The sequence below is a fragment of the Oryctolagus cuniculus genome, chromosome 12 (genome assembly GCF_964237555.1).
Source record: "Oryctolagus cuniculus chromosome 12, mOryCun1.1, whole genome shotgun sequence".
Taxonomy (NCBI): Eukaryota; Metazoa; Chordata; class Mammalia; order Lagomorpha; family Leporidae; genus Oryctolagus; species Oryctolagus cuniculus.
In genome coordinates this window covers 8122692-8266870 of record NC_091443.1, presented here as the reverse complement: position 1 = coordinate 8266870, position 144179 = coordinate 8122692, and the positions used below count along the sequence as shown (strand labels likewise).

The window sequence follows — 144179 nt, the reverse complement described above, 5'->3', positions numbered from 1 at the left end:
CCTCAATGATTTCACTTGCTTCAAGTCCCATTCTGAAGGTAAATTGATTTTCTATTCTCCATCCCCCTAAAGAGAGAAAATCTGCTAGTCATGGCCAAGAAGTAGTCTGTTTCTTTCAAGACCCTTAGTCCATTGGGTTTATACATTAGTCCCTATCCATTTGATTCTAGTGAGTTTTCCCTTGGGAGATAAAACACAGGGGTTGAGAAAGTCAGGGCTCTGCCTTTGAGGTTGACGGTGTTGACCCTGCTCAGTAGTGAGTGTCTTCATGGGATTTGCTTCTCATTCTTTCCTGCAGACATTCCAAACTCAGAACATATCTTTTTCACTAATCAGCAGACTTTTGTAGACATAATCAGTTATTTAGGTCTAGGGAGGAAGAAGTTCTTAGATATGCCTTAAATGCAGCAGGCATACTTTTTGATGTCTCGATCTAGGTTTTGGAGTTAGCCATGTGCTGCCTCACTTTGGGGAAGGGTGCGGCTTTCTCCTGGACAATTTCCAATTCTGCACAGCCCCTACTGAATAAAATCACATCACACACTATGGGTGCATATCAGATGAGCAGGTAACTTACTCAAGTTCACCCGTGCGGCTCCCGATGAGGAAAACGCTGATTTCAGTACTATTATTTGGCAGACACTCATTACTGAAAGATACACAGCGTTATTCTCCATTCTCATTGTTCATCAGATCCTCAGTTTTTATACAATAACGTACTGGGCAGTGTGCTGCCTGGCCATATGTATTGAGAGATGGGAGAGGAAGAGAATCGAGCTAGGCTCTAAAGGCAGGCTTCCAGTGTTCAAACCCTGGCTCATGCAGGTGGCAGCCGCGTGACCTTGGATGAGTGTAACATAGTGGCGCTTGCCTCAGCTGCCCACATCTATAAAACGGAACTCACAGTCATTCCTACTTCTCAGGGACAGGAGAGTGCCGGCTCACTCACTGGATGCTCCCGCTAAGTGCTGCACCCTGTCACAGCTACTGCTGCTCCACTTAACCAGGAACTTCCGGGATTTTTCAAGGACAGCTTCAGCTCCACGTGCTTTTCCTTTCAATTGCTGACTTCATAAATGTAATGGGTTTACCCACATAAAGCGGGCCCTGTAGGACCCCTTCCTCAGGAACATTCCTGCAGTTAAGTCTTCTCAGGGGGCCCCAGAATTATGATCTTCCAGCGCAGTGGGCAGGAGGGCCACACCCCTGCCCAAGACTCCTGACCTCCTGTGGCTAAGCTTGTCTTGATGGAAGCTTCCAGCAAAGCATGTCTGCAGAGCAATCCATAAAGTGTGACCTAGAGCTATGTTAAGCCTACAAAGATCAACCCCCAACAGTGAGAAGCAGTGTTCTACAATTAAGCAGTGATTACATTTTCTAATGATTGCTCAAAGTGTGTTGTAGTCTGCAGGGAAGATACTTCATCGCTCCTGGGAGCCTCCCAGCTCCCCTGTTGTCATTCCGAGCTTTAAGCAGAGCATGAAATGGAGGAGAGCGACCCTGGCGCCCACTGTCCTTTGGGGAGCTCACTACCTGCAGTCTGCGTGCGGTGAGCCTGAGTTTAGCCAGCCGGCTCCGGGTGCCAACGCTTGTCCTCAGACATAGAAGGGTGCCTTGCACCTCCTCCCTCCCTCACTCCAAGCTTCTGTTTCTAAAATAAGACTGTATTTCTTAGACTCCAGTGAAGCTCTAGCATTTTCCACTTTCATGCAAGAAGGTTTTTTTGTACTAGCAAATTTAGAACTGTCTGCAGTCTCCAAAGGAGTTTATGGTGATGTGCTGCGGACCCTGACCTGGCAGGCTTCACGAAGGGGCCTCTTTTTCCTTGCTGAAGCATTGAACCGGGCGAGGGCCTCCAGGGCAAGCCATCCTGGCTTGATGCTTGAATGTCAGCTACAAGATGGAGGTTTTTTAAAGAAAAAGCAGTGTCTCTTCTCTAACTTGCCATTGCTAATTGTGAAGAGGATGCTATGAGTCCAGATTCTAACACAGTGTGGAGAAGATGGGAAAACTCTAGCAAACAGGAAACCAGGGCTTCTTGGGCCTTTTTCGGGGCCTGGGTCATGATGGGCTGGAGAGTGGCTTTGTTTATTGATCTCAAGGTGGAGCTCACTGGCTGCTATTGAGAATGAGTCTGTAAAGGCAATTTTCTTGTTGCAAATAGGTGGTGGATCCAAAGATTACTCAACACGTAAGGCAGTATCAATGCCCCCACAAAGGACAGGGACTGTGAGGTTGAAAGGCACTTACATATAAAGGTATACACGGCACACATGTACATGCACGTGTGTCTGCATGCATGCACACACACCTCTGTCTGCCGCACTGTCGAGCTCGGGGCTGCGTGTGTGTGTTTCATTAAGGGAGCACAGATTTGGAAGCCTGGCTATTATTTCCAGCGACTTGCCGCCTCGAGGGCAGCGTGAAATGGAAGGAGCAGGGCGGCCTGCTCTCCGGGTGATGTTCACAGCCTCTGAAAGGTCACGCCGTGTTTCCCGGCAATTGACTCAATGGATTTGGATTCTGCAGCAGAAGGTCGGGCCGTTTCCACTCTGCCCGTGTTTCCTGGGGAACGTGCCTTCCAGTTGTTTTCACATTGACCTCATTACCCAGCCCTGCTGATGAGCCTGGTGTGGACAGGCTGGGCTGCTGCTGTCTCAGGGCTGCTCCGTGCCTGCAGGCCCTGCACCTGTGCCCAGGCCACTGTGGTTGCGGCTGGAGGCCTCTCCCTGGGCTCAGCAAGGCCCGAGATCTCTGCCTTCTCCAGCAGAGACTGGTTGCATATCACTGGACAAGGATTGCAGGAGTGAGGAGGACGTGCAGGAGAGGCTAGGGACTGTTTCTCTCACTCATGCAAGGGCAGTGATGAAGAGGGGATGAGAGACAAGAGATAGCCAGACCTGTCATCTGAAATCACTAGTGCATGAACCCAGGGACCCAGTCAATACAAAATGTCCAACATTTCTCAGCTCCCAGAATGGGTATTTTCTAATTAGCCCAGGAAGCACATTTTTGAGCTTAGAGAAAGTGATTTGTTTGAATCCAATGCCTCTGTATATTTCTTGCCCATAAAACTTTTTCCTTCCAAAGAAATTGCAGTACTTTTGAGAACAAGATTGTTCTAGCTCGGGAAAGTGCACTACATCAAAGCCAAACTCTCTGACCAGTTGAGGGACTTGAGTGTGAATCAGTGGCCCAGTGCTTCTATCCGTGGGATCCTGGACAGCCAAGGGGAGCTGGGTGGGGTGGGCTTTGGGTCACCAGGAAGGAGCACCGCAAGGCTCCCACCCTTGTGTTGTGACCTGCATGGGTTATTTGGAATCTCAGAGCCGAGGTTTCCCTATCCTCACTATGAGGATTGAAGGAGATGGCATCTATGGTGTACTTATCAAAGGCTAATTTCTGGATTTCACTGTGGGGCTACTTCATTCACAATGGTCTGACCAAGTGTTTGCTGAAGCCAGAAGAGGGAAAAAAACACCAAGCAACCTGTAGTGTAACATGGAGGAAAAGAAACTTCTAGACTATGAAGGTCAAGCAGGTAGTAGAATCATTTTGCCAAGGAAGCCGTCAGGGCACCAGCACTGGAGACGTTTGAGGGGAAATTGGATGTAATACGTAGGGAAATGGGATTGGAAGTCTTTTCGCCCTTGTGTGTGAGTCTGAAGGATATGACCCAGCAGCCAGCCTATAAATAAAATGCTGTTTTGTTGTCTCAGACTTTGTGCACTTTGGGAATGGTGGGGTGTGCTGGGCACATTGCAAAGTGACAGCACAGATGCCTTGCAGTAAAAAGAAAGTCTGATGTTGCTCTTCATGCCCAAAATGATGTTTGAAATGTGAGCCCCATGCTAAGAGGCCAGTCTGAGGATGTCACTTGCTTTCTGCTTCAGGGTGGATCACACTACTATGTATAAACTTTCCTAATACTTCAGCACCATAGAAGGTTGTTTCTTGGCTCCTCGGGACCCAAGGCAGCTGGACCGGGGGGATGAGTAGCTTTCTTCCACACAGTGGCTCAGGAATCCACACTCTCATCCTGTGGCTGCAGTACCCCTGGAAGAGGAGATGTGCAGGAGAGGCGGCCACCTGTGGGAAGTGTTGGTGAGAACAGGTGCCATCTTCCTTTTCATATCCCCTCGGCTGGCACTTGGTGGCATGGCCACATCAGTCAGCGAGGGAGGCTGGGGAATGGTGTGAGCTGGATGCCCAGGAAGAAAGGAGGCCATGCCTCCAGCTGGACAGCCCGCAGTGCTGCCACACTCCTGTTCTTAAAGTCCTCCAGCGGCTCCCCACTACGCTGAGACCGAAGCCTCTACACCAGGCAGGGCCAAGTCACAGTCTGCTATCCCAGGAAAGATAAAAGCTGTGGAGTCTCTCCCCAGGCTTCTACCCATTGTCAATTTGCTTGCAGCTTCAGGCGTGGCTACCCGACTGCATCCACGGAATCCCTGGTGCAGAGGGCAGAAGACCTGCCCTCTGATAATGCTCCTGGCTATGAAGTGGGGTTTCCACCAAGCGCTGGTGCATCAGCAGAAAGCCTGCAGGGCACAGGGAGCCTTGTGAGGGGCTCGTTTTGATGCCAAAATCTCTAGGAGCCATTGCTTGGAGAAATAAACAGAGGAGGTAAGACGCTGGCCTCACCCCATGGTGAAGTGAGCTGTTTGCCCCAAAGACACTAACAGGTCAAGGCTGACTTATAGGCAAAAGGTGGCAGATCCCCAGGGCCCAACTACACAGGAACACATGTGTGTGTCATAATTAGCCATTTCCTGTCCAAACCCCACAAACAAGCTTGAGCCCTCTGGAATCTTTGACAGAATTGCTTGCAGACCAAATAATACTCTTCTGTAACCTGTTTAATTACCTTAGCTGTATATTTAACTGCCCTACAATTGCTAGTACAAATTTTATAGAGAATCGGATGTGAGGGCAGTTCATTTCAGGAGGGGCTCGAGCCACCACGTGGCGCTTGACAAAGCTGAAACCGAGGCTTCTGTGTCCACACGCCCCTCGGATGGGCGCAAGGTCACAGCTTCCTGTTCTAGGTCTTGCCTGTCAAGACCAATAAACACGTCAGGAAGTGAGCAGAAACGTGTGAATTTGGGAAGGCAAACACTGGCATTCAGCGCACTGTATCCATGGACCCGACCGGCTTCTGTGCCCTGTGCAGGGAAGCAGAGGCACTAGATCATTTAAGGCAAAACCCCCTGCAAATCCCCAGTTTCCCCCCTCCTGGCTTTCTCTGCATGTCTTAGCAAATACACGAACAACACGACCATCTTCCCTTCTAGCAGAAAATGAAATTTCATGCTGAAGTCTAAATGGTGTTTGCTAACTCTCAAGGCTGCAGCTTGGGTGACGTCTGTGCGTGGCGTAGGTGTGGCCCATGGAAGGAGCTGCTGTGTGCTTTGCACCCCGGCAGCGGTGCCTGTGTGGGGTGCTGTTGCGGGGTCTGCCTCCAAAACGTCTAGAGGTCACAACGACACACCCTAGCAGCGGTGCCTGTGTGGGGTGCTGTTGTGGGGTCTGCCTCCAAAACGTCTACAGTTCACAACGACACACCCTAGCAGCGGTGCCTGTGTGGGGTGCTGTTGTGGGGTCTGCTTCCAAAACGTCTACAGGTCACAACGACACACCCTAGCAGCGGTGCCGGTGTGGGGTGCTGTTGTGGGGTCTGCTTCCAAAACATCTAGAGGTCACAACGACACTGGACAAGCATTTGCTCAGGCTGTCTGGAGATTCGCGTCAATGAATTTTCATCACACAATTGATTTTTCAGTGCATGGACCTAGTCAAAGCCTGTCCATTTTGAGAAGCAGAATTCCCGCTTGGCTTCAGAAACGGAAAATCATGCTATGGCCCTGATTGACTTTTCCTCAAAGGCTGTCCATGGGCAAATGCAAACTGAACTATATGGCAGATGAGAAAATCCAGATGAGAAAGAATCGTTTGAAGGAAAACGTTGGGCATATTGCAAATGAACAACAGAAATGGAGAATTGTACTCTGATATTTGCAAAGTCTATTTGTGTGTGTGTGTGTGTGTGTGTGCGTGTATGAGACAAAGAGGGAGAGAGGAGAGATCGAGTGACATACTCGTTTGAATAAAGCTTTATTTTATGTTTATTTGAAATAAGCCTGTTTCATTTTATTTTCTTATTATAAATAATGCTTCAATGAACATCTTTGTGTAAATTACTTCTTCTAAATTATTTCCTCAAGGATGAATTTTATGCATAGGCATATTTGGTCAGAGGATATAGAATTTCATTTTTCAAAAATATGTGTTGTGAACTTACTTTCCCAGAATAATTATGCTAATTTATAGTGTCATTAGCAAACAGCAAATATAACAGTTTCATAGCAGTTTTGTTACTATTGGATTCTTCCTTCTTTTGTTCCTTTAGTAGGTCTAAAATGATACTCATTCTTATATCAATTTACTTTTATTTATCACAATGATATTTTGGGAAATATTCAAATATCTTTATTTTTGTTTGACATTATTATTTTTCTGTTTGAAAGAGTCCTTTATGGAGCATTCGCTTATTACCTTAAGCAAATTAAAATAATGATAATTATGTTCTTATCTACAAAATGTGCACACCAGTTCATCCCTTGAGCTATTGAATTGAGCTGTGATCATGCATTTGAAAGTGCTTTGGAAAAGCCCAAGGATTATACACATGGAAGTATGTGATGATCTCAGTGTAAAACTCACATTTAATTGTGAGTGTGAGGACTGAGAGTTTAGCTTAGTGGTTAGGACACCAGTTGGATGCCCACATCACCTATCAGAGTGCCTTGGTTCAATGAGCAGTTCCAACTCCTGACTCTAGCCTCCTGTTAATGCAGATGTTGGGAGGCGACTGTGGTGACTCAAATAACGGGGTTCTTGGCAGACACATGTGGGAGACCTGGATTGAGTGCTTGGCTCTTGGCTTTGGCCTGGCCCAGCCCTGGCTGTTGTAGGCATTTGAGGAGTGAGCTGATGGGTGGGAGCTTTATCTCTGTATGTTTGTCCATCTGTCTCCATCTCTGTGTCTACAAGTATCTCTGCTTCTCAAATAAAAACACAATTAAGTGTATGAGAACAAACAAATATACCTTGGGGATAAACAATTTGATAGGAATTCATGTTCTGAGTGTTTTGGCTCATCATGAACTCAGTAAGCAACAACAACAAAACATGTGTGGAAAAGCGAGACACAATAGATGCCTGAATATATGGTAAGATTTTTTCTCCAAAAATCATCCATTAGGAAAAATAGTCACCTTATGTTGACATCTATGACATCCCTCATAGTACAGAATACAGTGATAAATTGCAGCAGGAAGACATTCTCATATGACATTAGTTGATGCTACTTTTGATGTTTGCAGAGGTTCCTAGATAGATCCATTAAAAAAAAAAGAAGGCACGAAATCTCCCATCAACTTAGCGATCATTCCTGGGTATGTGGCCTTATAGTTGTAAATTTCAAATATTGATTTAAACAAGTTTTTTATTCATTTTAGAGATCATTTGACACAGACAACAAGGAAGGCATTATATTGTGGAAAATCACACTTACATAAACCTATGAGGTGAATTTAAGAAGTCCGAATGCCAAATGTTATATAAACATGTACTGGTGGCCTGAGAGAACCATTTGGAAACTGTCAACTCAGTTTTTAGCAATGCTGTATTCCTTGAACTTCAACTATAGCATGAAGCACCATGGATGAATCTTGTGAACATAATATTTATTCAAAGGAGCAGGACACTGAAAGCACTTACATAAAATTCAAGAAGAGGCAGTTCTGGTCCACTGTGTTAGAAAACAGGAGTGTGGGTTACCTCTGGAAGAGGACAGAGGGACCCCTGGGGTGCTGCCTCATGATGGGTACAAAGGTCACTTTGGACAAAGCCGACAGGATGAACAAAAGTGGTCTGTGTTTTTTTTCTATATGCATGTTGTGCTTATGTGAAACGTTTGAAAGCATACTGCATTTTAAACAAGCTATAGCTAAGTGTGATATATTTCAGAAAATCATTTTATGTGATTACAAGATGGCTCTAGTGATGGCAAGATGATGTTAAAGATGCAAATAATTTTTCTGATGAAATTTATTAAGAAAGAAAAGCCATGTTCCTACATTAATCTATTATGCTAGAATGTGTGGTTCAGAATAAGTGTGTGATTTAATTTCTAAATACAAAGTTAAAATTTGAGTGTTGGATCCTAATCCTTCAATTACAAAGGCTCTCTGACATACAGTAGAGACATATCCCAGTAAACTCACTGTACATTGAAAACATCACAGGTTGAAAATTCATGGAATTCACCTAACCCACTACACATCATGCCTGACAACGGGCCCAGCAGAGAGCATCAGCTGTCACCTCGTGCCATGAATGTGAGAGGAGCTACTCACTGTGCTTCTCAGCACTGCCAGAGAGGAGCAGGCAGCATAGAAGATCCGAATTCAGAATTCCAAGAGCCAGGGCAGGCGTTTGGCCTTGTAGCTACAATGCTTGCCATTCCATATCCGAGTCACCAGATTCAATTGCCAGCTCCAGCTCCTGGCTCCAGATCCCTGACAACGCAGGCCCTGGGAGGCCATGGTGATGTCTCAATTAGTTGTTTTCTGCTACCCACATGTGACGCCTGGCTTGAGTTTCTGACTCCCAACTTCTGTTTGGCCCATCCCTGGCCCTTGTGGGAATCTGGGGAGTGAACCAGTGGGTGGGAGCTCTCTCTCTCTCTCTCTCTATTTTTCTCTCTCTCACTCTGAGAAAACTTTACTGAATATGTATCATTTTGCACAATTGCAAAGTCAAAAAATCCTACGTCCAATCATCATAAGCCAGGCACTCTCTGATATGCTGAGATTTGTCATGGTGTTGTAGGGTCTTCTCCCTGGGAAGTTACAGTAGGGCTTTCCTTGTGTGGTCTTTTTAATGTTGAGAAACAGTGTACGGTCAGCTCCTGCATGTTTAGTTCTAGGTGCAGCGTCTTAAGAGGGAGACTTGGCCAGCCAGGCAGAGGCGGACCAGAGGACTAGGGGATTCTGAGAGCATTGCTGTGAGGATAGGCTGAGGATTGCAGAGCTGAGATCATGGAGAAAGTGGGGTGAAGGCTGTGAGTGCTTATGGGAAAGGCTGTCCTGTGGGGGGAGGGTGAGAGCTTCCCACTGGCTCCAGGGAGGAGAACCAGGATGAATGAGTGGAGGGCGTGGTTCCAGCCAGCATTCTGAAGAATTTCCCAACGACTAGGGCTCACGGGATACAAGATGGGCTGCCCTCAAGTGCTTCCACCAGATTCAAGAAGCGTCCCTTAGGTTAGTCACAAAATGCAGGAAGAAGTTGGGTAATTATTTACTAGAAACACGAGGGGACGTTCTATCTTCAACAGATTGGCTCTCTCCCAGTCTCAAGAGCTCACGACTTCATGGTGCTTTTCTCAGCTGTCTCCACATCTACAGAGCTTGAGAGGTGGGAGTCGGTCTATGAGGTGATCCGTACCACTGGGTGGGCCAACGCAATCCAGTTTGATTCTTCACAGGGCTCAAACAAACAAAAATAACTGTTCTCTTTGTTAATTTTTCTAGGTCAAAGTTATGAACTATTGCTGTGTTTCATTGAGCTCATGGAATTTAAAAATATGGACATGTCATTTACATTTAAAAACACAAAGTTTTTAAAATAGAAAACTTTCCCATGCTGGACCCCATTCCCAGACAGCAATAGGGGCCATGTGGCACTGCTGCCTGCAGGGGGCGCTGGCATTCCCACCCAGAGAAACAGTGATGTCATGTTTACTGCTTCAAGTCTAAGTTTTAGCATGTTTTTCCCAGAAACAGATAAAACTATACATTATCTTATCCTTTGTTCACTTTTTTCTTTTGGAAATTTGCTTGCCATACATTGCAATTTGGGCTGAAAGAGGATGCAGTATTTAAATTCAGGTAAGTCCTTTATGGCAGTTCATAGGAGCTTTGGGGTATAACATAATGATGTTATTTTGTCTCCTTTTAAGATATTCTTTCTTACCTCTTACAATTTTAGTTGGAGCCAGTTAATAGAATATTAATATAATTTTCAGGTTTTTAACTCACTTGATTTTATTTTTTTTAAGTATGCAACATTAATCATTGCTATTTAAGACCAACAAGGAAAGGGTCATGGACACGCTGTTTAGGCTTCATTGTCTCCACTAAACATTAGGTCTTTTTCTTCCACCTTGAGAGTTTGGGGAATTGAGCTGCTTTTGGAGAATCATTTTTTAACAAAAATATATGAATATTTAACCATGAGGTTATTTTTTCTGTTGTCGAAGTTTTCTGTTTTGGAGTTTGAATTTTACTGGAGTCAAGCCCCTGGTAGTTGTAAAACCCACATCTGCAAATTTATTCCCTGGAAGAGGCTTTCATTTGGTGACCAATTGTTGCTCTGTGGATAAATTCAATTATAAATTACAATTGAATTGACTTTTTCATAGCATTCTTTGCTGAGTATCCTAAGTCCTTTGTGGATTATAAAGTAATGACAGCGCTCACAGGACAGCTTAATAATTGTGTGCACGAGCACAGACTTCCCTCTATATTCAAGAAGGGTTCATTCCCAGCCAGGAACATTAAGTTGGGTTTTATTGAGACTGGGGGCTGTTGGCCCAGGCAGCTGAGTGATCCCTTGAGCTATTTGAAAAGTGTCCTGGGAGCTTTAATTTCCACCTGGATGGTCAGGGAGGCGAGAGAATGACCTCACTGGGTGTGACCTTGTGTTCTGCTCAGGGTCTTGAACCAGGTAACCTCCCACCTCCGAGGTGAGATATTCAACATGGGCAGTTACACAGTCCCCTAATTACTGCTGAGTCGCAGCTGGGCTCTCACGCCAGGTTCTCTCCCAGGCCAGTTTGGATGGTGCTGAGAAGAGACGTTAGGAAGTTCTCTGAGAGCCATTTCAGGATGTTCTCATGGATCCACACCGGATGTTTCGTGCCGTTGCTTTTTGATACGATTTTTTTCTTCCTGTGGTGCCACACGTGTAATATGCATGTGACAAGCACTCAAGGCTGACTGCTTGCATGCAATCATTTTCCCTTGGTTCATCTGAAACAGAGATTTCTGTCTCTCCTTTGTCCCATTTCATCTCTGACCTTGGCACTGCTGACTAATCAGTGATTCCTGTGTCTTTTGTGCCCCTCTCCTGGGTTGGGTATTGGTATGAGAAGGTGCTAATTACGCTGATGCTGGTGGCCCTGTTGTCTGTGTGGGTTCCAGGAAGACAAAGGCCTCTGTGAGGTTATTGTGTGTGAGTGTGTGTGTGCGTGTGTGTGTGTACTGGGTGTCCAGTGCTCTGAGGAATTGTGGCCAGCTAGAATTGTTTTAGAGCTTACAAACGCAGCAACTTCTTGAAAATACCTGTTGTGTTGACTCAAAAGCCGCTCAAAGGTGGTTTGGCTGCTCAGCTCAATGCCGCTGTGTGACTGCCCAGTTTCCACATGCACCGTAGTCGAGCGTTTTCTGCGTGTACAGAGAAGTAAGTACATCCTAGGAAGAGTCAGTATCTCCCTCCGTCACCTCGCCCTGTAGATATTAGGAATGAGGATTAATAAATCGAAGAGTAGTAGAAAGCGCTGTTTCATCAGCGTCGAGATTGCACGGTAAGTTTGTTCACCTGCCTGGACTTGCTGCCTGCCCGCTGGGCTGCGAGCCCTGCTGTGTTCTCCTGGGGCCCAGATCCAAGGCACTGACTGCCTTTCGTCCACAGCTAACACACTTAGCTTTGCTTCCGTGCCTCTGAATATCATTTGTAGGCTTCAGCAGATTTCTAAAGTGAGCTGTTTGATACCTTTCACAGCTCAAGGTAAAATCTATGCCATGGATTTCTACATTCTTTTCCTCTTACCTGGGGGCGAGAATGAACCTTTTTCTAGTGCTATTTACGTTGGAGATAGCTTTCATCTGTTTACACAAATTCTATTTTTCTTGCTGTGATAAAAAAAAATCTCCCAGGCTGTCTACATAGGTGTGAAGCTCTTGGCTGTGATTTATTTGAAGTGAGTTGAAGCTGGGCTGCTGTCATTTCCGTAGCCTGAGTAGCACACTCCTTGCCTCCCACACGGTGGGCTGTCAGTGAGCAGTCGCTGGGTGAAGCAGTGCCTCAATTCTGGCAAACAGTGATTCAATTACGTTTGCCTGAATTAACAGACCCACCGGCTGTTTGGAATATCCCTGTATTTCTGGAGAATGTGGAAACACCCTGAGGAGCAGGAGGCTGCAGGCCTTGGTGGCAAGGGGCCCAGAGACCCATGGTTGAATTCTGTGGGGGCTGTTTTCCAACAGGAAACTGCTAAGGACCTTTTTTTTTTTTTTTTTTTTTTTTTTTTTGTAGCTGATGTGAACATCTCGGCTCTGAATAACATGCAGGCCCCTTGTCCTGCAGTGAGCAGAGGGGAGAGTTGGTTTTTTGTCTGTCAGGCCTCCTTTGGAGGGAAAATGGTCTCTGCGGAAAGCAGTAGAGGAGGAAAGCACCAAGCAGCCTGTGCTCACGCTCCAAGACGGGAGCCCCGCGTGTCTGGAAGGGCTGAGGTCCCTGCTGAACGGCAGCGGATGCGATAAAGACGTCGCCCTCGCCGCACTGTGCGGAAACCAGAGGCACCTTGCAGCAGCTAATGGGAAGAGGAAAATGTGTCCTTGGAGGAGGGGCCGTGGTGCAGAGGAGGTGGAGACACTGAAGCGGGTACAGCTTCCTGCGGGCCCTTTCAATGCAGCCCCTGAGGCTTTGACCTACACCCGTCACGGTCCCAACACCTTCTCCCCAGCTGACAGCCCTGGTAATTGATGGATGGGTGGGGGCTTTCTTCTGCTAACACATTAAAGCAGGAGGCAATGCTGCAGCCCCCGCCTGCCCACGGCCTGGCACGGGGGACCCGGAGGCGAGCAGACACAGGGCCTGGTGACGGCAGGGAGGAGAAGGGATCGATTGCGTCAATCAGGCTACCCAGCTACTGTCACGCTCCGGGACCTTTCACCTGCTCCTTGGAGTCATTAGAACTCCCAAATCTCTTCGCAGGCCTTTTCTATTAGACACACACTCCCATGTTTTGATTTTTCTGCTCCCAAAGTCATTTTTTTATAATTACCTGCATTGAACCACACTCACCGGCTTGGGCTGAGGCTGGGCACATGATTTATTGGTCTTGGTTTCTGAGTGTGCTGAGTGGCGTGGCATTGATTTGGTGGGTGACACACACAGTGGACGCGCTGATGGGTGGGAGGTCAGTGTCAGGATGAAGCCTCACATGTGGGGACCTGGGGTCTGGTGTTCAGTCAGCCGACTGTGACACTGCACAAGCGGAGTCTCGAAACAAGGTGGCTCGCGATGCTTCTCTCTAAGTAGAAAGTGTGAGTGTGTGTCCACAGGAGAGGCGGTGTGCACAACTCAGACCATCCCTGATAAGGCTCCAGATCTCCTTTGTCCACACTGCCTGCCTTGGGTGCAAGGGTTTGGCTGTGCAGCGGGCAGTTGTGTTGGGGAGGTTGCCCCGATCACTTGGCGTGGCCTTTGTGTGTGCCGTGATTTACATTCAAATCAAGCTATCCGTCAGTATGACCATTCTTGCTGGTTGACGTGATGTTTTAGGGCTGATTTTTTTTTTTTTTTTTTTTTTTTTTTTTTGACAGGCAGAGTGGACAGTGAGAGAGAGAGAGACAGAGAGAGAAAGGTCTTCCTTTTGCCGTTGGTTCACCCTCCAATGGCCGCCGCTGCAGCCGGCGCACCGCGCTGATCCTGGCAGGAGCCAGGAGCCAGGTGCTTTTCCTGGTCTCCCATGGGGTGCAGGGCCCAAGCACCTGGGCCATCCTCCACTGCACTCCCTGGCCATAGCAGAGAGCTGGCCTGGAAGAGGGGCAACCGGGACAGAATCCGGCGCCCCAACCGGGACTAGAACCCGGTGTGCCGGCGCCGCAAGGTGGAGGATTAGCCTATTGAGCCACGGCGCCGGCTTGATTTTTTTTTTATTATCAGATTGCGGCTTGGTCCGTGGGATGCCGCTTGGACAATCACTTATCCTCCCCCATAAGATGCTGGGAGCATCAGCCCCAGAGCAGGTGCAGGGCAGTGCTGAGTGGTTGTGACAGCTTGCCTTGGTCTCTTCTTTTCTCCTGCCCAGAGTGGCAAGACCACTGATCCAGGATGCTTGGGGCACGGAGAAAATAGTGAGGGAAAAGGGCCAGGATGTGTTATTCTTGTGGGTCAGGCAGCCTCTGGCTGGGCTTATTCCAAGTTCTTGGTGCCACGTGAGAAAAAGAATTCAAGGAGGAGGTACATGCGAGGGGAGCAGGGAGCAAGGTTGACTGAAGGCAACAGGACACAGATGTGAGCGTGGGCAGCAGTCTTTAAGAGAAAGGAAGGGTGGCTGTGCTCACCAGAGTTGGGTTTGGGGGTGGAGTCTGGGGCGGGGCCTCACGGAATATTCAAAAGAGGCCAACTCTGGGCAGGCATTGAGTACCACTTAGTTCCGTGTCCGTTTTTTGGTGGATCGTGGAAGTGCCATGGCACTGGGCACACGTGGGGCTGGAGCATACTCGTAGTCTTCTCCAGGAAGGTGTCATCCTGTCTCGTTTGCAATGGGACTGAGGCTCAGGTGCATGACCGGGAATGGGTGTGCAGAGCCTGTGGCCATGCTGGATGTGTCCAGCTGGTGGGGGGATGTGGGTGGGGCTTGGTGTGTGCGGGTGCTCCAGCTCTCCTCATTCACTGGCTACCTACCCATCACATGAGTGTGACTGTGACGGGCTGAGTGACTTTTGCCTTCATAAACTGTCTTGTCCATATAAATATGAAAGTTGAGAAGTCGTATGTTACTATGTATTGGGGTCAAGTGACATTATTAGTATCACATATTAAGCCTTCTTCTACGTAACATTTTTTTTTCTTCTGGTTTTAAACATATTAAAACATTTTCACGCGTGTCACAAAGTACCATGGCCTTGGGCACAGTACCTGCTGGGCCTGATGGATACCTGGATTGGGGGAAGAGGGGCAGGTGCTATTTCATGTCAAGTAGAAAATGTAAAAATCAGGATCTCTGTCCAGTGTAAAGGCACATAAAACGTGTTGGTTTTCTGTGAGCAACTTTCTGACCTCTTAGTTATGAAAGCTGAGCACTGACAGAAGATAAACAGAGGCACCATAAAAATTCAGAGTTCGTTTGAGCAAAAAATAAAAAAAAATCATGACCAGACAGCTGCAAACAGGAAGCAGTTCTGAGCCTCTGTTAGGAAGGGGAAAGGGACAGGCTTCCACAGAATGAAGCGGGTGGGGGGGGGGGGGGCGTAAGGAAAACACCTGATGGGTGCTGTGAGTTGGCTGCAGCTCCAGTGTCTCCCAAGACTTCCTGTGCTGAGATTTAAGCCCCAAATGGGAGTCAGTAAGAGGGTGGAAGCTAAAACTGACTGTGGTGTTTAGACATAGCCCCTTTGCAGGGAATTTGGATTAGATTAGGTTGTTAGGATGGAGCCCCCATGAGTGAATTCTGGACTTTGTAGGAGAGACTACACACACACACACACACACACATGCACGCACACCTCTTGCCATGTGATGTCCCATGATGCCTCTAACCTCTGCCAGCAAGAATTTAACGAACATCATTGCTACAAGCAGCAGCCCCTTGACCTTGCAACTCCAGAACCATAAGCCAAAATAAACCTCTTTTCTTTAAAAATAGGCAGCCACGTGTGTTTCATTATAGGAATGAGAAATGGATGAATCCCACGGATTGCACTTATGAAGTTGTCCGACTTGGTATGTCCCACCAGAAGGTCCCCAGTTATGCAGTTAAAAGCCACTATGGAAGTCAGTCTGGAGATTCCTCAGAAACCTGAATATAACCCTACAATTCAACCCAGCCATCACACTCCTTGGAATTTACCCAAAGGAAATGAAATTGGCAAACAAAAAAGCTGTCTGCATATTAATGTTTATTGCAGCTCAATTCACAATAGGTAAGACCTGGAACCAACCCAAATGCCCATCAACAATAGACTAGATAAAGAAATTATGGGACATGTACTCTATAGAATACTATACAGCAGTCAAAAACAACGAAATCCAGTCATTTGCAACAAGATGGAGGAATCTGGAAAACATTATGCTGAGTGAATTAAGCCAGTCCCAAAGAGACAAATATCATATGTTCTCCCTGATCCACAACAACTAATTGAGCACCAAAGGGGAAACCTGTTGAAGTGAAATGGACACTATGAGAAACAGTGACTTGATCAGCTCTTGTCCTGACTGTTGATGTACAATGTAATACTTTATCCATTTTAGTATTTTCTCTTTGTTTTGTTCTAGTACTATTGGTTGAACTCTGTGATTAACACACAATTACTCTTAGGTGTTTAAATTTTAACTGAAAAGTGATCCCTGTTAAATATAAGAGTGGGAATAAGTGAGGGAGGAGATGTACAATATGGGACATGCTCAATTGGACTTGCCCCAAAAGGTGGTGTTAGAATCATACCAGGGGATCCCAATACAATCCCATCAAGGTGGCATGTACCAATGTCATCTCACTAGTCCAAGTGATCAATTTCAGTTCACAATTGATCACACTGATAGGTCTAAGAGTCAAAGGGATCACACAAACAAGACTAGTGTCTGCTAATACTAACCGATAGAATCAAAAAGGGAGAGAACGATCCATCATGGAAAGCGGGATACACAGCAGACTCATAGAATGGCAGATGTCCTAAATAGCACTCTGGCCTCAGAATCAGCCCTTAAGGCATTCGGATCTGGCTGAAGAGCCCATGAGACTATTTCAGGCATGGAAAGCCAAGACACCCTGGGAAAAAAAAAAAAGAGAAGACCTAAATGGAAGATCTCTGCGAGTGATATCCCAGTGGAAAGAACGGGGCCATCAAAGAAGGAGGTACCTTCTCTGAAGGGAGGAGAGAACTTCCACTTTGACTATGACCCTGTCAGAATAAGATCGAAGTCGGCAAACTCAAAAGGCTTCCATAGCCTTGGCAACTCATGACTAGAGCCTAGGGAGATTACTGACGCCATAAACAAGAGTGTCAAATTGTTAAGTCAACAACAGGAGTCACTGTGTACTTCTCATGTGGGATCTGTCCTTAGTGTGTTGTCCAATGTGAAGTAATGCTATAACTAGTACTGAAACAGTATTTTACACTTTGTGTTTCTGTGTGGGTGCAAACTGATGAAATCTTTACTTAATATATACTAAATCGATCTTCTGTATATAAAGATAATTGAAAATGAATCTTGAATGGAATGGGAGAGGGAGCGGGAGATGGGAGGGGTGTGAGTGGGAGGGAAATTATGGGGGAGGAAGCCATTGTAATCCATTAACTGTACTTTGGAAATTTATATTTACTAAATAAAAAAAAAAGTCAAAAAAAAAAGTGGGCTGGATGCCCTAGGTATCACTGTCACCCAGTTTCCAAGTTCTGTGTAGACTGTGGCAAATCATAGTACTGGTTAACAATCAATATGCTGCCTCAATAAACCAGGAAAATCTGGAAGGCAAGGAACCTTATATGACATTGAAAATCTCTTCAGGCCATGCAAAGACCTGTTACAAAGCAATAATGCCTTCCAATGCACTTGCTTCTCATTTGTGCTTGTCGACCAGTGAGAAATTCTGAACTGACCGCACCCTTACTATTTCTAGCCTGGCGAGTCCAGAGGGGTTGGGCCTTCGTGGTGATTTGATTTCCCTACCCTGCCTGGTGTTTCCAGAGAGCAAGGTGGTAAAATGGTGAACAGGCCAGGCCAAAGGTGTGGCTGAGCCAGGTTCAAGTCCTGGTGCCGCTACTTGCTCTGGGTGACTTGGACAAGTCTGAATTGCTCTGTGTGTGTCAGTACCTTCAATATTTAAAACAATGTGTTCCCCAAACCATATAGGCAGTAAGCATTCACAGAGCTGGAGCATATATCTCCTGATCTCACTGGTTCATTTTTCTATTATTTGTATTTTTAAAAGATCATAAAATAGTATATATTTATTTTGTACAACCTGATGTTTTGAGATTTCTATATATTATGGGATGACTAAATCAAGCTAATTAACATGTTGTTGGTTTACATATTTATTTGGGATGAAAACATTTAACACCTACGCTAGTTGTAATTTTCAAGTCTATGTTGAATTGTCATTAACTGTAGTCACCACGTTGTTCAATAGATCTCTTGAACTTATTCCATCTAAGTGACATTTTGTGTCCTCTAACCACCGTCACCCAATCCCCCTCCCCAGCTACCTCTGGTAACCACCATTATGTTCTGGGTCTCCACTTCTTAGATTTTTAGGTTTCACATGTAAGTGAAATTGTGCATTGCCCCTGGTTTATTTTACTAGTGAGAAAAATAATGAATACATTTCCAACCTACTTCCTTCAAATTCCTAAGACTCAAACTCATGGTGATCAACTAAAGATTTATGGATAATGCGAGGTGTCTGAAATATCTGTTTCTCTCAGCTTTGAAAAAATTCACTCATTGGTGGGGAGGCTTGTGTGTACTGGAGCTGTAGGAGCTATTTCCTTACATTTCATTAAACACCATGAAGTAATATTTAAAAATGCATGCGAATGCAAAAGGCTAATCGTAAAATAATATAAGCAAGGAAAACAAATTGCAAAGTGATTCTTTGCAGATTTGAAAGTGAGAGAAAGTGGGCGGGGTGGAGCTGGGATCCCCGTCCCTGCATGGGATGTGAGGATGTCATGGTCCACAGTCAGTGAAAGTGACTGGAACCTTAGCCACCATAAACAGGAAGGGAATCTCCTGTCGATGAAAGAGTGCTGATTGTGACATTTTAATCTGCATCCAATCTTTAGCCGGTGGGGACAGAAGGCTCCCAGCATCGTCATTGGTACAGACCGCGTGATGCAAACGTCACATGGCGTTCATTGCCTTCTCATCAGGGAGAGTTTTAGCCCAACACCTTCTTTATCATTTCCTCCTAAAATAGCTTTGCCTCTCTTTAGAGTTCTGTCCAGACACATTCCCTTGTCTTCTGAAATGTACACATAAATTCATATAAAATGCCCTCTTTATTTTTTTTTAATCTCCCGGTTTCATCAACATAAAAAATTTTATCTGTGGTTGGCAGCTGTACCCACCAGAGGCAGCAGCTGCTGCTCCCATCATTTTGGAATTACCATTCTGTCAGGTTTTATTCCTACCTACCTTTCTCAAAACCCAAGGTCTCCTTCAGAAGCTTGAAGATGACTAGCAACCTCTACTGCATGGACAGGATGTCCTGTGGCAGCCTGTGGGGGCCATCAAGCCCTTCCTGAGGGGCTTCTTGAGTTTTTTTTTTTTTTTAAGATACTGGGATTTCCTGAGCAGCACAGAAGTTTCAACATCAATCACATCTGCCTAGTTTTACTTCTCCATATAGAAAAACAAGCAAGCCATTTGTATACCATATGGACAATGCAGATGTATTTGTGACCACAGGTCTGTCTTTGTGTATTTGTCCCTCTCACTGCCTTTCTTTGGATGTTTGAGCTTTTCCAAGCTTCTCTGTCTCATGGGACTGTCCACTTTTGTAGAAAGCATTTTCACTCAGCAATGCAAGGAAGATGACTGCACAAGACACACCCTAGTGTTTTAAATGAAAGCAGCAAGTGGCACGGCTCCAGCCTGCGACAGCAGAGGGCTTTGTGCATCCTCTCATGAGATGCAGGAGAATCAATGAATGTTGGGTAGAGCCTTGTAACAAGTATTCTGCTAGTGAGATTAGTTGAAGGAAATCATAGGGCCCATTTCACAGGGCAGTTTTGGGGTTGCATGTAGACTCCCAAGGGCTGTGCCTGTGGTATGAACTGACGCACAGCATCTTGCCTCTGAGACAAGGAGTCCATGTACTCAGTCACCGGGGTCTTCAGCTCCTACAACCCACTTTCCCTCTATGTGTCCATGCTCAAAGCTGCTGGAAGAGTTTCAGCTCTTCCAAGTTGAACAACTCTTTTTCAAGGTGAACAAGTTTCAACTGTTTTCCTCCTTCCATGGCTGGGCACTGACCCTAGGGAGAAGCCCGCGGAGGGTTGTTAGAAGGAGAGAATCTTGGAAAGAGAGAGCAGAGAAAGCATGATGAAAATGAAGCCAAGGTTCCTTCTGTTGAGGGAGCCAGGTGGGTTCTGCTTTGGATCCCTTGGTTTTTTAGTTTTCCAAGATGCAGAAATGTAGCCCCAAATTCTCTGTGTGGTTACTGAGAAGAGTCCTGGGAAAGAGGAAATGGAAGAGGTGCATGGGTGGATGCAGGTTGGACAGAGAGCCTCCTGGGCAGCAATAGCTCACACTCACTTTTTTTCCCATCAAACATTATGAGATTTATTAATGATAATAGATGTAGATCTAGACTACTTGTGTACAGCTGAATTTGAAAATCCAGTCTAGAAGTAGTGATCTTTAACTGGCTAATTTAATCCATTTACATTTATTGTGAATATATTTAGATATATTTCTGTCATATTATTTTTAATATTTATTGTGATTTGTTTTAAACATCTGTTTGCCTTCTTTTTATTTATTTATTTATTTATTTTTTACAGGCAAAGTGGACAGTGAGAGAGAGAGAGATAGGGAGAAAGGTCTTCCTTTACCATTGGTTCACCCCCCAATGGCTGCTGTGGCTGGCGCATTGTGGCCGGTGCACCACGCTGATCCGAAGCCAGGAGCCAGGTGCTTCTTCTGGTCTCCCATGCGGGTGCAGGGCCCAAGGACTTGGGCCATCCTCCACTGCACTCCCGGGCTACAGCAGAGAGCTGGACTGGAAGAGGGGCAACCGGGACAGAATCTGGTGCCCCGACTGGGACTAGAACCCAGTGTGCTGTCGCTGCAGGTGAAGGATTAGCCTATTGAGCCACGGCGCCGGCCAAAACATCTATTTGTTTTCTATTAGAGGCTGAGTATTTTTAAAAAATATTTATTTATTTATTTGAAAGTCAGAGTTACACAGAGAGAGCGGGAGAGGTCTTCCATCCACTGGTTCACTCCCCACATGGCTGCAACAGCTGGAGCTGTGCAGATCTGAAGCCAGGAGCTGGGAGCTTCTTCTGGGTCTCCCACGTGGGTTCAGGGGCCCAAGGACGTGGGACATCTTCTACTGCTTTCCAAGGCCATAGTAGAGAGCTGGATTGTAAGTGGAGCAGCCAGTACTAGAACTGGCGCCCGTATGGGATGCTGGCACTGGAGACAGTAGCTTTACCCACTATGCCACAGCACTGGCTCCATGGCTGAGTATTTTTTAAAACTTCTTTTCCTCATCTATGTGTTTTGATATTACATATCTATTTCTTCTCTGTTCTTAAATTTGTACTGTGCCTATCTGACGTAATAAATAAAAAGTAATTTATTGTTTCCTTCTACTGAAGAGTCCAAAGACCTTATAATGTTTTCAATTCCTTTCAAATTACACTTTCTAGGATTTTAATTCCTTACTGTTTTAGGTCCGCCATATTGGCTGCCACATCATTGCCAATCGGCACATACTTGCATTTATATACACAGCCATTTGTCAAATCTCTACTTATTGTTTCTGCAGGTCTCTGTTTCCTGATGAATGAAATCTTTTTTTAAGTGAAGAATAATTTTTGTATTTTCTTTCAGATAATTAAATAGAGACAAATCTTTCCTTTGGGGCATCTTATTTCATCTTACTCTTAGATGAGCGTTTAGTTGGGTAGAGAATTCTAACTGTTAGACTTATTTTTTATTATCACATTGGAAATAAAAACCTATTGTCTTTTGCTCTCTGATGTTTCTTCCTTTCATAACTCTTCATTTCTATATTTCTTTAAACTACATTATGGATAAATTATTTCCATCTCATTTGCAACCCACTATTTTTCCTTGGATATGGATAATCTGTTTATCCATTACTGAGTATTATTTTTAAGATTTATCTTTATTTATTTGAAAGACAGCTACAAGAAAGGTGGAGAGAGAGAGAGAGAGAGGAAGAGAGAGAGAGAGAGGGAGGGAGGGATCTTGCATCTGCTGGTTAACTCCTCAAATGGCCACAACAGCCAAAGTTGGTCCAATCCAAAGCCAGGAGCTAGGAGCTTCTTCTGGGTGTCCCACATGGGTGCAGGGGTCAAAGGACTTGGGCCATTCTTGCTGCTTTCTCAGGCACATTAGCCAGGAGCTGGACTGGAAGTGGAGCATGTGGGATGCTGGCACTGCAGTTTGGGGATTTAATCTGCTGTGCCATGGCGGCAGCACCTACTGAAGTTTTCGTTATTTCAATGGAAAGAGTTGTACATTTTTCAAATTTTTCCAATAATTTTTCTAACCCCCCCACCTACTACTGATCCTATTACCAACCTATGATATAAAGTCTTTCTTTTACCTGTAAATATTTATTTGAGAGAAAATAGTTATGATTTCCAATGATGTCTGTGAATTATTTTTATCTTTCTCTTTGGTTCTGTTAGTTATTGGTTCATATATTTAAGAACACACATAGGACTGCTGGACTTTCGTATTGAATTTTCCCCCTTTTATCATTATTAAGTATTGTCTTGAGCTCTTATAATTTTCCTTGTGTTAAAATCTGCTTTATCTGATATCGACAAAGAAATGCTAACTTTAAAACTGGTTAATATTATAGTATCTTTTTATTCAAATTTATAATCTTATCCTAGTTGTGTTATACTTAAAGTGAGTCTCTTATGTATGTAATCTATAAGTAGCTGAGTCTTGTTTTTTTAAATCAACCTGACAACATATGTCTTTTTGTTTGAAGGTTTGGTTATTAACACTTAATGCAATTATCGGTATGGCTGAATTTATGCCTATCATCTTATGTTGTTTCTATGAATCCTGCTTGTTCTTCAATTCTTTGTTCTTGCTTCCCATCCTTTTTTTTTTTTTGACAGACAGAGTGGACAGTGAGAGAGAGAGACAGAGAGAAAGGTCTTCCTTTGCCGTTGGTTCACCCTCCAATGGCCGCCGCGGCTGGCGCGCTGCGGCTGGTGCACCGTGCTGATCCGATGGCAGGAGCCAGGTACTTCTCCTGGTCTCGCATGGGGTGCAGGGCCCAAGCACTTGGGCCATCCTCCACTGCACTCCCTGGCCACAGCAGAGAGCTGGCCTGGAAGAGAAGCAACCGGGACAGAATCCGGCGCCCCGACCGGGACTAGAACCCGGTGTGCCAGCGCCACAAGGCGGAGGATAGCCTAGTGAGCCGCTGCGCCGGCCTCCCATCCTTCTTGTGAATAGACCATTTGTTTAAGTAATCATCTATTTAACTCTTCTATTGTCTTCTTATATCTCTTGTTTCACATGTTTAATGATTGCTTATGGATCACAATATCCATCCTTAACTTTTGGCAACCTGCCTTGAATTAATGATACTCATGTCTAATATAATTACCTTCAGTAATCCCTACTTTGTGCTATCATAAATTTTAATGCTACATGTGCTATACATCTTTATGTGTGTAATATATGTATGGTTATAACATTCATATGTATGTAACACACATACATATGTTATACGTTGCTGTGATTTTTACTTTAACCACAACATTGCCTTTTAAGGAGAGTCAGAATTAACTACATATGAGTCTTTTATTTCTCCACGTATTTATTAATTCCTGTGTTCTTCATTTCTTTCTGTAGAGCCATGATTCCATCTGGTATTATTTTTCCTTTAACTGGAAAACCTGAAGAAGTTAAGTGTGTACAACAGTCATTCTTGCAGGGATACGAGAGGGTATCGCTACCTCTGGTGATTATGTCATTGCAGGTTTCTATCAGGGTTGAACACAGTGAGTGTCTGTTAGAAAAACCCACTCCCCCAGAATTGGAAAGCAGAATTGGAGAAAAAAAAAAGCCCACAGATATTCCCCTAAACTTGAGCTGTGCATGCGCCCTTTTCCATGACTATCTGAACGGATGGGACAGGATGCTGCGTCCAGTTTACTCATTTTGAGAAATAAATGGAGCAAGAGGAGGAAGAGAGGGAGTCAAAGTTTTATGTAATGTAAGGGGTCTTCAAAAAGTTCCAATTCTAACAAAATATGCAGTAAGTTGTTGTAAACCATAAGAAAGAGTTCACAGAAAACACAGGAAAAAACTCTGGATGGACTAAAAATGAACAATGTTTTAGTTCCATTTTCCCACAAGCTTTTTGAAGTCACTCAGTATTTCAAGGTGTGCTGTACTTATTTCCCTGTTTTCCTCTTGCATTCTCTGCCCCGTGCTGGGGAGGGTGCTGACTCCGTGGCTGCTGCACACCCAGGAGAAGCAGCCTCTCCTGTTCTCAGCCACCAGCTCTGTGTTTATGTCCACACAGCAGCCACGCCAGGGCTGACTAGACTGCCGGGACTCCGGTCGGAGAGGGCCCAGGACGGAGGGCAGAAGCCAGAGGCCCCTGGGAGTGCAGAGGACGCTCCCTCCCCGCCCCCAGAACCCACTCACCCCCAACCTTCAGATCATGCTGTGTGCCGCTCCCCTGTGGCTCGACCCAATACTGATAATAGGAGAAAAGAGAGAGCTTTCATGAAATATGAAATCCATGTACCTGCAGCCTGGGTCTCACTGCTGGCGGTGACTTGGATGCATGTTTAGAGTCAGTTTTGTCACCTGTAGGCTGGAAAATGACATTTTTGGTAAAAGAATTAGATTTGGGTAAACATGTCCTTGGAGAGTAATTAGAGATGAACCTACTCTGATTTCCTCAGATCTGGGTGATCTTTCTTCAGATTCTCCAGGAACAGAGAATTCAGGATTTTAGAGCAGGGGAATGTTCTGTATATGAAGAACTCTCCTCTGTATGGCACTCATTGACTCCTACTGTTTGCCAGGCTCAAGGTCATTGTCACCTTGGGTTTACCTCATTTCTACAGAAGTAGGAGTTTATGCAGATCCTATTGGTTTCCTGTTAGCACTTGCTGTTTGCACTGTGTTTTGTGCACTTTGTGAATTCGCTAGTGTACAGGACGTCAGATGAGCAAAGGCCACAGACAGGTGGATTTTGATTTGTTTTGATCTGAGTTCTCCGGCCACCTGCACTCCCCTTTTAAGGGATGCTGATTCTGAAAGTGCAGATCTCCTGGTCCCGTCCAGACTCATGGAGCCGGAAATTCCGGGCGTTGGCACTGCGTTTCTTTGCAGGCTTCTCAGATGACCTGTGAGCCCCCGTGTCTGAGAGCATCTGTGGCTTTGCCACGCGGCTTCCATGTTACTGGGTGGAGAGGGGCTTTATTACATATGAGAAAACTCAGGAAGGGAGGTTGAGTGGCCTTCTTCGGGTACAGTCAGTTAAGGTGGTTGTAACATACAAACCCAAAGAGTGGAATGACAAAGCGATGTGTTTCTCTGAGGCTTTGGGACAAGCGTCTACTATTTGCAAATCATAAAAAAGAAATCACTTAATGAACACAATGTTCTCAGTCGGAATCCACGGAATAGGGTGGAAAACCTGGCAATGCTTCTGGAAGGTTCCTTCCTCCTTGGGTGGCTCCTGGGCAATGCTGGGCACTGGGTGTTAGAGACCTGGGCCTTAACTGAGTCAGGGTGCAGGCACTGCGGTCGCCTTGTGGGTAACTCGGAGGCAGCGAGAGTGGCCCTCACCTCCTCACAGCAAGTGCAGGCAGAGGATCCACTGCCCTGTGTTTCCCCTGTGGTCCGGAGGATTCTGTGGGGGATTAGAGTCATAACCAGGAAACTCTTTCTATGCATTTCAAGATAACTTCATCAGGAAGACAGTTTCCACCTGAATGAAGCTCCTCATCCTTACCCCACCCCTTCCTTTTTTATGTTTATGTTATTGCAGTCACTCTGCAGAGTGGAGGAGAGGGAGCTGGAAGGAGGTCCCGGGTTGAGGATTTGCAGTCTCAGGCTTGATCCATCCCTGGGGATCCCTCTCGCCTCACACCGCTATGGAGACAGACACAGAATCAATGGCCAAATCCAAGCTTTTCCAGAAATAGAAAATGAAGGTAAGATGAACACTGCGTGGGTGTAAAACCGGCACCTGCTTGAGCAAATATGGTTTGTGAAGTGCAGCAAAGTCCTGCGTCGCTTACATTCTGAGAAGTGTGTGATTAGGTTAACTCGTCATTGTAGGAACATGGTAGAGTGTGCTTATACAAACTAACACACCCTCGATGGCGCCAGGCCATGCAACCTCATGGCACTGCCGTGGCAAGTGAGGTGCGCATTGATTGGATGTATCATTGGGAGGTGCGGGACTGTGTACCAGGAGAGGATTTTTGCTGGAGCAGCACACTGTGAGGGGCCCTTCTTGCCTGCTGCACTGACTCATGGTGCCAAAGCCCCCTGTGTCTCAATGAGGCAGGTCTGTCTGTGGGCTCAGAGGCTGCCCGCGCTGCAGGAAGCATCGGCTTCGTCCTCTGCAAGGAACCTCTCAGGGGAACAGGGCTTATGCTTGGCTGGTCTCCCAGGCTGGGCGCTGGGGATTTTTTTTCTACCAGACAGGATTGAAACAGCTCTCATGGGCTGGCTTCTGTCTTGGGTAAGCCTGTTTTTCAACTGGTTCAAAGTTTCCTGTCGGAAATCTTTCTCATGGGGCTTACCAGGAGGCCTCTCTTCCTTCAGAAGTGGTCTGGGACGTGCTGGTCGCTAACTACTTGCTAAGAACCTGCCTGCACTGCGGCTCCGAGCTCTGACCTGTGCCATCTGCCAGGTCAGCATTTCGTCCCTGGACCTCCCCGGCTGCCCTGCAGAGAAGGGAGGAGGAGCAGAAAGCAAACAACCATTCACGCCTTACTCGTCGTGCAAGCAGAGTAGAAAGTATAGGAAAGGTGTATGAGCTAAGAGGGAGGGAGACCACTTTGTGTTCCACCCCAGAGACTGAAACATGACTGTTGTGCTTGGTCTACATGCTCCTGTCTCTGCTCTTCTCACGTGACACAGCGTCTTGAGCATATTTTGGGGTCACCTGCTCTTTTTTGTAAGTGACAAGTTAGTGCATCATTTGGGGGGGGGCTCTGTATGTGCCTGACTGCTGTACAGCCTCACGCGTGGCTCCTGAAATGTTGGCCTCCTATACAACATGAGAATGGACAGCCCAGGCTGGCTGCTTGCAGCACCCCTGATCACAGGACGGCTCTGTTCAATGTCTGTTTGGCAGAATTAGGTCTGAGCTGAACGTAGCTTTTCCCAGGAGGCAGAGTGACAGTGCTAAGATGTTCCCTGGAACCAGGAAGCACCTCCCTCACTCCCCAGCCTGAAAGAGCCCTGCCCAACCCTTCCCAGCTCACCTTCAAGGGCTGCACTTTCTCATTCTCAGGGAGCCCTTGCCACACATGCATAGGGAGGGAAGATGGCCTTTGGGGTTGTCCTGTAGGGGATGGAGCAGACCCACTCTAAGCCAGGCACCCTGGACGGGTGATACCTGGCTGGGGACATGTCTGTCACTTGTCCTGGTCCCCTTTCTAGTCTCTGAACCAAGCTCAAGGCTGATGCTGCTCTGTTCCCGCCGCCATCCCTCCTGGCAGAGTGAAGGGAACGGGTCATCTACTTTGTTGTGTTTCTGAGGGGTTTCAAAAACTGTGTGGAGCAGGCTGGCGCCGCGGCTCACTAGGCTAATCCTCCGCCTTGCGGCGCCAGCACACCGGGTTCTAGTCCCGGTCAGGGTGCCGGATTCTGTCCCAGTTGCCCCTCTTCCAGGCCAGCTCTCTGCTGTGGCCAGGGAGTGCAGTGGAGGATGGCCCAGGTGCTTGGGCCCTGCACCCCATGGGAGACCAGGAGAAGTACCTGGCTCCTGCCTTCGGATCAGCGCGATGCGCTGGCCACAGTGTGCCAGCCGCGGCGGCCTTTGGAGGGTGAACCAACGGCAAAGGAAGACCTTTCTCTCTGTCTCTCTCTCTCACTGTCCACTCTGCCCGTCAAAAATAAAAAAAAAAAGAAAAAAAAAAACTGTGTGGAGCAATGGCATTGAAAGATAGGATCCTTTTGATGTGAAAAGAATTCTGAAATCTGTAAATGAAAGGGCCTTCACAAAGTTTCATGGAAGGTGTGTATTATGGAAAGCTATGCGTGGGTTTCAGAGTTTATTTTTACACCAAAGTAAACTTACCTTTCAATTCCATCTTTGCACAAACACTTTGAAATACCCTCTTACTGTTTTTTAAAAATATTTATTTGAAAGTCAGAGTTACACACACACAGAGAAGGAGAGGCAGAGGCAGAGAGAGAGAGAGAGAGAGGTCTTCTATATGCTAGTTCACTCCCCAATTGGCTGCAACAGCCAGAGCTGCACTGATCTGAATCCAGGAGCCCGGAGCTTCTTCCGGCTCTCCCATGAGGGTACAGGGGCCCAAGCACTTGGGCCATCTTCCACTGCTTTCCCAGGCCATAAACAGAGAGCTGGATCAGAAGAGGAGCAGCCGGGACATGAACAGGTGCCCATATGTGATGCCGGCACTGTAGGCAACAGCTTTACCTGCTAGGCCACAGTGCTGGCCCCTCATACTGTTGGTTTTTAATTGCTGTGAGAGCCCCTTGACCTGTCCATGCCATTGGTATCGATGACTCAAGTAGAAGTCACATTACTGCCCATCATCTAATGGATATTGAGGTTAAATGGTTTCTGGGGCCCGATTGGGGCACAGGGAGTAAAGCCGCTGCCTGCAGTGCCAGCATCCCATATAGGTACCGTTTCGTCTCCTGGCTGCTCCACTTCCAATCCAGCTCCCTGATAATGGCGTGGGAAAAGCAGCAGCAAATGGCCCAGATTTTTGGGCCCCTGCAACCCATGTGGGAGACCTAGATGAAGCTCCTGGCTCTTGGTTTTGGCCTGGCCCATTGCTGGCCATTGTGGTCATCTGGAAAGTGAACCAGTGGATGGAAGATCTCTCTCACTGTCTCTCCCTCTCTCCAATTCCTTCAAATGGTGTCTTGGGCCATGGGTCTGCTCGTGCCTCCCTTGGGCTTCCTAAGTGGATTTATCCCCACGGGAAACAGTCTCAGTGATGGTTTGGCCCCGTGTTCCCAAATGACTGGAGGACCAGGCCGGTTAGTTATTGGCCGTCAGGAGGGAGGAGCCTACAGCTGTCCAGGTTGCTTTGCCCAAGGCCACGTGTGCTCTGCATTTGTCACCTTTGTTTTAAGCATGGATGTTACCAAGACAACCTCTTTAACAACAACAGAAAAGACATTTCAAAAAATTTTAATTCCTTTTGATCCAGAAATTCAATTTCTAAGAACCTATTGCTAAGGAATTAATGAGAGATTACAAAGTAAGTGTTTCTCAAGGATGTGCATTGTGGTGCTGCAGTATTGTTACAGAGAGGGAGAACAAGTGAAAGGAAGAACTGGGAGGTACTGTGAAAGGAGGCTCATTAAGAAATCACAGTGAACCCAAGAAACACTAACAATGGAGGGAGGGCTATCTATGTGTTTGGGGAAATGTTTAGAATCTAACTCTGAGGAGAAAAAGCCAGAGACAAAACACGTTGGGGACTCTTCAAGGAGACCTCAGAAATTTGTGAAAATGGAATTGAGTAAGTTTATGTTGGAGCAAAATAGTTTTGATATCCATGCCTAGCAGAGCCTTCCAGAAGTTCATGGAAAATGGATATTATGAAAAATCATGGATTTTGAAATTGTTTTGTACCAAAGCAAGCTCATCGTTTGATTCCGTTTTCCATGAGTGTTGTGAAGTACTTTCACGTGCACAGACAGGGCAAACAGCACTGATATGCTGGCCTTAGTTGGAGAAGGCTGGAGGCATTGTTTTTTCTCTTTTTGTGCCTTTCTGTTCTTTTTTGTTTGTTGTTTTGTTGGCAGGTCTTTGGCTGTTATGATTGGCAAGACCTAACAAATAAAGCTTATTACAATATACTCTTACAATATACTTAGAAAGAAAAATGGTGGTGCCTTGGCCAGTGATTTCCTTAGAGGAGAGAGATGCGCTACTTCCCATTTGCCCTAACACAAAGCAGAAACCTGGCCGACATGTCATACATTTGCAGCATTTTTAACTTTTCCACAGTGCACACGTTTGTCATTGTAGCCATTGCTGGACATCTGGTCTTGGGGCTTGGAGTCCCTGGGTGAATTATTGGTTAGAATATATGGCATCAGGACTTACCTGGGCAAAACTGTGTGCAGTGGGCCTCTGCTTCCCTCCAGCCATTCAGGAAATAGGGTGCCGGAAGCCTGCCCCTGCCACACTTGCCACCTCCTGTGGGAGGCGTGGCTGAGAAGCCCCATTCCCCATAATGGGAATGTTTTTAAGAAACACAAGGTGCCAACAGCAGGGGCAGCTGGAGGAAACTGGTTTCGAGCAGAAAGGCTACCTCTATAGTCCTGTGTGCAACACACACTCGCAGTGGGGTCTGGATAAGATGTGTTGGGATTGGGGCAGCTCAGGTGGAAGAGAGAAGCATCCCAAGGCTTCCCTCCCAGGGTGGGTGGGCGGTGGAGGCAGAAAGCTGACAGGAGGTTATGAAAGAGAAACCGGGATCCTGGGGAGTAGGAGGAGAGCGCCCCAAAAGACGTCTGGAGAAGACTGCGCCTGCCTCATGCGTATCGGAGAATCGGGGCTGCTTAGCTGCGAGTGGGGGAAAGGTCCTTCCAGAGACATTTTTTTTTGACAGAGTGGACAGTGAGAGAGAGAGACAGCGAGAAAGGTCTTCCTTTGCCGTTGGTTCACCCTCCAATGGCCGCCGCGGCCGGCGCGCTGAGGCCGGCGCACTGCGCTGATCCGATGGCAGGAGCCAGGCACTTATCCTGGTCTCCCATGGGGTGCAGGGCCCAAGCACCTTGGGCCATCCTTCACTGCACTCCCTGGCCACAGCAGAGAGCTGGCCTGGAAGAGGGGCAACCGGGACAGAATCTGGCGCCCTGACCGGGACTAGAACCCGGTGTGCCGGCGCCGCAAGACGGAGGATTAGCCTAGTGAGCTGTGGCGCTGGCCCCCAGAGACATTTTTAAAAGGACCTTCTTCTAGTCAGGCTGCTCTGGCAAAATGCCATAGGCCGAGTGGCTTAGAGGCAGTGGACGCTGGTTCCTAGCAGCCCTGGAGGCCAGGAAGGCCAAGGCCAAGGTCAAGGAGGAGTGTGTGTGGCCACAGGTGGACACTCTTCCTCCTGTGTCTCCACCCTCCTCACCTCACCACCTCCCAGCTCCATCCATATTGGGGTTAGGATTTCAGTGCATGCATTTTGGGGAAACACAAAACATGTTAATCTCACTGCAGGTTTCCTGGGTGTGAACTTGACTGAACAGAGCTCCTGGGGAGGGTCAGCAGGCTGTGAGGTTGGCCTGACCTACAGCTACAGGAAACTCAGCTTTCCCTAGAGTGACCAGGGACAGTGTGGACATGGGGATCCAGCAGGGAGGGTGAAAGTGTGCAGAACTGGGGCCGGTGCTGTGGCATAGTAGACTGAGCCTCTGCTGCAGCTCTGGCATCCCATCTGGGCACCTGTTCATGTCCCGGCTGCTCCTCTTCCGATCCAGCTCTCTGCTGTGGCCTGGGAAAGCAGTGGAAGATGGCCTAAGTCCTTGGGCCTCTGCACCCTCATGGGGGACCCGGAAGAAGCTCCTGGCTCCTGGCTTTGGATCTGCCCTGCTCCTGCCATTGCTGAGTGAACCAGTGTATGAAAGATCTTTCTCTGTCTCTCCCTCTCTGTCTATAACTCTGCTTATCAAAGAAATAAATAAAAAATCTTAAAGAAATTTCACTTCCACTGGAATTCACCTCAATGTCCTTTGGCCCACAGGGTGACTCTAAATCAGCCTTCTCTCTCCGATTTAGTAACAGAGGCGTAACAGGCTGGAGCTGGGGTGCAGGGGTTGGGGCCACTGATGATCGGCCAGCACACAGGGTCACCCAAGGAGGAGTGGGCTCCCCTGCAGGGGTACAGGCTTGGGGACAGGGAGAATTCAAGCTGGCCTGGACAGGTACACAGAGGGGTGGCCCTCGTGACCGTGCACAGAATGGCCAGGAAAGTGGGACAAGGAGCAGGAGGGAACTGAGCATCTGTCTAAGGGAGCAGCTTCCATGTAGCTCCCACTGCTGTCCAGTGGACAGGAACGTGGGCTCTGATTTTCCTAAAGTCTAGAGAATTGTGTTTTTGAGGATCACCTTTCATTTTTACAAACATGACTCATTCCAAACTCAACAACACTGCGTCAGCCCAACGGCACACCTTCTGGGTCATGAGTGATCACTCCTACTGGATCAGAGAATCTGACAGCTCAGGTTCAGGCTGGTCTGGGGGTGGGGTGGGTGTCCCCTGTAATCACCACTGAGAGCTTCAGTAGCTAGGGGTGGTGTGCAGCAGAGGAGACGGTGCACCTGCATGCCACATGCCGGGATCTCCACTCCCACTTGGGGCAGCGCATTCCCATTTTGGGAATGAGTAGTTGGCAGGAAGTAGTGGGCTGCACCTCAGGTCTTTTTCATGCCCAAGGCTTCCTTCCCGTTATCTAGGGCTTTTGTATAGCAGAGAATGGCTTGGATAGCATGACTGTTACTATCAGGGTTATCCAGAAAAACAGAACAGGATATATATGTGGCATTTCCAGAAACTTCATGGAAAATACATATTATGAAAAAACTATGCATTTCAGGATTCTTTTTGCAACAAAATAAACCCACACTAGCCTGTTATAACATGCCTGGACAGTCTAGTTTGAGCCACAGAGAAGGATGGAGAGATCAGTTGTGAAGAACCCCTATGAGAGCAACATGAATTCTGCCAAGACTGAAGCCAATGTCAAGTTCATGGTGAAGCTTGAGTGGAAGAATGGTGACATCACTTCTGCTCTAGAAAACAATGTATGGGACGATGCTCCAAAGCCATCAGCAGTTCACAAACGGATCCCTCGTTTTAAGAAGGGAAAGATGATTTTGAAAACTAGCAGAATTTCTGTATCAAATTAGGAGGAAAAAAATAAACTGTTTGTGCCCTAATGGAAGAGGATTAACGATAAACAACAGAAAAAAATACTAGCCAACGCCATCTCGACTGGCTCGGCTCCCACAGTCATAACTGAGCGAATTACGGCGGAAAACTTTCCAATCCATGGACGCCAAGACTGTGGTGGCCAGAGCAGCTGCAGACCAAAAGGGAGCTCTTAGTGGAAACTTTCAACAAACGGAATCAAGGCCCTGAAGCATTTCTCCCAAGAGTAGTAACAGGAGATGAAACATGGCTGTACCAGTGAGATTTTTTTTTTTTTTTTTTTTTGACAGGCAGTGTGGATAGAGAGAGAGAGATAGAAAGGTCTTCCTTTTGCCATTGATTCACCCTCCAATGGCTGCCACGGCCAGCGCGCTGCGGCCGGTGCACCACGCTGATCCGAAGGCAGGAGCCAGGTGCTTCTCCTGGTCTCCCATGGGGTGCAGGGCCCAAGCACCTGGGCCATCCTCCACTGCACTCCCTGGCCACAGCAGAGAGCTGGCCTGGAAGAGGGGCAACCGGGACAGAATCCAGCGCCCCGACCGGGACTAGAACCCGGTGTGCCGGCGCCGCTGGGTGGAGGATTAGCCTAGTGAGCTGCGGCGCCGGCCACCAGTGAGATCTTGAAGACAAAGCACAATCAAAGCAGTGGCTATGGCTACCAAGGGGTGGAAGTGGTCCAGTCAAAGCAAAAACAGAGCAGTCGAGCAGAGGTCGCAGCAGCTGTTTTCTTGGGATGCTCAAGGTATTTTGCTTGTTGACTTACTGGAGGGCCAAAGACTAATAACATCTGCTTGTTAGGAGAGTGTTTTTAGAAGGCGAGCCAAATCCGTAGCAGAAAACAGCCCGGGGAAGCTGCGCCAGAGAGCCCTTCTCTTCCAGAGCAGTGTTCCCGATCGTTGCTCATCATTCCTCTCCTGGAGCAGCGTGACCTTGCAGGTTTCCTGAAGGCCGAGGAAAACCAGTGGGGTAGTCCAGTCCAAACCTCAGGCCTGAGAACCCGGGGCTGGTGGGAGAGGTCCCTGTGCAGGCCTGAGAACCCGGGGCTGGTGGGAGAAGTCCCTGTGCAGGCCTGAGAACCTGGGGCTGGTGGGAGAGGTCCCTGTGCAGGCCTGAGAACCCGGGGCTGGTGGGACAGGTCCCTGTCCAGGTCTGAGAACCCGGGGCTGGTGGGAGAGGTCCCTGTCCAGGCCTGAGAACCCAGGGTGGTAGGACAGGTGCCTGTCCAGGCCTGAGAACCCAGGGTGGTAGGACAGGTGCCTGTCCAGGCCTGAGAACCTGGGGCTGGTGGGAGAGGTCCCTGTCCAGACCTGAGAACCCAGGGTGGTAGGACAGGTGCCTGTCCAGGCCTGAGAACCCAGGGTGGTAGGACAGGTCCCTGTCCAGGCCTGAGAACCCAGGGTTGGTGGGAGAGGTCCCTGTCCAGGTCTGAGAACCTGGAGCTGATGGGACAGGTGCCTGTCCAGGCCTGAGAACCCAGGGTGGTAGGACAGGTGCCTGTCCAGGCCTGATGAACCCAGGGTGGTAGGACAGGTGCCTGTCCAGGTCTGAGAACCCAGGGCCGGTGGGAGAGGTCCCTGTGCAGGCCTGAGAACCCGGGGCTGGTGGGACAGGTGCCTGTCCAGGTCTGAGAACCCAGGGTGGTAGGACAGGTGCCTGTCCAGGCCTGAGAACCCAGGGTGGTAGGACAGGTCCCTGTCCAGACCTGAGAACCTGGGGCTGGTGGGAGAGGTCCCTGTGCAGGCCTGAGAACCTGGGGCTGGTGGGAGAGGTCCCTGTCCAGGCCTGAGAACCCTGGGCTGGTGGGAGAAGTTCCTGTCCAGGTCTAAAAACACAAGAACCAGGAAGACAGATGTCCAAGGGCAGGAGAGATCCAGATCCAATAGAGAGTAAATCCCGCTTGCCCTACCTCTTTGTCACACTCTGGCCCTCAGCGGGTTGGATGAGGCCCACCTTCCCTGGGGAGGGCGCTGATTTAAATGCTAATCTTCAGAAATGCCCTCAAAATACACACAGATGCAGTGTGTTATCAGCGGCCTGGGCATGCCGTAGGACGGTCAGTTGACAAAAATGTGAAATTAACCATCACTGTTACCACAGCCAGTGATGATAAGAATCCCAGGAAGCAAACAGCCTCTGGAAGTTGTGACTGTCATCCCAGCCTCTGCAGTCTGACGCGCCCAGAGCATTATCCAGGCTCAGGATGGAGAGTCGGGAAGCGCGGTTGCTCTTTCTGGCGTGTGTGCTGCACACTTCAGCAGGTCACCCATTCACTCAGCACATGCCTGCTGAGTTCCTACCACGTGCCAGACCCTGATCTTGGCACCCGGGACACAGCAGCAAACTTCGACACATGGCCTGCCATTGTGGTGCCTGCATTCTGGGGTGGGCATACAAGCGACAAACGATACGCTTTATGCCAGGTTAGGATGTGACAAGTGCTATTCTAAGAAATGCAAAAGAGGAATGGGGAGAGAATGTGTAGGGGTGGTGAGGGCTTCGAGTCTGAAAAAATATTCTTTAAAATGTATTTATTGGGCCGGTGCCGTGGCTCAATAGGCTAACCCTCCGCCTAGCGGCGCCAGCACACTGGGTTCTAGTCCCCGTCGGGGCGCCGGATTCTGTCCCGGTTGCTCCTCTTCCAGGCCAGCTCTCTGCTGTGGCTCGGGAGTACAGTGGAGGATGACCCAAGTCCTTGGGCCCTGCACCCCATGGGAGACCAGGAGAAGCACCTGGCTCCTGCCTTCGGATCAGCGCGGTGTGCCAGCCGTGGCGGCCATTGGAGGGTGAACCAATGGCAAAAGGAAGACCTTTCTCTCTGTCTCTCTCTCTCACTGTCCACTCTGCCTGTCAAAAAAAAATGCATTTATTTATTTGAAAGGCAGAGTTACATAGAGAGAGGAGGGAGACACACACACACACACACACACACACACACACAGGTCTTCCACCCACTGTTTCACTCCCCAAATGGCCACAATGGCTGAAGCTGGGCCAGTCCAAAGCCAGGAGCAAGGAGCTTACTCCAGTCTCCCATGTGGGTGCAGGGACCCAAGCACTTGGGCCGTCTTCTGTCTTCCCAGGCCATAGCAAGGAGCTGGATTGGAAGTGGAGAACCTGGGACTTAAACCTGAGCCTGTATGAGATGCTGGCACTGCAGGCAGCGGCTTTACTGGCTGTGTCACAGCCCTGCCCACTAAGGGCTTCAATCATCAATCACTTGATGAGGGCGTGTCTCGCTAACAGGGTGGCATGGGAAGACAGTGTAACGGAGAGGGAAGGGTGGAGGGAGCCAGCTGAGTACCAGAGGCAAGACTTCTCCAGGGAGCCCTGCCCACCCAGTCCTGGGGGCCCCCATTTCCTGCTCTGAGTTCAGCTCCTCCTGTGCCCATGCAGCTGATCGCCTCTCTGGTGCCATGCCGGTCTCCCGGTGCTGGAGGGTCCACTCAGTGTTTGCTGACACTTTGTAGGGGGAGAGCACATGTCAGTCACGCTTTCATTCCTGCCAGGCAAGACAGCTGCCACGAAGCCTCCTCAAGCGGCTCTGTTTATAGGGCGGGAGTCGCTCCCCCATGCCTACGGGCACTGTTTCCCGGCGGGATGGCTTCCCCCATCCCTGGGACATGGCTGGCGCTGGGGCACGCAGCTGTGTGATCCCACGGGGCCCGTGCTCCGAAAGGCCCTGCGCTTGGTCGCACGCTCTTCCGTGGCCACCCGAACGCATTCCCTAATTTTGTCTTTGCGCTTGTGTTTTCCTAGGGATGCCTGGCAAGGCCGTGGGGCGCGCTCACCAGCAGAGATGTAGGACACGTGGTCCGCACACCTGCTGCCGCTGCTGGCCCCAGGAGCACGGCGTTCCGGGGCGCCCCCTGGTGGTGGCAGTCCAGCCAGACTCAGGCTGAGGCCGAGTCCTACGCTGGCCTCTTGAGTCTGGGGCCTCTCTAGCCAGAGCTTGGTTAAAACCCAGACAGGAGGCACCGGTGCCCTCAGGGGCATCCAGGACCAGGCCCCGGGCGCATGTTCTGTCTCCGGCTGCTTCTTGCGTTAGCCTACGGCTGATGCTGGCCCCTGGGCATAAGAGGGGACAAGAGCAGCTGGGTTAGTTTTGTGCAGCTTTGCAGGTGAAGGCCCCTTGAGGGGTCACGTTCACTGCGTGAATGTGATGCCTCTGAATTCAGTCCTCTCTCCTGGTGGGGAAAATCCCCAGGGGTGTGTGCGCTATGGGATGCAGAGTCTGTGATGTCAGTGACGCGGAGCTAGGGCTCCCCTGTGCTTGTTCCATAGCCGGCAGGGCCCCATCTTTGATGAATGGAACACTCCGGATCCTGCACGATTGGAGGCTTTTTCTTCAATTGGGATGTAATAGGCGGCAGATAAAAACGCCAAGGTCAGAAGGAAGGGAAAGTCTTTGTATCCTGGTCCCTTTAATGGCACCTTCCTTCCTGCATTTGGAACGAAGGGCCAGCATTTTCATCTTGTACCGGGCTTTGCAAATTCCCTAGCTGGCCCCGGGCCAGCCCAGCTGGGGCGCAGTGAGCCGGCTTCTGCTCACCACCCTCAGGTCCTAGGAAGACTGTCCCTGCAATGCCAAGATGGGCACCACTGTGGTGGGGGCCCTGCTACCCACGGTCTGCACCGTGCTCTCCCCTGCTTTTAATTTCAACGAATGAGGAGAAAAATCCCCAGATTTCAGGGTCCATTTGGGGATCAATTCCCCTAAGAAGAATGAATAAGAAATCATGTCACTGTAGGCCAGAGTGTACCATAAGGTGCGGATATTTTTAGAAGTGCAAATTCAGGGCTGATGCCATGGCCTAGAGAGCTAAGTTGCTCTCTGCTCTCTGCTGCGTGGGCATCCCATATGGGTGCCGATTCAAGTCCAGCTCCCCGCTAACGTGCCTGGGAAAGCAGTGGAAGATGGGCTCAAGTACTTGGGCCCCTGCACCCACATGGGAGACCTGGAATAAGCTCCTGGTTCCTGGCTTCGGTCTGGCCCAGTCCTGGCCCTTGTGGCCATTTGGGGAGTAAAGCAGTTGGATGAAAGATATCCCCCCACCTTTCTTTTCTCTGTAACTCTGTCTTTCAAATAAATAAACCTTTTTTATAAAAAAAGATAAAATTTCATGCAGTCTCAACAGGTAATGAAAATAAAAGACTAATTTTCTCTTAACTGTGCAATGCTGATGGAATTTCCACCGCAGGTTTAGAACAGGTAATGGTGATGTGAACGCCACACAGAAAATGCACACCTCTATCTCGTTACCTTCTGCAGTGTCCCTGGGACCTTCTCATTTCCTCTCCCAAAGGGCGTGCCAGTGCCCACACTTTGAGCAAGAAGGCTAGAGGGAGGAGGAATGAGATTCCTTTTCCAGTTGTCTTATAAAAAAAAAAAAAGAAAAAAAAGAAAGAAATCCTTCCCTTTCAACACTAGAGGTCGCTCTGCGACCACAGATGCTAGCGCAGCGTTGTGGCGTCCGAGGTCAGCGCCGCTAATCTGTATAAATTGCTGCACCATGAGCCAAATTTGTACCTAATTCGAGCTGCTTTGATGCAGCCCCGCTCCTATGAAAAGTTTCCTTCTCTGCGGCAGAACTGTGGGTGTGGCCACCCCGGTGTTTCTCCACCGAGTCGGGGTGCTTCTCAGGCCCGGGCCAGAGCACCCAACTGTCTCTTTCCGGGTGTTGGTGTTACCTGCCACAGGGTGCCAGGCCGTGCCAACCTGGTCTGCATTTCTTGATGCAACGCGGGATGTAGGTGGGCGACGGCCGCAGGCACACGAACTGTGTGGGAGGAACTGTGTGGGAGTAACTGTGGGAGTAACTGTGTGGGAGTAACTGTGTGAGTAACTGTGTGTGTGGGAGTAACTGTGTGGGAGTAACTGTGGGAGTAACTGTGGGAGGAACTGTGTGAGTAACTGTGTGGGAGTAACTGTGGGAGGAACTGTGGGAGTAACTGTGTGGGAGGAACTGTGTGGGAGGAACTGTGGGAGGAACTGTGTGGGAGGAACTGTGGGAGTAACTGTGTGGGAGTAACTGTGGGAGTAACTGTGTGGGAGGAACTGTGTGGGAGGAACTGTGGGAGTAACTGTGGGAGGAACTGTGTGGGAGGAACTGTGTGGGAGTAACTGTGTGGGAGGAACTGTTGGGAGGAACTGTGTGGGAGGAACTGTGTGGAAGGAACTGTGTGGGAGTAACTGTGTGGGAGGAACTGTTGGGAGGAACTGTGTGGGAGGAACTGTGTGGGAGTGGCTGGTGGGAGTAACTGTGGGACGAACTGTGGGAGGAACTGTGGGAGGAACTGTTGGGAGTGACTGTGTGGGAGTAACTGTGTGGGAGGAACTGTGTGGGAGGAACTGTGGGAGTAACTGTGTGGGAGTAACTGTGTGGGAGTATCTGTGTGGGACGAACTGTGTGGGACGAACTGTTGGGAGTAACTTTGTGGGAGTAACTGTGGGAGGAACTGTTGGGAGTAACTGTGTGGGAGGAACTGTTGGGAGTAACTGTGTGGGAGGAACTGTGTGGGAGTGGCTGGTGGAGTAACTGTGTGAGGAACTGTGTGGGAGTAACCGTGTGGGAGGAACTGTGTGGGAGGAACTGTGGGAGGAACTGTGTGGGAGTAGCTGGTGGAGTAACTGTGTGAGGAACTGTGTGGGAGGAACTGTGTGGGAGTAGCTGTGTGGGAGGAACTTTGTGGGAGGAACTGTGTGGGAGTAGCTGTGTGGGAGGAACTGTTGGGAGTAACTGTGTGGGAGGAACTGTGTGGGAGTAACTGTGTGGGAGGAACTGTGTGGGAGGAACTGTGTGGGAGTAGCTGTGTGGGAGGAACTGTGTGGGAGTAACTGTGTGGGAGTAACTGTGGGAGGAACTGTGTGGGAGGAACTGTGTGGGAGGAACTGTGTGGGAGGAACTGTGGGAGTAACTGTGTGGGAGTAGCTGTGTGTGAGGAACTGTGTGGGAGTAGCTGTGTGGGAGGAACTGTGGGAGGAACTGTGTGGGAGGAACTGTGGGAGGAACTGTGGGAGGAACTGTGTGGGAGGAACTGTGTGGGAGGAACTGTGTGGGAGTAGCTGTGTGGGAGGAACTGTGTGGGAGTAGCTGTGTGGGAGTAACTGTGGGAGGAACTGTGTGGGAGGAACTGTGTGGGAGTAGCTGGTGGGAGTAACTTGGACGAACTGTGTGGGAGGAACTGTGTGGGAGGAACTGTGGGAGGAACTGTGTGGGAGGAACTGTGTGGAAGTAGCTGTGTGGGAGTAGCTGTGTGGGAGGAACTGTGTGGGAGGAACTGTGTGGGAGTAGCTGTGTGGGAGGAACTGTGTGGGAGTAGCTGTGTGGGAGTAACTGTGGGAGGAACTGTGTGGGAGGAACTGTGTGGGAGTAGCTGGTGGGAGTAACTTGGACGAACTGTGTGGGAGGAACTGTGTGGGAGGAACTGTGGGAGGAACTGTGTGGGAGGAACTGTGTGGAAGTAGCTGTGTGGGAGTAGCTGTGTGGGAGGAACTGTGTGGGAGGAACTGTGGGAGTAACTGTGTGGGAGGAACTGTGGGAGTAACTGTGTGGGAGGAACTGTGTGGGAGTAATTGTGTGGGAGGAACTGTGTGGGAGGAACTGTGGGAGTAACTGTGGGAGTAACTGCGTGGGAGGAACTGTTGGGTACTCCGGGGTTTCTCCCTCCTGTTGGATAGGGATTTGCAAGACCAGCTCTGTGACCAGTGCAGGGCACATCATTACTTACGTCTCTTGGGGAGGGGGTCTGACCACCTCAAAATGACTCACTGATTGGAAATTAAAACCCTGTGTCGGCATCCGTAGATTTCAGCTTCCTTCGGATAGCTGCCCCTCGGGGTACCTGACACTAAGATCCTAGACTGGGGATATTTGCCTGGGTAGAAATTTTCCCTCCCATTGCCAGCAAAAAGAGTGCATCACCTTGTTAATGGCTTCTGCTCACTGGGGCTTAGTCTGTGCCGGATGCGGGTTGGGGCACTCCCGTCTCCCCCTTCAGTGAGCTGAGCAAGCAGAAGAGGCCCAAATGGACCTACAGCTCCCTCCTGAGCCTCCAACGGTGGATGCCCGTGTCACACGGGAAACAGGCTCGGCTCACTTGTTGGCACTGGAGCTGGAGTTGGAGCCAGGCCAGCTGGCCCGAGGGCTCCCATCCCCCACCCCACCCGCACCCCCTTGGCAGGGCTGCGCCCCTGCACCTGTCGTGGAGGAATTGACTCCGGTGGTCGCACCTGGGGCAGACTCCTTTCCCCCAGGCGTGGCCACCTCCAGGAAGACTTCAGCTGCCGCAAGCCACACGGTGTCTGTGGACTGCACAGTACAATTGCCCAAGCTGCGCGGCCGCCTCCGGGTTGGATCCAGGGCTGGACCGGGTTTTAACCCGTGTGCATTTTGCGGAGGTTTGGGGCACAGGAGCCGGTGGAGGCCATTGCTGTCCGGGAGGAGACGAGGAAAGCGCGCTGTGGTCATTGACCTTGGCCCGGCCCTGCCCACCGACCCTGGAGTTGGCGAGGTGCGGGATGAACGTGCCAATGCGTGGCACCAGTGCCACAGGCACACTCCCGCAATCCGTGCGTATTCTCAGCGGGCACCTGGCCGTCCTCGCCTGACCTCACGGCGATCCGAGTAGTGAAGGGGGTCCTGGGGGGTCCTCCCCAAGGGAGCGTGCCAGCCTGAGCCCTGCCACCCCGCAGCCCGCTTCCGCTGCCCTCACCAACGTGCGCGCTTGCATGGCCTGCCTGCACTTGGGTGAACAGTCCCCCATCAATCACCCGCAGAACCGCTATTTGGGGGGATTGGCTAGAAAGGAGGATTTTACTCTATAAACAGGATCGATCGAACTGAAGAGGCATGAGCACACTCCCAGGGGGCGGTGCTGGCGCTGGCACTGGATGCAGGAGCCAACAGCACAGCAGCACAGCGTCCCCGCAGCGCTGGCGGTGGCGGCTGCGGGAGCGAGGGAGCGAGCACCTGCTGAGGGCACCCTTGGCCTAGGGGCCCGGCCCCCGCCAGCGTCAGCAGCTCTGGGGTTGTGCCCAGGGCGCACCTGCCTTGTGCTCCCCTACGTGGTAACCCGGGCTCACACGCTCCGCGCCTGCCGCTGCCTGTGCCCCGCACAGGAGCCCAGGATTCCGGCCTCCCCAGCCACCAGCAGTCCCGCAAACCGCAGCTGGAGAGTGGGAGGAGCCCCTCCCGCTGCGCTGGGCAGGGAAAGCCTGTTTTTGCACTGCGGGCACAGCCCGAGCCCAGGACTCGGCCGCGCTCAGTGGGACCGAGGGGAAGGGGACGCCCGCAGCTCATTCTGAGCGGGTGTCTGAGCGGCGTGGTTCCCACCCCCGGTCCCCAGGGTGCAGGAGAGGGGTGCGGCGCGCTCCCGCGGCGGCAGGTGCTGGGCGCCTCGCGTGCGCCGCCGCGCTCCGGGCCAGCGGGATGCGTGCTGCGCCCTCCGGTGGTGCAGGCGCGTGCTTGCCCTGGCCGCCGCAGCCCAGGGCCGCATCCCTCCCCCAGGGTTTCTGGGGGCTGCAGGAGGGACCCCAGGGGTTTCCCAGGTTCCCTAGGAGACTCCGCTGTGCGCCTGGGCTGGAGAGCCTGCGTTATCCACCGAGGAAAGCGCTCCCCGTGGGAGGTGTTACCCTGTGGGGGAAGGGACTGGAAAAAGTTCATGGAAAGCCACACATGGTTTAAAATGGTTTTTTTTCCACCAAAATAAGCTTGCCTTTTTTTTTTTTTTTAAAGATTTATTTATGTTTTTAAAAGGCAGAGTTACAGAGAGGCGGGTGGGGGGCTTCCATCTGCTGGTTCACTCCCCAGATGAACGGGTTCTTCCTGGTCTCCCACGCGGGTGCAGGGGCCCAGGTACTCTGGCCACCTTCTACCGCTTTCCCAGGCCATGGCAGAGAGGTGAATCAAACTGAGGCCCGTGTGGGATGCCGGTGCTGCAGGCCATGGCCAGCGCTGGCCCCGAAGCTTGTCTTTTAAGTGCCTTTTACATGAACTTATGTTTGGCTTTGAAATGGGTGTGTTAGATTGGTGTTGATCATTTTACCCAGGTCTCACCTGTGTGTAGCTGGAATCTGGAGATTTCTGATCCTCCTGCTGGACTCTGTGGGGCGCCTGGCATAAAGCCACTCCCAGGGCTGCCCTTCCACGGAAGGCACTGGAGAAGCCAAGTGGATGTCCGCCTGGTTTCTTGGAGATGGAGGTGGCCACGTGACACAAAGCTGGTCAATCAAATGGAAGGGGAAGTCCACTGCTGTGTGTTTCTGGAAAATTCATGTCCTTTTTTTTTTTTCTTTCTCCAATTAAAAGAAATAGATGTGAAAGACCGCCCTCACTCCTCTCCTTGCTTTGGATACAGGTATGATGCCTGGAATTCATGCAGCTCCCCTGCAACCGTGAGGCTGAGGCTAACAGATGAGGAGACACTGCAGCTCTAAGAGTGAAAGGCAACCCCGGCAGCCTCCTGCCTCCAGGCTTCTGATCATGGGGAAAAACAGTGTCCTGTTTGTTCCAGCCTCTGGTAGGTTATAGTTACTCTATGTCATGCTCTCTAGTGCATGTTAGAACAACCGCACTGGTGATGTGGTGTGGTGATGGAAGGCCTGACTGAGCGAGAAGACAAAAACCTTTCTTTGGAGCGTGTGTTAGGGACCAGGCCCTGGACTTTCACACACTTTCTGAGTGTTCCCAGTGGTAGCAGAGACGTTGGTGCCGTTGTGACCATTTGTAGTGGAGAGAGCTGAGGTCGGGTCATTGTTCAAGCAGCCGGTTTAGTGAGAAGGACCGCTTTGTGAAGTGCTGGGGTCACGTGTCCAGTGGGGTTTCTCTGTCTCCAGAGCCTTGATCTCTTACGAGGTTTTGTTTTCTTGCCCCCTATTGCTTGTCGAGAGTGGACGCTGGGGGCAGGCGCTGTGGTGCAGCAGGGAAAGCTGCCGCCTGCAGCGCTGGCATCCCATGTGGGTGCTGGGTTCAAGTCCCGACTGCTCCTCTTCTGATCTGGCTCTTTGTTATTGCACCTAGGAAAGCAGTGGAGGATGGCCCAAGGCCTTGGGTCCCTGCACCCATGCGGGAGTCCCAGATGAAGCTCCTGGCTCCTGGCTTAGGCCTGGCCCAGCCCTAGTCATTGCACCTATTTGGGGAGTGAACCAGTGGATGGAAGGTCTCTGTGTCTCCTTTTCCCTCTAACTCTACCTTTCAAATAAATAAATCTTAAAAAAAGAAAGTAGATGTTGGGGGCTGGCACTGCTGGGGGCTGAGCTCACCCGCGGGGCCACAGTAGCCTGCAGGAAGTGCAGCAAAGGTTGCTGGGCTGCAGTATCTCCGGAGAGCACCACGCGCTGCTACTCCCAGCCCTGGCCGCTGCCGCCGCCTCCGCACAGCACGGGGGCAACCAGGACGGCTGAGGGTATGGAGCTGGCCGGCTGTGTGGAGAGGCCCTGGCGCCCGTGAGCTGAGTATGGAGCTGGCTGGCTGTGTGGAGCGGCCCCTGGTGCACGTGAGCTGAGTATGGAGCTGGCCGGCTGTGTGGAGCCGCCCCTGGCACCCGTGAGCTGAGTATGGAGCTGGCCGGCTGTGTGGAGCCGCCCCTGGCTCCCGTGAGCTGAGTATGGAGCTGGCCGGCTGTGTGGAGCCTCCCCTGGCGCCCGTGAGCTGAGTATGGAGCTGGCCGGCTGTGTGGAGCGGCCCCTGGCACCCGTGAGCTGAGTATGGAGCTGGCCGGCTGTGTGGAGCCGCCCCTGGCGCCCGTGAGCTGCAGGCCCAAGCCCAGGAGCAGAGCTCCCGGGGAGGGAGGGCAGCAGGGCCTCCGGCAAGTTCTTCCCGAGGGAGGGGCTTGTTGACTGCAGGACGCACGGAATGCAAAGCCACTGAGCTGGGCTCTGAAGTGAGGGGCCTGTTCCCGCTCAGGTCTGCGCCGAGAGTCGGGAATCTGTGTGTGCGAGGGAGAAGGGTGGAGAGCCAACTCCAGTAATGCCCCAGAGATTGCGCATTTTGACACCTGCCTAAGAGCGTTGGTAGTGAGAAGCGGAGGGTGATTTGGGGTCGGCCGTCTGTTCGCTGTCCGCCTTTGAGACTCACACAGTCTTGTGTGGGACCCCTCCCCTAGCCATGGTGGCATGTGGCCAGGTGGGCCTGCCCCTGGAGGACAGGAGCGCCGAGGCACCCAGCCGGGGCCCAGCGGCCGCACGCATGCGGCACATGGCTCTCTGCGCCGGAGCGCCTGGCCTCCCCTCTCATCGACTCGCATCTTCCCCTAATGGAGAGATCGTTAAGAAAATTGGTTTACAAGGCTCCCGCTGAGCGTTTGGGCATGGGAGAGAGTCAACAGACGCCAGCCACACCACAGAGCTGTAACATACGACACTGTATCCAGCGCTTAATGAGGCCAGTGCACACAGGAAAGCAGATTAGCCGCAGATAAATGGACCGGGCCGTGTAGAATCGGGAGTTGGCCGTCTTTGGTTTGATGTAGCTCTAGAAGCAGCAGATGTTCCGTCAGTCGTGGCAAAGGAGCTCTGACTAATCTCGTCACTGAGTTCACCTCGGTGGCTGGAAAGGATAGAAAAAAAAAAAAACACAACAAAACACTGCGTTTCCACGATCTTAAAAGTCAGAGCTCCTGTAGACAATTGTAGAAAGAGAAAAACAGAAAGTTGAAATGACCGGTGATACCTCCGTGAGCACCAGCCCCTAACAAGAGGGGACACCTGTCGGTGCTGTGTAGCTGTGCTGTGCAGTGTGAAACACTGTTCTGTTGGCACACAGAACCCCCAGGGAAGCCGGGAAGACCAGCGGCCCCTGGTGAGAGGAATCTGGGGACAGGAAGTTCCATAGCCTCTCCAGGTCACACGCTCAGGTGGTGGGGGCAGGATTTGACCTTGACTGTTTGACCCTGGAACTTGCATTTTTTTAATGATGAAAATCTGTTTCCTCTGAGGCATTATGTACATTGTGTGGTTTTCTTCCTTTGGAAATGCATGAAAATTCTCTCTCTCTCTCTCTCTCTCTAACACACACACACACGGCCCGTCCACATCTGGGGCCACGTTCTATGTTTTGTCATATAATTTTATATGTACAGCATTGATTAGAAACCATGTTTGCTGACTGCAGTGCGTTCCTTCTCGTGGAGTGCTGTGGTTTGCATGTGTCCCCCGAAGTCCCGAGTTTTGGCAGCTTGACCCCCAGTGGGCGGTCGCTTTAAGAGATGATGAGGTCGTGGGGCAGTGCCCTGGGAGTGGTCTGGCACTGTTATCACCCAAGAGGGTTCCCGATGGAAGGATGAGTCCCGCCCGCTTTCCTTGCTCCTCTCTGTCTCGCTCTCTCCCTCTTTCCCCTTCTGCCACTGGGTGACGCGGCTCAGAGGCCCCCGCCAGAGGCCGGCACCTGCGCCTCCCGTGTCCCAGCCTGAGAGTGATGAGGGACAAGCCTCCATTCTTTACACGTTCACCAGGTTCAGGGACTCTGCCGCAGCCGCCCAGGGCAGAGTAAGGTTGGGGAGGTCCCCCAGAGTTTGTTAAAAATCAGTCTCCCCACCTCAGGCCTTCATGCTGTTTCCAAGTGGCGTTGGTTCAATTCAGAACCGATGCTAAGGTGAGGGCTCAGTGTGTCTGAGCGAATGCGCTGTTTTATCCAGGTGAATCCCCGCAGGGCACGTTCCTGAGAGGGAACATGTGGGAAGTTTCCCTGGCCTGGATATAATCCAGGTTCTCACACAGGCTAGATTGGTGCCTGGCTTTGGCCATGCAAATGACATGAATGGATTGGCGCTTTTCTTTTTTATATAAAGATTTATTTATTGGAAAGGCAGAAATACAGAGGAGGGGAGAGAGAGAGCGAGCGAGCGAGAAAGATAGAGATTGACCATCCATCCACTGGTTCACTCCCCAGATGGCAGGGATGTGCCAATCTGAAGCCAGGAGCCAGGAGCTTCTTCTGGGTCTCCCATGTGGGTGCAGGGGCCCAGGAACTTGGGTTATCTTCCCCTGCTTTCTCAGGCCATTAGCAGGGAGCTGGATCGGAAGTGGAGCAGCCAGGACTTGAACCCAGCACCCACGTGGGATGCCAGGGCTGCAGGCGGCTTTGCCTGCTGTGCCACAGCAGCGGCCCCATGGATTGTTTGCTAATTTGTGGTTGTGACTTCAGCTCTGCCAGAAGCTCTATGACAAGAGCACATTTTATAGGAGGGACAATAAGTCCCACAAAGGCTCTTAAAAACCCCAAGGAGCTCCATGATGGGCTGTTTCCCTTCCTGGGGCTGGGAGCAGAGGGAGTGGCTTTCATTGGCCTCAGGTTCAGCACTGTAGAGGGAGGGCCCTGTGCTCTCCTGCGTCCCAGCACTGGGGCAGATCCAGGAGCTCTGGGGACCTCTCTTTGTGCTCTGGTTCATCTGACCGGCTTCCTCATGCCCAGCCTTCTAGGTTCATGCCTGGTGCCTCCTCCTGGGATGTAGACTGTCCCTTGTGCCAGACAAGGGTGGCAGTGTATCCATTCCCTGGGAGCACCTTACAAAGTAGGTCCTGCACTGTTCTCCCATTCTGCAGAGGAGGAAGCCAAGGCATAATGAAGTCCCATGACTTGTGCCGGGCCACACTGCTGGTAAGTGGTACACTGGGGACTGGAACCCTCATTGGCTGAATTCCCAAGACTTTCCTTTGCACAGCCTCTTGGGGCCTCTCCACGTGAGGTCCTGTGGTTCAGGTGGGGGCTGAGTGTGGGGTTCAATGCTTGTCCTGATTCCTGCAGAGTCTGGAGAGAGCAGGGACCCATCTCCTGGTGATGGCGTTGTGTTCAGGGTGGATTCCGAGGGCCTCCTGGGAAGGGGAGGATCCTGCGGTTGTGGCCGTGGCCAGGCAGAGATGAGAGTTCAAAGTGGTTCCCGCCGAGAAGCACTTGACCCTGGCAATGCTGTCATTCGCTTCCTCTTATGATAACAGTGACTTTGGTTGCTGTTTCTGTATTTAGCAACATGGCTTCCACTCCTTATCAACGTCCAATAAGGAATCCAGGGCTCCCTGCTTTGGTCATTGGTTCCTGAGCCTCCGGGCACTGAGGGTCTGGGCTGCTGCCTCATTTCCTCCCAGCTCACCAGGGAGACTCAGTGAGGCACGCGTGTGACAGCTGTCCCGGGAAGACGCTCTGGGTGTGGGATGACGGACAGCAGGGCCACAGCTTCAGAAGAATGGCCTGTGACGTCTGCCACGGCGACTGCGGTGGCTTGTGAAGTCTGCCACCGCACGGCGACTGCACACAGCTCCCAGGGCTCTCGTTTGGAAAAGTGAAAGTTGGTTGAAGGTAACTGATTCCCCAATTCCCCACCTCCGCCTCCCGCCTTCCGGCCGTTCCGGTGTGTTGCTGCCTGTGGGTGTGTGCTGCGGAGTAGAATGTTGGCTTGCAGCGGAGGGCAAGGCCAGCAAAGGACCTAAAGCATTCTCGGGACCTGGGTGGCTGGCCGTGTGCCACACAGGGATGGCAAGCGAGGCCCTTTCCCCACGGGGCTCCCGTGGGCCTGTCCTGCTCTGGAGCTGGCCATTGTCAAGTGGAGAATTCACAGGATAAATCGTAACTGCGATCGTTTCCAAAGACGACGCTGGGGTCCTCCAGCTGAAATGACCTTGCAAAGCTGCAGCCGTTGCACAGCACCTGCTCCTTAGCTCAGGCTCTAAGATTCCACGTCCACGTCGTGTGCTTTAAACATTGCAAAGCTCTGCGGTAAATCATTCCTCTCCCATGGCCACCTCCTCCGTCCGTGGGAAACCCTGCTTATAAATCAGGATCAAACCAGGCATGGCGGTACCTCTAGTTTCAGGGAAGTTTACGAGACTTTTTAATTGTAGGCAGTACTACTCCTTGTAGACGGCTTTCACAATAAAGAAATAATGAATTTGGAAAAACCTCCTGGAATCCCATGGCTCACAGGCGGCCCGATGGTTAATTCCACTCCTTAAAAAGGAAAACAGAAACAAGAGGATGATGGCCTTCTTTGTAGGACTCATTTAGGCCTATGGAGAGTGGTTTTGAGTTTGGGTTTTTATTCTGAGAGCTCGGTGCCACTGACCTGTGGCAGGGTAGGGTGGGGTAGCGCTGCAGTCCCCGGTTGCTACTCAGGCCACCATTCAGAACAGCTGCATAAGGAAAGCCAAGCCCCGCGTCTTGCCCAGTGATGTTCGAGTTGTGGACACTGAGGCTGCTAGGTCTCCTTTAGGAGCAGTTTTGCCAGCATCTAGGGACAGGTTCTGGTTGTCACCACCGAGGAGGGGTCAGGGGTGTGACAGCGTCCTGCAGTACCAAGGACAGCCCTGCACAGCTCGACATGCAGGTCTCTCGTGTCCATAGTGCTGGGGTTGGGCCCCCTGCCCCAAGCCTCCTCTCCCCTTCTGTGGGAGGAATGAGACACTTAACATGGGCAAGGACATGAAGGGAACTGAGTTTTTCTGATGGCCCAGGCCCCTGGCTCTGGGTTAGCTGGTTCATAGGAGGTCATTCTCCATCATGAGCCTTCTAAGTGGGTATCACCTTCCCCATTTTACAGATGGAATACTGAGGCTTGGAGAGGTCGCTCATCTGACGAGAGGCATGTGGATGGGTGGCACACGTGAACACAAACCCATCTCCTTTCAGAGCCCATGCTGTTTCCACTGGGCAGGAGTGCGGGTGAGGGAGGACATTCACTGACGTGGAACGTGAACCTGGGGCAGGGCTGCAGTCAGGGTGCCATGTCCCTACAAGGAAGAGATCTGCACTGTGTCATTTCGGCCGTAGGGAAGATGTGGTGACCTTTAGCCAACTTTCTAAGGCAGTGACTGCTGACGGCATCATCACAGGGCCTCACGTGGCAAGCAGTGTGGCCTGGGGAGTTAATTGTGTCCCCAGCGAGGTACATTCTGGAGAGGTGACTTCCTGTTCTCAGTCATCCAACAAACGCTTACCGTAGAGCACTGGCTGGCGGCTGGAGCTGCCCTGGGCACACACTGGCCTAGCAGGGCCCTTCCTCTGTGTAAGGGGAGATGGGTGAGGGGAGATGGGTGGTAAGGGGGTGCACTAGGCATTAGGAAATCCCAGGACGGAGACAGCGGCGAGATGAGGGAGACTGCAGAGGGGCCAGGGAGAAGTTGGCTTGGGGGTTGAGCACGGGGGAGTGTCCTGAGGAATGAGGGTCGGCCTGGGTTTTGGAGGATGAGCAGAAGTCTTCTGAGTGGTCGTGGGAAAGGCGCAGGGTGGAGCTCCGTGAGGGAGCCTGCTGCATTCAGCGGACAGTGTGTGATTTTCATCACGTCCCTGCTTGGCCTGGTGAACACAACTGCTGTAGAGAACACCACAGAGCAGTGAGGGCGGGAAGCAGGTGGCATTTGGATCAAGGCCCTAGTGGCTGGAAGGAGCTGTGTACATGACCTGGGAATCCCGGGTCTCGATTCTTCCCCTCTCCTGCCCCAGGTCCCAGTGGTAGCATTTTAGGCCAGAACCCCAGGCCAAGGGGCCCAGGGCACAGGAAAGCTCCCAGTGAGGGTGACGGCTCCTGCTTCTCCGTTTTCCTTGCTGGTCCCTTAGTGGAGGAGGGAGGCAGCCTCTGTTCGCAGGCCTCCTGGCAGCTCCCGGGAGCACCTCCCTGACCATGGGACCTGCTGAGTGTCTCCCAAGGCTCAGAAGCCTCCTGATTGAGGCACTTTGGGAAGATCTCACTGCTGGGGGTGTGTGTGCTTTTAGGGTTGCTCTGCCCTGCACCCGCTATTTCCTAACGGGAAGCTTGAGAGTTCCTGGGGAAGAGCAGTGAAGATCCGAAGGGCAGGGGCCTCAGCACCCAGTGGGGGCGCCAGGGAAGATGGGAAACTGGGCCTTGGTGGGAGTCAGGGTCTGCAGGGCGATTCCAGCACCCTCCACACAGTGCAGGGTGGTCTTGTCGTGGGTGCAGGGACCAGGTGAACAGTCTGATGGGAGCTGAGCAAGGAGAGCCCTCCAGAGCCCCAGGTGAGCATGGGGGGAGGTGAGAGGTGAGAGGGCTGGGAGTCAAGCCAGAACCTCAAGAGAAGTCATGGCGACCTTGGGGTCCCCCTGCTGATGATCAGGAGACCCACATGGTGCCGGGGTGAGTGCACAGCCAACGTGTACTTCAGACAGCTTCCCTCTGGAGATGGAAGAGAGGCAGCGGGGTTGATGAGGGACAGACAGGCTGAGACGGTCAGGAGGTGACAGCAGACAGTGTGAGGGTCAGGACGTTTCCACGGTGGGAAGAGAAAGTGGATGGTGGCCCTGTCTTCAGGGTCAGGATGTGGGGTTGGACACAGGCCTGGGGAGGGAGAAGATGGTGAGTTTAATTCTGAGGCTGCTGAGGGCAGAAAGCCAGGAGCTGCTTGGCATCCAGGTGTGGGGCAGGGGGCTCCTGGCCACCCAGGTGTGGGGCAGGGGGCTCCTGGCCACCCAGGTGTGGGGCAGGGGGCTCCTGGCCACCCAGGTGTGGAGCTGAGAGGCCGGTGACTGAGTTGATGATCCAGGGATGAGCTGTGAGTAATGGTTGGTGATGCCCCAGACATGGGGAGAGTGAGAGGAAGTGAAGGACATGATTCTTTCTCTTCTAATATGCACGAAAGGAAGAGAGTGTAATGAAGGTGACTGGGCAGGTGTGGCTCAAGAAAGTAGAAGAAGAATCAGAGAGAGCAGGACGGTGGACATGGACAAGAGTGTGCACAGCCACCCAGCAGGAGAGCATCTTTTTTCTGCGTAGTGACACTGAAGTTCAGAGAAGTCCTGACTCATCACTCGTGGGCTGGGGTGGGCCATTAGCAGACCTACTGACCACACCACTCAGTGTAGCCCCATTGCACAGGCTCCTAAGAGTCATGCTCACAAGAACATGTCTTGTAGCAGGTAAACATATGTGTATTGTTTTCATTACGAATGTAAGTGCATTGCACAAAAGTTGGGAAATACAGGTAAGAAAACCACACCAACCATAACCACCCTCTGCTTAATCCAAACACTGTTAGCATTTTGGTGTGACTTTTGAGATATTGTGTTTTTTTCTGACTTATATTCTAACTTTTTAAACCTGATATTATAACAAAAATTTCTTCTTAAAATTTATCTTGCTCACTTGAAAGGAAAAGTTAGAAAGAGAGAGGGATAGGTAGAGAGATCTTCTCTCCATTGGTTCACTTCCCAAATGGCCACAATGGCCAGGGATGGGCTAGGCGAAAGGCAGGAGCCAGGCTCCCATGAGCATGCAGGGGCCCAGGGACTCGGGTCATCCTCCACTGCTTTCCCAGGCACGTTAGCAGGGAGCTGGATTGGAAGTGGAGCAGCCGGAATCAAATTGGTGCCCATGGGGGATGCTGGTATTGCAGGCGCAGCCTAACCTGTCATGCCACAACACCGGCCCCAAACATTCAAGTTCAGCATGGTCTCCATAACCATCCTTTAAGAGTCACATAGCAGTCCGTCTGCTGACTGCACCACTTAATTAATTGGAATGCACTCCAATTTTGAATACTTAGGTTACTTTGTTGCCGGTTGCTGCTGACGTGTGTAACGTTATTCCACTGAATTGAACAGTTTTCTGAATTTAAGATGATTTCCTCATCAAAGTTTCACAGTTGATGTTTGTATTGGACTTGGTGCACAGTGCCAAATGGCTTCACGAGAGAGCAGTGCGAGTAATTAGCCAGCAAATGTGTGACTGGAGATGTTTACTTTTTAATTCTGAAATTTTTTATGGGAATCACCGGGCTCAACAAGATGGGAGCTGGAGGCCCTCAGAGACTACCAGTGGGAAAGGGGCTGCCAGCTGCAGTGTGTGCACACTAAGACACGTGGGAATTCAGTTTCAAGTTGGTCTTTCCCTGGAGACTGCATGAGTGATTGGCATGAGAGAAGCCCAAGGTGACTTGGGAGGGACGGGAAGGCAGCTGGGGGTTGGGGTGGGGTAGGTCCTGACAGCGCAGGAGCAAAGAGAAGACAAGAGGGGCTGGAATGGGGAAGGAAGCGGTCACCCATAGGGACCCCACACGCTGCCTGCCACTCTCCTCTGAGGCTGCCCACTGGAGATCATAGCTTGAGAACTCAGCAGGGAATAATTTACCAGCCTCGCTAATGCACCTACTGCGTCCTTCAGGGACTGGTGAATCCTAAATGTGCCAGCCCAGCCTCTGTTCTGTGCACTTGGAGAGTGGGGACCGCAGCCGCATCCTTGGCTCCCAGCACGGCTGAGCCGGGTCGTGGCTAACTAGCCCCAGGGCTGGTGTCTCGGGTCCAAGGGACAGGGGCCTGGTGCCAGTGAGAGTGGGCTGCAGCCCTGTCCTCTGTACACGTGGCCTTCCTTTTTGGCCCTTGATGGTCCTGGGCGAGAGTTGCGCTGATGAGAGGCATGGTGTGGGCTGGCTGCTGTTGCTTAGGATGCGATGGGGGAGATTTCAACCCCACCAGACAGACTGAAGGAGGCTTGCCTGGTTCTTGTCCTTGCCCCGGTCCCTCACAGACCACACCAGCTACGAATGGTGGAGGAAGTGCTTTGCAGTCTCTCTTGCCTTCAGGGTTCAGATAAGGACTCTGGGTTGCCAGGGGAGGAAGCGTGAGCAGCACACAACTGCAGCTTTCTGGAGAAGCCTTGAGATGGCAAAGCGCCGTTAGTGGGTGAAATGCACGGTAGCAGCCGCCTGCGTCGGGCTTCGGCTTCTTGACAGGACTGGAATGAAAAGAGTTATGTAGAAAGCCCCACTTTCACTTAACTTGCTGAATTCGGTGGGTATAATTACCCCTAAGTGTAATTACAGAGAAGACAAATGGCATTTTGAGCTGCGGTCTTAAAGAGGCGAGTCAATTTCCGACTTTGACCAGAACCGCCATGTTAATTAGCTTGGTCCTTCCCTCCCTCCCTCCCTCTCTCCCTCTCTCTCCCTCCCTCTCTCTCTCTCTCTCTCTCTCTCTCTCTGAATGGAAGCTTGTCTTGCAGGACAGAGCGTGGCCCGCTTCTTCTCCACCTGTGAGTAATGACAGGCCACTGCCTGCCGCCCGAATCGGGGCTGCCGTATTAATAAGGCTACTTTCCTGTTCATTTATCATCAATTAAAGGTGCACTCGTTGGTAAAGTCACCCCACCTTCGGCCCGGCTGCCCAGAACGGCTACTCATTTATTTTCTGTGTGGTTTCGGTTGGAGCTGGATCCACCTTGCAGCTCAGAGGTGACAGGCAGCGTGAAAAAGTACACTAATTGAGCCATCTCCAGGGAGGAATATACGAAAACTGAAACGGTAATTAGAATGAGAGGATTTGGAGCTGGGCGAGGGAAATCGAATGGAGGTGCGCGTTAGGGGCTGTTATAAATGGGGGTGAGCGGACATGGACGTGGAGGGGGAGGGGAGCGAGCAGCGGATTTTAGTGCATCCCCTTACAGCTCCAGGGAGAGACAGGAGACTCAGAAACAGCCCGGGTCTGGGGTATGGACTTCCAGGAAGGGTGGCCTTGCAGGCAGGCTGTGCTGGGGGCTGGAGGGAGGCTGATGTTCCAGGGAGAGAATGTGCTGGCTGGCTGGCTGGTAGAAAGCGTGGTTGGGAAATTAAACTGCAATTTCTAGCGCTCCCCGTCTTTTGTGCAAAGTGGTGAGGAAGGCAGCAGCGGGATTTCCTGTGACTGCGAGAGGGGAGTGTTCTCCAGCTCCTGCCTCCAGTGCCCTCCCTTGCATGTCTTTGGACCTGGGTCCTTACGGCATCCTGAGGCTGCATGAGGAGGCTGAGCCCCGTACGGCTGGCAGGGAACTGAGACAGGTGCATCTTCCCGCAACGGCCCGCCTTGTACACGGATGCTTGTTTTGATTAGAGATTTCGATTGCAATTTTTCATCTTGCTGAAATAACAATTCCCAGAAACCAGATACTAAGGGACCATTTTAAGAAATGTCCCTTTAAGTGTGAGAATGGTTTTGAAAAACCAGTTCCGATGTTAGCGTGGTCTATCGTGAACCCCTCAATTCTTGTCCACCAGATGCATAAACTTGGAGAATTGTGCCAGGACGGCTGGGGCTGGTGTTCTCATCTGGCCCATGAGGGTGAGAGCCGTGGGGTAGTAACGCATGGCTCCTCCTGGCTGGGAGGGAGAGAAGTGTCTCCCAGCTCAGCTAGCACTGGGACAGGGAGGTGTCCTGTCGTCACCTTCTCTTGGTGGTCTTGACGTCTCCCTTGTCACTCAAGAGCTCTTTGGATATTGGCATCTAACAGTCGCACTGTCTCTGTCTTGTTGGCAGCTGCGGTTTGCTCAGTCCCTTTCACCTTTCCTTCCCACTTTAGCCGTCATCTTGGTGTGGTGCCTTGCATCAGCCTAGTCCATCAGAGCGGGAATTCCTGGCCCCTCCTCTGTCGTAGGACACACTTCCCTTCATGCATCTGAGCTCAGCTTGATTTCTGCAGCTGCCTCACACTAACCATCACTGCCAATTTCCATTCACGGTTACTTGGGTCCTGTGATGTGCCGGGAAGTGACCAAGGCAGATGTGGCACCTCCTGCATGGCATGGGGTTCCCAGTGTTGGGAAGAAGGTCCTCGTGGATGGAGGAATGACAGTGATGGGCATTAGGAAATGAAGCAGCCAGGCAGCCGCGGGTGCAGGGCCTGGCTTCAGGTCCAGTTCAGGAGAAGGTACAAGGCCCTCGAGGAAGGAGCATTAGAGCTGAGTCTTACTTTGGAGGCAGGGCCCCAGCGACGTGAGGCATCACCACTGGCTTCCAGGGTCTGCATTACTAGGAAGCTGCAACTGGAAGCAGACCCAGGACTTGAACCAAGGTGCTCTGGTATGGGATGAGGGAGTCTTAGATGCTAGGCCCAGTGCCCACCCCAAGAGCCTGGACTGTAGATCAAGTGCCTTCCTTTTGCTAAAACTAATGGGTGGCTCTTTTCAGTGGGAGAAATTAGGTTAGATTTTCAGTTCATCCACCCCAGGATCCCTGAGTCTTCTTCACGTGTGCTCCCGGGAAATCCCGTTTCTCCCCACTCCCTGGGAGCGTGCCCAGCTCTCTGCATTCTGTTGACAAGCTCTGTGTTCACATTCCAATTGTAGACCCCAGCATATGCACTGGTGACAGTCTGCATGGACGTTTGTTTTTGGATTTTGATTCTCTGACATATTTACTCTCCCTCCAGCTCCACTCCGTTTTGCTACATGTGTCTCGTCTGGTTCATTCCTGGGCACGGAGAGCTTTGGGCTGGATAGACCCTGTGGCACTTGTCCACAGACCGTCTTCCAGGCTGAGTTAGACCTGTGCACAGACATGTGCTGGGTTCCTGCTTAGCCTCCCTTGCCCCCTCTGCCCCAGGGAAGCATCAGCTGCCTGTCTTCCTCCAGCTGTCATCTTGGGGGGTGCAGATCAGACACATGCCTGTCAGTCATGTAGCCATCCTGGGGTGGGGCGGTTCCCCAGGACCGACCCTGCAGAAAATGGGGTGTCTGCCCTGAAACAGCTTAGATCCTGTCTCGGTCAGCTCAGGCTGCTATAGTGAAGAATCCTAGACTGGGTGGGTCATAAATAAGGGACGTCCATTTCTCAAGTTTTGGAAGCTGGAAGTCCGAGTAGAGGGTGCCAGCATGGTTAGGTTCTAGGAAGGGCTCTGTCTCTTCCAGGTGTGGATTGTTGTCTTCTTGTCCTGTCTCCAGGGTGGAGTGAGAGGACTCTCTGGAGCCCCTTTTACGATCCCATTCACGAGGGTTCTGCCCTGATGACCTAACTTCCTCCTGAAGGCGACTCCTTCCATCACTGACCTTGGGACTTGGTGTTTTCGGCATATGAGTTTTGGGGAACATAAACATTTAGCCCATTATGGAACCCCTACACGGTCCTTTTCCTGAGGAGCATAAGACAAAGAATGTTTGCTTTAATTTCCTGCCTGACTCTTGCCTGAGTGTGAAAAGGTCATGTGACATCATGGCCGCCACATCAGGAGGTCATGGAGGAAGCTTCCGGAAGAAATGCCGGTGAAACTCAGGAAACGTCCCGAGAGGACTCAGCCTTCATTTGGAACGCCTCTGAGAGGTATTCTGCTTGGTGGGACAGTAAAATGCCAACTCAGTTCTCAGATGGCCCAAACGCTTACTTTGGTTAACACCTGAAGCAGTTTGCAGATTTCTGGTTATTACTCCAGAAAGCAGACTAAATCCAGCTCACTCAGCAAATGTTGGGCACCCATGTGCTACAGCAACGTGGGCCGAGCGTGCGGTCAATCACATGTCACTCTCGAGTTCCTGTCCACAGTGAGGCTCCAGGTCTGTCTCCGTCCCGTTCTATTTTTTTTTTTTTAAGATTTATTTATTTATTTGCAAGTCAAAGTCACACAGAGAAGGAGAGGCAGAGAGAGAGAGAGAGAGAGAGAGAGAGAGAAGAGAAAGAGAGGTCTTCCATCTGATGGTTCACTCCCCAATTGGCCACAATGGCTGGAGCTGCACCGATCCAAAGCCAGGAGCCAGGAGCTTCTTCCAGGTCTCCCACGCGGGTACAGGGGCCCAAGGACTTGGGCCATCTTCCACTGCTTTCCCAGGCCACAGCAGAGAGCTGGATGGGAAGTGGAGCAGCCGGGACTAGAACTGGTACCCATATGGGATGCCGGCGCTTCAAGCCAGGGCGTTAACCCACTGTGCCACAGTGCTGGCCCCATACATCCCATTCTGAGCTCGCACATTCGCCAGCCCTTTAGAAGTGTCCTCAGAGCCTTGCTCATTCTTCCTGATTGTCACCACTCCTGCAAGTGTGACTTGGGACGGACACTGCCTTTTGGGTGCTTTTCTTGCCCTGTGTGGGGGACTCATAGTCTCTCTGCCTGCAGTTGCATGCAGCTGTTCCCAGAGTAGAGGTGCTGCGGGTATCCCTGAGACGTAGAGCGTCCTAGCTCCCTCCGTGTGCACTTTCTGCACTGGCCATATCCTCGTTACCTGGAGGGCTTGTCTGGGTGCTCTGCTGGAGCGTGGGGAGGCCTTTTGTATAGACTGAGCCTGGCTCCCTCCCTGGAAAGATCCAGCTCCCTTAACTTTTCCCCACTTTGTTATCAAATGTTGTCCTGGGTGTGTCGGGGGTGGGGGGGCGCTGTTTCACACGCTCTCATGCCTGCTTTGGGTGGGTGATACTCCGGCGACTGGCGTGCTTCACTGTTCACAGCCGTAGTGGTTGGCATAAATAATTCTACTGATCATGCAGGAATGGCTATCAAAGCAGCATGTCTGGATGGAAAGGCTGGAAGTTCGGAGTGAGCAGCGCTTGGATGGCGTGGCACTGAACTCGCTCATTATGGTGGCTTCGTGTATGTGTTTGATCATGAATTTAAAAAATTTTCCCCCTCCTCCAAAATGCACACAAAAGTAGGCAAAAACCTAACCCAAATTTCTCTTTGCATTTAAAATTACTCTTGGGGGCAGGGAGATTTCTGAATCACACATGCAAATCGGAACATCAAAGAGGACACCCCCCCTCCCATACACACATACCCAAGGGACGAGAGCTTTTTCTTTCCAACTAGATGAGAAATGAAAAAAAAAAAAAAAAACCCATGGACTTGAAAGTGAGTTTCCACCAGGGCCACAGTAGAGTGGAAAAGACCACATTCCTCTGTGTAGCCAACTCTGAACACTGCTCGGTGAGAAAAACACAACCCAGGGAAGGGACTGGTCAAGGGAAAGCATGTCCTGGTGTTCAGCTCAAGGCCAGGGCTAAGTGGCCCCTTGTTTCCGACAGCACTGGGCGGCTAATGTAAAGAGAAGTGACACTGGACACCACACGGCAAAGGACTCTGAACTTGCCTCGAGATAGAGTCTTCAGAGGAAGATTGATGAAGAGCTGTTTAAAAGAAATCATCATATTCTGAGTGCAGATTGAACGTGTTTGCTTCTGTGTTAAAGTATTTGGCTTAAGATAGATCATCAATTTGTGAAAGGCCGCCATGGTCACAAATGGAGGAAGCTCATTCACGTCGTTAGGTAAAACAATAATTGTGTCCCGTGCTCTGTTTGTCTTCCTGAGATGTGTCATTTGGGCCATCATATTTTCCCGACTGGGCTATACTTTTATGCTCTGTATTGTTCCTTGGCTTTCTTGGATTTAATGAGTGCCAGTAACTGGACGAGAATAATCTAGTTATAGCATACGAGGCACCACCGCGCATTGCTTCATCTGCGTCTTGCAGCAGTCTTGTAAGACAGGGAGATGTTAGCTCCCACACTGTCAAAAAAGCAGTGCAGCTGACTGCTGGCTGCTGTGTGATGCGGCTGGTCGAGCCATCATTTGCAGTGCTGACGTCCTGAATTGGAGTCCTGGGTGCTCTGCTTCTTTCTGATGCAGCTCCGTGCTGATGGGCCCGGGAGGGCAGCGGAAGAGGAGCCAGTGCTGGGCCTGCACCCACATGGCAGGCCTGGATGAAGCTCCTGCCCCTGGCTTCAGCCTGGCCCAGGCCTGGATGTCGTGGTGGACCTTGGGGGAGTGAACCCACCCATGAAAGGTCTCGGTCTCTCTCGCTCTCTCGCTCTCTCACCCCCTCTCTTTGTCTCCCTCTCTCTCTCCCTCCCTCCCTCTCTCCCTCTCCCTCTCCCTCTCTCTGGCTTTGATTTTCAAATAGATAAATAAATCATTAAGCAGCATGAAGGGTGACTAACAAGCACCTGCAGCAGACATCGTGGTTAAGGTTGGGCCACAGCAAGGATGTGTGCTGCCATGGCTTCTGTTCAGTACGAGAAGCTGTCGGCAGTAACCACAGCAGGATGCAGGATGCTCTGAGCTCTGGTCTTTTGTTCAGCCTTCTTGACAACGCCACAGCGCAGACACTGTGTAAGTGCAGCTGCTCAGAGAGGTTATGGCTTTCTCTAGAGTTGCACAGCAAGTGCGGGTATGCCTGTTGGAGCAGGTGTTTGCCACCACGGTTGAATACTCGCACACAGAAGTGCCTTCCACTGTCTTGCACCAAGTCCTTTCTGCCTGTCCTAGGCATTCAGGTACCGAGCGGCCATGAGCAGCCTGAGTCTGGAGGTGGCAGGGCCAGGACCCGACTCCAAGCAAGCTGCGTGCTCTCCTTGTTCCCTTTCTACGTATTAGTTCTAGATGGGACTGTCGGTAGATCTTTAAAATCTTCATGAGTTTTGAAGTTCTACACGCTTAGTAAAAACCTCTCCTCTCCTGTAAAAAGAAAATCCCAATTGGGAAGCTAAAAAGTCAGAAGTGGCTCTTCTATTTTAATGCCCTTGAAATTTCCAAGGTCACTTGAACACGGTGTCTGCATTTTCTCGTGCGCATACGTTGCCCATTAAGTTAAATGGACTGCAATTGTTTCGCCCAGTGAGGTTCACATGGAGTGACTGCTTTTCGCTTTCTTGGGTTATACATTTAATTTTTTTTTTGACAGGCAGAGTTAGAGAGAGAGAGACAGAGAGACAAAGAGACAGAGACAGAGAGAAAGGTCTTCCTTCCGTTGGTTCACCCCACAAATGGCTGCTAAGGTCAGCATGCTGCGCCAACCTGAAGCCAGGAGCCAGGTGCTTCCTCCTGGTCTCCCATGCAGGTGCAGGGCCCAAGGACTTGGGCCATCCTCTACTGCACTCCCGGGCCACAGCAGAGAGCTGGACTGGAAGAGGAGCAACTGGGACAGAACTGGCGCCCCAACTGGGACTAGAACCCCGGGGTGCCGGCACCGCAGGCAGAGGATTAGCCTAGTGAGCTGTGGTGCTGGCCATGCATTTAATCTCATGAGGTTTGTTTCTCTGTACATGACTGGGCGCTGTGAGCCAGGGGGGATCCTACAGGATGCCCTGACTGCAGCCGGCTTTCCTCTGGAGCCCCAGGGCTGCTGTGTGTTCCCCAGCTCCTGGGTAGCTGCCTCAGGGACCAGGGTGGCGACTGAACCAGCTGATGGAAGACCTTTCTCTCTCTCTGAAGCTGACTTCAAGCTTCGATTCCACTTCCTCCTCCTCTTGTACTCCCTTTGTGTGGCCACAAGGGGGCCCTGTGGGGCGAGGGGAGGGACATCCTACCTAGAGGGTGCAGAGCAGTCCCTGTTACTACCAATTGTTCACATAGATATGTAGCCATCTTTGATCTAGGAGTTAAGACACCCACGTCCCACTTTGGAGTGCCTGGGTTCAATCCCTGGCCCCAGCTCCGGACATCAGCTTCCTGTTAACGTAGACTCTGAGAGGTGCCAGTGATGGCTTATATGTGGGTTCTGACACCAATGTGGGAGACCTAGATTGGATTCCGGTTCCTGGCTTTAGCCCCAAACCTTGCTGTTGGTGGACAGTTGGGAAACGAACCAGCAGATGGGCATTTTTTTTTCTCTCTCTCTGCTTCTCATAAGTAAGGAAATAAATAAATAAATAAATAAATTAGCATATGTAATTCCAGCCCATGAGAGAGGCCCGTGGCTAGGTAGAGACTGCAGCTCCCGACAGTCTAGAATGAATATTTCTGCCTTGTTCTGTTCAATTAATTAGCTACTTACACTCATACATTAGCAATTGCCTGTATTAGCCAGCAGGCATCGGCATCTCTCAAATGCTCAAGGATATTTCTAATATTCTGAATGTTTGGAGGCAGGAGGAGGAATCAAGAAGAAAGCTGTTTGTAGCCTGTGTGTGTGTGATTTTATTATTATTATCACTGTGTGCTAAGCTGTAATAATCTAACAGGATAATAATAATCATCTAAATACTCCATAAAATTCAGAGATCATTCCCTGTTCAGGAGGACATCGCCCTGCAGTGTGAAGCATCTAGGTTTTTCTGTTTTTGCTTGGATTCTGGCAGTCTCCGGGAGCTCTGGGATGTTTTCTGTGCCTCTGATTAAGCCCATGGAAGGCGTAGTACAGTGGCTCCTCTCAAAACGAGAGCGTTCTGGAACATTTGCAGCTCGAGTGAAGTCAGAGAGAGATCCAGCGGCTGCTCTTTTCACCTGCTCTTGGGATGTGGTGGCACTTGGGTGGACACAGATGTGCTGTGGGGGTGTGTTTGGATATTTTCTCCAACACTGAAAAAAGGGATTTTGATTTTAATAAGGAAATGGAGAGTTGCTATTTATCTATGAGTTTTTTTTTTCCTGCTCAGTTTCCTGGAAGTTCAGAACTCATTTTCCAACTATTTCTGCTCTGATAAACTGTGGGGGTGGGATGAGGGCCACACCACACATCTGTGCTAAGTTGGAGACAAGTCCAGCAGGTGGGTGGGCACCAAGCTATTTTAGCACAGGCATTGGCCAGGGGGCAGTGTTCTCCACAGACAGTGCTCTTAATGAGCTCGCTCCTGTATCTGCATTTGCACCAGAGTGTATATGAGTCACAGTAAGGAAAGGATGCGCCCAGAGGCTGGAGTAGCACACTCAGGGCCACATGTCTGTTTCTGGCATCTCTGGCCCCAAAGCTTTACTTTTTTTTTTTTTTTTTTGAAGAATTTATTTGAAGGGCAGAATTACAGAAGAGAAGAAGGGAAGGGGGGGGGAGAGGGGGAAAGGGGGAGGGGGTAGAGGGGGAGAGGGGTAGAGGGGGAGAGGGGGAGGGGGGAGAGAGAGAGAGAGAGAGAGAGAGAGAGAGAGATCCATCTTCTATCTGCTGGTTCATCCACCAAATGGCTCAAATGACTGCCATTGTCAGAACTGGGCCAGGCTGAAGCTAGGAGCTTCATCAGGATCTCCCATGTGGGTGGCAGGGGCCAAGGGCTATCTTCTGGTGCTTTCCCAGGTACATTAGCCAGGAGCTGGATTGGAAGTAGAGCAGCTGGGACACAAACTGGCACCGTATGGGGTGCTGGTGTCACAGGTGGTGGCTTAACCTGCTACGCCAGCATGAAGGCTCCCTAAGATTTACTCTTAATCATTACACATCACCACCAATAACAAAAGCTATTTCTCTTCTTTATAATAAAAGGTTAGTATACCAGTCTTTTTAAAATTTATATTTATTTTATTTATTTGAAAAATAGAGTTACAGAGAGAGGTGGAAGTCAGAGAGAGAGAAAGGTCTTCCATCTGCTGGTTCACTCCCTAAATGACTGCAACAGCCAGAGCTGAGCTGATATGAAGCCAGGATCCAGGAGCTTCTTCCAAGTCTCTCATGTGGATGCAGGGGCCCTAGGACTTGGGCCATATTCTACTGCTTTCCCAGGCCATAGCAGAGAGCTGGATTGGAAGTGGAGCAGCCAGGATTCGAACTGGTGCCCATATGGGATGCTGGCACTGCAGGCTGGGGCCTTAACCCGCTGCACCACAGCACTAGCCCCTGTTTTTGTTTTTACTCACTTATTTTCATGTCCAAATGAGGCAGTTGCTCCTTGATGGATGCCTGATGGGGCAGGCAAAACTGAAGTCTTTAAAAATGTAAAGGCTTTTCCTTCTCAAATAAAAACTTTTTGTTTTTCTTCGCTGTTTATTTGTTGGAGAACAATTATTTATTTTATAGAATAGTGGTTCTTAAGTTATGTATAAAGGACCAAATTTATTTTTTGATTTAAGATTTTAATCCATCACAGATCAATACTTGTGTGATATTTAAGAATTGATTACTCGGCCGGCGCCGTGGCTCACTTGGCTAATCCTCTGCCTGCGGCGCGGGCACTCTGGGTTCTAGTCCCGGTTGGGGTGCTGGATTCTGTCCTCGTTGCTCCTCTTCCAGTCCAGCTCTCTGCTGTGGCCTGGGAGGGCAGTGGAGTATGGCTCAAGTGCTTGGGCCCTGCACCCACACGGGAGACCAGGATGAAGCACCTGGCTCCTGGCTTTGGATCGGCGCAGTGCACTGGCTATAGCAGCCATTTTGGGGGTGAACCAACAGAAGGAAGACCTTTCTCTCTGTCTCTCTCTCACTGTCTAACTCTGCCTGTTAAAAAAATTGATTACTTGAAAATTTAAATAAGAAACATAAAAGAAGCTTCACAACCAATTTATGAATATTAAGCAGACATAAAGTTATATTTTAAATAATGCAATAAGAAATGTAGCATAAAGATAATGAATTATACAAAAAAATTATATAAGAAAATACAAAAGAATTATACAAACAAAACAAAATTATGCATTGTTCATTGAAAGTACATGTGTATGTGACTAATATGGAGAATTACAGTTACACACATACATTTTGTTACACATATACAGTTGAAACTAAACAGAATTAATGAGTAAAATGAGCAATTTTCTGTATTAAACACCTATACACACACTTTGGATGTATATAGCCATCATATTTATATTACAATGAAATTTTTTTTATATTACACAGAATTTATATCCTGCTTGTGAATCTAGCCAACCTAGATTGAATTAATGAGGCTGTTTCCTGCTTAAGATAAGGTACATGTGGATGCCTTCCTGATTTGTTTCAGTGGCACTTATGTTAGACAAAGATGAGTTACGTTGGTAAAACAGAAGAGGGGGTTTTACAACCATTTTAAGTCACAGGACATTGATTATTAACTTTTATCAAAAATGTAGCAAGTGAAATTGTATTTTCAAGATTAATCTCCCATGCCTTATCAATACCCAGTTCTAACATGTCACCCTTGAAGAGATAGTGAGATTTATATGATCTTATATCCAACCTGGTCATCTCTGCCTTTTGGGATATTTGTATTTAGCCATTTACATGTAATATAATTAATTATATGGTTGGATTTAAATCTATCATCCATCTAGCTTTTCTCACTTTCTTTGGGGGTAATTGAGTACTTTCCATGATTCCATTTTGTCTATTAGTAGAGATGATATTTTTAGTTATACCTCTTTTTAATTTTTTATAGTGGTTGTTCTAGGCTTTATGATATATGAAGAATCCTCACAGAGTTTGTGGAAAATGGTATTAAAAGACTTGCCAACATTTATGAAGTTTTTGAAGCTCCCTGTACATAATTTTTTCCTAATTTTTATTTATTTTCATTTTTATGTGAAAGGTAGAGATAGAAAGAAACAGAGAGACAGTTATTGAGAGATTGTCTGTCCACTGGTTACTCCCCAAATGCCCACAACAGCCAGGACTGGGCCAGACTGAAGCCAGGAGCCAGGAACTTGATCTATACTACCCCCAGGCAAGTGGCAGGGCCCAAGTACATGTGCCATAATCTCTGCCTACCAGGGTGTGCATTAGCTGGAAGCTAGATAAGAAGTGGAGAAGCCAGAGCTTGAACCAGGTCCTGATGTAGGATGCAGGTGTCCCAAACAGTGACATACTGCTGGCCTCCTTGTACATCTGAATTTATAATCCAGTTCAGATTATATTACTTCGTATATCACATAAGAAGAATCTCACAGAAGTACATTTTCCATTTTTTCTATACTTTCAGCTATTGTCATCAATTAGTTTTTTTATGTATAAGTACAATAATACATTCTTCCTCTCTCCCCCCAAAAAACCTTTTATTTAAGGAATAGAAACTTCATGGTTTTCTTAAATACAACTTTAGGAAAATAGTGATTCTTCCCACCATACCCACCCTGCCACCCATACTCCCAGCCATCTTCTTGCTCCCTCAGCTATTCCCATTCTTATTTTTTACTGAGATCTATTTTCAATTAACTTTATATACATATAAGTAACCTTATACTAAGTAAATAGTTCAACAAATTATATGGAAAAAAACCTGTTCCTCAACAGGACTTTTCAAAGTCATTGCATCTTGAAGTATTAATTTCACTTCTTTAGATTACCTTTTAGGTGCTCTATTGTATACCACAGATCAAGGAAAACATATGGTATGTGTCCTTTTGGGACTGGCTTATTTCACTAAGCATGATGTTTTCCAGTTTCATCCATTTTGTTGTAAATGACAGGATTTCATTTTGTTTTTACTGCTGTGTAGTATTTCATGGTATACATATCATATAATTTCTCTACCAGTCTTTGGTTGACAGGCATTTGAGTTAATTCCATATCTTAGCTATTGTAATTGAGCTGCAGTAAACCTGGGAGTATAGATAACACTTTCATATGCTGATTTCATTTACATTGGGTGAATTCCCAAGAGTTGGATGGCTGGGTCATATGGTAGGTCTATATTCATATTTCTGAGGTATTTCCATACTGTCTTTCGCAGTGTCTGCACAGTTTACATTCCACCAACAGTGGATTAGGGTACCTTTTTTCCTACATCCTTTTCAGCATTTGTTGTTTGTTGATTTCTGTAGGAAAGTCATTCTAACTGGGGTGAGGTGAAATCTCACTGTGGTTCTGATTTACATTTCCCTGATGGCTGGTGATCCTGAGCATTTTTCATGTGTCTGTTGGCCGTTTAATTTCCTCTTTTGAAGAATGTCTGGTTAAGTCTTTTGCCCATTTCTTAACTGGGTTGTTTGTTTTGTTGCTGTTGAGGTTCTTGAGCTCTTCATATATTCTGGTAATTAATCCTTATTAGTTGTATAGTTTGCAAATAATTTCTTCCATTTTGTTGGTTATCTCTTCACTTTGATGAGTGCTTCTTTTGCAGTACAGACACTTCTCAATTTGATGTAATCAAATTTGTCAATTTTGGCTTTGATTGCCTGTGCCTCTGGGGTCATTTCCAAGAACTCTGCCTATGCCAGTGTCTTTCATGGTTTTCCCCAATGTTCACCAATAGTTTAAAAGTATCAGTCCATAGATTTAGGTCTTTGATGGGGCTAGTGCTGTGGCACAGTGGGTTAAATCCCTGGCCTGAAGCACCAGCATCACATCTGGGAACAAGTTCTAGTCCTGGCTGCTCCTCTTCTGATCCAGCTCTGCTATGGCCTCAGAAAGCAGTAGAAGATGGCCCAGGTCCTTGGGCCCTTGTACCCACGTGGGAGACCTGGAAGAAGCTCCTGGCTCCTGGCTTCGGATTGGTGCAGCTCCAGCCATTGTGGCCAATTGGGTAGTGAACCAGTGGGTGGAAGACTCTCTCTGTCTCTACCTCTCTCTGTGACTGTGTCTTGCAAATAAATAAAACAAATCTTTTAAAAAAAGATTTAGGTCTTTGATCCATTTTGAGTGGATTTTTGTGTAAGGTGCAAGGTCCAGGGTCTTGATTCATACTTCTGCATATGGAGATCTGGTTTTCCCAGCACTATTTGTTGAAGAGACTCTCCTTGCTCCAAGGATTGATTGTAGCTCTTTTGTCAAAGATAAGCTGGTTATAGATGTAGGGATTGATTTCTGGTGTTTCTATTCTATTCCATTGGTCTATCCATCTGTTTTTGTGCCAGAACCAGGCTGTATTGGTTAAAGCTGCCCTGTAGTATGTCTTGAAATCTGGTGTTGTGATGCCTATGGCTTTGTATTTGTTGTATAATATTTCTTTAGCTATTCAGAGTCTTCTTTGTTTCCATGTGAATTTCAGCATCATTTTTTCTATATCTGTGAAGAATGTTCTTGGTATTTTGTTTGGTATTGCATTCACTCTGCAAAATGCTTTTGGTGTATGGACATTTTGATGATATTGATTCTTCCAACACATGAACATCTAAGATTCTTCCATTTTTTGGATCTTCTTCTATTTATTTCCTTAATGTTTTGTAATTCTTATCATAGAAATCTTTTACATTCTTGGTTAAGTTTATTCAAAGGTATTTGATTTTTTTGGTATCTATTGTGAATGAGACTGATCTTAGCCTTCATATTGCCTGTTTGTACAAAGGCTATTGATTTTTGTCTGTTGATTTTATAACCTGCCATTTTACCAAACTCTTATGAGTTCCAATAGTCTCTCTTAGTAGACTCTTATGGATACCCTATATATACAATCATGTCATCTGCAAATAGGGAGAGTTTGATTTCCTCCTTCCCAATTTGTATCCCTTTGATTTCTTTTTCTTGCCTAATGGCTCTGCCTAAAATTTCCAGGACTATATTTAGTAGCAATGGTGCGAGTGGGCATCCTTTTCTGGTTCTGGATCTTGGTGGGAATGCTTTCAACTTTTACCCATTCAATAGGACACTGGCCGTGGATTGGTCATAAATTGTCTTGATTGCTTTGAGGAATGTTCCTTCTATACCCAATATGTCTAAAGTTTTCATCATGAAAGGGTGTTGTATTTTATAAATGCCCTCTCTGCATCTATTGAGATAACTATATGGTTTTTGTTCTTCAGTTGTTAATGGGATGTATCACATTGATTGATTTGCAAATGTTAAACCATCCTTGCATACCAGGGATAAATTCAACTTGGTCCAGTGAATGATCTTTCTGATATGTTGTTGGCTGATATGTTCTGATATGTTCAACTGGCTAGTATTTTATTGAGGATTTTTGTGTCTATGCTTCTCAGGGAAATTGGTCTGTTTTTATAGTTCTCTGTTATATCTTTTTCAGGTTTAGGAACTAAGATGATGCTGGCTTCACAGAAGGAGTTTGGGAGGATTCTTTTCCCTTTCAACCATTTTTAATAGCTTGAAAAGAATTGGAGTTAGTTCTTCTTTAAATGTCATGTAGAAATCAGCAGTGAAGACATCAGTCCTGGGCTTTTCTTTGCTGGGAGGGTCTTACTACTGATTCAATTTCTGTTTTGGTTATTGGGATACTTAGGTTTTCTATTTCTTTATGGCTCAATTTAGGAAGGTTTTATGTGGCCTGGAATCTATCCATTTCTTCTAAGTTTCCTGATTTGTTGGCATAGTTTTCTTTGTAAGAATTTATGAAGATTCTTTTTATTTGTATTGTGACTGTTGTTACATTCCCTTTTTCACCTCTAATTTATTTGGGTTTCTCCTTAAATTTTTTGGTTAGTTGGGCCAATGGTGTATCAATTTGGTTTATTTTTTTCAAAAAATGAGGTTTTTGTTTCCCTCATTTTTTGATTTTCATCTTCTTTTGTTTCTATTTTGTTTATTTTTTCTCTAATTTCAATTTTTATTTTATCCTACTAGTTTTGTGTTTGGTTGCTCTTGTTTTTCTAGGTCCTTGAGATGCATTGATAGTTCATTTATTTGGTGCCTTTTCAATTTCTTGATGTAGGCACCGTTTGCTATATATGTTCATCTTAACAATGCTTTTGTTGTGGGCGGGTGCTGTGGTGCAGCAGGTTAAAGCCTTGGCCTGAAGCACTGGCATCCCATACGGGCACCGGTTTGAGACACAGCTGCTCCACTGCCAATCCAGCTCTCTGCTATGGCCTAGAAGGGCAGTAGAGGATGGCCCAAGTATTTGGGCCCCTGTACCTGCATGGGAGATCTGGAAGAGGCTCCTGGCTCCTGGCTTCGGATGGGTGCAGCTCCGGCCATGGTGGCCAACTGGGGACTGAACCATCGGATGGAAGACCTCTCTCTCTCTCTCTCTCTCTCTCTGCCTCTCCTCTCTCTGTGTAACTCTTCAAAATAAACAAATAAATAAAACACTGATTTTGCTGTATCTCAAAGCTTTGATATGTTATATTGTTATTTTGATTCGTTTTCAATAATTTTTTTATTTTTCTTTTGATTTCTTCAGTGACCCACTGTTCATTCAGGAACATGTTGTTCAGTGTCCATGTGTTTTCATATATTTTAGAGGTTCTTGATTTGTTGATTTCTAGTTTCATTGCATTGTGGTCAGAGGAGATGCATGGTATGATTTTATTCTTTTGAATTTGCTGAGACTTGTTTTATAGCCTGGCATTGGTTTATCATACCAAAAGTTCCATGCGCCAGTGAGAATAATTTGTATTCTACCTCAGTAGGATGAAAAGTTCTGTTACGTTCATTTGGTCTGTAGTGTCGATTAATTTTGTTGTTTCCTTGCTGATTTTCTGTCTGATCTGTCCATTACTGAAAGTGGAGTATTGCATTCCACCATTACTATTATATTGGAGTCTGTGTCTGCCTTTAGATCCCTAGCATTTCTTTTAGATATCCAAGTGCCCTTTAATTAGGTGCATATACCTTTATAATAGTCACATCTTCCTATAGAATTGATTCCTTAATCATTACAGAGTGCCCTAATTTGTCTCTTTTAATAGTTTTTTAAGTCTATTTTGTGTAACATTAGGATGGCTATATCAGCTCTTGTTTGGTTTCTATTAACATGGAATATCTTTTTCCATCCTTTTACCTTCAGTCTGCGTGCATCTTTGTTGGTGAGATGTGTTTTTTCTAGGCAGCAAATAGATGAGTTTCATTTTTTAAATCCATTTATCCATTCTGTATCTTTTAACTGGAGAGTTGAGACCATTTACTTCAAGGTGACTATAAGTAATGACTTGTCCTGCCATTTTTCCATAAATATTATAATTTTTTAATTTGTACTTCCTTTTACTTTTACTGGGGGATTTTCTTCCTTTACCTTCTTTCATAGTAATATCCATGTTTCTGTGTGTAGCATATCCTTAAGCATCTTTTGTAAGGCTGGACAAGTGGTGACAAATTCTTCCAATTTCTGTATGTTATGGAAGGTTTTTTTTTCACCTTCATTCAGAAATGTGAGCTGTGGAGGTACAGTATTCCAGGTTGACAGTTTTTTCTCTTAAGACTTTGATTATATCTTGCCATTCTGTCCTAGCCTGTGGGGTTTCTGACCACTGTGAGTCTAATTGGAGATCCTCTGATTATAATCTAGTGTTTCTCTTGTGCACATTTTAGAATCTTTTCTTTCTGTTTTAATGTGAAGAGTTTGAGTACAGTGTGTCGTGGTGAATATATTTTCTGTTCATGTCTGTTAGGGGTTCTAGGTGCTTCCTGACTTGGATGTCCCTTTCTTTCTCCAAATTAGGGTCGTTCTCTCTTTCCACACTTTCAAGAATTTCTAAGACCATTAGTTCTTATGTATATTGTCTTTTTTTCTAATGTTCACGTATCTTTATAGTTATTTTAAGTTTCCTACTCACTAGTTCTAACATCTGATCCATTGATTACTTTGCTTTGTTACCATCGTTTGAATTTTCTTACTTGTTTATATGTCTTATAATTTTTGATTGGTTACTTGACATTCTGAGGGACTAGTATTTATCACTGAAAACATGTAAGAGGCTGAGCCAGTGTAGCTAATATTTGATCTGAGTTTGTGTTTTGTTGGGGCTACTTATTCTGTCATTGCATCTATTTTTTTTTCTTTTTTCTTTTTCACAGGCAGAGGGGACAGTGAGAGAGAGAGAGACAGAGAGAAAGGTCTTCCTTTTTCTGTTGGTTCACCCCCCAGTGGCTGCTGTGGCTGGCACGCTGTGGCCGGCACACCACGCTGATCCGAAGCCAGGAGCCAGGTGCTTCCTCCTTGTCTCCCATGCGGGTGCAGGGCCCAAGCACTTAGGCCATCCTCCACTGCCTTCCCGGGCCACAGCAGAGAGCTGAACTGGAAGAGGAGCAACCGGGACAGAATCTGGCACCCCAACTGGGACTAGAACCCGGGGTGCCGGCGCTGCAGGTGGAGGATTAGCCTATTGAGCCGTGGCGCCGGCCGTGTCATTGCATCTAAAGCCTCAGTATTTTTATAGCACTAAACTGCTCCATGTTTAGTGTTGGTGCTTGAGTGTTGAAGGGTTTTTCTCAGTGCTACTAATCCTGAGTTACCCATCAGCCCTCTGTGCACACTCAAGTCGTGGTGGGAGGGGAGAAGGAAGATTTGTAAGCACTGTGTTGTACTGAGTGACATGCTGCAGCTGTCTTATACATGCTCACGAGATGCAGCTGTGTGCATCTCTTTCCCACGCGGTTTTTGGTGACATCATGTGGTGGCTTGACGTAGGCTATAGTGGGAATATTTGCACCACAGAAATTGGCCAACACTGGAAATCTGGACTTCTTCACCTCTTGTATTTGTAGTTCGTCTCAAGTGGAAAGAATAATAATCCTCCTCCAGTGCTAAAACAAAGCCAAAACAAAATCTCACAACTCTCTGCTTTCCAAAGCAGATCCTGGGCCCAAGACTGTTTTCTTTCTCTTCCCCAGGGGCAGAGGTTTGATTTTGACCTTTCTGTAGCCGCAAGGGAGCCTTCCTGTGCCCTGGACAAGAGTTTTCTGCCGCTTCCCTGCAGGCAGACACACTTTGCTTCTGTTTATTGCAGAGAAACTACGAAACTTCATCAGGGCCCTTGTGAATGAAAGGATGCACTGCTCCTCCCCAGTGACTCAAGGGTTTTTGTTGGCAGGAGAGAAGGCTGTGGGAATGGCCATGGGGATTTGTGCTTCTCTTCATGCTTCCATGGGTCACCTTCTGATGCTTGTACACCTGTGCCAATCAGGGGGACCTTTTCTTAGTGTGCTCTTCTGCTCCCACTGGTCCTTGGGAGAAGCCGGGAGAGCCTTTGGACCGGCGCTGTGGCATAGCAGGTTAAAGCCCTGGCTTGCAGCGCTGGTGTCTCATGTGGGTGCCGGTTCAAGTCCCAGCTTGCTCCAATCTAGCTCCTTGCTAATATGCCTAGGGAAAGCAGCACAGAATGACAGAATGGCCCAAGTCCTTGGGCCCCTGCACCCATGTGCAAGACCTGGAAGAAGCTGCTTGCTCCTGGCCTTGGATCAAATCAGCTCCGGCCATTGCGGCTATTTAGGGAGTGAACCAGCAGATGGAAGACCTCTCTCTCTGTCTCTACATCTCTCTGTAACTCTTTTGAATGAACAAAATAAATATTAAAAAAAAAGAATGGTGAGAAACTGCCAATGTACCTTCTGTCTGTTGCTCCCAGCCACTCCATGCTGACATGCCTACCCACAGCTGACCTTTAAAAATTCCATAAATTAATCCAATTCCTTCTTTCTAACTTTATGATACCAACCTCTTTTTTCAAGGCTATGCCAAATGTTAACAGTTCATGAGTCTTGTGTCTCCTTGGGAGAATTTGTCATCTGTGGAAACTGGTTCACTCAGTTGTCTTGTAACCATGGCTTTGAGGTGGGTTCAAGATGCAACTCTTTTGTAGATTAACCAGCATTTTTTCTTGTTGTTAAGTGGGAATGACAGTCTTTGAAGTTTTCTGCATCCTAAGCACCTGTTCCTACAGTTTTGATGTTTCTTTAAATTTTCTTTTTATAATTTTTGAGTTCTAATTTATGTACACTAAACTGCCTACATGTAAAGAAGACAGTTTGTTGAGTCTGATGTATGTGTACCCCAGTGAAACCATCCCCACGGTCAGCATAATGGCCGTATCAGTCACAGCCCACACTTTCCTCATCCCTCTGTAAGTTTTCTTTCTCTATTCCCATGCTGTTGTCAACAACTGATATGTTTTTGACCTTAAATTATCTTTTGTTGAAGGAAATGTATTCTGGACTTCATACAGTATTGGGGCACAGTAGAAATATTATACTTAAATTAATGTACCTTGTAGCAGGGTCGAATTGCTCTTGATGGATGAATAAGCAGTTTACAGTAAATATGGTTCATTCACATGAGTTAAACTTGAGTTCACACAAATCAGCTTCATCCTCTTTTTATGAGATGAGTCCTTGTGAAATCACTTCCCATCTTTGAGACTAATGGGTTATGAACAAGCATCCTTCAAAGATGACCAATAATTTCAATTTAAGAAACTCAATTTTTTAAGATTTTATTTATTTATTTGAGAGGCCGTGTTACAGATAGAGGGAAAGACAGAGAGAAGGGTCTTCCATCTGCTGGTTCACTCCCCAAATGGCCACAATGGCTGGAGCTAGGCTGATCTGAAGCCAGGGGCCAGGAGCTTCTTTGGGTTTCCCACGAGAGTTCAGGGGCCCAAGCTCTTGGGCCATCTTCTACTGCCTTCCAGGCCATAGCAGAGAACTAGAAAGGAAGAGGAGCATCCAGGACATGAACCGGCACCCATATGGGATACCAGTGCTGCAGGCAGAGGCTTAGCCTACTTTACCACAGCGCCAGTCACTGAGAGGGAGAGAGGGAGAGAGAGGGAGAGAGAGGGAGAGAGAGAGAGAGAGAGAGCACTCTCATATGTTGGTTTACTTCTCCAGTGCCTGCAATGGTTGGAGATGGGCTGGGTTGAAGCTAGGAGCCAGGAACTCAATTCAATTTCCATTTGGGTGGTAGGAACCCAATAACTTGAGCCATTACTGCTAACCCCCAGAGTTCACACTGAAAGGAATCTGAGTCAGATACCAGAGCTGAGAATCAAACCCAGGCACTCTGATGTTGGACAAAGGAATTTTAACTGTTAGGTCAAATACCTGCTCAGATAATGAGTTTTAAAAACTATCACTGTGGGCCGGCGCTGTGGCTCATTGGCTAATCCTCCACTTGTGGCACCGGCACCCCGGGTTCTAGTCCTGGTTGGGGCGCTGGATTCTGTCCTGGTTGCTCCTCTTCCAGTCCAGCTCTCTGCTGTGGCCCGGGAAGGCAGTGGAGGATGGTCCAAGTCAGGAGGAAGCACCTGGCTCCTGGCTTTGGATTGGTGCAGTGCCGGCCTCAGCGCGCTGGCTGTGGTGGCCATTTCGGGGGTGAACCAATGGAAAAAGGAAGACCTTTCTCTCTGTCTCTCTTTCTCTCTCACTATCTAACTCTGCCTGTCAAAAAAAAAAAAAAAACTATCACTGTGAACTCATAGAAATACATGTGATAGGCTTCAACCCTGTGCATACTATTCTGATGCTCAAATTGTAGCTTTGTGGCCAGTGGCAGATCCTTTAAAACCCTTGTGTCTTTTGGATGTAATACTATTCGTGTGTGAGTGCCTTCTAACCTTTTGATGTAATATGTTCCACATTCACCTTGTCTACTTCTTGCTCTAGACTTGGAACTAGAAACTGATTCACTTTTTGTAATTTACAGACCATAATCTGGGTGCTGGGAGATATAAATAATTTTAATTTTTGCATAGTATTCAAATACATACAATTTATCAATACCTTTCCAATTGATGGACAAGTATTTTTCAACTTTTTGCTTTGAGTCTTTAAAACAACCTTTAACTGCTTAATGTTTGCACTTGAGCCTGGTGCTAGGCATTCAACAGAGGAGGGGATCAGCAGAATAACAAAGGATGCTCACTGGTTCTTGGTTAATCTCTGTTGTTTAATGTGTGTGTGGTGGGGCAGTGACTGGTAGACAACCTTTGTTGAGTCTGCTCATCATAAACCTGAGAAGGCAAGCTGAGGGTTCTTCTCAGCGGGAATCAATCACTGGGGATTGATAAAGTTTTCCTTTGCCAACTATAAGATGAAGTATTTGGTGCAGAACAGCAGAACACCTTTGTCTTCTGTTGCCACCCGCTAAGGGCGATCTGGACTCCATCAGTTTTCCTGATCTGAGGAAGAAGCTGGGACCTGCCTGAGACTTACATGATCACTGCTGCTGATGAGACGTTATTCACCCACATGGATTCCACAGAGTTTCCATTACAGGGATAAAGCTAGCAAGCATTACTAATTATTTATTTATTTGGGAGAGGGAGTAGGCAGAGGAAAAGAGAGCAGGGAAATGGAGACAGAGAAGGAGAGAGTGAGTGAGAGCAAGTGAGAGCTTCCACTGGCTGGTTTATTCTTCAGATGCCCTGAATGATTAACCAGGAGCTGGGAACTCGATACAGAGCAGGGGCACTGTGACCTAGGCCATCAGCACTGCCTCCCATATCTGCCTTAGAAGAGAGCTTGAGTCAGGAGCCAGAACGAGGTATTGAACCCAAGTGCTCTGATGTGGCACATGGGCGTCTTAATTGCTTGGCCAGATGCCTACCCTGTGAAAAGTGTTATCCTGACAAGGTTTTGCTGTTCAAAGTGAAGTGCACAAACAAGTCATAACAAAAATTAAGAAAGGAGTTGGTATAAATGAAATTCTACAGAAGGGTATTTTATATTGCATTTTTGGCATGGGAGAGCAAATACACTTGTGGACAAAGTAATGGTTTGATGATATACACGGGTGGCACTAGAAAATCACATGACTGCTTATCCTAGCCCCTGATTTGGCAAGTATACATGAATAAGGATCTGTTTGTAACTAATCTATGATAATAAAGGAGGAAAATTTTGTTTAGTTTTCTAGGCTGAAACTATGCTTTCTTTTCTTTGTAAACTACATGAAAACCACTGTTAATTGTAATTCAGGAGAGAAATGTTAAATAAACAGCAATATAATAAAAAATACAAAATTTTTGAAACTATATATTTCAAGCAAATTTGATAAATTTTATTTATTAAAAGTGTCATAAATCTGAATTTGTCACAATTGCTGATGCTATTTCTTTAATCAAGTGGGAATTCACATTGCTTCTTGACCTTTTGTCTAAGATCAAGTGAAGTAGGAATTCACAGGGGTAGTCCTTCGTCCTCCTCTCTCTCTCTCTCAAATTTCTCCATTGGTGATTTTTTAATCCAGGCTGTAGCTTTAAATACCTTCTACATGCTGTGACTCAAATTCGTATTTCTAAACTTGATCAAACTAGTGTGGAGTACAGATTTCATACTAGGGTGTCTGATGGCCTACTCAAATGCTCCACGTGAGACTCTATGGGTATGTATTTCAATCTTATATGTTTCAGATTAAATTCTGTATTTTTATCTTTAAATATGGTTTCCCCTATGGTTTCCTGTAGCAAGAAATTGCACCACTGGGGCTAGTGCTGTGACGTAGCAGGTAAAGCTGCCACCTGCAGCACTGGCATTCCATATGGGCACCCATTCCTGTTCCAGCTGTCCCAGCTCTCTGCTGTGGCCTGGGAAAGCAATAGAAGATGGCTCAAGTGCTTGGGCCCCTGCTCCAGTGTGGGAGACCTGGAAGAAGCTCCTGGCTCCTGGCTTCGGATCAGTGCAGCTCTGGCCATTGCGGCCAATTGGGGAGTGAACCAGAGGATGGAAGACCTCTCTCTCTCTCTGCCTCTCCTTCTCTCTCTGTGCAACTCTGACTTTCAAGTAAATAAATAAATCTTTTTAGAAAAGAAATAGCACCACCACCAATCTACTTATCAGAACACAAATCGTGGAATTGTCATTGTCTCAAGGATAACTTTTCTTCACATCAAATGAGACCTGTCAGGAAATACTGCTGTTTCTGCAGCTTCCATTCCACCATTGTCCAAGCACCACCATGTTCAGCTGGAACTTGTGCCATGTGTCTGAATCACCATCACACACTTTCCCTTAGCTGAATGTCTGTTGTGTTATAGACGCTGTGCTTGACAAAGGCCAGCCTTGCAGCTTTGTGTGCAATGGAGGAAACACCCATGAAAACAAATAGCTACATTATCAAGAGGTCCATGCTAAAGAGGATGTGGGTGAAAATTGCTTGGAGAGTATAGGGAAAGGATAACCGCTGACAGACTGTGGCCATCCACTAAACCAGTATGTGTCACCAAAGACCAGTGTGAATATGCTGAGTACATGGTGGGGGAAATTCTTATACAGGCAGATGGAATGCCAAGTGCCAAAGCTGAGGGTTCATGACATCTTAGGAGGATCTCTTTCAGTTGGTATGTTGTGCACACTCCTGGAAGGTGAAGATTTTTCCAGGGATTTCACAGATAGATATGGAGAGTTTAAAGGAATCCATTTCCAAATCGTCAGCTTATAGCTTTTCTAAAATGGTTCTTTTTGAGAAGTGCTCTAAATGCACAGTAGCCTTTTCACTTTCCAATAGGAGGGCACACCTGTTGTGTCTCTAAATCTCCCTTTGATGTGGTACCCTAGGCTAGGGTGCAGACCTCATACCCCATGATATTTAGTGAAAAGATAAAACAGGCTGTCATAACCACAGTTCTCTCAGTTTTCTTCTGTTTTATGCACAATTGTTTTGAGAGTTTTGGAAAGAGGGTGTTTTTGCCTGTTTCAGGAAGTGTAAGAACACAGATAAAATGCTTATGCTAATCTTTTAAAAGTAGTCAGACCATTTTCTGGACTTGCTACATTTTCAGCATGTATTGGATAAAACCAATGGGTATAAAATTTTTATGATCACTTTTAGATTTAAGGGCTGTCATTCAATAAGGTAATGAAAGCTGATTTTAGATAATGGCTGTCATTCAATAAGGTAATTAAAGTTGATTTTAGATAATTAATGAAGTACACCTTCCAGTTCCAGTCAAACTTCTTCCTGTGAGTCATGTACAGCTATTGAGTCTTAGCTTGTACAGATGGGACTGGGGTTTGAATCAAGACTCATCTGACCAAAAGTCCCTCTGTTGGCTTCATGAAGGTGACATGTGACAGCTACATGGCTTCTTCCTGTCTGTGGAATTCTCTGTGGCGAGCAGTCACCTGAGTATTGAGCTGAGGGAATGCCAAGCCCATATTACTTGATTCTGTCTTTGCTCAAGGAGGCTGGCTGGGATCTCTGTTTTCTCTGGTCTGTGATCTTGGGAACTGACCAGCTTTTGTCTACAGAGAATTAGCTCCCAGCTAGTACTGATTATTTGAGTGCCTGAAAGTGATAGTTTGTCCAAACTTTTCTTTTTCTTTTTTTTATTTGTTTGAAACACAGAGTTACACAGAGAGAGGAAGAGACAGAGAGGGAGATCTCTTCCATCAGCTGGTTGACTCCTCAGATAGCCAGATGGCCTGGGTCAGACCAAGCCAAAGCCAGGAGCCAGGAGTTTCTTCCAGGTCTCCAATGTGGGTGTCAAGGGCCCAAGCACTTGGCCATCTTCTGCTGCTTTTCCCAGGCCATAGCAGAGAGCTGGATCAGAAGTGGAGCTGCAGGGACACAAACTGGGGCCCATCTGGAATGCTGGTGTTGTAGGCTGCTGCTTTACCTGCTACACTACAGCGCTGGCCCCTTGCCCAGACTTCCCTCTGGACACTTGTGCTCTGAATCTTTCTTCACTTCAAGAAACACTTGAAGCATGGCTGCTGTTCTTTTCAGTAGGATGTTAAGTCATTTGGAAGCTAAAATCTATACCCATGACTTCCTTTTTTCCTTTCTCTTTTTGCATTTTGACAGTTGAATTCAAGTATTTTGTGTACACGGGTCCAGGAGCCACGTTTGAGTAGCACTGGAAGTAAATGCTTGTTCTGCTATGAGCTGGTTTCCTGATGCCTTCCTTATTCCTCTATGAATTTAGAGGGGAAAAGGGAAGTAGAGAAAGAGCCATAGGGAAAGAGGCAGTGCCCACCGTTCCTTCCTGCAGCCCAGTGAGGGCATGGGAGGCTGGTGGTGGCTGATAGCTTCTTCCCTTGTTGCGTGTGCCTTTCCCCATCCTAGGGAGGATAAAGAAATTCTGCTTGGTGCACAACGTTTCCTCTACAGAAAGTGCTGTGACTCCAGCTGTGAGAGTGATTGATGTTCTTCTAGACTCCAGAGGCTTCTGCAGGCATCCACTATCGTTTCAAGGCAGAAAAAAAGTGCAAGTGTGTGTGTAGGGGGGAATTGTGTGAAAAAACCCATTATTCTTTATTTTACCAAAATGGGGAGTCGGAAAGGGAAGAACTGTGGGAGTGAGTAAGGAGCTTCTGTGATAAATACAGTGCTTAGGTCTGAGCAGTGACAAAACTCCTCCTCCAGAATGAATTGTTCCGTATTATTCATTCATTCACTTATGCAGATGCTGAAGCCCTATTAAATGCTGAACTGATGGACCCTGTGCTGGCTTTGGGAAAAACAAAGACAAATAAAATTAAGTGCCTACCCATGAAGTTTACGATCTAGTGGTGAATATGTCTGTTTGAACAACAATATTACAGTCCATTTGACGTGTGATGGCAAGGAGGAGAGGACTCTGGGAAGGAATGACTCTCCCAGGCTGTTGAAAGGAGAAAGACAATGTGAGTCTTCAGGGGGCATTCAGCACCAAGGTGAGGAGCCCTGCCTGCAGGGGGCTTATGGGTAGGAGTCTGTCCCCACTACCTCCTAGCTCTATGATCCGGGGCTCTGCGCACATCTCCACTGAGCATAACAGCTCCATGAGTCATTGTGAGCTTTGAATGAGGTGAGATCCACAAAGTGCTTAACGCAGAGCTGTGCACAAAGCGGGTTTTCTACGGAAGTGTGATCTATCGCCACGGTCCTGGCTAGGCTGACCTTTGCTGGTGGAGAGCAAATAGGAATTTGTCAGTCAGAGGGAAGCTGGGTAAAGTTGAGAACTGAAGGTGTTTAATCAGCTGATTGATCCTTGATTTTGGTTGGGACGGGGGTGTAGGGAAGTGTAAAATATCCCTGAGGACGTTTGGATAAGTTAAAGAGAAGACAACTGGGTCCAAGTGATTTTAGTGTCCATTCTCAGGAGGGGTGTGCTGAAGTGCATAGGAGTTGTGGGCGTTCAGGCTGGATTTGCTTTCACACATGTGTTTCCTCTCCTGATGCAAAGCAGACTGGCCTGACAGCGGTTGAGCCGAAAGGCTTCAGGAATGTGCCAGGTGTGCTTCACGTGATGCTAATGGAGTTGACTTGGAATCTCATTTGCTTCTTTTCCCCTTAGATCAGGATCCTGTTGGGTCAGTGGTTCTCAGGTTTGGTTATATATCAGTGTCTTCTGGAAGACTTTAGCGATGCCAGTGCCTGTGCCACACCACGCCATACCATCTACACCATGCCATGCCACACAGGGAGATATTGTTTCCCTGGGTGTGGGTGAGGCCCCAGGCCCTGGGGTTTTTCAGAAGCCCCCCAGGTCATCCTCAGGTACAGCCAGGGATTATGGCCATTGCCCTGAGCTGGGGGATGAGGTACAAAGTTCAGCCACATTGTGGTTTAGAGTGGCCGCAGTCACACTGCCTGCCACTGTGCCTTCTTTGCAGAGGCAAGGCTGCCTTTGTGATGATTGTTTAGTTCCTTCCTTCCTGGGGAGTATCTTTAACAGTGAAAAAGGGTCCCTTAGTAGCTGTCACTTGGAAACTCTGGGGAGTGACTCCTCCAGGACCCCTGAAGTTATCAGAATCTGAGGGTGCTCGAGTGTCTTCTATAAAGTGGAATTTGCATATAAACTACTCACACCCTCCTGTATATTTTAAATTTATCTGGATAGTTTACCATACGAGGGGTCTTTGAAAAGTTCATGGGAAATAGGTATATGAAAACACTGCATGATTAAAAGATTTTTTGCACCAAAATATACATATTTTAATTCTATTTTTGCACAAAATTTTCAAAGGAGCCTCATACCTAATATAATGTAAATGCTATGTAAATAGTTACTATTATATAATTTTAAAAAATGATGGGTTCATGTGTGTATTTATTTTTTGAGATGGAGAGAGAGAACTCCAGTCCACAATGACTGAGACTGGCCCATCAGGAACCAGGAACTGAGTCTGGATCTCCCACACGCGTAGCAGGAACCCACTCATTTAAGCCATCACGACTGCCTCCCAGAGTCTGCACTGGTGAGAAGTTGGAATCAGAAGCTGGAGACAAGTATCAAACACAGGCACTCCATCATTGTGGGATGCGGGCTTCTTAGCTGGTATGTTAACCTCTCGACCAAACACCCTTCCCTGTGCTGTTTTCTTATAGGTTTTAATGGTTTTCATTATGTTTTCTGAGTACCTTCTGTCCACAGTTGATTGAATTCATGCATGTAGAATGCACAGTACCAGACTTTATGTTACCTGTTGGATGTACCTGTGGCTCCCCTGGTCTGATTCTCTATTCAGCGTAGCAATGATCTGGCTGTTGGTAGAATAACTTCTGTGACTTTGGAGACCACGGAGGACCTTCTGCTTTGCTCTGGGTCCTTCTCTTCTCTCTATCAGCTGTATCTGGCTTTAGCACCTTCTGAGGCTTCACCACTGATGGTCTCCCAGTTTGACCCTTGGGCTGCCCTGAGGTTCACCTTCTGTTACCCTGGGCCTTGGAGCAGGACACGCGCCCTTCGCAGTCCTGAGGTGCATCCACTGCCACTCTCAGGTGCAACCATTGGGCATCTGAAGGGCATAATTTCTCTAGCAGATTCTGAAGGCAAGTCAGCCATGGAACTGCTTGAAACAAGTTCCTTTGAGAAAAACCCAATAGTGCCTGTTCCCCAATAAAAAAGTTAAGTTGATATGAATCACCCTTTTGCCCAAAATAAGATGATTATTGAACTCATAGGGGCAGGGGTGGGGCTGGTCATTTTGATCCTCTGCTGAGGATCCTTAGCAGAAATATAAAATAAATAAATAAAAAATAAAGAAAATAAATAAATAAGCAATTAAAACTCTCGAGGTCCCTTCCCTCCACCACCAATACTCCGTGTGCTCCTTCCCTACTTAAATGTATTCCTTAAAGAAAAAGGGAAAAAGAACCTGCTCCGCTGACCACAGTGATGACAGACTTTTCCCTCTATGTGTGGTGGAGCATCTAAGTAATAAAAATCCCAAGCATGACAGAAATGAACAGTTTTGTAAGTCTTTTATAAGTTTTATAAGTTACCTAAAAGTTCATGCATGGAATTGCTGACTGTATATGTACGAGAGGTTGCTAGCGAAGCTGTGGCATGATTACGTTCAGCAAGAACAGGGTGTTTCCAAGCAGAGCGTCCTCCGGATCTGCCTGCTGGCTGTCAGTGAAAGCTCGCGTTGGGGAGCTGCGGCAGAGAAGGCGTGGCACCTGTGCCCTGTCTGTCGCTGTGCGATGATGCAAGCTCATTAGTCATGCAGGAAGATGGCACCATGCGCACAGCCACCCACACTGCTACCTCCCAGAGGAGACGTGAACACGGTTCCGTTGCAAGGGAACTGGAGTGTGGAAGCTTTTTTCTTTTTCTCCCTTTTGGAAGCAAGGGCCCCGTGGAAGGGGAGGGGTGGTTAAAAAGTGGTTAAATGAACAGCGGTCTCTGCCCCTTGTTGGCAGACTGTCTGGGAGTATCAGCTGTTTATTTCACTGACACGTTCTGAAGGGTCTGCAGGGGGCTTTTTCAGAAGTCAGGACCTCAGTGTAATATACAAGCATTGATTCTGATATTTCCCTTGATAACGGTGCTCGACCATATTGGGGTTGTAAGTCAGTAAGGTTCATTGGCTGCTGATGCTCACTGTCACCAGTCATAAGTGCAAAGGATCTTCTCTGAGAGCTGGCTTATAAAACTTTCAGGAAACTTGGACTGCCTAAGTGAACTTGCAAGGCTCTGGGAGGGGGCCAGACGGGCCTTAGTTGTCTACTTATATTAATTTCACAGAGTTTAGAGGGTCGAGAAAGGCGGTCAGCAATGCTTAGTAATTTATGAGAGACCGACTCTTGTCTGTCTCACTGTCTTGCTTTGACCATTCTGCCTTTCCTTTTAGAAAATTTAATATAAATTAAACCTTCCCCGACAAGAGTGCCCTGGAGGATTAACTCTAAAGTTCACAGCTGGAATAAAAGGATCTGAAGATGCAGTGTCTTTTTGCTGGCACAATGTCATCGGAAGCGGTGTTCAAACAGTAGAATCACACAGTGGACACAACGCAGAAGGGAAAGCAATTAGAGGCAGACTCCAGTTTGTTAAGGATTTGAATGTTTTAAAAACATGAGACATTCTCACTCCTCCGGAGTTTTTCTGCTTTCCTCAAGAAAGAGTGCCTTGAAACAGGAATGTGTCCGTGGCCTGGAGAGAGGGGATGGTTCTTGCTGATGGTTCATGAGTCACAGCAGTGCCTCCAAAATACCTGACTGCTTAGGAGGAGTGGGACAGGAAAACAGAACATCGCCTAGAAATGAGAGCCAGCTCACTAATGCCAATGTACCTTCTTGGCTGATTGGCTTAAGCAGAGAGAAAGCCACATTGTGTAAAGGCAGAAATTTAAAAATCACACTCCCTAATTTAGTCCTCACCGAAAGCTTTGGTTGCTTTCCCTATTTTCAGAGGTGGGCATGGGGCTCAAAGAGATTAAACCAGTTTCTGAACCTGTGCAGATAGGAAATAAAGGGATGCTCCAAACCACAGGACCAACTAGAGTAGACCTACTAGCTTGGAAGCTTTTTGGCCAACACAACCAAGGGTAGGACTAGCACGTGTGCCAAGTCCTGAGTGAGAGAGGCGGAGCAGACCAGCCTGGCAGCACTGCGGCAGGTACGGTGAGTGCGGGGAAAGCAAAATTGCATCGGAGAACCAGCAGACACTGGCAGCTTTAGTAGGCTGGTGATTGTGTTTTACTGTAGGATAGTGGGAGGCACTTGGGAGTTTGAGCAGAGGAATAGTTAGATTTGTAGATATGTGAATTAACAAAGGTTGCCTTGAGAGACCAGTACTTTCTCCAGGAATGGGATAGCTGGTGGCAGATAGTGCTGCTACAGCGGACAAGAAGGAAAAGCCAGCAATGGAGCTGCTGTCACATGACACCAAACCGGAACCTTGTATGTCACAGAATTTTATTTCTCATGGTTCTGGATGCTGACAAGTCCAAGATCAAGTTGGGTCGCAGCCTGCTGAGGGCCTGCTGTCTCGCAGACAACACTTTCTTGATGCGTCCTCACATGGTGGAACAGGTGTCCAGCTCTCTCTTTATCAAGGATTCGTTTCATTTATGTGGCAGAAGCTCCATGACTTAATCATATCCACAAGGGGTCCCTGCCATCAGCTCCGTAACTAGAGGAGATGAACATTCAGACCACATCACCAGATTGAAACGTAGAAATCATCAGCTTGAAGCAGCAGCGAGCTGCTCAGGGACGAAGTCGGAGCGTGGCTAACCCTCCCTTCTGCAGCTTCTTTTCCACCAGGTGCATCGCTGGCTCTAGATGTAAGCAAGAGGCTATTTACCCAGGATTCGCACTAGGGGCAGGCTGCAAACAGGGAAAAGAGAAACCAGAGGAGATTCTGGAAGAGACTGGGGAGGCCTTGAGGATCCAGCTAGATTTTTTTTTTCTCAAGGCGGATGAATTCTGAGGCTAAATGGAGTAGGGGCTAGTGGTGGCTGGAGAGGATATGAGGAAAAGAATGAGAATGTTTTTATAGCATTATAGTGTATTCTAAGAGGTGATTGTAATTCGGACTAGAGTAATGATGATGGAGATGGAAAGATAGCAACTGATGCAATAAGAATTTAGGAGTTCAAAACTCTCATTAGAGCACACAAAAGTGTGTGTGTCTTTGGTCAAGATAGATTGAGAAAATCTAAGAGGGGTAAAAAACCAGCACTGTTTGAGCATGGTGCAATAGTTATATGGGAAGAGAACTAACGGTCAATTACTTTAAACAAGTTTAGCTTGGCTGTCAATAAAATTGGAGCCCTGCTATTTCATTGTCTGCTGGTGAAACCAGGGGGTGAGTGTCTGAAGGTGTTTGAAAGGCAGGGGCCATTTCATTTTCCTATTGGTTTCCTACTGTTGATGTAACAAAGGACAGCAAACCTAATGGCCCCAACAACACAGAGGTATTTTCTTAGCACTCTGAAGGTCAGAAGCCTAAAGCTAAGATTTGTGTGAGGCTGTTCTCTTTGGAGTCTTCAGAGGATAATATGTTCCTCTTCACTGCTTCTGGGGCCTGCTTGTCCTGTGTTCCTTGACTTGTGGGCCCTTCCTTGTGTCCACACAAATCTTTAATGTCCATTCTTCCCTCTCCCTTGGGTGGGAGACTCTGATTCTCCCCTCTCCCTTGTAGGGCCCTGTGACTACAGTGGACACACATGGATCATTCAGGACAATCTCTGCATTTTACATTATTACATCTGCAAAGTTCCTTTTCTTATGATACCATGACAATTTCCAGGGATTAGGTGCAGACATCTTTGTAGAAGACATTATTAAGTTTACTACAATTTGATATGTTTAATGTACATTTATATAAAAGTTATGATTTTTATATGTTAATAGCAGTGTCACTGATAAAATAGCCAAAATGTGGACATAACCCAGATGTCCACATACACTTGAGTGAATGGATTTAAAAACAATATTGTAGGGACTGGTGCGTGGCACAGTAGGTTAATCCTCCGCCTGTGGCACTGGCATCCCATATGGGTGCTGGTTCTAGTCCTGGCTGCTCCTCTTCCAGCTAGCTCTCTGCTGTGGCCCGGGAGGGCAGTGGAGAATGGCCCAAGTGCTTGGGCCCCTGCACCTGCATGGGAGACCAGGAAGAAGCACCTGCCTCCTGGCTTTGGATTGGCACAGCTCCAGCTGTAGCGGCCATTTGGGGAGTGACCCAATGGAAGGAAGACCTTTCTCTCTGTCTCTCCCTCTCACTGTCTGTAACTCTACTTCTCAAATAAAAAAATAAAAAAACAATATTGTATACCAGTAAGTACATTTTCATTGCTGTTCAGTGATCACCATCATCCACTTCCAGAACTTGTTTATCTTTACCAGTTGAGATGCTCTACCTGTTAAACACTCAGTCCTTATTCTTGCTGTTCCTTGCCCAGTTTGTGCCAGGCACCATTTTATTTTGGTTCTTATGAAGTTGACTACTCTCATATCTCACATAAGGTACTTGTCCTTTTGAGACTATCTTATTTAACTTACACAATGTCTTCAACATTCATCTGTGTTGTAGCGTGTTACAGAATTCCAATCTTTTTAAAGACAGAATAATACTGCATTGCAGTAGGTGCCGCTTAAAAAATCCATTTCCCCAATGTGCATTGCTGCTACCTCTTGGTTATTGTCAGTGATACAGATATCCACTGAGATCTTAGTTTTTGGGGGGCATATTCTAGAAGAGGAGTTTCTGGATTATTTGGTCATTTTATCTTTTTAAAATTTTTTTGGTAATTTTATCTTTAATTTTTTGAGGCATTTTCATAGTGTTTTCCACATTGCCCGTACCATTCATTATCCCCACCAGTGGTTCACAGTTGTTCCAGTTTCTCTCCATTCTCTCTAACACTTATTTTTCTGCCTTTCTGATAATTACCATCCTACTGGGGCTCTATATGGTTTTGATTTCCATTCTCTGGGAATGTTGAGCATCCATGCCTATGTTTATTTGACATTTGTATATCTTCTTTATAGAAATATCTACTGAAGTCCTTTCCTATTTTAAAATCAAGTTGATGGTGTGTTTATTTTTAGTTTTAGTAATTTTTATTATGCATATCAATCCCTTATCATATATATATATGCTTTGCAAATATTTTCTCTCATTTGATGGGTTACTTTTGCATTTTAGTGAGTGTTGTGTGATGCATACAAAATTTTAATTTTGATGCAGCCCCAACTCATTTACTTATTTATATTTTGAGACCTATGCTTTTGGTGTCATATCCAAGAAATCGTCAGCCATCCCAATCCTCATGTGCTCTCTTCTAATAGTTTCATGTTTTTAGCTCACACACTAAGGTCCATTGAGTTAACTTGTGTCTGATATTTGCTGGGAGGCCAAGGCCTCTCTTTTCCATGTGTATGTCCATTTTTCCCGGGCTGATTTGTTGAAAAGACTGCCCTTTTCCTGTTGAATGGTCTTGGCACCCTTGTCCAAAAATTATTCGACTGTATATACAAAGATCTCTCTGTTCAATTCCACGGGTCTGCATAATCTGAATTTATGCTAATACCACACTCTTTTGGATACTGTGGCTTTGTAACAAGTTTTGGGTTTAAGAAATGTTAGATATTTATTGCCATGGCTGAGACTACAAACCTGAAATCACCCTTTGGTAACAGAGGATGAGTGTGGGGAGCAACTCGGACTAGACTAAGTTACTGGAATTAAGACTTATTCTATGCATCTGCTCTCCCACAATATGGCGCTGGGAGAGGAGGAAACAGCTTCTACTCAGCTGCCTCCAGTTCAACCAATAAACAGCAGGAGCTGATCCTGCTCCTGATTGGAGGAGAGCAGTGCACTCGGCGTGTGGGTAGCAGAGTTGGGATTGGTGGAAGAGGACTATAAAGGAGGAGAGAGACAACATGCACGAGGAACATCTATCTGAAGGAACACCTGTGCAGCCCCCGAGAGAGCCGGCCGGCCCCACAGAAGTGGGGAAAGTGGCAGGGGGAACTGCCCTTCCACGGAGGTGGAAGGTACGGTAGCCAACCCGGGAAGAACCAGCAGCAAACCCGGGGAGGGCCGAGCAGACGAAAGAACAACGCAGGGTCCTGTGTCGTTCCTCCATGAAGAGGGGGAGCGACAGATGAGTAAATGAATGGCCTTAAAAGCAACTGGAGGCTGGCACCGCAGCTCAATAGGCTAATCCTCCACCTGTGGCGCCGGCACACCAGGTTCTAGTCCCAGTCGGGGTGCCGGATTCTGTCCCGGTTGCCCCTCTTCCAGGCCAGCTCTCTGCTGTGGCCAGGGAGTGCAGTGGAGGATGGCCCACATCCTTGGGCACTGCACCCGCATGGGAGACCAGGAGAAGCACCTGGCTCCTGCCTTCGGATTAGCGCCGTGCGCCGGCCACAGCGCACTGGCCACGGTGACTGTTGGAGGGTGAACGAACGGCAAAAGAAGACCTCTCTGTTTCTCTCTCTCACTGTCCACTCTGCCTGTCAAAAAAAAAAAAAAAAAAAAAGGCAAATGGAGCTGTGTAGTCACAGCAAACAATAACAAGTCACTTTCTGTATGTTTTCTGCTTCTGCTAGGACCATGAAGATGAAGAAAAAGTGTCAACATTTGAAAGAAGAGGTATGGTTTTGGCTCCTCTTGCAATTGTTGCTACATGAAGACAAACATCTCTGGTTTAGACACTCCTGGACTCTGGTCTTCATTTGTCATTGATGGCTCATTGTATGTACAGACAAAAGGGAGTGGGAGCAATGTTCTTAACCAATTACAACTCAGTTTTTAATTCTATTTCTTCTCCCTACTTTAATGCCTGTGTGTACTTTCAACTCCTTGAGTAAATTGTGATTATGATGAGCTGCATGTATAAAGTTAGAAAATTATTTGTGTCTCTTGCAATGAAATTCAGAGGCTTAATCCAGGAGGATGTGTAGCCACATACCATTTCAGCTACTGGTATTTCTTCCATCTCTCTAGTTTGCATTCGCTGGGCCATGGCCCTCATGGTCCTCTATCAAAGATGGAAGCTGAGTTCTGCTGACTCTGGTATAACATATCATATCATAACATTATCTGGTCATATCACATCATGTGATAGAAGAGCTGTAGGAAGGAAGAGAAATCCAAAGAATTCCCTTCTAATGAGACTTCCTGGAGGAATCACACAGCACTTCTGTTCACCACTCATTGGCTAGGACTTAGTCACATGACCATCCCTCTCTGAAGGGAGGCTGGGAAGTGTAGTCTTTTGTCTGAGTTCTATTAGCAAAGAGGAAGGGGGGAATGATTACTGGACGTCAGTGTGAAGTCCCTGCCATGCTTATGAATACCTTCAACATAAAATTCTCTACGGATGCACTTGTCCTATGTTCCACACTGTTAGATATGGCTGCACATAAAATAATAAACACGATGAATGTTGGATATGCACTGCTATGATGAAACAGGACACAAGCCCTTTGGAGGCTTCCTGGAATGAGCATCATGGCTCCACTGAATCCTGAGCGGTTTAACTCTCCTCCACTTCAGTCCTCTTTGGATGCCCATCACTGCCTTTGCACTGTAGGGTAGGTGGGTTATTTTATTGCTCCTTTGCTTTGTCAGGTTAACTGTAGTGATCTCACCGAACATGACTCACCACAGGGGAGCCAACTTGGGCAAAAGATCAGATGCAAATTGACGGCAATCTTTCTTGCTCGCTTTTCTGGTCACCAGAATTCTGACAGCAATGATTCTTTGGAGTCCACTGGGCCCAGAGATCAAACTATAGAAAAATCTCCAGGGGCCATCTAACCTGGAGCTGAAAGATTCAGCCCAAGGGTAAAGTGACAATGAATACATGGTTTTCTGGAAATGAAATTGAACAACGATAAATGCATTCAGTGCCTGTATTATGGACGACCCTTCTTCATGAAGAAATTACTGAAATCATTGGTCACGTGTGGCTCAGGAAACACCGTCCTATCCAGGTTAGATCTGCTGCTTTGTCACCTGTCTCCTCTTTGTCTAGCTTTTTCCTTTTCCTTTGCCTACTTTAAAATGCCGCTTCTTTGATTAAAAACCTTTCAGTGTTGGTGGCAAAGGTTCAGATTCATTCTCTCCTCCCAGGTGAATGTCACATATTTTTTAGCTCTCTGGGCACGCAATCCTGAAATCTGGTAAGGTTCTTCTCCTTCGAAATGAAGGCTGCTCTGTCCACTGCTGGGGAGTATTGCCTGTGGCTATGGGCTCCTTGTCTTCTGTTCTCCCTCACTGGGCCTATTCTTGGTAATCAGCGGTGCTGCTTTCAGAAGCCATTATGCACATAGCATGTATTTCTTCCACGAGGAGTTCACAGTCTGGTTGATAATGATGATTTCTGCAGTATTCTTGGAAGTTGATCATCCAAGTAGATAAAAAAGCAGTTGGAAGTATTTTTCTTTTTCAAGTCCAGGAGCCAACTAGTTTACTTTTTCCAAAGTTTTCCAGTAGACGGAAATAGAGAAAAAAAAGTTGCATCAAATACTTAGTTAGATGCCATGGTACAGTAGGTTAATCCTCCGCCTGTGGCGCTGGCATCCCATATGGGTGCTGGTTCTAGTCCCAGCTGCTCCTCTTCCAGTCCAGCTCTCTGCTGTGGCCCAGGAGGGCAGTGGAGAATGGCCCAAGTGCTTGGGCTCCTCCACCCATATAGGAGACCAGGAAGAAGCACCTGCCTCCTGGCTTTGGATCGGCACAGCTCTGGCTGTTGCGGCCATTTGGGGAGTGAAGTGACGGAAGGAAGACCTTTCTCTCTGTCTCTCCCTCTCACTGTCTGTAACTCTACCTCTCAAATAAATAAACAAAATCTTTAAAAAAATACTCAGATGAGAAGTTGGCTTATTATTGGACCCCACAAAGTTCATTCACTCCCTTATCCCATCTCCTGCACTTTCTCCTTTCAGTAATTGTGAAGTGAATCTGCTACTCTTTAATTTATCTGAGTAATTCTGGGTTATTGCAAATGGATAATGATTAAAGAGTAGAAGTTCCATGTGTAAGATTGAAACCTCCAAATGTGTTTGTTAACTGTGCACAATAATAATATACCCATCTCCTCTACCTATAGAATCACAAGAATATTCAATTTAAATGATGCATGTAAGAGTTCTTTATAGACTATAAAATGCTGTACAATGGTGGTTGTTCTTATAAACGTCATTCCAATGATTTGCTTCAGTATCTAGGCTCAAAGCAACGAAACATTTTTTAGCTTCAAATTTGACTTAAGGAAAACACAAAAACATATTGGCTCATCTTGCTTGGAAGTCAAGTCTGTTTCAGGCATAGTGAGATCCAGGAGCTCAAACAATGTCATCAGGAGTCTTGATCTTCTCTGTCTCTTGTTTTGCTGCTTCTGCTTTGACCGTGTTCTTTTCTTTAGACTTCCATTTCCTCTGTGTTTCCAGGGTGGATCGTTGCTGACCTGGCCATGTCACTCAATAGAGAGTTTCTTCCCCATGTCCATGTGTCAGTTCCTGGGAACTGTACCGAGGATGGCCCTGTCCGGGTGACAGCTGGGAGTGACGTCCTTCATGAGGGCTCCAGCTTCCTTCATTGAGTAGGTGCTAAAAACAAGAAAAATGAAAAAGCATAGTTCTGTTAAATATTAAAGGGAAACAGATAATAAATAGAAAATTTAAAATGTTAGCTATATTTTGGAAAGTTTCAGTGGCAAGGTAATGGTTATTTTTTTCTCCTTATGGATGTAAACTTGCAGTATTTATTTTATTATGCTTCATAACACACATGCATATATGTGTATATGTATCTGAAATAATAAATTATAGAGATATACAAAAAACAAAACATATGTTCACGCAGGTTTCCTCAACCTAATTGAATCAGAAATGCTCATTTCAGTTGGTATTAATTGGCACGTAACTAAGGAAATTAGGAGTCAGAGTATGATTTACAGGTGACTCTAATGCATTGGGAAACACTAAAGGTTCAGGTAGGCTGAGGAACTAATAGAACATTTGATAATTAATGAAACATTGAATGACACAAAGAAAACAACAAAGGAAGTCTTGTCTTTTTCAGTTTGGCCAAATGGAAATTTGGATTCCATACAAAAGTGGGGAGCTGGTTTAAGGAATGTATTTAGGATATTTAGAGTAATGTTTCCCCATCACATTCATTAAACCAGGGAATAGCTACCCCAGGGAGGCTTCAAAAAATTCATTTATTACATCGATAGATGTTGGGTTGGAAAATGAAAGTCAGCATTAGCTATTGACAGTGTTATTTTTAACTCATATTGGAATTTTTAACTCATATGGGAATAGTTTGAATTTGTATTCCTTTTATAACTTTAGAACTGGATTTTTGCATTGCCTGGCATTTTCCTCAAAGGAATTATGGTTAGGCAAGGACAAGGAGAACTATGCATAACAAAGAGGACAGAAAGAGGGGTGGAAAAAGAAGGAAAGGGTGGGGTGCAGGGAGGGAAAGAGAGAGAGTGCTATAGATGGGAGAGCAGGGTCTTGGTGATGCCTCTCAGTTGCTGTGTGACTTGGACAAGTTTCGCTACTTCTCTGTTGTTCACTGGGTACCTCCATCTGTGGAGGCACCAGCCTCTACTTTGTTCCACATCATTCTTAAGATCCCAGACTTTGCAAGCACATGACACCTGACCCAGGAAGGGACATGGGGTGATTCAGGGAAGACTGTCCATATTCTTAATCACCTGCAGATCTGTGCCATGAACTTGGCCACGTGTGGGTGGTGAGTGTAAATGAACCCTTTGGAAGCAAGCTTTGAGGGGATTGGTATTTGGTCTCCAAAAGGGGTAAGGGAGAGGATGGTTAAGGTGCCTCAGTATACACAAGATGACTTTGTGTTTCTGCTGGTGCACCTGCGTGTCTGCATGCACACAGAATGCATATGAACGCAGCTGGGCAGTGCATTCTACCACGCAGGTCATGCTGGTGGCTGGAAAGGACAGTGGGAAAGTGTCGGGTCCACTGTCAAGGTGGGTTAAGCATTCGAGGGTTCTGTCTTCTGGTAGGGGACAGTTGAGGGCACCACCTCCAAGTACTTCTTTCTGTTTTAGGAACAGTGATAAGAGAAAGAACATGGACTTTGGAGTGAGGCAATGACTCTGGTTCTTCCCCTTAGAACTGTGTGACCTTGGATAGCTCTGAAAAGAGGGGTAACCCGATGCTTTGTCAAAGATAAGTTGGTTGTAGATGTGTGGCTTGATTTCTGGAGTTTTTATTCTGTTCCATTGGTCTAAAGTCTGTTTTTGTGCCAGTCCCAGGCTGTTTTGATTATAACCACCCTGTAGTATATTTTGAAATCTGGTATTATGATACCTCTGGCTTTGTTTTTATTGTATAAGATTGTGTTAGCTATTCGGGGTCTCTAGTGTTTCCATATGAATTTCAGTATCATTTTTTCCTCTATCTTAGAAGAATGTCCTTGGTATTTTGTTTGGTATCTCACTGAATCTGTAAATTGCTTTCAGTCGTATGGACATTTTGATGATGTTGATTCTTCCAATCCATGAACATGGAAGATTTTTCCATTTTGTTATGTCATCTTCTATTTCTTTCTTTACTGTTTTGTAATTCTCATCACAGAGATCTTTGATGTTCTTGGTTAAATTTATCCCAAGGTATTTTATTTTTTTTGCAGTTATGAATGTGATTGACCTTAGAATTTCTTTCTCAGCCATGGAATTGTTTGTGTTTTGAGATTCTACTCCAGCATCTCTTGGCTTCTCCAAGGACAAGAGTCTTCCAACCAGAAAATAGTCACGTTCCAAGAGTCTTAGTAGCCCAAATGCTATTTCTCTCCAAAGCACCCCAGATGATTCCCCTGGCAACCCCTTTACTCTCCCTAGCAGTATCTAGCACTAAGTCTGTGCTGTTTTTCTGGAAGAAGAGTCAGAGCAGGGTTTTGCAGCCATCGTGATTGCCTGCTTCCTGTCACCTATGTCATCTTTGCTGTTGGCTTCCACCTGTGAATTGAATCTGGCGAGGGAATGGGAGGCCAGAGCTGGGACGTGAGGCTATAGGAGCAAAGGTGCAACCAGAGGTGCCAGAGGATGCTGTGATTGTCATGGTCTTGTTTGCAAACCAGTCTACTCAGCCAGACTCAGCTCAGTATTTTTTTAATTTATTTTTTAAGGAATACAAATTTCATAAGTATAGCTTTAGGAATATAGTGATTCTTCCCACCATACCCACCCTCCCACCCACACTGCAATTCCTCCTCCTCCCTCTCCCCTTGCCAGTCCCATTCTCCATTAAGATTCATTTTCAGTTAACTTTGCACACACACAGAAGACCAACTCTATACTAAGTAAAGATTTCAACAATTTGCGCGCACACACACAGAAACTGTTTGAGAATTGGTTTTACAGTTAACTCTCAATACAACTCATTGAGGACAGAGGTCCTTCATGGGGAGTTAGCGCACAGTGACTCTTGTTGTTAATTTAACAATTAACACTCTTACATATGACGTCAGTTATCACCCGAGGCTCTTGAAATGCGCTGCCTAGGCGATGGAAGCCTTTTGAGTCCACAAACTCTGTCACTATTTGGACAAAGCCATAAGCTAAGTGGAAGTTCTCTCCTCCCTTTAGAAAAAAGTATATCCTTCCTTGATGGCACTTCTTTCCACTGGGGTCTCACCCACAGAGATCCTTCATGTAGAACATTTTTTTGCCACAGTGTCTTGGCTTTCCATGCCTGAAATGCTCTCACTGGCTTTTCAGCCAGACCAGGAGGCCTTAGGAGCTGATTCTGAGGTGAGGGTGTTACATAAAGTGATTGTCATTCTATAAGTATGCTGTGTGGACTTTAGCTAAATATTTAACAGTAATTCATGTCAAAGGCAAGGCCAAGATTTGCTAAGCACTCACGTATGACCAGAATGCAAGGGGTTCCTGCAATCCTGCCCTGAGCCTCTGTGGCCACCTTCAAGCACATCTACTCTCAGCAGTGTCTCCCATTTGTCAGATACATGGGTGATCCTAAGTGGATATTACACTAAGTCAAAACCTCAGGAAGAAATTATGGAAGGCATTTTACAGATGTGCAAATTGAGGCTTCTTAGCTGTGAGTCTGAAAACTGGGTAAAAGGGGAAACTGAGCCTAAAGTTTCCAAGTCCAGCCACTGGAGGGTTGCATGGGGGCAGGGGAAAGAGACTTTCTGGTGTTAGCCTGCAAGCAGAAGAGAACCTGGAGAAAGCTGTAGGGAGCCAGAGTTCTGGTGAACGAACAGGAGAATGAACTCCCAGGAGGAGCTGATTGACAAGGTCTGCACCTGCCTTTCCCTGGGCCCTCCTACTCCAAGATAGGTGAGTGCGAAGGGAGAGGCTAGCTTCAGCTGGTTGCAATGGGAAGTTGGCCAAGCCAAGTTTTGGGTGCCCATCCACTCTAAGTGCCCTGATTCTGTGGTTCGAGAAACTTCCTGGTTCTTTTCACAGCACTGTAGATGATTCTGCTACAGAGCCAAATCTCTACATCCGTGCCCGAGTGTTCCAAGTGCTTCTCCACTGTGAGCTTGGAGGACGGAGACCATAAATGATTCAACTACTACTCTCAGGAGTGAGCCACCCAAAGCTTCCAAGCACTTTGTCTTTTGATTTTTCTGTATTTGGCCAACAGCCTCTGTGCTTGTGTGATGTGATTTTGGTTTGTTGAAAATGCTCATCAATTTTCTAAGCTTGAAAAATAGGAATGCACAACTCAAGATCCCCTTACGACCTACAGAAAAATGGACGTCACCATCAGCTGCTAATATTTTCCTTAATTCTAGCCCCTTCTCGGCTCATGTGCCTGCAATCAGGGCTCCAAGATCAGGCATGCGTTTTTCAAATGAAATTGCAGTTAATGGTACAAAATATTTACATTTATACCCTCTATCCTAAGAGCCACAAAACTTTATTTCTCCTCTTGTAATTTCAATATTTAATCAGTGATGAAGCATCAGAAAGCTGCAGGGGAAAACACCCCATTATTTTTTAAGTTACAGTGTATTTACAACCCACTTCCACCTGCTCCCTTTGTCTCCGCCTGTCTCCAGTGCACACAGCTTTGTCTCAGCCGTCCCCTCAGGAATACAGCTGTGTCATCACACGCTGTGGCATCCTAATATTTCATGCTAAGCCTTAAACCAATTAGGAATGACTACCGACTGTGCTGACTCATGGGAAGAGAAGGGGATAATGTGTCCTTCAGGTAATGAACTTCTTCGGGGACTTGACACATACTTCATTTTTTAGCACCGTTGGTTTTCCCTTGTCACATTTCTGTGGATGTGGCTTCATTTTGACTCATTGTGCCAGGAGGATTATGCAAGGATTAATGTTCGCAAAGTACCAAGTTTATATTAATAACAGGAATTAGAGCAGGGCACAGTAGGATGATCGAGCCAACCTCTCTGGCCTCAGGGCCACACGGCAGAGTTCAGGTGGACCTGGCTCAGGAGAAAGGCTATTTGCCCTCTGTGCCTTTGTTTTCCTCTACCCCCTTAATTCTCAAACTCAAGTGTGTATCAGGATTACCTGTGGTGCTCACTAGAACACAGTGCTGGGCTCTCAACTCCGGAGTTCCTGGTTCAGTAGGGCTGGGGCAGGCCCTGTTGAATACCCTGGTGAGGTGGTCTGAGGGCCACGGTTTGGGACCCACTGCCCTCAAATATGATGCTGTGATGTAACCCCTTTTCAGATGTGTAAGGATTCCTTGATATTCTTTTGTGTGGCTGGATCAAGGTTAAAACTCCAAGGCTCACTGGGCCAGCTGGGTGCTGTCAGTCATCAAGGTGAAGGAAGCAGGATGGAGGTCAGGGTCGAGGGAGGGGGTGCTGAGAGAGCCCAGGCCCCACCCAGAGCTCAGAGCCTCAGCTGAGCTCCAGAAGATGGTGGTCTGTGGGAATCAGCAAATCCCCTTTTACAAGGTGAGCCTTCAGTCTTGATTTTTAAAATGTGGAATTTCCCTGTTTCAAAATGGAGCCTGTGTACAAATGAAATAGACCAGTGTGGTGAGAGCTCTGTGGCTGGCCGGCCCTCAGTTTGCCAGTTTACCATCTCTTGCCTAAACAATCATTTTTTCCCCTGAGGGGGTCAACAGGGATACTGCTTCTGCATGGACTTTCCTTAGGGTTTTCCCAGCTTTGACCCTTGCCTACTTTCATTCACTGGGAGCCTAGACCTCTAGATGACTGGAATCACTGGTCCAACATTCGAGTGGGCAGCTGGGGGCGGGGTATGCATCTGACTCTTGTGACCGAGAGAGCGGGGTCCTGGCGGGACAGGGTGCTTGTCTCTGGAGCAGCTTCCATTCTCGTGTGGGGCAGCAGTAGATTTCTACGGCACAAGCTCCTGCAATCCCGGGCAGCACAGGAACGAAGCTCCAGCACTTGGCTACATCCCTTCAAAGAGGGCGCTCGTCCTGGGAGCTTTCACGAGCTGCGTCTCATGTAATCCAGAAGGCGACTTCGCCAGGTTATTGTTGCCATGTTGGGAAGATGACGCTGAAGGTCTGAGAGCTTCAATGGTCTGTAAGTGGTTGAACTGAAAAGAAGCCGAGTGACCCCTCATGCCCGCCCCGCAGCCTCCTTGCCTGGGAATACAGCGTGGCGAATGGCGAGAACACCATGGATGGCTTTCACGTACTTTTCATGACATTAAATTTTATAATGGGAATGTGGCTTCACATTTGCACATATGCCTACATCAAAAGAACTTAATTTCTCTTGATTAGCATAAAAAATGACCCCGAGAAAAGTTCCTCTCCGGCTCAAGCAGCCTGTGTTGAAATCGGGTGCCAACAGGAACCTCACAGCTCACGTCTGAGTCGTTAACTTCCCGGGTTTGAACGGGCCAGGCCCTAATTCTTCAGCTGAGATTTCTTTGCTTCACTAAGTTCAATCCAGGCTGGGGCTGTTAAAATGTCCTCGCCATGCTTGGTCTGAAATTATCCTTTTTACAAATTTTCCTGTTATGTAGATCTACAGCCCTTTGGAAAATGAGTTGCTGTTGGCGGCAGTGGTGGGATGACTGTGATTTGAATATTATCCAAAGTGTCTCAAGGAGTCAAAGTTTGTGAGCTATCTGGCTATAAGCTCAATCCTGAGTAAATAAAAATGGACTTTGCCCAACTCCTGCCTCCAGTAGAAAAAAACTGTTTTGAAGTAGAGGTGACAGGTGCAAAGGAAGAGCAGTGCCTAAGCCCAGGAATGTGGAAGGTATAAGCGAGGTACTTAATATTCATCTGGCGTTCAATGCAATAGCATCAATCTTGCCAGATTCTCCTGGTATTAATGTAGATGCTCTGTGTTTAATATATACTGCCGGTGGAATTTCATTGTAATTGAGCACTAAATGAAGTCCACTTATGGTAAAGTGGTCCCAGAATTTTTTGTAATAAATGGGTTTTACTGAAATAGAAGATGCCAGATTCATCGCTGAGTCTATGTTAGACGCTTTATGCTCTAATTGCCATTGACTGTCTTTACTGTATTAGTTCCAGACAGTTCATAATTTCCCAAGCAGAACAAATGGTGATTTGTAAGTGGAGTAAGACGCTGACTGGATTTTGTGGTGATATTGATTCTTTTTATTCCCCTTGCATTTTGAAATATAGTTGGCCTTCTGTATCTGCAGGCTCTGCGCTCATGGATTCAACCACGTGTAGATCAGAAATATTTGAAAACAAAATTGTCTGTGTACTGCACACTACAGACTTCCCTGATCATTCCCTAAACTGCACAGTAGGACAGCTGTTTCCATAGCATCTACATTGCATTGGGTAACACGAGTTATCTAGAGATGACTGGAGGTCCTGCAGAGAGTGTGCATAGCTTATCTGCAAATTCTTTGCCCTTTCATATAAGGGACTTGAGCATCCGTAGCAGCTTTTGGTATCTGAGTGGAGTCCTGGGAACCAGTCCCCTGCAGATACCAGGGATGGTATATTTCTTTTAAAACCATCTGAATCGTTCCTGTCTGTGTCCTTGCCAAAGGCTGTAGAATTGTAAGGGGAGTGGCTTGTACAGCAGCAATCATAGCACATACCGAACACTGAGTGAAAGTGATGCTGTACGGCCATTGCTTCTTTGAACCTCGCAGCTGGTCACTCTGATTACCGCATATATCTTAGGTTGGTTGGGCATCGGCGGTTTAGGAATTTGTGTGAGGTCATCCAGCTAGAAAGAAGCAGGCATGGTGATTGCATCCACATAGGCCTGGCTTCAGGCTTCAAACACTGTGTGTGCTTCAGCCGCTGCAACAGAGTGGAATTCTCTGAAAGTAGACAGAGAAGACTATGGATACCCAGACTGATGAGAAGTTTCTATGTTTCTGTATCACAAGCAGGATAGCATTTAAAATTTATTTAAGAGGGAGACACACAGAGCACCCATCTGTTGGTTCACTCTCCAAATGCCCAGAATGGCTGGAGCTGGGCCAGGCCAAAGCCAGGAGCCAGGAACTCAGTCTAGGACTCCTGTGAAGGGGGCAGGGGCCTAACTACTTCCCAGGGACCTCATTGACGGGACCTGGAACTGGCACTTGGCACCAGGCATTCTGATGAGAGATGCAGGCGCCTTAACTTCTAGGCTAAAGCCTGTCCACCCCAGGATAGACTTCTAAGATAACCCAAGAAGTTGGTTAAGACATAGCTGAGATACGAGTAGCCTATTTTTGGGGCAAATGACTATCTGAATATGAGACACAGGAATTCCATATATGAATAATGAAACACACACATTGCCCAGACTAGTTGTTTGCATGCAAACAATTTTACCAGACGTAACATAACAACCAGTTAGCCCTGAGGACAGAGCACGTGGTTGATAGAGTGGAGGACAAAAGCTCTCTTTGGCTTAAAGTCCATGTGCTGCCTGGGCTGGAGTTCTGGGAGACCCACTGGAAGGGCTGTGGCAAAGCTGACACTTGTCTGCTGATGGCAAAGCACCTTGACTTTTCCATCTGCAAAAGCAAGGGATTGAGGGGGAATTCAATCCTTTCAGAACTGTTCAGGTTGGCATTGTCTTTCCTCAGAACAGAACAGTGTAGAATATGAATATGTACAACAGCTGAGCATTGAAAATCTCTGGGTGAAGTGGATGCCGAACCCTTCTCATTCTAGGCTGGAAACTTTTAGGGTCTCCTTGTGCTGGCCCATGTCCCCCTGGCACCTTGTGAGAGATCTCAGGACAAGTCTATGCAGCCTGTGGACCAGCTGTTCCCTCAGGCTCCTGCTAACTCACACGTCTGATGCCCTTCCCATCTGCATATTGAATGCCCAGAACAATCTGTGTTTTATGAGCAATGGAAAGGAGCTATTGATTGGTTTGTCTTTGTCTTGGGGCATTTCTAGCTGACTTGCCTTAGGGTGGGAGTATTATACACTAGTGCATTTTACATACCACAGTGTCATTTTTATTTCTTCCTTATTTATACTGTGTGTATGTATCATGTGCTAAATACAAGTCTTTAAGCCACTATGAGGGTTTGTTGTTTGTTTTTTTTTAGTAAGATAGATTAGGAAACCACCCAACTAGGCAACAAAAACTCCCCCAAATCTTCAGATTCTGTGCACAAAAATATGTCATTAACTCCCACACATCTTGTAGCCTAGAACTCAAATGTCACTTCTCATGTACTCTAGTGGCTGCTGGCTTTACACACATCAGTGTTGCTGTCGTCCTCCTCATCACACCCCACTGCCCCTTTGTCGCATTCATCATAGATCACGATTATGAACTTGTATAATTACTCGATTCAGCACTGAGCTGAATTTTTAGGAGAGAAAGCTGAAACAGGGTGAGTTGTACCATGCTAAGGTGTTTGGACTTTACCCTGTTTAGTTTCAAAGTTAGGTAGACACAATAGCCTTCGCTAGCCATTACAGAATGGTTGCTGGAGACTGATAAATCCTTAGAGACTTAGCAGGAGGCTGCTATTGGGACTTAAGTCTTTGCAATGGGAAAAAGCAGTTCTTTATTGTTAATGCCATCATGTCAGATAATATACTTTTTATCTCTGCCTATAATGGTAATGTAGATAAATTCCATAAATCAAATCTCAGCAGTAAAAACATTAATAAGTTTACGCTGTATAATTGAAAGCCATATTGGTGATTAAAAGGATTTTATATATCAGTTTTCTGGGTCACCAACTAATTATTTTCAATGGCCAGTAATAAAACACAGCACCATGGCTGGCTAGACACTGCAGACTGTCAGATGTTAAATCATGTAGAAAGGACTTGGGCAGGCTACCTTAAGTCGGCTGGCCTTTCCCTTGGGATGTGAAGCCATTGAAATCTCTGTTGTTTGTTTTGTGTCAAGCTTACATGATGCTTTTTGTTGTCTTCTTCCACAGAGAGCAAGAAAGCTAGATGATCCTCCCCAGAGGAAAGGCGTATTATGCGCCCAGGACCCCAGGATAATTGTAATCATTCATGTTTAATGGCCCGTTTACAACAAGATCATGGCCACACGATGGCTCCTACTTTGCCACCCTTGCTCAGAATGGAGGATTTGCAAAGGAAAGGAAAAGTGTGGGATGGGAAGTAGATTAACATTTATTGACCTCTTAAAATGTTCCAGGAACACTGCTTCATGCTATATATATCCACTAGAGGCCAGTAAGTTAGTCTTTGCCAACTCAAGGTTAGTGACGGAAAACTGAGGTTTAGAACTGTGAAGGAATCAGCCAAGGTCATGGATAACAGGTAGAAGAAGGCAATGTTCAAGTTTAGGTTTGTCCAATTCCACTCTCAAGCAATTCCACTATTGGGTGATATGTTTTTTCCTTCTGGTTTCGAGGGATACCATCTAGAGACAGTAACAACAACAGCAAAGTAATAATAATAATGATAATAAAGGTAAAAGAAGATAAGATGTTTATGGGTTGAACTCTAATTTGATTTGGGGTATTAGAGATTTGTGTGGCCAGTGCTGGTGGAAGCTAGGGAGTTGCATTGCATAACACATGTGTTATGTTCTCAGTAAATGATGCCTGCTGGAGTGGTCCAATGTGGTTGGAAGTGCATAGAAGAGGGGAAGGGATTCTTCCACTTTTGGAAGCTGTATAAAGGTAGATGAATAAAAGTAGATGGAAATTAGATGGAGAGGAGGCAGTAGGGGATGGGATTTGTCTTTTTACATTATTCCTTAAGACTAGATCTGATATGTCACTTAACCAAAATGCTGTCACTACTAGAGTTTGTTCAAAAGAAGTATGCTTATGGGTTTTTATTAAAAATATGCAGTTATTACATGTTTATGAATTATGGGCTTAAACCCAGAGCAATTGTTAAATGTAACAGTGAATTCCTTTGGCACTTGAATTTGTCTGACTTTACCCCATTAAGGGTGGAGTTAAACTTGGAGACTGTATTTGAAGTCTTCCTTTTTGGTTCTGTAGTTCTACTCTGGGTTCTGGAACTAACGCAAGGAACAGGCACTGTGTTGGGTTGTGTGCATTAATGGGGGGGGGGCAGGTTTGTGAAACAAGCCACTGGGGCTCTACAAAGTCTGTAGTTACAGATGAGAATGGGGTGGTGACTGCCATTGTCTTGGCTGTAGAGTTTAGCCCTTCATAGAATAGCCAAGAGCACCCAGGATTGCAATGGCTGCTTGAAATAGTGTATCTGGCAGCTATGCTAATCAAAGCGCCAGGAGAAGGAGACAAGCTCAAGATGGCACTGACACAGGCCCAGGACTCTTTGGGGTCTTGGTAATTAAACCCAATGCTTTCTGTCTTCAGCATCCAGTGCTAGGCAGTACTGACCTGTCAGGGACTTAGTGTTCCCACTGTCAGGCGAGACCTGAAATGTTAAGAGCAGCCTCAGTTCTGTCCTTTAGGAAGAGGGAGACACACTTACCCCAGTAACTCAGAGGGAGGACTCAGAAATGTGCGCAGAGAAAGGCTGGAGAATCTCGTTTAGGTCATGTTGCAGGGAAAAGTTGGGCTTCTCACGTTGCAGGAATTCTTCTACATGTCCATTCGTGACAAGAGCATTCCCAAGATGAAAATTCCCTTAAGTGCTCAGCCATATTTTAAAAAGAAATATTGGAGGGTGGGGTGGGGAGTAAGGAGGGGAGCAGGTGGAGAAGAATGGAGGGGCAGGCTCCAACAGGCAGAGAGAAAGAGGAAAGAATGACACACACATGCACCTCCATTAATATGAAAACAAATGTGCTTCAGATGGCTTGAGGCACAAGTGACATTTATCTCGAATGGGAAACATATTTTGAATACAACAAAGCAAGCACCATCCATCGTCTTCCCTCCTGACATTGCCTTAACAACGTGCATCAGGGCATCTGTGCCTCACGCGGGGATGGTGGGTGGGAGCTAAGTCTGGAGGCAGATGCTTGTCTGGGTTCTGGGAGCGCAGAGCTGGCCACTCAGGGATGACTGTGCCTTGTGCTAGGTAAGAATTCTGCTGAGGGTGCAGGGAAGCCAACGCTACAAGGCACCACCAAAAGTTTCAGGAGTGGACCAGCCCCTCCAGGGAAAAGCCTTCTTTTAAGTTCGTGTCCATTGCTAAAGGTTTTCACCTGGTGGGGAGTTGACAGAAAGGAAGACAGGGGAGAAGGGACATGACTTGTCCTGCACACATGTGCTCTCTTGCACTGGCCCATTCTCTCCCTCTAGGGCCTGAAGCCTCCCTAACAGGCTTTGTACGCCTCCTCCATCCTCCTCCCAGTGGAGAGTTTCCTGCCCTCATCCTCACTCTCAGCTCATTGGATAAACACAAGCAGTCTGGCAGGACCATGCCCACCCATGGATTCACCTGTTGTCCCCAGAGACAGGGCTAAGACTTCAGTAGAGCCTGCTGGGAGTCAGTCTTATGAGCCAGGGAAGGCCTGGGTAGGGGAATTCCGTCCACCAGTTGTAGGGGCTGGCACAGTAATGTAGCAAGTGAGGCGCTTGCCTTGGACACAACATTCAAGAGTAAAGAAAAACAGAAGACCTCTGTGATTATGATCATGTTTTCTTATGGTACTTTGACTACAGAAATTCTATGATGAACAGATGGTAAAGTTCTCCATACAGAACCCGTGAGCCATAGGGTGACAAGAGTGAGGTGTTCACGCTGAGCCCTGTGGCTGCCGAGGTGTGTCCAGTCTCTACTTAAAATTGAGACGTTTTGTTTATGGGGAGCTGGGACTGGTGGGGCTGGGGCGCACCAGGGCCTGTGTCTTCAGTTCTGGAAGGTTCTCTGTGACTTCCCTCTGAACGTTTACAGCAAGTTCCCTTTTTCGCAAGCTGGGTTGAATGGGGTTCTCTTTCTGGCCACCTGGGAGCCAGGTGCTCATTTCACAGGGTCTACTCTGAGAATCACTGGATCTTTCCTTCTACAGTCAGTCTTGTGCTTGCAATTAAAAAAGAAAAAAAGTTTTTCTTTTTACCTGTATTACCCCTAATCCATTAAGATAATACAATACTTTTCATTGTCACACATTCCTGTGTAGGATCTGATCATAGTTTTATGGACTCACAATCATAGTGAACATGTAATTTTATATTCTACTTTTTTGGTGAGCTTTCTATACCAAAGATGTTCCATGCTGTTACATGTCGATGGCTGTGGGCCATTCGGTTGAGTTTTTGTCCTTACTTACTGTTTACATCTGTCATTTTTAGACTTGTAAATTGTTTCCAATTTTCCCATAAAATAGGTAATGTGAAAATTAATATGTTCATCTCCACAGATTTTGTTTTTTCACTCATTTCTTTAAATTATGATCTCTGAAGTCTGATTCCTGAGCTGAAGTCCATTATTATCCTTCCTAAGGTATAATTTGTATCACAATATAATTTTCAACAGCATTTAGAATTTATACGGAAAACAGTAGAATTTAAGCCAAATGATTTCTTATAATAATGTAACATTTCAAATTTAAATTGGAGTGGGGAAAGTATTCATCTTTGAAATTTGATTTGTTTATGATATCGATCAGTTTCAAAACTGAGCCCCAGCTAAACGTTTTTCCTTCCACTTGCTGTAAAGATATCTGGTTACACTAAGCACTTTTGCTCTCTCCAGTCTATTTTGCAAACCAGAAGAGCAATGCTATCTTATGGATTATTTACAAAGAAAGTATTTTGCACCTCTGATAATGGTCCTATGAGTTGAAAATTTAGATTGGAATTCTGTGTAAGCTGCCAATCATTTATTTTCCAAAGCAACACTGTATCGTACCTCCAAGAGTGAGTTTAAGTTGTTTGTTTGACCTGTGGTCATTTGTGGTCATTTGTGGTCATGCACAGCACCCCTGTGCTACTCGGAATTAAATATATTCAAAGAAAATGGCAGTTGAGGCCATTTTAAACCAATAGTAAGCGCAAAAGTAGGACCTTAGGCTCCAAAAGGCTCCATTTCCTTCTATTGAGTCCATGGCTGGGCTAGTGATCAAATATTCCCTACAAGCAGTCATTGTCTCTGTGAAAGAGCCCTGACAACATTTCCCCCCCGCCAGCATTTTGAAGCGTGAAAGGCATTCTCAACCTGGATAAACGAAAGGGAGGTAAGAAGACAACACGTGGCTGTCAAGACACCACATCTTAGAAGTGGAACTTCCGGCCCCATTTGTTGGAAGATGAATTTCCACTGGGTAAGGCTTCAGGTCAACAGCTTGGAAACACAAAGCACTTTTGAAAGAAGGGCTTTCTGGAAGGTAGAGAAGGAGGCAAGAAGCCAATGAAAGGGAGGCAGTCAGAATGCTACAGTGATGAGGTCTCAGCCGGCTGGCAGAGCAGGGAAAGCTAGCCCTAGGCCAGTTAACCCTGGAGATGGAACCAGCCTGTAGAGCAATGCCCTCCACTTGTGGGTGAAGTGGAGAAGGCTCCATGGTGCCCACAGTCAAATGAGTTGCTTGTTCCAGCATCGGCTGCAGCTCAGCTGTTTGGAACCTTTGCAGATTGTACCTAAAACAGCCACATCACTGACAATAACACATTCTTCTTGGTGGCAGGCCACTCTTGTCCCTCTCTCTTTCCTTCATTCCTCAACCAGTGGAGTCCCTATTCCAGGCACTCCTGTGGCCTCTGGGCTGCTCATAGTAACTGACATGGTATGACCACTCCCAAATTCTCTTCCTCTGACCCATCAGGCTGGGACATCTACCAACATACACCAGTTCAATCTGTTTCTCTTAGCTCACATTCTCTAATAATTATTTAATGGGCTCCGCCCAAGCCCATTCTCCTGTAGGGTGGGTTCGTGGCCTGATCCCTCCCAAATGAGCTGATGGGCGGTTTCCAGGAGCAGGGAGTTCCACGTGGCGCTATGTGGTGAACCTGGCTGAGCATCCCTTCTGCGCCCTGCCTTTGATAGTCAAGGGTCCTGGCAGGACACAGAATTCACTCAGGCATTTCAGGGAAGACATTTGCATGGAACAACTCCCTGCAGAAGAATGGGCAACGTCAAGGGACCAAACGAGGGATGTCAAGACACCTGAGTGAACAGGGGATCTGTCACCTCTGGGGGCTGAGGTAGAAAGTGGAGGAAACAACACAGGTTCTTGTGGGAGCTGGAGTGAAGGGAGGGCTGAGTATGCTAACCTGCCGCTCTGGAGGATGCTGGCCATGCCAGAGATGATGTGCTGAGTGGGGAGGCCAAGAGGAAGGAAGAAATATCCCTCCCTACCATCCTCCATCTCCCACCCACTTCCCACTGGCCAATCCATAAGGCAAGGCAGCCAGTCAACAAGGGAATGAGATGTGGTTGTGAGGGTCAACCTTGCAGGGGGCACCCAGCAGAGAATGGGTTTGGGGTGCAAAGGGGAAAATCAACAGCAAGTATTTTTCTGCATATCTTCTCATTTAGTATTTAAGAATAGTCCCATTTTATGGTTGAGGATACTGAGGTAATTTGATGAGCTCTTTTGACTCCTTTCTGAGAAAAGCACCTTCAATCAATACCTTTGCTCTCGGTCACAGAGCTAGTGCGCCACCAGGATCTGAACACATCTGACTTACCCTAAAGATGATGATAATCGCCAGCACTGTGGAAGGCAGGTAATTTTCAGGCACTGTACTAAGCCATTCACAATCATAACTGGTTCAGTTCTCTCAGCAGCACTGGGGGATAAGTACTACTGCTCTCTTTATTTATTTATTTTTTTTCTCATGGGATGGAGTTTTAAGAAAGTTAAAAAAAAGGCCAACCATCAGTATCCTTAGGGGACTGGTTCCAGTACCCACCCAGTTACTAAAATCCATAAATATTTTATATAAACTGTTTTAGTATTTGCATAGAACCTGTGTACAAACTCCAGCACACTTTAAATCATCTCCACAGTATTTATAATGCCTAACAAGATGGGGCTTCAAAAAATCTGTTGAAAAGTGGAATTAAATGATAAGTTCATTTTGGCAAAAAAAAAAATTGGATTCCATATATATGTGAGGTCTTCAAAGAGTTCATGGGAAATGTATATAAGAGAAAAATTATGCATAGATTTCAAACATTTTTGCACCAACATTCGGTTTTTTAATTCTATTTCCACAGATTTTTTGAAGCAACATTCTACAATGTAAATTCTATGTGAATAGTTATATGTATTATTTAGGGGAAAATGAGAATATAAGAAGTTCATACATCTTTAATACAATTTTTTGAATGTTTTAGATGCATGGTTGGTTGAATCCATGGATGCGGAGCCTGCTAAAGCAGAGGGCCAGCTGTGGTAGGGGCAGGATTCAGATCCATTGCTGTCTAATCCAGAGTCTAAACTCTTAACCACCTCACCAATCTGCACGTCTTCCTGATGCCTCTTCGGTTTCATAAGCTGTCTGTGGAAAACAGAGAAACCCTACTTCATGAGGGTGTCCAGTCAGTGACCTGCACCCAGTTTCCTCTGAAAGTACCCAGCTTGTGGGGCCTGGTCCATCTTCAGGGGGCTCTTGATGCGTATTGACATTCAGGAGATGTATTCTATGAAATAATAATGATTGCAAATGACATTTTCCCCAATCCATAAGAGAAAACTTCAGGGTGGGTACTGTTGCCATTTCACAGATGGCACAATTTGGGTTGTGATGAGCATGTGTCCTAAGCAAGCTCACATGGATTAGTCCCAGCCAGCATTAGCAGCCAGATGGGACTGTTGGTAACAGCTGCCCTTCTTTGTCTAATGCACGTCTCACTTTGTGATCCACCTCCAGTCAACTAAACTCTTGAACAGGAACTGAATCAAGAGGTGGCATGCACTCAATATGTTGCTTCTTTGGCCTTCCTTGTCTTCTCCTCCTCTGACCTGTTAGAACAGAAGGGATGGCAAACTCCAGTGAAAGGTAGAGGAAGGAATGAATGAAGAAGTAGATGAGCATATATGTTCTCATTCTGGCTCTGTGAAATCCATAATTTACATTCTTTTATTGTGTCATGAAACCCCGGGGGTGGGTGGCTGCCCCCATTTTACTAGAAATCAGGCCACTGGAAGAAGAGAGTTGCATGATTTCAAATTAGTTTCCTCATGCCTTGGAAGTTGCCTCTACTAGCCTTTTGGGTGGTGGGGATTGAAAAAGCCTGCGGCAAATGTTTAATAGACATCTTGATTTGGTGTCTAGACAGAATCCTTTGAGGGTTGATAATCCAAGAAGTGGACATCAAATCCTGTCAATTAATGGGGTTATGCAGCTCACCCAGAATCAAACAGCCGATGGACGGTGCCTGGGGTGCCTTTTCCGGCTTCCCTTCCTGACAGAAGACTTCCAGCAGGGAGGTTTTCCTGTTAAAGGAGCTCTCAGATTTAGGAGGATGTATCTGGGGCTGTGAGGGAGAACTGGGAGACCTGCTCCACCAGCCACACCGGCTGAGCCTTCCTCTTGGACACCTTTGTGAGCCGGACAGCCCCTGTGCTTCTGCAACATAATGTTCGTGAGAACCGTCTGGGGAAGGTTTCGATTTACTCAGTGTGGGATTCTTTGTTTATGATGACAAGTTTGTTGGTCCAAGGACCACACATGAAGTATCAGGGACCCGGGATGAGCATTTCTGACTGCCGTAGTGGTCGTCTCCTGATTTGGCCAGTGGTTTGTTACTATTTCTACCTGGGGGAAGAGCTGATCTTATCCAACAGCATTCGATGCCATGGAAGTCACTGTCGTTGTCACTGGACTCACCCAGGAGTCAGCATCATTGTCACTGCTACTTTGTGTTGGAGATTTTCAAAACACTCACTTGCAGAGGCTCAGAATAAGAGAAAACTTTATTATAGGATGTATCAGAGCCCCTTGGGAACTGAGCCAGAGAGAGCATCCTATCTTGGTTTCTTCCTGTGTGCCTTCTCAGCTGGCACACACAGCTACCTGCTGGTGATGGCCTCACGACCACGTCCTCACAACTGAGAGGTGTGTCCACTCACAGCTAACTGACTGCACCTGTAGAGCCCCAAGAGCCCATTATTCCAGATACAGCCTGAGATCTAGTCTGGGTCGAGTGTCAGGAGTGTAGGCAGGATGCTGTGGCCCACAGGCTGCCAGGCCTGCAGGCTCCAGGGTGGGGCATACGGGGTGTGTAGACCCTACATAGGCATTGCGGCTCTTCCTGTTCAATGGATGCAGCAAGGGAGCCTCAATGACATCCAGGCTCATGTAGCTGTTCCATGGGTGAACTGGGACCCACACCCACCTTTTTCTCTCTTCCAAGTCCAGAAGATTTCTCATGATTTCACTATTTGCTGGGCCGTTGGTAAAAAGAATCCTTGAAATCTGTCTTTTTTCCTATCTCCTTTCTTTAAGGAACCTCTTGTTTTACCACTTCCCTCCCTGGGAGCATTGCAGTGGGGACAGTGATAGTGGCCCCTTCCCCAGGACCTGCGGCTTCTGTTGCAAGGAGGCAAAGCTTTAGGTTAGCCACTTTCCAGAGCCCAGTCCCAGGCTGCCCCACTCAGCTTCATGGCTTCCCAGAGGGCACCAAGCCTGAGCTCTCAGTGGCTTTCAGGCCTCAGCCTGGATGTCGCCCTCTGTCCTCCCTCCAGGACTGTGATCGCTTTGCTCTGTCCCCTCCCCAGGCCAGGGCCTCTGCAGCCTGGGGGCAGATGTCACTGCGACCAGACTCTCCCATCAGCTGGCCACTGTCCAGTCTCCCTGGAGCCCTTGCACGGTGTTTCTGTGAGACTGCAAATCCAGGGCTGGAAGTTGCACACTGGCTGTGACATCACACACCCAGCACGCCTGGCTACCCTCTGATGCCTGCCTGTGTCCCCAGTGTTGGTTCCATGCTGGGTGCTCAAGGGGGTTCTTGCCCTCACCCCTGAGTTTCCTCTGCCTGAGCGTGATGGGGACCCTTTCTCCATAGTTGGATCTGCCATTCAGTGACAGAATGGGCTGGGTGCGAAGGCGATGGATGGAGCTGGTTGGCTCCAAAGACACCCTTTTTTGCACTGACATTGTTGCTGCAGGTCTCGATCCAGGCTAACCATTGTTGAGGGGTAGCGGTGCTGTAACCTGTGGGGGAAGAAGAGGGCTTCCCCTAGTCAGGTGTGGAGAAAGCAGGGAGAAGCAGTTGCTCAGAGGAACAGGGAGGGGCTGCTAGTGGGAGACTCTCATCAGCTGGTGTGGGAGCCACGTGAGGTGCCGTTTCTCTGAGACCAGTGAGGCAGTTCCAGCCTGGGACACTGGTCAGGCTGGAGAGAGAGTTGGTCAGGCAAGGCTCACTGACCAAATCAAACCCTTAGGAAGGGTCTATAGCAAGGATGTTAAGAGAGATAAGAGGCAGGGCCAGCTCCGTGGCTCACTTGGTTAATCCTCCGCCTGTGGTGCCGGCATTCCATATGGGCACCGGGTTCTAGTCCCGGTTGCTCCTCTCCCAGTCCAGCTCTCTGCTGTGGCCTGGGAGTGCAGTTGAGGATGGCCGAAGTGCTTGGGCCCCTGCACCCACATGGGAGACCAGGAGGAAGCACCTGGCTCCTGGCTTTGGATTGGTGCAGCGCACCAGCCATAGCGGCCATTTTGGGGGGGTGAACCAACAGAAAAGGAAGACCTTTCTCTCTGTCTCTCTCTCTCACTGTCTAACTCTCCTATCAAAAAAAAAAAAAAAAGAGTGCGTGTTCACCAAGTGTGTGGAACACAGGACACAAGTGGCAGCCCCTCTCACCTGTGGAGCTGGGGTGGCTGATGGAGGAATGGGGCACCTGGCTGTCACGTAGCTTTTGTCCCTGTGTGGGCAAGGGTCAGAGAGCAATGCTTGTAGGCATATTTGACGAGAAGATGGATATGAGACGATCATGGGGCTCATGGTGGGTGCGGAGATGCATTGTCACCTGATGCCTGAGACTGGGGCACCACGCCGTACTTGGGCCTTGGGTAGACTTGGCCTGAATCCACAGTGGTGCTTTCCCTCTGTCAGTGGAACTGTCCTCACCTATAACGTGGAGGTGGAGCCCCCTGCTCCACAGAGACAGTGTGGGACCAACAAAGACAGCACCAAACACAGTGCTTGGCACACAGAGATGTACTCTACTAATTTTATGACTAAACTTTACAAACCTGAGGGCCACGTGAAAATTGTTATAATGGGGAGGCAGTGAATGATGGAAAGGCCATGATAGTTGGAAACTGAAAACCTTGGTTCTGGGCTTCCAGCCGCACACCTGTAGCTGTAACAACCCAAGTGGTATCTCTTTACCTCTGTGAACCCCATTTTTAAAAAATATATGGGCAGGCACCACAGCTCAATAGGCTAATCCTCCACCTGCGGCGCCGGCACACGGGGTTCTAGTCCCAGTCGGGGCACTGGATTCTGTCCCGGTTGCCCCTCTTTCAGGCCAGCTCTCTGCTATGGCCTGGGAGGGCAGTGGAGGATGGCCCAAGTCCTTGGGCCCTGCACCCGCATGGGAGACCAGGAGAAGCACCTGGCTCCTGGCTTCGGATCAGCACGGTGCACTGGCCGCAGCGCGCCAACTGCAGCGGCCATTGGAGGGTGAACCAATGGTAAAAGGAAGACCTTTCTCTCTCTCTCTCACTGCCCACTCTGCCTGTCAAAAAATATATGTATTTGTTTTAAAGGCATATTTACAGAGGGCAGAGAGAGAGAGAGAGAGAGAGAGAGAAAGAGAGAAAGAGAATGAAATCATCGATCCACAGGTTCACTCTCCAAATGGCTGCAGTGGTCTGGGTTGGACCAGGTTGCAGCCAGGAGCCAAGAACTCCATCCAGGTCTCCCAAGCGGGTGACTTGGACTCAAGCACTGGGCCATCTTTTGCTGCTTTCTCAGGTGCATTAGCAGGGAGCAGCTGGGACTGGAGTTCTGGCTTGCAGGGGGCAGCTTAACCCTCTGTGCCACACCACCAACCCCTCTCTGTGAACCCCATTCTCACAACCTCGTATTGGGAAGGATTAAATGAGAGATAATGCATGATTATGCATTGATTAAAAATGAAAAGCATTATTTCTGAGTTTTTCCTACCCTATAAAGACTAGGAAAATAGAACTAGTTTTGGCAAAATTTAAGGGAAAATACTATTGAAAAATCAAAAGATCACAACCTTTCAACAATGCTATTACACTGACAAAAGAAGTAGGGGGGTTTGTGTCATAGGGCAGTGGGTTGCTGATGCTTCCATCCTGTATCAGAGTGCTGTTCCAGTCCCGGCTACTCTGTTTTCAGTCCAGCTTCCTGCTAATCCACCTGGGAAGACAGCAGAAAATGGCCCAGGTACTTGGGTACCTGCCACTAACATGGAAGACCAGGATGGAGTTCCAGGCTCCTGGCTTCAGCCTGGCCCAGCCCCAGCTGTTGTGGCCATTTGGAGAGTAAACCAGCAGATGGAAGCTCCCTCTGTCCCTCCCCTACATACCTCATTCTCCCTCTCCCCGAGACTTTCAAATAAATAAAAAAAAAAAGGAAAACAACAGATTTTTTAAAAAGATTTATCTATGTGTTTGAAAGGCAGAGTTACAGAGATGCAGAGGCAGACGCAGAGAGAGAGAGAGAGAGAGAGAGAGAGAGAGAGATCTTCCATCTGCTGGTTCATGCCCCAGATGGCCGCAACAGCCAGAGTTGTGCCGATCTGAAGCAAGGAGCCAGGAGCTTCCTCCGGGCCTCCCACATGGGTGCAGGGGCCCAAGAACCTGGGACATCTTCCACCGCCTTTCCAGGTCATAGCAGAGAACTGGACTGGAAGTAGAGCAGCAGGGACTCGAACCGGCACCCACATGGGATGCCAGCACTGCAGGTGGCGGCTTCACCCGCTACACCATGGTGCCGGCCTCAAGAAACAGATTTTGAAGACCAAGTAAAGTACAATTTTGACTAAGGGTGATTCCTGTTGCTTCAGAGATTGTCCTCTTAGGTATAAATTCTGGTGCTGCTGGCAAAGCATCGTACCCTCTGTTAATTGCAGCTTCAGTGGTCTCCCGAGGGGCTGCTCTCTGCTGCACCCTATAAAACAGTGCATTTGCCTGTGGCTGTCTCTGTACACTTTGAAAAATCCTGTAAAAAGACCCACAAAAGGAAATTTGAGCGCCTTTAGACTTTTTATTCCCCCCTTTCTACTTTTTAAGTTTCACTGAACATTAAAAGTTTTTATGGGTATCAAGAAAAGGCGTTTTGCCACTTGAAGTTAAGGTGTGATTCAAATTACAGGATGGCAGAGTCCATTCCAGAGTGGAGTTTAACGAGCTTCACAGATATCTTTTTGACAGGCCGTTTCTCCCAGCCTGGAGAGGCGGCAGACAGAAGCTCTCGGAACTGGCCTGTGCCCTAGCTCTGCTCACCGAACAGCCTGGGCCACTCTTTCCTTTGATCCTCGTCCTTCCTGTTAACTGAACGACTTCAGCACACATTTCCCGGACTGGCTCCAAGCCCCTTACCTCCACGTGCTTGCACCTTTGCAGAGACACATGGCCAGGTGACAGGGGACTGGCGGGTGCGCAGGAGGGCCTACCTCAGTTGCCAATTTGATGGGTGTGTTCCCCTGCCTGTGGGGATAAAGGTGAGCTCTTGGTGTTTACAGCACTTTAATCTAATTGTGATTACGATGCTCGCTGTTGAGTGACAAGGGGCCATGTGCAGACTGAAATATCGATGAGAGACTGATACCTGCAAAGCTTTGGCTGTGAAAGCTGTGCATCGCTGCTGTTTTCCAAAGGAGAAGAAGCAGTGAACAGAGCTGTTTCATTCTTTCACAGAAAGGGCAAACAACCTTACTGATACACAGATGGACTGAATTTTAAAAATCCCACAGATGGAATGACCGTGAGCTAATTAGTACCTGCAGGTCGTGAGTGAAGACCTGTGCAGCCACTCTCCCTTTCTTCTTGGAAGCCACGTCTTCTTGCCCAGAGCGTAACTATCTCGTTAATCTGGTCAGTAATTCAAAAGATTTTTTTAATGGGATGGCTGATTTATCTTGTTTGATTTTTTATCATTTGTCAAATTAGCTGGCTAGTCACCTAATTGATACGTTCCATTTCACATGGAGCTCCCACTTGAATGTCGAAAGTGTTCTCCCTGCCAATTGGAAAAGAAGGCTGTCCCCACCCCCGGGGCTGCTGGATCCATTGCAGGCTACATGTGGTGATCCAGAAAACCGGGCATGGGGCACGACCCGGTGAGAAAGTTTTTGAGTTCTTTTTCCATTTAGCGTTATAACCATCTTTAGTGAAGCCCTGGGGCCCCTTTGGTTCAACTGGTATTGAAATGCCTTCAAGGATTAATAATAAAATCCACCCAGAGTCTATTTACATGTATTTCTAAGCACACTGAAGGACATGGGAGACGAATTATGTTTTAAACTCACAAGCAAAACCTCCCCTTCTCCTTAAAGGCAAGCAAATCTGAGTTGACTTCTCCCATAAATTCAAGAACAAAAAGTTATAAATGGAACCCATGAAGGACATCGCCTTTTTTCCAGTGATGTTTCCTTGCCTTAATGGATTTAGCTATGGCAGAGAGGCAGTGAAAAGCTGTCTTAACTAAATCTTTGACTGATTATGCATTTTTTTCCTATTCATACCAGATAGATTCATCATCCCAATTTGTCAAGCTGGCCAAGTTCCAATTAATTACACCGGGCAAACCTTGCCTTGCGTTATGCCTGTGTCAGGCCTAATCTAGTGCCTCATTTGCCGGCTTTCCGATGAAGAGGTATCAGAGGTGGTGTTCCTCGTGCTACTCACTGTGATGGATGCTCTCACGGAGCGGCCGGCGGAGTGGGGCCCTGGGTGCGTCTCTCCGCGGAGCCCGAGGCCGCGTGGCCCCCAACTCATTTGAGGGCTCATCTGGACGGTGAGCGTGGCTGTAGCCTATCCTTCATGGCTGGCCTGAGCTGCCCTGTCACATGGGCTGTTTAAATATCTACTCAGGTCCTCCGTTGCTGTCAGCTGTGTCCTTGCAGGCCAGAAAAACGAAGAGGTACTTGTCCTCCAGCGGAGCTTGGGAGCTCTTCCAAGGCTGAGCGTGTTACAGGGGAGGGCCGCAGACCCCAGCTGCGCGCATCCCTGCAGTGTGTGGACGACTCCGTGGGTGCCGGTGGGCGTGTTCCCCAGGTTGCTTTTACACGATGCCATGCCCTTTTGACTGCAGCGACGATGCTTTTGGTTTGCCAGGCAGTGGTCTGCTAGCAAATCTCATTGATTAAGCCCTGCGAGACCCAGTCCGCTGGCGCACGCGTGAACTAAGGTTTGCTAGGCCAGGTGCTGTGTCGGCATTGCCTCTCTTCAGGTCAATTGTTGTTAGCCTCCTCTGAGGCAGGGAAATTCAGCCCAGAGAAGTTCAGGGGTTCGTTGGGGTACACTGGCAATGAGTTGTAGAGATGGATGTATCTCATCGTAAGGTCTGGACTATTTCTGGGGCCCCAGGTTATTTCTCTGTGGCTATTTCTGTCCACGCTCCATGCTGACCTGCCCCTCTCTCTCTTCCCCCTCCACCATGCTAATCTGTAAATTGCAGTGAGCCTGTGGTATCCTGCCATGTGCACCACATTTGCAGAGCTGGCTGCAGAGCTCCATGGCGTTGTGTGTTGCTGGGACCATGGCTCCACTGGGCCAAGTGACCGCCAGGCAGGAAGATGTCTGGGGCTCAAACAGACCTGTTCCCAGATTGCCTTGACTGCTTCCTTCTCTCCCCCTCCCCTTCATCCTCCCCCTCCCCCTCTCCCTCCCCCTCTCCCTCTCCCTGAGTCTCCCTCCACCTTGGCCATCTCTCCATCTCTGCATCAATGTTGGATGAAATCTGTGTGTTGGAGGGACCGCTGGCGGAGTGGGTGGTATATCCCTGAAGTGCTGGGACAAACCTTGACCCATGGGAAAGTGGAGATGGGATGAAACCAGCTGACGTGGACCCTGCTTTCTTGTATTCATGGACTGATGTCCCACACACTGAGGGAACACACCTGCTGAGCGTCAAGCTTTGTCTCCATGGCTCCCGGTGACTCAGTGGCCTGTCGGTAGTGCACATCCTTGCACTGCCTTGCCTCTTGGCCGAGCTTCTCTCTTAACCCACCTTACATTCAAGACAAAACATTGGCATCATGTTCTTTGCCTCTTACTTGAGACAGGGATAGTGGGGTGTCAGGAGAAAAGTGGATTTCTCATCCCCACTGCCCCTGCAGAAGAGACCCTGAAAGGGTTTGTCATGTTTGGGGAAGAATTAAGTCATATCAAAGATCAACTTGTAATTTGAGTGAGACTTCAAGGGTATTAATATTCAGCATTCGCGTTCTTCCTGGTTCTTAAATAGGATGTGTTTTACAGTTATCAGAAACATATGCTGCTTTTCAGCAGCATCTCATATAGAACTTGCTTGGCAGAAGGTGCCAGCATCCCAATATGTTTTGCTTAGTTTTGGCTTTAACCATTGTGATGAAAGAATTCAAGTGCAACAATGTCTTTTTTTTTTTAAATGTAGATGGAGATGTTGTTAAAGGGTGCCTCATGAACCAAGAAATAAGATGGGAATTTTAAAATCCTTTCTTTCATGAGATGATTTTTATGCTGTTTCTAATATGGGGCATCGCTGTACCAAGCTGGGTGAGAGCTACATGCATGAGTCAATCCCAGATACTGTCTTCAAGGAATTTTCAGTCTTATGAAATTGCTTCTTGAAGAATATAGTATTTCAAAAAATATAGTATTTTTTAACAGGCAGAGTGGACAGTGAGAGAGAGAGAGAGACAGAGAGAAAGGTCTTCCTTTTGCCATTGGTTCACCCTCCAATGGCTGCCATGGCTGGTGCACTGTGGCCGGCGCACCGCGCTGATCTGAAGGCAGGAGCTAGGTACTTCTCCTGGTCTCCCATGGGGTGCAGGGCCCAAGTACCTGGGCCATCCTCCACTGCACTCCCTGGCCACAGCAGAGAGCTGGCCTGGAAGAGGGGCAACCGGGACAGAATCCAGCACCCCGACCGGGACTAGAACCTGGTGTGCTGGCGCCGCAAGGTGGAGGATTAGCCTAGTGAGCTGCAGCGCTGGCCTAGTATTTCTCTTACTAAAGGGATCAGTGATACTTTTCTGATGCAACACTTATAGAACCACATTGATGGTTATTTGATGAAATGTGTGCATACCTATTGTTCTACCTGCATTATCCTAGGCTGCCTCGTCCTTTCCCTGTGGCACAGCCAATAGGTCAATAATGCTTTGCAAGGCAAAGGACTCCAAAGCTCTAGCATTGTGGCCAGTGTCCAGTTTGATTGCTCAGAGCCCGTGACTCACCTGATTTCCAATGTTTGAAATGTCTTTCCTAAGTGGAGTGGTGCTGCGCTTGTCATAGTCACAGTCTTTATCTGTGCTGATTAACTTTACGTGAGTTGACTGGGCCAAGGAAGTTCTAGGTGTCTGGGAAGACATCATGGCCTGGTAGTATCTGGGAGGGTGTTTCTAGAAGAGATAAACCTTTGAACTAGAGGCTGAAGACAGAACATCACCCACACGAGCAGGCTCCAGCCAGTCCACTGAGGACCTGAATAGAACAAAAAGGCTTAGGAAAAGGGAGTTCACTCTGTCCGCCAGAGCTGGGCCATTCAACCGCTGCCCTTGGACGTAAGTGTCTTTGGAATTGTGGGACTTACCTGTCATTCCCAAACATGAGTTTGGACTGCAACTCGGCCATCCGCCTTCCTTGGCCTTAAGCTTGCCTCCAGCAGACTAGACTGGGTCTCTGAACCTCTGTACTGGGTGAGCCAGCCCCTCACGCAGAAGCTTTCTCTGTCTCTGTATTGTATTGATCCTGCTTCTCTGGACCTGCAGGATTAACACAATGGTTTCCCAGTTCCAGTCCCCAACCAGCACTATGGCTGTGCTTCTCCTTTCTTTTCTTCTCAGTTTGCGCTTTGTGTGTTTTGAGACTCTGTTACTAGGTTGTTATTCACTTAGGGTTGTTTTATCTCCATGATGAATAGGCTCCTCTATCATTATGAAATTAAACTATTTATTGGTAATACTATTTATCTTGAAGTTTGTTTTGTCTAATACTAGTGTAGCCACATTTGCCTTCCTAGGCTGAGTTGGCAGCATGCATCTTATACTAAACCTATGGGTGTCCTCACATTTATGATTCTTCTCTTGAACACAGGATGTAGGTGAGTCTTTTTTATATTTATTTATTTATTTGAAACTCAGAGTTACACAGAGAGAGGCAGAGGCAGAGACAGAGACAGGTCTTCTATCTGCTGGTTCACTCCTTGATTGGCCGCAACGGCCGGAGCTGCACCCATCTAAAGCCAGGAGCCAGGAGCCTCTTCCAGGTCTCCCATGTGGGTGCAGGGGCTTAAGGACTTGGGCCATCTTCTACTGCTTTCCCAGTCCATAGCAGAGAGCTGGATAGGAAGTGGAGCAGCCAGGTCTCAAACTGGTGCCCATATGGGATACTGGTGCTTCAGGCCAGGGCCTTAACCCGCTGCACCACAGCACTGCCAGAGTCTTGGTTTTTGTTTGTTTGTTTGTTTGTTTTTTGTTTTTTCCTTTTTGACAGGCAGAGTGGATAGTGAGAGAGAGACAGAGAGAAAGGTCTTCCTTTACCGTTGGTTCACCCTCCAATGGCCGCTGCGGCCGGCGCACCGTGCTGGTCCGAAGCCGGGAACCAGGTGTTTCTCCTGGTCTCCCATGGGGTGCAGGGGCCTAAGGACTTGGGCCATCCTCCACTGCACTCCCAGGCCATAGCAGAGAGCTGGACTGGAAGAGGGGCAACCGGGACAGAATCCAGCACCCCGACCGGGACTAGAACCCAGGGTGCTAGCGCTGCAGGTGGAGGATTAGCCTATTGAGCCACGGCAGCTAGAGTCTTGTTTATTTTTAAAACCCAGCCATTCTCTGCCTTTTAATATGAACTGTTGGTCTATTTACATTTGATACAATTCATGATGTGGGCTGGTTCAGTCTAGCATTTTGCTATTTGTTTTCTAATAGTGCCTGTTTTTAATGCCGTGTTCTTCCTTTTTAACCTTTTTTTTAGGTTATCAAATATATTTCTTAAAAAAAAAAAGAAAAAATTGTAAATTCCTCTCAGATTTTAGCTGCACCTCTGTAATTTTTTTGGGTGTTGCTTTAGTAATTATAATGTGCCTTATTAGCATATCACAATCTATTTAGCATTATTGTAGCACTTTGTTTACGACATAAAAGCCGGTGTTAATTTATCTTCCTTTCTCACTCTTTGTGCTATAGTTATCATATATTTTAACATCCACATGCTTCATGCATTATGTATATATTCAATATTACATAGAATTGTATTTATACTGCTACTGTACACACACATAAGCGTACTTAAAGTAGTTTGTAGAGATGGAGTTAAGAGATTATTTGGGGATAAAACATTTTGAAATCCTTGTAATTGAGGAGGGATCTTCAAAAAAGTTTACTGAAGTCTATATTAATGAAAACAATATGCATGAACTTCAAAATTTTGCACCAAAAACTATAAACTTATGTTTTAATTCCATTTTCCATGGCATTATTAAACTATTCTACACCCCAGCCTTACACACACACACACACACACACACACACATGCTTTAACAGGACAAAGGAAAGATGATCTTTGGCATATGCCTAAATTTATCATTTTCAGTACTATTTATTATTTCCTGTGGATCTAAGTTTCCATCTTAGTGTCATTTCCCTCTGGTTTCCACTTGCTTTGGCCTCTCTTGAGTGCTTCAGATAGAGAAAACCTGTGGATTCCAAACTCCAGAGGTGACAATACGTGTCTTGGTGATGAGCCAGGTGTGGCAGTTCAGAATTTCAGCCCAGGCAATGGGAAGGTGATCTCAAAGCAAGGAGGCTATGGGTGGCTTCTGTCTGAAGGTGTATTTTACTGAAACACACAGGGCTTGGCCTATTTTTGGATTGGGATGATTTCATATAAAATTTTGAATTTTTGAATTCCTTTAAAAACTTAGAAACCCTGTAAATTTGAGGTCCTAAATGCCATTATTCCATTTGGTTTGGCACATTGGCCAAAGGGCCAGATGTGAGCAAACTCCCTCCTCCAGTGAGAACTTTCACATTCAGCTTACTTAGGCTGCTCCCTGGTATATTCATCAACAGCATCTTCTTGAGCCCCAAAGTTAAGACCCAGGAACCAAACTTCTTTTTTGTTAAAATAATTTAGTTTCAATTTATTAGAGAAAGAGAGAGAGAGAGAGAGAGAGAGAGAGAGGATATCTTCCTTCTGCTAATTTAATCCATAAAGGTCTGTAACAGCTAAGACTGGGTCAGGCTAAAGCTGGGAACTCAGACCAGGTCTCCTGTGTTGGTAGCAGGGACCCCAGTACTTGAGCCATCATCTGTTGCCTACCAGAATGTGCACTAGTGAGAAGCTTGATTGGAAGTACAGCTGAGACTTGAACCAGGCACTCCAATATGGAATGTCAGCATCACAAGCAGCGTCTAATCTCTGTACCAAATACCTGCCCCTAGAACTTCTTCATGTACTACCTCACTCACAGAGGTATCCTGGGAGTAATTAGACGGTGAATTGAGGTAATTTACATATTTGTCATTCACATCAGTTAAGAGGTAGTTGGGAGATTTGGAATAATCTGTGTTTGTGTCTTTTAAAGGCCAGATTAAGACTTCTCTGAATAGAATGGGACTATAGTAGGGGCTGGAGCTGTAGCTTAGTGGGTAAAGCTACTACTGCCTGTGATACCATCATCCCATATGGAAACGGGTTGCTGTCCTGGCTGCTCCACTTCCAATGCAGCTCCCTGCTAGTAGCCTGGGAAAAGCATTGGATAATGGCCTGAGTGTTTGGGCCCCTGCCACCCATGTGGGAGACCAGGAAGAAGCTCTTGGCTCCTGATTTTGGCCTGGCACATCCCAGGCCATTGTGGCTATCTGGGGAGTGAACTAGTGGTTGGAAGATCTCTGTCTCTCCCTCTCCCTCTATAACTCTGGCTTTCAAATAAATAAATAACTCTTTTTTTTGACAGGCAGAGTGGACAGTGTGAGAGAGAGACAGAGAGAAAGGTCTTCCTTTGCCATTGGTTCACCCTCAAATGACCACCGCGGTCAGTGCGCTGTGGCCGGCGCACTGCGCTGATCCAATGGCAGGAGCCAGGTACTTCTCCTGGTCTCCCATGGGGTGCAGGGCCCAAGCACTTGGGCCATCCTCCACTGCACTCCCTGGCCACAGCAGAGAGCTGGCCTGGAAGAGGAGCAACCGGGACAGAATCCGGTGTGCTGGTGCTGCAAGGCGGAGGATTAGCCTGGTGAGCCGCGGCGCCAGCCAGTAAATGACTCTTTAAAAAGAATGTGGATATAGTAAAAACGAAATCTCTTGAATTCCTGGATGAAGACCATAAGACAAATGGCATTTACATTTCTCTATAGGCATCCTGGATAAAGGATGTTCTCCATGTCGTAGCAGAGGCTGCATTTCCTGCAGATGTTTTCTCTCCTGAAGTTGGCCTTTTATCATAAAGGAGTGGCTCAAGAACACCATCTTTTCAGAGGTCACAAAGGTCCAGATTATCCTGGCAATAATACAGGTGACAGTGGTCCGCCATGTTGGGAAATGCTTTTGACTCTTTTGGGGTCAATACAGTACAGAAGTTACTCCAGGAAGACTGTAGGGTCAAGTACCTGGCTCTACATGTTGGATTCCATAGCCCTATCTGAATTCAAGCCCTGTGATGCTGAGGGGGTGGGCAGAAATCAGAGAGAACAAACAGGGGAGGCGAATGCATCCCAAGCAAGGAACATGCTTGTGATCAGTGATGAAAGATCATGATCCAGTATGAGAAGAGGTTAAACCTGTGCTCTGCCCCTTGCAGGAAGAATCTGAGAAGGAATTCCAGGTCTAGCTGGGTGAAATAAATAGAAATCTCTCAAGGCAGACAGATGCACAGACACTCCCTGACTCATTTTATCTACTTTGGAGCTTCATGGGGAAAAAACATCAACCTTTTTCTGATGATAGAAAATTAGCAAAGACAAGAGGAATGGGATCTCTGCCCCAAATCCATTCTGTGAGATTAATGCTCACTAATGGATATTAGAGTATGGCAGATTAATGAAAGCCCAATAGACCATCCAGCTGAAAAAACACAATTTCTTTTGAGAGCAAGGCAGTCAAGAGATGAACAGGGATTAAAGAGCAATTCAGATTAAATTACCCTGTCCATTAGAATGCCAATTCCTTGATAATTCATGAGCTGGAGGAGAGGGGCAAAGAGATGCCATGGTCAACAGAGGTCACTCTGATACAGGCAAGGAGGTAGCAAGGAGGAGTGGTGGTTTCCAGCCCCTCTCTCTGGCCCCCATCCCTTGGGCTGTGGAAAATCAGTTTCCATGTGACCACTGTTGAGAACCAGTACTGGCCAAAATAATCAATGTGGGTGCTGACTGCATCCCTGCCATGACCTATGGCTACAAAATATTTAAATACTTCGGAATAAATTTAACCAAGGAGGTGAAAGACCTTTAAGATGAAAATTAAAAAAACATTAAAGAAAGGAGTAGAAGATGACACAAAAAATGGAAAATTCTTCCGTGTTTATGGATTGGAAGAATATCCTCAAAATGTCCATAGTACCAAAAACAATTTACAGATTCAGTCTGATCCCAATCAAAATGCAATGACATGCTTCTCAGATCTAGAAAAAAGGATGCTGACATTCATATGGAAACATAAGAGACCCTGAATAGCTAAGGCAATCTTATACAACAAAAAACAAAGCTGGAGGCATTATGATGCCAGATTTCATGACATACTACAGGGCAGTTATAATCAAAACAGCCTTGTACTGGCATAAAAATAGACATGTAGAGAAATGAAACAGAATAGAAACTCTAGAAATCAATCCACATATCTATGACCAACTTCTATGAATGTGGAAGATCTTTTTCATTTTTTGTCTTCTTTTATTTCTTTCTATAATGTTTTATAATTTTTATCATAGAGAACTTTCACCACCTTTGTTAAATGTATTCCAAGGTATTTAATTTTTTTGATAGGTGTTGTGAATGAGATTGATCTTAGAAGTTCTTTCTCAGTCATGGCATTGTCTGTGTATACAAAGGCTATTGACATTTGTGTGTTGATTTTATATCCTGTCATTTTTCCAAACACTCCTATGAATTCCAAAGTCTCTGAGTGGAGTCTTTTTGTTCCCCTATGTATAGAATCATGTCATCTGCAAATAGGGATAATTTGACTTCCTACTTTCCAGTTTGTATCCCTTTGATTTCTTTTTCTTGCCTAATGGCTCTGGTTAAAACTTCCAGGACTATAATGAATAGGAATGGTGAAAGTGGGTATCCTTGTCTTGCTCTGAATCTTAGTAGAAATGCACTTTTCTCCATTCAATAAGATTCTGTTTGTGGGTTTGTCATAAATTGCCCTGATTGTGTTGGGGAATACTCCTTCTATACCCAGTTTACTTAAATTTTTCATCATGAAAGGATGTTGTATTTTATCAAATGTTTTCTGCATCTGTTGAGATAATCATATGGTTCTTATTTTCACAGCTGATTTTTCATCCTAACACTACAGGCTAGGAGAGAATGGAGAGATATAGTCCAAGTTTTAACAGAAGAAAAAATTGTCAACCCAAAGTACTGTAACCTGCAAAACTCTAATTTATTAATGGAGGTGAAATAAAGACCTTCCATAACAAAAAGAAAAAATTTATCATAACTCATCACACTTTACAAATGATGCCTAAGGATGTGCTACATAGAGAACCACAGGAAGATAATCATCATTATGAAAGAATGTGAAGGCAGAAAATCTCCCAGAAAAAGTACAAAATAAATCCAAAGCAAACAATAGGAACATTTATGGAAATATGGCAGGGTCAAGTCATGACATATCAATAATAACCTTGAATGTAAATGGACTAAATTCTCCAATTAAAAGACACAGGGTAGATTGAAAAACAAGACCCATCTATTTTCTGCTCACGAGAAACACATCTCACCACAAAGACACATACAGACTGGAAATTAAATGATAGAAAAAAATTCTATGTTAACAAAAAGCAAAAACAAGAAGGTGTGTAGCTATCCTAATATCTACAAAATAGACTTTACCATAAAAACTGTTAAAAGAGACAAAGAAGGTGATTATGAAATGATTCAGGGGGCTTCCTCCAAGATGGAGGAATAGGGAGGGGGCACACTGATAGTCCGGGAAAAGATAGAATAATAGAAGTGGAGATACTGTAGTCTTAGGGAAGAGTTAGGGAAAAAACTGCAAAGGAAACTCTTCCGGAACTAGTGGAACGTGGTGGACCTATGAGGAGGGCACGGTCGCCACGGCTCGGGACCCCAGCCACTGAGTCTATGCACCAGCGCTGGAAAGGGAGGTGAGGCAAAACCTCAGTAGCCTGAGACACTGGCGGGGAAGTGGCAGGAAGAGCCTAGAGGGAACGAGGCTTGAAGCCCTGTGGGGGAATTATGAAGATGATGAGATAGAAGAAATGCAAGATACGGATTTCAAAAAATTTATGATAAGAACATTTAGAAGTTTTCAAAAGCAAATCCTTGAACTACAGAAATCCTTATTGGACAGGATTGAAAATCTCTCGCGCGAAAATGAAATCTTAAGGAGGAATCAAAATGAAACGCAGAAACTAGTAGAGCAGGAAAGTATAATAGTGAAGAGAAATCAAAATGAAATGAAGAGCTCAATAGATCAAATGACAAACACATTAGAAAGCCTTAAAAACAGTGTCAGTGAAGCAGAAGAGAGAATATCGGACTTAGAAGACAGAGCACAGGAAAACATACAGTCAAACCAAAGAAAAGAAGAGGAAATTAGAAATCTAAAAAATATTGTTGGGAATCTTCAGGATACTATTAAAAAACCCAGCATTTGGGTTCTAGGAGTTCCTGAAGGCATGGAGAGAGAGAAAGGATAAGAAGGCCTTTTTAGTGAGATACTAGCAGAGAACTTCCCAGGTTTGGAGAAGGACTGAGACATCCTAGTACAGGAAGCTCATAGAACCCCTAGTAAACATGACCAAAAGAGATCCTCACCACGACACGTTGTAATTAAACTCACCACAATGAAACATAAAGAAAAGATCCTAAAATGTGCAAGAGAGAAACGTCAGATTACTCTCAGAGGATCTCCAATTAGACTCACAGCAGACTTATCAGAAACCTACAGGCTAGGAGGGAATGGTGAGACATAGCCCAGGTACTAAGAGAGAAAAACTGCCATCCCAGAATATTATATGCTGCAAAACTTTAATTTGTGAATGAGGGTGAAATAAAGACCTTTTATTGCAAACAAAAAATGAAAGAATTTGTCACCACTCGTCCAGCCCTGCAAAAAATACTTAAAGATGTGTTACACACAGAAACATGGCCATCAATATGAAAGAAGGTAAAGGAAGAAAACCTCCCAGTAAATGATCACAGGAAGTTCAAAGCAGATATTAGAAATATCTTTGGGAAAATGGCAGGGCGAAGTTACTACTTATCAATAGTCACATTGAATGTTAATGGCTTCAACTCTCTGGTTAAAAGACAGAGACTGGCTGAATGGATTAAGGAACAAAGCCCATCTATTTGCTTCTTACAAGAAACACATCTTTCCAACAAAGATGCATGCAGACTGAAAGTGAAAGGTTGGAAAAAGATATTCCATGCCAACAGAAACCAAAAAAGAGCTGGCGTAACCATATTAATATTAGACAAAATAAGCTTTGACACAAAAACAAAAAAGAGAGACAAAGAGGGGCACTATATAATGATTAAGGGATCATTTCAACAGCAAGATGTAACTATTATAAATGTATATGCACCTAATTACAGGGAACCAGTTTATTTAAAAGATTTGTCAAGGGACTTAAAGGGAGACTTAGACTCCTATACAATAGTACTGGGGGACTTCAACACTCCACTCTCTGAAATAGACAGATCATCCGGACAGAAGATCAACAAGGAAACAGCAGATTTAATTGACACTATAGCCCAAATGGATCTAACAGAACTTTTCATCCTACACTTAAAGAATTTACATTCTTCTCAACAGTACCTGGAACCTACTCTAGGATTGACCACATACTAGGCCATAAAGCAAGTCTCAACAAATTCAAAAGAATTGGAATCATACCATACAGCTTCTCAGACCACAGTGGAATGAAGCTGGAAATTAGCAACTCAGGAAACCCTGGAGCATATGCAAACACATGGATACTGAACAACATGCTCCTGAATGAAAACTGGGTCATAGAAGAAATCAAAAGAGAAATCAAAAACTTTCTGGAAGTAAATGAGGGTAACAGCACAACATATCAAAACTTATGGGATACAGCAAAAGTAGTGTTGAGAGGAAAGTTTATAGCAATAGGTGCCTGCATCAAGAAATTGGAAAGGCACCAAATAAATGAGCTTTTAATGCATGTCAAAGATCTAGGAAAACTGTAGCAAAACAGAACCAAAACTAGTAGGAGAAGAAAAATAATTAAAATCAGAGAAGAAATCAACAGGATTGAATACAAAAAAATTACAAACTATCACCCAAATGAAGAGCTTGTTTTTGAAAAAATAAACAAAATTGACACACCATTGGGCCAACTATCTAAAAAAAGAAAAGACCCAAATCAGTAAACTCAGAGATGAAAAATCAAATGTAACAACAGACACCACAGAAATAAAAAGAATCATCAGAAATTACTACAAAGAGTTGAATGCCAGCAAACAGGGAAATCTATCAGAAGTGGACAATTCCTGGACACATGCAATCAACCTAAATTGAACCAGGAAGACATCGAAAACCTAAACAGACCCATAACTGAGGCAGAAATTGAAACAATAATAAGGCCCACACAACAAAGAAAAGCCCAGGACCGGATGGATTCACTGCTGAATTAAAGCAGATATTTAAAGAAGAACTAACTGCAATTCTTCTCAAACTATTCAGAATAATCGAAAAAGAGGGAATCCTCCCAAATTCTTTCTATGAAGCCAGCATCATCTTAATCCCTAAGCCTGAAAAAGATGCAGCATTGAAAGAAAATTACAGACCAATATCCCTGATGAACATAGACACAAAAATCCTCAATAAAATTCTGGCCAATAGAATGCAACAACACATCAGAAAGATCATCCACCCAGAGCAAGTGGGATTTATCCCTGGTATGCAGGGATGGTTCAATGTTTGCAAATCAATCAATGTGATACACTACATTAACAAACTGCAGAAAAATAACCATACAATTATCACAATAGATGCAGAGAAAGCATTCGATAAAATACAACACCCTTTCATGATGAAAACTCTAAGCAAATTGTGTATAGAAGGAACATTCCTCAATACAATCAAAGCAATTTATGAAAAACCCACGGCCAGCATCCTATTGAATGGGGAAAAGTTGGACTCATTTCCACTGAGATCTGATACCAGACAGGGATGTCCACTCTCACCACTGCTATTCAATATAGTTCTGGAAGTTTTAGCCAGAGCTATTAGGCAAGGAAAAGTAATTAAAGGGATACAAATTGGGAAGGAAGAAGTCAAACTATCCCTCTTTGCATATGAAATGATTCTTTATTTAGGGGATCCAAAGAACTCTACTAAGAGACTATTGGAACTCATAGAAGAGTTTGACAAAGTAGCAGGATATAAAATCAATGCTCAAAAATCAACAGCCTTTGTATACACAGGCAATGCCACGGCTGAGAAGGAACTTCTAAGATCAATCCCATTCACAATAGCCACAAAAGCAATCAAAACCTTGGAATAAACTTAACGAAGATGTCAAAGATCTCTACAATGAGAATTACAAAATCTTAAAGAAATAGAAGAGGATACCAAAAAATGGAAAAATCTTCCATGCTCATGGATTGGAAGAATCAATATCATCAAAATGTCCATTCTCTCCAAAATCCATTTATAGATTCAATGCGATACCAATCAAAATTCCAAAGACATTCTTCTCAGATCTAGAAAAAATGATGCTGAAATTCATGTGGAGACACAGAAGACCTCAAATAGCTAAAGCAATTTTGTACAACCAAAACAAAGCTGGAGGCATCACAATACCAGATTTCAGGACATATTACAGGGCAGTTGTAATCAAAACAGCATGGTACTGGTACAGAAACAGATGAATAGACCAATGGAACAGAATAGAAACACCAGAAATCAATCCAAGCATCTGCAACCAACTTATATTTGATCAAGGATCGAAAACCAATCCCTGGAGTAAGGACAGTCTATTCAATAAATGGTGCTGGGAAAACTGGATTTCCACATGCAGAAGCATGAAGCAAGACCCCTACCTTACACCTTACACAAAAATTCAGTCAACATGGATTAAAGACTTTAATGTATGACCCGACACCATCAAATTATTAGAGAGCATTGGAGAAACTCTGCAAGATATAGGTACTGGCAAAGACTTCCTGTAAAAGACCCAGGAGGCACAGGCAGTCAAAGCCAAAATTAACTATTGGAATTGCATCAAATTGAGAAGTTTCTGTACTTCAAAAGAAACTGTCAGGAAAGTGAAGAGGCAACCAACAGAATGGGAAAAAATATTCGCAAACTATGCAACAGATAAAGGGTTGATAACCAGAATCTACAAAGAAATCAAGAAACTCCACAACATCAAAACAAACAACCCACTTAAGAGATGGGCCAAGGACCTCAATAGACATTTTTCAAAAGAGGAAATCCAAATGGCCAACAGGCACATGAAAAAATGTTCAAGATCACTAGCAATCAGGGAAATGCAAATCAAAACCACAATGAGGTTTCACCTCACCCCGGTTAGAATGGCTCACATTCAGAAATCTACCAACAACAGATGCTGAAGAGGATGTGGGGAAAAAGGGACACTAATCCACTGTTGGTGGGAATGCAAACTGGTTAAGCCACTATGGAAGTCAGTCTGGAGATTCCTCAGAAACCTGAATATAACCCTACCATTCAACCCAGCCATCCCACTCCTTGGAATTTATCCAAAGGAAATGAAATTGGCAAACAAACAAGCTGTCTGCACATTAATGTTTATTGCAGCTCAATTCACAATAGCTAAGACCTGTAACCAACCCAAATGCCCATCAACAGTAGACTGGATAAAGAAATTATGGGACATGTATTCTATAGAATACTATACAGCAGTCAAAAACAACGGAATCCGGTCATTTGCAACAAGATGGAGGAATCTGGAAAACATTATGCTGAGTGAATTAAGCCAGTCCCAAAGGGACAAATATCATATGTTCTCCCTTATTGGCAACAACTAATTGAGCACCAAAGGGGAAACCTGTTGAAGTGAAATGGACACTATGAGAAACAGTGACTTGATCAGCCCTTGCGCTGACTGTTGATGAACAACTTAATACTTTATCCCTTTTAATATTTTTTTGTTCTACTTAATACTATTGGTTGAACTCTTTAATGAATACATAATTATTCATAGGTGTTTAAATTTAACTGAAAAGTGATCCCTGTTAAATATAAGAGAGGGAGGAGATGTACAATTTGGGACATGCTCAATCGGACTTGCCCCAAATGCTAGAGTTAGAAACGTGCCAGGGGATTCCAATTCAATCCCATCAAGGTGGCATGTACCAATGCCATCTCACTAGTCCAAGTGATCAATTTCAGTTCACAATTGATCATAATGATAGGTATAAGAGTCAAAGGGGACCAGCACTGCGGCTCAGTACGATAATCCTCTGCCTAGTGGTGCTGGCACACCGGGTTCTAGTCCCAGTCTGGGCGCCGGATTCTGTCCCAGTTGCTCCTCTTCCAGGCCAGCTCTCTGCTATGCCCTGGGAGTACAGTGGAGCATGGCCCAAGTGCTTGGGCCCTGCACCCCTTTGGAGACCAGGAGAAGCACCTGACTCCTGGCTTTGGATCAGCACGGTGCGCCGGCCGCAGTGTGCCGGCCGTGGCGGCCATTGGAGGGTGAACCAACAGCAAAGGAAGACCTTTCTCTCTGTCTCTCTCTCTCACTGTCCACTCTGCCTGTCAAAAAATAAAAAAAAAAGAGTCAAAGGGATCACATAAACAAGACTAGTGTCTGCTAATACTAGCTGATAGAATCAAAAATGGAGAGAACGATTCAACATGGGAAGCGGGATTCACAGCAGACTCATAGAATGGCGTATGTCCTAAACAGCACTCTGGCCTCAGAATCAGCCCTTAAGGCATTCGGATCTGGCTGAAGAGCCCATGAGAGTATTTTAAGCATGGAATGTCAAGACACTGGCAAAAAAATAAAAAGACCTAACTGAAAGATCTCTGCAAGTGAGATCCTAGCAGAAAGAATGGGCCACTAAAGAAGGAGGTACCTTTCTCTGAAGGGAGGAGAGAGCTTCCACTTTGACTATGACCTTGTCTAAATATGATCAGAGTCAGCAAACTCAAAAGGCTTCCATAGCCTTGGAAACTCATGACAAGAGCCTAGTGTGATTTCTGACGCCATAAAGAAGAGTGTAAGTTTGTTAAGTCAACAACAGTAGTCACTGTGCACTTACTACTCTTGTAGGATCTCTGTCCTTAATGTGTTGTACAATGTGAATTAATGCTATGTCTAGTACTCAAACAGTATTTTACACTTTGTCTTTCTGTGTGGGTGCAAACTGTTGAAATCTTTACTTAATATATACTAAATTGATCTTCTGTATATAAAGATAATTGAAAAATGAATCTTGATGTGAATGGAATGGGAAAGGGAGTGAGAGATGGGAAGGTTGCAGGTGAGAGGGAAGTTATGGGGGGGAAGCCACTGTAATCCATAAGCTGTACTTTGGAAATGTATATTTGTTAAATAAAAGTTAAAAAAAAAAGAAAATGAAAAAATAGAAATGATTCAGGGACCAATTCAACAGGAAGATGTGACTATAATTAATGTATATGCACCCAATGCCAGGGTGCCTGGCTCTTTAAAACAAATGTTAATGAATCCAAAGGGAGACACAGACTTTTTTAAAATGCTAATGTGTGGCTTCAACACCCCACTTTCATCTGTAATAACTAGACAAACAATCAACAAAGAAATGATAGAGATAATCTATATGATAGACCAAGTGGACCTAAATGATATCTATAGAACCTTTCATCCCACAGTTCTAGAATACACATTGTTTTCATCAATGCATGGAACTTTCTCTAGAATAGACCATATGCTAGGCCATAAAGCAATTTTCAGTAAATTTTTAAAAATTGTAATCATACCACGCATCCTTTCTAACCACCATGGAGTGAAGCTGGAAATTAACAACTCAAGAATCTCTAGAAAATATGCCAACACATGAATACTGAACAATATGCTCTGGAATGAACAGTGGGTCATAGAAGAAATCAAATGGGAGATCAAAACATTTCTGGAAATGAATGAAGTTGACAATACAACATATAAAACTTACGATATACAGCAAAAGCAATGTTATGAGTGAAGTATAGGGGCTGGTGCTGTGGCGTGAGAGTGGAGCCGCCACCTGCATTGCCAGCATCCCATCTGGGCACCAGTTCGAGACTCGGCTGCTCCACTTCTAATCCAGCTCTCTAATATGGCCTGGGAAATCAGTGGAGGATGGCCCAAGTCCTTGGGTCCCTGCTCCCACATGAGAAGACCCAGAGGAAGCTCCTGGCTCCTGGCTTTGGATCAGCGCAGCTCTGGCTATTGCAGCCAGTTGGGGAGTGAACTGGTAGATGGAGGACCTCTCTCTCTCTCTTTTTCTCTCTCTGCCTCTACTTCTCTTTCTGTGTAACTCTGACTTTCAAATAAATAAATAAATCTTTAAAAAATATAAACATCAATTTGGTTTAAAAAAAGAGTGAAGTAGCACAGTTGGTTCCTATATCAAGAAATTGGAAAGGCATCAAAAAAGTGAGTTATCAGTGCATCTCAAGGACCTAGTAAAACAACAACAAACCAAACCCAAAATTATTAGGAGGAAAGAAATAACTAAAATTGTAGAAAAATTAAACAAATTTAAAAATACAAAAGATTAGTGAAATAAAGAGCTAGTTTTTTGAAAAAATAAAATTGATACACCATTGGCCTAACTAACCAAAAAAAGAGAAAGATTCAAAATAATAAAATCAGAGATGAAAAAGGAGATATAACAATGGATATCACAGAAAAAATCATTAGGAATTACTAAAAAAGAGCTATATGCCAACAAATTGGAAATTGTGGAAGAAATGGATAGATTCCTGTATGCGACAATCTACCAAAATTGAGTTATGATGGCATAGAAATCCTGAACATACCCGTAACGCAGACAGAGATTCAATCAGTATTAAAGACCCTCCCAACAAACAACAGCCGAAGACCAGATAGCTTCACTGCTGAATTCTACCAGACATTTAAAGAACTAATTCCAATTCTTCTCAATATGTTCAAAACAATTGAAAGGGAGATAATCCCCCAAACTCCTTTTATGATGCCAACGTCCCCCTAATTCCTAAACCAGAAAATTATATAACAGAGAATGAGAACTGTACACCAAATACTCCTAAGAACACAAAGGCAAAAATCCTCCACAAAATACTAGCTACTCAAATCAAACAGCACATCAGAAAGATCATTTGCCTGGACCAAGTGGGATTTTTCCCTGTTATGCAGAGATGGATCAACATTTGCAAATCAATAAATGTGATACATCACATGAACAAACTGAAGAATAAAGACTGCTTTAAAGAATCTGGGTGCGCCTGTACACAACTCAGATAGAGCTAGTAGATGGTACAGTTTTCTGACAGTTTCCACTGGCACTGTACCTGGCACTGACCACCCTTACCCTCTTGTCAGGATTTCCTGTTCATCCCTTGTTGTCTCATGATTCTGGGGAGGGAAATGTCACCCTTTCTCATAAGTATTTTTGTGGTTCTTTCATGTAGGTTGCTTCTATGTTAATTTGTTGCTTGTTTTCAGCACCAGCTAGAGACTCCTGTTTCACCATGCTGTTATGTTTCCAGGATTGTGTATTATTCTATAACCCATTACTGCAAAGTTTGTGAAGAAGTTGATTTATTTCCTTATTTGACACTTTCCATGTCTGTATGCCATAAACAGCTCTGATTAAAGAGGAAGATGTACTCATCACTCTTACCTATTTGGGCTTGAGTGCAGAGGTAAGTTGAAGGGGAAATTCTACAACATGGAGATTCATTCTGTGATGAGTTAGTTTTGGAATCTATTTCTCAAATATTGTGTCATTATAGTATTCTCTTTAAGTCTACATTCAATTCGGTTTCTCCTGTTCTCACCATTATTATTGTCACTATCATCATTCTTATCCTCACAGTCTGAACGAGTGTCTGTGTATAATTATGAGATATCTCTGTGACATGAAACTTTTAATGTGAAGCTATGTAGTCCTGTGGAAGCATGAAGAAATTGTTGAGAGTTAGAGTCGAATTTTTTTTTTCAGAGTGTACTTATTTTTTTTTTTGACAGGCAGAGTGGACAGTGAGAGAGAGAGAGACTGAGAGAGAGGTCTTCCTTTGCCGTTGGTTCACCCTCCAATGGCTGCCACGGCTGGTGCACTGCGGCCAGCGCATCGCGCTGATCTGAAGCCAGGAGCCAGGTGCTTCTCCTGGTCTCCCATGTGGGTACAGGGCTCAAGCACTTGGGCCATCCTCCACTGTACTCCCTGGCCATAGCAAAGAGCTGTCCTGAAAGAGGGGCAACTGGGACAGAATCCGGTGCCCTGACCGGGACTAGAGCCCGGTGTGCTAGTGCCGCAGGTGGAGGATTAGCCTATTGAGCCATGGCGCCAGCCTAGAGTGTACTTCTTATTCCAACTTACCAAATTAGCCAGCTTTGTGTCCTGGGACTACCTATGTTGCCTATAAAATTTGCACAAAGTTGCCTTTCTCCTTTTTGATTTCATAAAATGGATGAGACACACTTTGTACTCAGTGAACATGATATCAATTTGGATAATGAAAGAGAAAGAAAATGGTAAGCAAATCAAGTCTGTACCTTTCAATGAACTCTAGATATTGCTTTATCTTAGGACAGCAATTTTCAAAATGCGCATGCCAAACATGGCTCCAGAAGGTACCATAGTGGCAGGGATTTCAGCCATATTCTCAGTAGAAGGACTTTATTCTATTGATTTTTCGTAATAGGATTTTTATATTGGAGTATCAAATGAATTTGATTAGAAATAAGAAAATATTCCTCTGGTGCAGATTTGAAGGCTACTCATGTTGGATAAGATTCTAGATAGCACTATGGTTAGAACAAAGATGCATTCGACAGGAGGGTCATGTACTCAATTTGATGAAGAGTAAAAGGCAAGTCTAGACCTATAACGGGGTATGGGTTAAGAAAGGTAGTTACTGAGATTTCAAATTCAGTTCCAAGTTTGTGTATTTAGCAGAGATTGCAAATGAATAGATAGCTCCTTTCTGATTTTAGGTAGTAGGGTAGTTGTGACTGAGCTAACAAGAAGTCAAAATGCAAGTAATAAAGGTCATGGGGAGAACAATGGATGGGAAGCAGGAGACATGGTCTGGTACCACAGCTGTACCCATATGTGGTAATTATCAGGTTGCTTCTCCCTGGAGCTGCTCATTTGTGCATTCGCATACATTGAAGCATCTTCCCCACAAAGTTAAAGTAATGATATCCTAGATCTCTGCAAGTCTCTTATTTTATGCTCAGTTGCTGTTTGGATGAAGTGCACATAGATGGGTGGAATAGAGTTGTCCAGGAGGTGGGTAGAGATGCGTGAAGGAGGTGTGAAGCTGCAGCTCATTGCCAAGTCTTGCTTTTTCTCGTTTTCCCCAGTGGTCAGACAGGTGGGGATTTGTGTGGGGTCCTGTGCCTGAGAGCATTCACTGACCCCAGGAGCCAGTGGCTCCATCCTCTGGAATCCACTAGCAGAATCTGTGTTCTGCAGAGATAAGCTCTTTTCAGAACAGGGGAAGTAGGGAATGGGCACCCACCAAACTTGACCTTTGGCTTTGCCAACGAAGGGCATGGGAGCTGGCCAGCTGCCCCATGGCCAGCTGTTTTTGGCAGCAACTTTAAGGACAGCAGCAGTCTTGGAGAGAATTTGGTGAGGAAACAGGGCATCCAGAGACATAGACATCCGGAGAAATGCATGTTAGTTATGGAGAAGGTGAAAGGCTTAGAAAACTGATTAGCGTAGCAGTCTGGTCAGAGGGAAACGAAAGCTCAGAAGCATAATCGCTAATTGGGTGCTTACCTACTAATTTGAGCTTGGATGTCAGCAGTACTGCACTTCATTTCAAACCCAGGGTCAGACTGTAATGCTACATCATAAATTACGTAAAGGCACAACACTAACAATTAGATAATTATGGAGACCCATGCTGTTGCAATTTAACTGGGCGCGTTCAGGGCAAACATGACAAGGAAGTTGTTTAACTCTCAGACTGCTGGTGAGTTTTCTTCCAGAGAGACAAATGAGACCACATGATGGTGTTGTTGGCTGGTGCTCAAAGCTGATGGGTTAAATAAATTCTTTCAAGTAACTGGATTCATCAGAATGACATAAGCAAACTCAGAAGAAATATTAGAGAAGTGTTAATTATAGTTCAGGAAAATCCAATCTTTAAATCCCCATCAGCTAAAGCTCCTGAGGGTAGGCTGGGTTCCAGCGAAACATTAGACTAAAGCTTAAAATCAAAGCCAAATTTTGTAATTATGAGACTTTCTATAGAAGAGTGAGTGGGAGTCCAACCCAGGTTTCCTAATAGTACCATATGAATGAAAATGGAAGATTCAACCAGGATTTCGCTCTCACTACATTCTCCCTGGCGGACGAGTGGCTGATTCAGTCAGTGACAGTGAATGGTGACAGTGAATCCTCAAGGCTGGCTGGCACTTCTGTAATGTGCATCACTCATCCATTCGTCCATTCATCTCTGTGTGTGGGGTTCTGGGAATAAAGTTGTCATGAGACGGATGTTGAATCTGCTCCTGTTCCCTGATGCACAGAGGCCTTGTGGAGGCTCATCCCACATGCCTGCAGTGTGATGGTTTATCTCGAGAGTTTGGTCTTCGCTTGCAAAGTGTGAGCCCGGGAAAGTCTGGAGCCACTCCTTGTGGTCCCTCTATCCCCACACCCCCACCACAGGGCGGGGGACACATTTGGAGAAATAAACAAGTCTAAGAGTTTCAAGGAAGGGATGAATACTTTTTGTCTAGAAAAAAAAAGGAAAAGTGATGGTATAGTTTAACTGAAGTTTAGATATTGAATACTCATATTGTCTGACTAATAGTCACAGTTTTACTTCCCCAAATCTGAATCCTGGTGCATAAATAGTTGTCTGTTAAGTACAGCTCAGCTTCATTGGCTTCCTCTTCTTCTCTAAATGATACAGTGTGGCCAGCCCAGGTCTGTGTGGTTGAGGTTGTACATATTATAGGATCAGGCACCATGGGATTTAAGATTTTTGGATGCACAGTGAACTCATATTGAATCTGCTGTCTTGATGTGCAAGAGAATGAAATTTCCCTTAGAGCTTGAATTTTTGGGACCTGGAATGGGAAAGATGTGACTCAGGACCATAATATTGGAGAAGGAAGTGAGGGGAAGACTGAGATGTAAATCTCGGTAGGACTCACCTAGCTGGCATTGAGGGCATCCCACAGTGGGGGATCTTCCCTCTCTGTGGGTGCATGAGTATGTATGCATGAACATGTGTATCTGTGCACAGACACCTGTATGTGTATACATACATGTCTATCATATGGATATATGTATGCATGTGTATATTATAGACATATATGTTTATCTGTGTGTGTTAATTGTAACAGGGTTGCAAAGTTCCTAAGTTGGGCAATGGTAGAGCAAATTAGAACCATGTCTACTACTCCTGGGGAGAAATGCTGTCTCCTCCAACCATGACCTCACCCTTGCTGTGGTCATAATGGCGCTTGTGGGCCTCCATGTGCTTTCTCCAGGCCATAGGAAGCAGCCACAGAGTTTGGTGGTGCCACCTACCAGGTCACTGCTGTGCCTTCAGAATGGACAGGAGAGCATCGAGGGACCAGCGTTGTGGCACAATAGGTTAATCCTCACCTGCTGTGCTGACATCCCCTGTGGGTGCCAGTTCTAGTTCCACTTCCAATCCTGCTCTCTGCTATAGCTTGGGAGAGCAGTAGAAGATGGCCCAAGTCCTTGGGCCCCTTGTACCCATGTGGGAGACTCAGAAGAATCTCCTGGCTCCTGGCTTCGTCAGATTGCTCAGTGTCGTCGTGGTCATTTGGGAAGTGAACCAGTGGATGGAAGAACTTTCTCTCTGTCTCTCCCTCTGACTGTCTGTAACCCTACCTCTCAAATAAATAAATAAATAAATAAAATCTTTAAAAAGAGAGAGAGAGGGGCAGGTGCTGTGGCACAGTAGGATAATCTTCTGCCTGTGGCACCAGCATCCCATATGGCTACTCCTCTTCCAATCCAGCTCTCTGCTGTGGCCTGGGAAAGCAGTAGAAGATAGCCCAAGTGCTTGGACCCCTGCACCCGCACGGGAAACCAGGAAGAAGCACCTGGCTCCTGGCTTTGGATCGCCACAGCTCTGGCTGTTGCGGCCATTTGGGGAGTGAACCAACAGAAGGAAGACTTTTCTCTGTCTCTCCCTCTCACTGTCTGTAGCTCTACCTCTCAAATAAATAAATGAAATGAGAGAGAGAGAGAGCGAGAGAGAGCGCATTGATGGGAGGGAGTGGGGCCTCCTGATGATCTGAGCTCCCTCTTTTGCAGGGGTGAAGTCAGCTAGGACTGACTTTGAGAGCCCAGAAAACCTAGATTCTGAAGTGGACAAAGGAAGGTGATTTTAGGGAAGGAAGAAAGATAATATCCTTCTGTTAGGTGGTAGGGTATGGAATCTCTTAATGTGAATATGAAAGATCCCTTCATTTTATACCCCAAATCACTTAAATGAAATATTAGTTACAAATATATGAAGAATTGAGGCCTGTAGAAAATAGAATAGATGTTTCAGACTGTAGAACCTAAATTGATCCGTCTTCTCACCAAATGATATTAATTTTGATGTGTATATGGTAGTATGACACAAAATGAGAAAGAACAACAATTTTATGAGAAAATTCATATGCATAAAAATGACATTTTTCTGAATTAAATTTCATCATTTACCTTGGACAATGTCTTTTTGACCACTTTGCCCTTTTGTCCTTCCAATTTCCTCAAATATATCTGCTGAGTCAGAATCAAAATCCAATAGGTATAACACATTTCATCAACTTTCTTCAGCGTTCAAAGTCTCTCCAGTGAGTATTGATTGAGACCGACAGGTGTGTCTTATTGACAATAGTTTTTGTTTCTGAAAAGGATCTATAGATGCTCCTTGACTTATGATGGGGTTGCATTCCAGTGGAACCCATCATAAGTTGAAAATATTTTAGTTGAAAATGCATGTAACCTAACCTACCAAGCATTGTGCTCAGACCTTGTACATTAGAAAAATCATGTAGCACTAAGCCTATTTTATATTAAGGTGTTGAATAGTTCATGTAATTTGTTGAATACTAAAAGTGAAAAGCTGAATGGTTGTGTGAATAAGCTCTCACGGCATCAAAGTCAAAAATTGTAAGTCAAAACACTGCAAACTGTGGACCATCTGTATTGGACATTTTTCTAGTGGTTGGAATTTGGTGTGCTTTTTCCTTATATACACAAAGATACCTGGTGGCCCAGCTTTCACATTTTTAATGCAAATCACAGATATACTCAGTAATATCAAAACTGAGCTCTGCGACTCCGAATCCATCTGACCTCTCTATTGCTTCCTTGGCAGGGGGGCAGGCTCTCATCACTGTGTTGTCGCTGTAAGGGAGGTAGCTGAGGCTGAAGAACAAGCGCATCTTCAGTGGTGAACTGGCGTCAGGCAGCTTGGTTTTCTAGCCAGGATAGACATAAATACTAATACTACCCAGAATATTCTCTCAATTCTTACAAACTTTAGAAAACAGTTAGCGAAAATCAGCAGAATTCAGTTTTTTGGCATGATCTAGGAGAGAGACTTGTGAGCAGTCAGCTGAACACAAGTTTTGGCTTGCTGTGCATTGCTGGTTGTCTCTTAGTTAATCAGCTGTAATTCTTAATCATCTTTGGCATGTCAATTCATGGAAAGGATCGCTACTTTAATTCAAGGAAGTGATCTTTCTCTAGAGAAATAATGCATATTACTCAAATAAATTTTCATCTCTATTTTACCTACTCTCACTGACTTCTTCAGTGGGTGTATGTATGTTAACTGAGCTAATTGGAGCACAGTTAATTAACAGAAAGGAATATGGACTCCCGGTAGAGCCCAGGAAATTTATAATTTTCAAAGGAGAACCAAACAGCTCTTTATTGTTGTGGTTCTTCCCCTGTTGCCAAATGGACTTCTTAGTTGCTTGCTTGTCTTCTCTGCTCTTGTTGTGGTGCAAAAGATGGTGAAAGAGGCAAGAGAAAGCCAAGAGAGTTGGTTTCTTCTCCTTAGGATGTCCATCTCTCTCACTTGCTCTTCTCCTCCTCTCCATCTCTGTTCTCACTCTAGGGCCTGTGAAAGCCACCTTGTTCTGAACTCTGGTGTTTGTATGAAAAAGAATATACTCCGTTGTCTGCCCTGCTTCAGCATGTTGAGGGTGAGCTCCCTGTTTGTAGCAGTAGCTGAGCCTTCTGTTATGTGGATAGACCATTGTTTATGAATCTGTTCTCCAAAGATTGTCATTCAAGCACATTATAATCTTCTGTCTTTGAAAATAGTGCTATAGTGTGAACATCCTTGTTCATGTGGCTTTGAGCCCACGAGGATAAATTACCAGAAGTGTACATTGCTGGGTCAAAATGTGCATGCATTGTCAATTTTAGTGAATATTGCAGTATTACTCTTCGAAGATTTGCTAGTCTAACAAGCAATGGAATTCCAAAAAATATTTCAAAGACACCTCAACAGAATTTGAGCAGGTAGAACTGGTTTATATGAGAGAGAGAGAGATGTGAACGCTGGACAGGAGGTTGTCGGCGGAGGAAGATTGGGGGACACTGAGGGTCTAGCTTGTGGGTAGGAGTTATATGGAGACACATTAGGGCTTAGGATGAAAATCCTTTCTAAAAGCACCTGCCAGATAGAGACCCCTCTACTAGAAGCATGTTAAACTTAAGGCTGGTTGTCTAGGTGCTGTGTATGTGAGTGTGTGCACATGTGTCTGTGTATGTAAGTGTATACATATATGTGCACACATGCATGAAGGTAGTAATATGTATGTTTATGTATGTGTGTATGCACATGTACAGGGCAGTTTTATAAAGGGGACATGGCATGGGAAGTTAAAGTTCTTTCCAACACACTCATTTAATTAATAAATTAAAATATAAAGATTATATTTGTTTGATTCAAGGTTTTGTTTGACTGAATTGCCTCATCTAAAAGCCCCAAGGGAGCAATCTGGTACTGTGAATTCACGACCTCCGTGAATATGCTTCAAGTGCCTTGCTGTCAGACACCTAATGCCACAGCGCTCACATGGAGCCTACCCAGGACCCGATGGAACCACCCCCTCAAGGCAAAGGATTGTACGAAAGTATGTATGGTAGGTGGCCTAGGCCACACCCAGGATAGATGACGGTGAAATCTGAAGCTGAAGGGTTTACTTATGTGAGTGAGTTTCTTGGTGACCACAGGTGGATAATTTTGGACAGAGGCTCGTGAAGTTAGATTAAGTGAAAGGACCTTGGGTCCACATTTGGATTGTGTGGCCTGTGGTGGTATAGGGGGTAGGTGAGAATAATTTAGGTGAGGCTGAGCAGGTAGTCTGGGAACAGAGGAGAAGGGACTTGGGGGACATGCTAAATTGGGGCTTTATTCCAAGGGCAATGATATTTGAAGGGTTTTGAACAGTCGAGTTGCATGTTAAGACTTGTGCTTTATCGAGTTCCCCCTGGTATCTTGGCATGGAGATATTTTGAGACATTTCTTAACCTTGGTGCTGCTGACATTTTGAACTCATAATTCTTCGTGGTGGGGCTGGTCTGCGCATTGTAGGAAGTTTAATAGCATCCCTGCCCTCTTGCCACTAGTTGCTGGTAACACCCCTAGTCCTCCATGTGACAACAACAAATGTCTCCTCCAAGCATTGTCAAATGTCCCTTGATGGAGTGAAATTGCCCTGGACGATAAACTTTGTTTTAGGAAATGAGATAACTTGGTGGATGATAATAGCAGAAAGTGGGTCAGAAGGTGACTCATAGAACTGACAGACTTGGAAGCAATGTTGAGTATGGAGATGGAACTAGGGATGAATCTGAGGTTTAGGGAATTCACAAACTGAGCTGTGACACCCAAGAATTATCCCTTGAGTGTGATATATTCCATTTTAAAATGGTGAGCTTGAAGTTCCCCGGGGGGCATCCGAGTGGAGTTATCTCACCAGGATCAGCCTGGGGTTCAGGGGAGTCTTGCAGAGATTCTGAGTCATGGTTGGAGCTAGTGGATGCAATAATGCCCCTCCCAGCCCCATTAATAGAATTGTGCATCCTGGATACCCAAGTGTTTGTGGCAGTGTGCTAGTCACTGTACACAGAAACGTGTAGCCAGCTTCAGCTGCTCACCGCTCCTTGGTCCTTGGGTCATCCCAGTGGAAAAAGAGCCACGTGGCTTCCTGAGTAAGGAGGGCTGCCCCCGTAAGGTTGACCTTTCCTGCTCTCGGTTGCTGAAGTGCTTCTTAAGTGATGGCTGAATGGTCAAAGCTATTACTCTCACTGTAATTTGTAGTGGCTCTTTAATGCTTTGGAGAGAGCGGGCGTTCCTGGGATGAAAGGTGACTTTTAAAAGTCAGTAATTATACTTCCAGTGAAAATGTGTCTCTGGCACAGTGCATAAGTATAGTATGCAGGGCATCCAAGAATTCATTCCTGGACAGGCTTATATTAATCATAGTTTCAATGCCTTGAGAATATGTTCTCAGTAGTTAACCACCCTCTTCCCCCTCCTTAAAATGTGGGCCTTGTAATCAAAAGAAAGACACACCCTCCACTATGGCAGGGCTGCTGTACTAAATAAAAAATTATAGTTATTATACACGGACTTCATGCTGAGCAGGGTCAAGTTATAACATTTCTGGTAACCTCCATTAAAGAGCTGAGTTATGTTCAGCTTGTGTTTTAATTAGCCTGTGATAAACAAAGAATCAAAGGCCATTCCGCTCTGGTGGCTTTTATATTTATGACTGCTCTCACCTGCACTTACATACAGGTTTATGAAGTGTGAAAAAGGGAACAGTTCTAGTTGCGCTGTCTAGACCACTGGCTGCAGCAGATGGGTGAGAGGACTGCCGTGCTGCCCCAGCCGGACGTGTGCAGAGGCCTGCGGGGCTGGCGGGCTGCCTGGTGTGCAGAGCTATGGGCACCAACGCAGTCTGATCTCCTAAGGAGACTGGGGAGTACCAGGCCTGGACCTCACAATCCTCTCTAGTTGGTGAAAATGTTACAGAATGATGGAGCTTAGAAAGAATGAGTTACCTTCTGAGTCGAGACTGCAACAAGACCCTCTCCTCCTGAATAACGCAGAAAGTTGTGAAATCCAACGAGAAAACATTTTTATGGGGGGGCAATTGAGCCCAAAAGGCGTCTGCCCTGGCCCACCTCTCCAGCCCTCACAGCTCAGAGCAATAACTGAGCAGGGTGAAATTTTGCTACAGAATCTCCAAGCTTTAGGAATCTCCCAGGTGTGTTGCAGTCCTGCGGTTCTCATGTAATAGGTTAAGTTAGATGTTATAATTTGGGGTGAACTGGTCACTTCCCTGGCAGGGCCTGTGGCACTGGCCTGAAAGACGCCATCCAGGATGAGCTCTGTTCCTCTTGGCCTCTCTGGGAAAGCTGCCTCCACACCCAATCTTCTTTCTTTTCTGAGCAAAGATTCTGGACCAGGCCCCACCCAGGGGACTGACTCACAGATCTGTTCCCACTCCTAATTTTGCCCTTTGAACCACATTTTTTCCCTTTTGCCTTTGATGATGATTATTTTTTAAATTTGTGCTTAGAAGTATAATACCCAGGCAGCAGCATGCAGAGCCGTCCAGTGAGCATTCTCTGCACCCCCACTCACATCAGGATGTGCAGTATCCCAGCACCCCACAAACTCCCCTGGGCTTCCTTCCAATTGTTCCCTTGTGTGTCACCCCCCCCCCCCCCACAAAGTAACCACTCTAACCTCCACGGACCTTAATTTTGCCTCTCTGAGGTTCCTGTCAAAGACTTAATCAGAATGTTCTCTTTCGCTTTATACTTGTGTGACTCATTGATGTTGCTGCATTGAGCTGTAGTTGACAGCCCTGTGTTTGGATGCATGCTTCCTTCTCCTTGTGGAAGTGAAGTATGGAAACTCAGTTGTATCCAGTTTGGGCCCATTGTGGAAAAGACATGGACATTCGTGCACAAACGTCATGTGCATTTCCCTTGGACTCGTCCAGCTGACTTGTGGTTTGAGTTCTGATAAATCATTGAGCTTCCTGGGATTCACTGCAGTGTCTCTGAAATATGCTGATGAAATCAGCCTTAATGAATCCCCTATTTAGTATCCCTACCGAACAGTAGAATATTTTGAGCAAGCTTGTTATTATCCCTAGGGTCATGGTTTTGCTTCTTGCTTTCTTTCTGTGAGCAGACAGCAGGGGAGACACACCCAGTTCTTCTTTTAGATCTGAGGTCTTCCCAGTGTGCTCCCTGGATCTATACCTTCAACATCACCTGGCAGCTGGTGAGACATGCACACTCTCGGGCCTCCTCCCCGACCTACAGACTCAGAGGCAGATTTGGAGGCCAGTGCTTGTATGTTAATGAGTCCTCCAGGGAATTCGGTGCCCGCTCAGGTCTGAGAACGTTACATTAGCTATTCACCCCATCACCTCTCCCAGCAGCTGCACAGGAGGAGGCACAGGGCAGGAAATAGATTTGTGCCTTTGTTATCTATTCATCCAATCAGGACCTGTTGGACCTTGCTAAGTGCTAAGCTACACTAAGCTAAGGGAATAGATATGTGGTCGTGAAGATGTATTTGGGGAGATGAAGAGGCATTGGAGTTGGTCCTTGCTGTGAAGGAGCTCAAAGTCATCAGGTGGATATAGTACAGCATGATCCATGGCACAGAGACAGACGAAGGGAGTGATGGTTTCTCTTGGGAGGTTAGGGAATGTTCCATTTAGGAGGTGAGCCTTGCACAATCATTGAATGGCATGCCTCATGGCAAGACCTAGTTAGGACTTGCGCATAGCTTATAGCCTCTTACATATGAAAGTGTACAGTTTTGGTGCCTGAACCATAG

The 144179-nt window shown here is 46.6% G+C and overlaps 1 long non-coding RNA gene across 1 annotated transcript; it reads left to right on the top strand.

The window, feature by feature from the left end:
- Positions 1 to 25816: 25816 nt before the first annotated feature.
- Positions 25817 to 90341, top strand: LOC108178851 (uncharacterized). The gene is made up of 4 exons (XR_011380551.1): positions 25817 to 25982; positions 43278 to 43439; positions 80855 to 81070; positions 88084 to 90341. It is a non-coding gene; the product is annotated as an uncharacterized lncRNA (long non-coding RNA).
- Positions 90342 to 144179: the final 53838 nt, after the last annotated feature.